At 45.2% G+C, this 116,131-nt stretch overlaps 4 protein-coding genes and 4 pseudogenes across 5 annotated transcripts in view; 7 read left to right on the top strand and 1 right to left on the bottom strand.

Annotated features, from left to right (window-relative positions):
• Nucleotides 1-6,655: 6,655 nt before the first annotated feature.
• Nucleotides 6,656-66,079, bottom strand: LOC106551987 (uncharacterized). The gene is made up of 11 exons (XM_087711221.1): nt 65,988-66,079; nt 62,751-62,952; nt 61,224-61,374; nt 59,681-60,096; nt 58,418-58,541; nt 54,537-54,617; nt 50,974-51,141; nt 15,315-17,510; nt 12,084-12,136; nt 11,658-11,720; nt 6,656-7,092 (listed from the first exon to the last, which is right to left on the bottom strand). Exons 1-10 carry the CDS (start codon nt 66,056-66,058, stop codon nt 11,676-11,678), a joined length of 3,507 nt encoding a protein of 1,168 aa, XP_087567347.1. The 5' UTR covers nt 66,059-66,079; the 3' UTR covers nt 6,656-7,092; nt 11,658-11,675.
• LOC148046978 (CD82 antigen pseudogene) lies at nt 19,510-20,992 on the top strand (annotated as a pseudogene).
• LOC148046977 (CD82 antigen pseudogene) lies at nt 31,083-32,069 on the top strand (annotated as a pseudogene).
• LOC148046976 (CD82 antigen pseudogene) lies at nt 37,243-38,488 on the top strand (annotated as a pseudogene).
• LOC148046975 (CD82 antigen pseudogene) lies at nt 43,674-45,270 on the top strand (annotated as a pseudogene).
• Nucleotides 46,965-48,008, top strand: LOC106546806 (CD82 antigen-like). The gene has a single exon (XM_014063775.2). It carries the CDS (start codon nt 47,118-47,120, stop codon nt 48,006-48,008), a length of 891 nt encoding a protein of 296 aa, XP_013919250.2. The 5' UTR covers nt 46,965-47,117.
• Nucleotides 66,080-71,481: 5,402 nt separating the features above from the next.
• Nucleotides 71,482-110,396, top strand: LOC106551989 (uncharacterized). Of its 2 annotated transcripts, XM_087711159.1 has the most exons (12): nt 71,482-71,706; nt 78,365-78,749; nt 80,572-80,788; nt 82,871-83,048; nt 88,143-88,576; nt 92,039-92,144; nt 92,949-93,080; nt 97,658-99,817; nt 102,983-103,051; nt 105,853-105,923; nt 108,054-108,132; nt 109,279-110,396. In XM_087711159.1, exons 2-11 carry the CDS (start codon nt 78,679-78,681, stop codon nt 108,096-108,098), a joined length of 3,483 nt encoding a protein of 1,160 aa, XP_087567285.1. In that variant the 5' UTR covers nt 71,482-71,706; nt 78,365-78,678; the 3' UTR covers nt 108,099-108,132; nt 109,279-110,396. The 2 variants fall into 2 exon arrangements, with proteins under 2 accessions (XP_087567285.1, XP_087567286.1); XM_087711160.1 differs by lacking the exon at nt 71,482-71,706 and having other exon boundaries at nt 78,065-78,749.
• A 4,429-nt stretch (nt 110,397-114,825) lies between these two features.
• LOC106543168 (uncharacterized) overlaps nt 114,826-116,131 on the top strand; it is a 3,017-nt gene continuing 1,711 nt past the window's right edge. The window contains exon 1 of the mRNA XM_014059088.2: nt 114,826-116,131. This exon is cut by the window's right edge and continues 1,711 nt beyond it. Coding sequence (XP_013914563.2) covers nt 114,998-116,131 — 1,134 coding nt within the window. The 5' untranslated portion in view covers nt 114,826-114,997.

Raw genomic sequence — 116,131 nt, 5'->3', positions numbered from 1 at the left:
GGGGTCACCACAACATGAGGAACTGTATTAAAGGGTCGCGACATTAGGAAGGTTGAGACCCACTGGGCTAGGTGAAAATCCCACTACGAATGTTTAAGAAACCTAAAATATATAAATAGCAATTACAGGTAATCCTCGATTTACAACCACAATTGAGCCCCAAAATACTGTTGTTAAGCAAAAACAATTGCTAAGTGACTTTTGCCCCATTTTACGACCTCTCTTGCCACAGTTGTTAAGTGAATCCCTACAGTTAAATTAGTAAGTTGATGGTTTTGAAATGAATCCAGTTTCCCTGCGGACTTTGCTTTTCAGAAGGTTGCAAAAGGGGATTATGTGATTCCCCGGGGACACTGACATCGTCATAAATGTGAGTCAGTTCCCAAGTGTTTGAATTTTCATCACTTGTCCACTGAGATGCGGCAATGGTCGTAAGTGTGAAAAATGATAATGAGTCACTTGGTAACTTGGAACAGTGACTAAACAATTGGTAGTAAGTTGAATTCAGCATGCCCTTACATTTTGCACCAAGTATCCTCCAAGTATAACCTGCAGAAGGAACTATTAAAAAAAAACCTACAATATCCCAGCAAGGGGATGGAAAACAACGGTGAAACCCCATCAAAGCCAGCCACACGTAAACACGCTCCTCAGCTGCAGAGCGTTGCGCACGCCCACTTGAACCGAGATTCCCATCCATAAGGACTAGCAACTTGGTTAGCCACCATTTCAAAGGGAATTCCCCGAGGCTGCTGCTGTCTTCATGCACGTGGTGCCGAACAACGAACCTGCCCCAATCCTCATGCATTGCAAAGCAACTCTGGAGAACTGGGAGGGAACATCAATCAATCACAATCGACCAGACAATCAAACAAACTTTCCGTGTTGTTAAATTTGCATTATAGTTCCATGCACGCTCCCGCTCTGCCCGCCCTGGACTTACAGGTCCGCCTTCTCTGTTCCAGCCAAAGCCAAGGCTCACTTTGCTTTAATACTTTGCTAGTGGGCTGGACAGGAAGAGACACTCCCCCCCCCCCCGCATCCCTTTGATTTATTATCCACCACCCCCTTAATCCCTCCTCTCTAGCCATTTCATCTCGGTGGCTCCATTCTTCTGGCACGGTGGTCTTTGAACTGAGAGAGTTCTCCTTGCCTAGAGAGGAAAGGGATTCGAGAGGGAGGGGGAGGAGGGAAATAAATAGGGGGGGTGGGGTGGGGAGACAGCAAAATTCAAGGGTCCAAGCCTTTTCCCCGCTCTTGAGCCAAAGGAGGCATTTGGGGATGGGGGAAGTTAGTGAGAATAGAATAGAATTAGAATTCTTTATTGGCCAAGTGTGATTGGGACACACAAGGAATTTGCCTTCGGTGCATTATACTCTCAGTGTACGTAAGAATTACAATACATTCATCAAGAACAGTGGTGGGTTTTAAAAAAAATGTGGAACTTACTCTGTGGGTGTGGCCTCCTTTGTGGGAGTGGCTTGCCCACGCAGTGATCTGGTGGGCGTGGCTTGCCAGCCATGTGTTCTCTCTCTCTCTCTCTCTCTCTCTCTCTCTCTCTCTCTCTCTCTCTCTCCTTCCTTCCTTCCTTTTGTCTCTCTGTCCCTTTTTTCTTTTTTTCATCTCTCACTTTTTCTTTCTTTTTTCTTTCTTTCTTTCTTTCTTTCTTTCTTCCTTTCTTTCTCTTTCTCTATGTGTGTGTGTGTGTAGCAGTGGTGGGTTTCAAAAAATTTTTGGAACCTCTTCTGTAGGTGTGGCCTGCTTTCCGGGTCCACTGGTGAAACCTCTTCTAACTGGTTCGGTAGATTTGACGAACCGGTTCTATCGAATAGGTGCAAACTGGTAGGAACCCACCTCTGAGATTCAAGAATAAAAAGACACAGCACTTGGTGATAGTCATAGGCAATCAAATCAGACTAGGAAACAATAAAACAATATAAATTGTAAAGATACAAGTAACATCGTTATAGTCATAAGTGGGAAGAGATAGGTACTAGGAAGGAAGAGAAGAAGAATAGTAATACAGTCTTAGTAGATAATTTGACAGTTGAGGGAATTATTTGTTTAGCAGAGTGAAGAGCTGAGGTGGCTCAGTGGTTAAATACAGCACTGCAGGCTACTTCAGCTGACTGCAGTTCAGCAGTTCGGCTGTTCAAATCTCACCGTCTCAAGGTTGACTCAGCCTTCCATCCTTCCGAGGTAGGTAAAATGAGGACCTGGATTGTTGTTGGGGGCAATATGCTGACTCTGTAAACCGCTTAGAGAGGGCTGAAAGCCCTATGAAGCGGTATATAAGTCTAACTGCTATTGCTATTGCTATTTGGGGAAAAAACTCTCGTTGTGTCGAGTTGTTCTGGTGTGCAGTGCCCTATTGTGTCGTTTTGAGGGTAGAAGTTGAAACAATTTCTGTCCAGGATGTGAGGGGTCTGTAGATATTTTCACAGCCCTCTTTTTGACTCGTGCAGTTTACGGGTCCTCCATGGAAGGCAGGTTGGCAGCCATTGTTTTTTCTGCACTTCTTATTCTCCTCTGAAGTCTGTGTCTCTCTTGTTGGGCTGCAGAGCCAAACCAGGCAGTTATGGAGATGCACATGAGAGACTCAATGATTCCTCTGAAGAACAGAATCAGCAGCTCTTTGGGCAGTTTCAGCTTCATGAATTGGCACAGAAAGAACATTCTTTCTTCTGCTTTTTGGATGACGTTTTCAATTTGCAAACTTGGGAGAAGGGTGGAATAAAGAAATCACACAGCCTTTATCCAGTATACAGGAAGTCCTCGATTTACAAACATTCATTTAGTGACTGTTTGAAGTTACAGTGAAAAAAGGGGCTCACAACCACTTTTCACGCCTAAAACCCTTGCGGCATCATCCCTGGGGCCACACAGGATCGAAATTTGGACACTTGGCAACCAGCATGTATTTTTGATGGCTGCAGTGTCCCAGGAACAGGCATCAGAATCAGAATAGAGCTGGAAGGGACCTTGGAGATCTTCTAGTCCAGTCCCCTGCTCAAGCAGGAATCCCTGTACCATTTCAGATTTGGGCAGCACCCCAAATTATACATCTAAGCATAGATTTAATTTTGGATACTGCCAGAAAGTGTTTACTTTTAATAGGAAACTGCAATTCCACCCCACCGCCCGTAAATTGGCAGCTTTAGTGTTGGAAGAAATATCCTTCTGGGTTCAGCTCCAAGTGGGGAAAAAGACACTGGAGACATGGAGACTGCTTGGAAAGATGGTTTTAATGGTGGACACGACCACATGGCTTGAGCTCCTGAACAGAAAAGGTGATCACAGGCTTCAATGTTGGTGGAGAAGAGAAAGGAAGGGAAAGGAGAGAAGCTGAGTCCCTGGTTTTATGCCCTCTCTGGCCTTTGATCTTGATCTTGTATTCTGATTGGTTGTCAGACTCCCATGGGGCGATGCAGGGGCAACTCTCTAGGCTGCGTTTTGAACCCAGGTTTGGTTGAGTTCCCAGATGCCATGTGGCGAGTTGGGTAAAGGGCCAATATTATCACGCCTTAATACCATCACTCTGGAGCTGAAGGGGAGAACTCTTTATTATGTAAAGTGGACTGGCTCAGGCTTTAATGGCTCATTAACAAAGGGGGATGGGCAGAAAGCTGCAGGCAGCTATTCTGTCTTTTAAAACATGTTTCTTCCTTTTCACATCCAGAGAAATATTCTGCCTTTTCAATATTCCCTAGGATATTTTATTTTTCTCTGGGAGAGGGCTGGGTGAGAACTTCCTACAGTAGTGTTAGGCTACTGAATGGAAAAGGCTGCTAATGAGATCGACCGGGAACATATCCAAGCAAGCAGTCTTGGCACTGGTCTCCAACTTCCCGGTTCTTTAAGGGTTAAAACGAGCGATCAGCGATGCTGCGATTCCTAGTGAAGACTTGGGGGGGGGAGGGGGGAGGAATTAGCACTTTCCGGTCCGGCCCCTTTTCGAGCCTTTGGAAAAAAACAAAGTGGAATCTCCGAGTTTGAAGAAATGCAGCAGCTGCAGCGGGAGAGGAGGCGGGACCGTTGCAGCGAGACCAATTGCAGGGAACTGGTCTCGGAAAGATATGATTCCAATCAATCAATCAATCAATCTCCAAGATCCCTTCCAGCTCCTATTCTATTCATCAGAATAGAGCTGGAAGAGACCTTGGAGGTCTTCTAGTCCAGCCCCCTGCTCAAGCAGGAGGTCCTATATACCATTTCAGACAAATGCTTGTCCAATCTCTTCTTAAAAACCTCTGGTGATGGAGCATCGATAACTTCTGGTGTCAAGTTGTTCCACTTGTTGTCCTTAGTGTTAGAAAGTTGCTTCTCTCCTTGATTAGTTTCCCTCCATTGTTTCTTTCCTTGACAGGTGGGGACACTCTCTGTGCCCCCTTTGTCAACCTGGCGTGACAGGGAGGCTCCGGCAGCGATTTCTGGTTGCAGAAAAAGTGACTTACAATCATTTTTCACACCCAACAGTTGCAGCATCTCCAGTGTCACGTGATCAAGAGGCTTGGCAACTGACTCACATTCATGACGGTTGAAAGTGTCCCGGGATCGTGCGATCCCCTTTTGCGACTTTCCGACAAGCAAAGCCAAGGGGGAAGCCAGATTGACTTTACAGTCGTGTTGCTGGCTTAACAACGGCAGTGATTCACTTAATAACCGTGGGAAGAAAAGTCACAAAATAGGGGCAACGTTCATTTCACAGACTTATCACATAGCAATGGAAATGTGGGACTCAATTGTGGTTGTAAGTCAAGGACTACCTGAACACCTCCCTCTATAATTGGCTTTCACTACAGCTCAGACCATTTAATTGGATTTTTTTAAAAAGAGGATGATGGTGTCAAGGAAGGGGAGCTTCTCATTGAATTTGCGATTGTAGAGATTTGGGCATTTTTGTTGTCTTCATAAAACAAACTAGTATTAGTGCTTTCAGTGCATGGGAATAACTCAGTGGTGAAATTCAAAATTTTTTACTACCAGTTCTTTGGGCTTGGCTTGGTGGGCATGGCAGGGGAAGTGTTGTGGCCCAGCAGGAGCCGTTGGAGCTGCCACCAGACTCTGACAGCGAGGGGCCCTATGAGTCGGCTTTGGAGGATGTGGAGGACCCTGGACAGTGTTCCGACTCTGAGCAGGATGCGGAGAGGCTGGTTGGCTACCAGGAGGCACCTGAGCCTTGGACCAGTGGGGAGGAGACAAGGGAGAGTGAGCCGGAGGCCACTAGTAAGTTGTTCCTGGATGCACGCCATCGAAGAGCTACTAGGCATCAGGAAAATTATGCAATTACAGGAGGTAATTGCACTCAGGTGGTGGTCATTAGGCTCCTCTCCAGACTATAAAAGGAATGCTTGTGCACACGCCCCTTTTGCAGAAGTCAACACAGGAACGAACGTTGGAGAACATTATTGTGATCTTGGCAGGCTGGATTGCTGCCACGGCTTATCTGTGCTGGATTGCTGCCCAAGCGTGTCTGTGCCGGTTTGCTGCCAAGGACCTGTCTGTTAATTAAATGCCGTAACTTATCTTTGGCTCGGAGTGTGTGTTGGTGTGGGACGAGGGGGGTCAGAACAGGGAAGTATACAGCAAAACCCCCATTCCCACCCCACTCTGGGGCCAGCCAGACGTGGTATTTGCTGGTTCTCCGAACTACTCAAAATTTCTGATACTGGTTCTCTAGTACCTGCCAGAACCTGCTGAATTTCACCCATAGGGAAAACTCACTTCAAAAATGTCTCACTTAACAACAGGAATTTGGGGCTCAATTATGTTCGTAAATCAAGGACTAGCTGTAACTTGCACTGGAACAAAGTCTGAATACTGTGTACTGTTCAGCTGTCAGAAATGTGGATTCCTCTAGTGGGGCAGCTTCCGTTTCCATTGAAACTTTCCATGACCCTCCGTGGTGTCCCTCTCTTGTAATTTTGTCTTTGATTGATGGAACAATTTTTAGATCCCCTGTCATCACCTAATCATCTGATCCTTACATGTTCATTGGCTCTGTTTAAATTTCTAGGCTTTAAATGATAAAAAAGGAAATCTCTAGACCAGGGACATCATGCCTCCAAATTCCACACAATGGCAGAAGATAGATATGCCCTCATCTCCCCTTTGAGAGCATCCCAGAAGAATATAGTTGGCTGCTGTGAGAAACAAAATGCTGGACTAAGGCATGCTAACTTCTCTTTAGTACTAGTTTAAAATAAAAAAGAACAATATATTTTTGGTCCCTGTGTTTGTTGGATTTCATTTTGTTAGATAAGGCCATTTTCAGGTCTTGTCGGGATCCTTCGGGATCCTGAGTTTGCCTTCTGGGGTGTTGGCTATTCCTGCCAGCTTAGTGTCATCTGCAAATTTGATGAGTTCCTCTTCTGTTCCCTCATCTAATCATTTATGAAGATACTGAAGAATACTGGGCCTCAGTAAAAATAAATAAGGCTGGCTTCATCCTTTTTGACTTTCTGACACTCCCTCAAGATCTGGTCGTACACAAACCATCAGGCCCAAGAGGATTGGGGAAATATTGAGTGAGCCCCACTGTTAAAATAAAAATGGATTAAATCTGTCACCATTGCGTGTCATGTAAATTCAGATATTTAATAGTACAATCTCCAAAAATTGGGGGGTGGGGGTGGGGAGGAAAAAATTGCAAGTGCACAGTATAATATAGTCCTTTTATTTTACAGAATTTCATTTAGATCTATGTTATTCAGAGGACGCAAGCAGAGAGAAGCAGTCAGCATGATAATGTTTGGGGAGATGGGACCCCCACATCCACTAAGGCAGCGTTTCTCAACCGTGTCAACTTGAAGATATCTGGACTTCAACTCCCAGAATTCCCCAGCCAGCAAATGCTGGCTGGGGAATTCTGGGAGTTGAAGTCCAGACATCTTCAAGTTGACAAGGTTGAGAAACACTGCACTAAGGACTTTGTGCTGAAAAAAAGATGAAGAGGGGAATTGGTTTTGAGGGAAGTGCAGCCATCTTGATGTCCTCAGAAGGAAAAGGATGAGTTTCTTGAAAGAAAACATTTGGAAGAGCTTATTTGAAGAGTTTTCTGTTCGGTTTGGTAAGTTGGCTGAGTCCAGGATCCTTTAAAAAAAATATCAAAATAAGACCGTTGATGGATTAGAAAAATCTATGTAGAGAATTCTGTGAAACTTCCAATTTACTAAAAGAATTATGTGCAAGCGTCATTTGTACAAACGAGATGATTGCTAGAATCTCTTTATCCCCAAATCAAATCAAATTTTTATGGTGGCTGTAGACCAGCAAAAAAGGGGGATGGGGTGCAGTTACTTAACAAGCATTAGAAGATGCACCAGAGTCTAAGATTACTATTGCCACAAAAAGCTAAAAGATATGAAACAAAACGCCATGTAAAAAAATAAGAGTCTAAAATGAGGGGTAGGAACATTAGATCCGACCTGGTAATTTTACGCATCTGGCATTTTGGCGGTCCAGTCCATGTGAGGTCAATTGAAAATTAGAAATGAAATCTAAAGAAATATCCACTATGACAACTGCACTGCTTTTATTTAAAAGTCAACTATTTTTCTTTCAATTTCTTGAAATTGACAGAAAGAGCATTACATACTGTATATTGTGTGTGTGTGTGTGTGTGTGTATGTATGTGTGTGTGTGTAACACAGAACATAGGTGAGGGGGATTATTCAAGAAGTTTTTTTCAAATTGCAGGCAGTCCTCGCTTAACGACGGTAATGGAGAATGGAATTTCCATCGCCAAGTACAGGTAGTCCTCAACTTATAACCCCAAATTTATGTTCCTAAGTGAGAAATTTGTGAAGCGAGTTTTGCCCTATTTTACGACTTTTCTTGCCGCCTCTGTTAAGTGAATCACTGCAGTTGTTCAATTAGTAACCTGGTTGTTAAGTGAATCTGGCTTCCTCATTGACTTTAGTTATCGGAAGGTCGCAAAAGGAGATGGCGTGACCTCGGGGCACTGCAACCGTCATCAATGTGAGTCAGCTGTCAAGCATCTGAATGTAAATCACATGACCACGGGGATGCGAAAAGGGTCACAAGTGTGAAAAATGGTCATAGGTCACCATTTTCAGTGCTGTTGTATGTTTGAACCGTCACTCAATGAGCTGTTGTTAAGTTGAGGACTACCTACAATGTGATATTAGAGAGCAAAGTGAGTAACCACTCTGTCACTTGTCAGTCTCTGGTTACTGTTGTTAAACAAATCACCGAGGGTCATTAAGTGTAGGCCCTCCTGTGACCACAGCTTCCGACTTTCCGCTGGCTTCCCCATTGACTTTGCTTGCGGGAAGCCAGCAGGGGAGATAGTAAATTGTGATCCCACGACTACGGGATATTGCGATGGTCGAAAATCTGGGTTGGTTGCCAAATACCCAGAATGTGATCATGTGACTATGGGATACTTCCATGGGATGCTGCCACTAGTTATAAATGCAGACTGATTGGCAAGCACCTGAATTGTGACCATGGGGTGGGAGATGGCACATTTTATGACAGCCAAAAGTGTTTTGGCTGTGGGCCAGTACTGGCTGCAGCTGTTTGGAACTGGGCCACGCAAGCGGCAGGCGTACGAGTGCCTTCCGCTCACATAGAATCATTTCCTCTTCCCTCGGCCGTCGGTCTGCAAAGCCAGAGAGGTTCTTAGGGAGCTCTGCTTTAGGGGCCATAAAGCACCCTTTGGGGAGGCTGATGTAATTCCGAATGGTCATTAAATGACCAGTGGTACCGTGTTTACCCCAAAATAAGCCCTAGCATGATTTTTCCCCCAGGATGGCTTGTAATATAAGCCCCATCTCCCAAAATAAGCCCCCATTAAGATCGTGAACCAGATGGATGCATTTAATATTTCCCTAAAAATAAGACCTATTTGGAAAATAAGCCCTAATACGTCTTTTGGAGCAAAAATTAATATAAGACTTATTTTATATGTTGAGGACTACAGTAAATGAATTTATTGGGAAAGGAGGAGCTGACATCGCAACAAGACAACGTGTGATCTTGGAGCTCCAAGATTGAAGTCAATACTTTTACCGCTGGACGGTCCTTTTGGACCTAAACCATCCCGAAGAGACAGTGATAGAGAAGAGTACATCCTGCTGATCTCAGTGACACCGCAAAGTCCCTGATTGATCCAGGAGAATGTCTTTTTGCCGGCGACAGAAGCGCAGCCATTGAAGTGCTGAAGTTGGGACAGCTCCGCAATGGGAGGAAAACGGAAAGAGAAAGTGTATCCATTTGGTGAGAAAATCTTATTATTATAAAAGAGATTCCCCCCCCCAAAAAAAAATTAAAGTTAAATTAAATTTGAAAACAGAAGAGAACAAGCCACGAAATTAAGCTACATTAGACAGTGTGTTATCCTTTTTAAAAAAAATTTTTTTACAGATGGAACTTTTGCAAATGTTTCCTATTTTTTAAATTGAACGGATTAGTTTTTCTTTTACTACTTTTTATATTCTTTTTTTATATCTATGGATTAAAATCATTTTCATTATTTTTATAATGCTGGTTTGGAGAGGGTTTTTTTTTTTTCCTCCATTTAAGAATTTTGTTTTCTTTAAGCCTGGAATATAAAGAAGATATAAAAGGAATACAAAGAGGGCTGTAATAACAGAGGGAAAGGAAGTAACTGCCCCTTGGAGGCTGGAGGCTTGGAAAGCTCGGAAATGTTGTTTATTCTTCTTTCTCTTTGATCATTTGATTTTGCATTTCAAGGTTCCTCAGCTTGTTTACAGAGAGTGATAGTGAGAAGAGCATGGGTTGTTTATACAGGTGCTTTTCGGGAGCTTCATTGGCAGCTGGAGTAGAGTGAAAACAAAGCCTTGTTTTGAAAGATTATAAATGAACTTGCTTTAAATTTAATAAAAAGTTTTGAATGCCAGAGTGGCAGTGTTTACAAGGCGGAAGAATGGCGCAACATGAAAAAGAAACCTTAACATTGCAAAAGATTATGTTTGAAATTCAAAAATTATTAGAAGTAACAGAGAGAATTGAGAAGAGATTGGAGAACATGGATCCTAGAACAGCAAAATTTGATGGAAAAATCGAGGATGTTCATCAAATGAAGAAAGTGGAGGTCAGAGTTCTAAAAATTGAAAGAAAAAATAAACAAAGAGAAGAAAAAATTGTTGATACTGACAGTGAACTGAGCGTGGTTGGAAATGGAAAGACTGAAATATGGAAAGGGGAGATAGATGGACTGGAGCTCTACCCCAGATCTCAAAGTATAGAAGAAGAAAAGAGAGAAGAATTGATGGAACTAAGGAGAGAAACTTTGTCAGAAGCACTAGTGATAACCAAAGATAAGCTGATCGAAGAAGCAGATGGAGGGTTTCAAGCTTATACAAGATATGCAACAAGCAATACGTTGCGAAGAAAAGTCCATACAAAACTTATTAAGGAAATAATCAGAATACTAATGCCACAAATGGCAAGAGACATAAGACTGCACTATTACTGGAAAGACACAGGTTGATGTAATGAAAGTTTATAATAAAAAATTAAGTCAAATTTAGTTAAATTTAGAGCATTACGTATAAAATGAAGTGATAATGAATACAGTTAAATAATTAATTGATTAATGATAATAATGCATGTATGTATGTATGTATGTATGTATGTATGTATGTATGTATTAAGTGTTACAACCCGTGGTATGCCCAAATATGGGAGGAAGCTCACTGCTTCCACTCTCTGTCCATCGGCTCATCACAAGAGACCATCCAGACAGAAACCCAATATTTTTACTGTTGCCTTTGTTACATTTGTGTTGTATTTGTGCTGATAAATAAATAAAGGGAGACTAGTATAGACCTATTTCAAGCTATTTAGCTCTCGTCAGCTAGCCATACCCTTACTGGTTCTAATCCCAGTAAGGGTATGGCTAGCTGATGAGAGCTAAATAGCTTGAAATAGATCTATACTAGTCTCCCTTTATTTATTTATCAGCACAAATACAACACACACACACACACACACAAACACATACATATATATATTGGTTTGATAAGAGGAAATTTGATATAAATTGCAAATGGTGAGTACGAAAGTTTTAGAAACTCTGTTATTAAATATAACCAATTTTTATATAGAACGTGTTATAAAGATGTAATGTTACTGGATGATATTGGGAAGAGCTAATGGAATGCCATTATGTGGTTTTGCTTTAAATTTGGAATATCTCATATAAAAGGATGTAAAAACAATTATAGTCAAATGAAGGTTGAAGTATGATGACTTTAAGTATATATATATATATATATATATATATATATATATATATATATATATATATATATATATATATATATATATATATATATATATATATATACTTGATTTAAAATATATGATTTGATATGAATTCTAGGTGATGACTGTGGAAGGGATGCACAGAAGTTTTTGTAACCAATCGACACACTTTCTACAATTTGTTATGGAAGATGGTTTTTTTGGGGGGGGGGATTGTGTTTGTGTGTCTTGTCTGTTTGTGTTTATTAAAAAAAATTCTTTATGAATCACTGAAGGTAAAGGAAAGGATTGGAGTATGAATAACACTGCCATCTTACCAGTGCACGAACCAATGATTCCCCTTCCTGACCCAGGACACTAACTGTACCATCCTGCCCTTCTTTTTTCTCAACTTCACTTACCTTTTTGACAATTTGTTGCTATACAGCTGTGGTCAAAATAATTGTATTGCAGTCCAGGCTCATCTGAAGGGGTGGGGGTGTGGGGTGGTCAGTGCAAAAAAAGAGAAATATATGGTTATAAAACTAAACCCACATTGGAAAACCCGTAACTGCAGAACCCTTCCAAAGCTACGCAAGTGGGGCTGGAGACACACAACCCAACCCAACACATTAAGTGTTCTCTCAGATTCAGCTTTGGGTTTCAATTTCAGATCAAGCTGCTTTGTAAGTCATATACACAACCCCAGAAACCCACCCAACCTCTCTGAGTAGCCGCAGAACATTACGATCAATTTTCACTGAGATTTTTCCCCCCAGGGTAGCTGGGAAGGTTTGGGTAGAGAGACACTAAAAGAGAGAGAGAGAGAGATTTTTTTCTCCCCTTACCACAGCAGTGGTGATTTCTTCCATGGAGAGTTCCGGCGGCCCGACGACAAGCTCTGTGAATTTCAGAAAGTTAATTCAGCGGGATGTTTTAACCACTTACAGGACTTCTGCGTCGGTGACAATTGTGGGTGTGATGGGAGGAGCTGGAAGATGTGGGCGTTACACAGGGGGTCAGCCCTGCAAGGCGGTTTAGGCAAGAAGCCAAGAAGTTCAACCAAGTCTGCTACCTCTCTCTACGTTCTGAAGTTAGCATCAGGCAAGGCTGAAAATATGAAGGGACCTTCTCACCCCACTGGCATTGGCCTGTCTCGCTACTGCCGGCAGAGAAGGCGTGCTGCGGGCTCCCTCAGCCCGATTATTCTGGCTGGCGGGATGATCCAGGATGATCCTTCTCTGCCCGCTAGAACACCTTGTCCTCCCCGATCTGAAGTTGGCCCTGACCCTCTTCTCTTTTCGTAAGGGCCTGAACACCTGGCTCTGCCAATTGGCCTCGGCCCTCAGTGGGGGAACAGCACAGCAGAGGAGGTTGGTAAAGCAACAACGGATCCCACCTCCCTCCACTCCGACCCCGTCCACCACACGGTGTCCTAAAAGCTACAATGTTTGGTTTTAATTTAATTACGTTTAATTACACTTGGATGACTGTTAGCTGCCCAGAGTTACCCTATGGTAAGATGGGCAGCCAATTGATTTTATAAATCAATCAATCAATTTTGTAAGCAATCAATTTTATAAACAAATCAATCATTCAATTTTATAAATAAATCAACCCTTTTTATAAATAAACTAGCTGATAACCTGGCGTTCCCCGGGTATTTATTTATAGGGGAGAAATGTCCGGACCAAACATAATTTCTAAAGGTGGATTTTCCCCTTTACCAGAGGGAGCCCCCTTGTGGAGTACTATGAAGCCGTTGCCATAGCAACTCCACTGCGCTGTACAGTAGAATCTATTTTACGGCAGTACAGTAGAATCCATTTTAAAGACACAACAGGCTGCATCTTAACAGAACACGCACTCCGAGGGGTGTTAGGGGTATCTTACCCCCACAGTATTTTTCTCCAGAGAGTAAGTCATCTGTGTACCAAGTTTGGTTGAAATTGTTCAAGGTGTTCCAGAGTTATGCTGGAACATACACACACACAGCCATTTTTATATATTTGTCCCCTCCTCGCTTTGTACTCTCTGGAAAACTATCTGATATGCTTCCCACACCCCTTTTCCGTCTGTGGGCTCAGCGACCTTTTGCACACCAGTTGTCCCATCTGCAGCTCTCCTGAAGTCATTGCCACAAACCATTGACACGCGGCTGTGGGAAATTCGGATGGAGAGAAGCGGTATGTTGCAGGGGGCCAGGTTGCTTGTGGGAGCCCTCTCTATTTCCCTAAGGGTATCTGCCCATCCCACCAGATCAGACAGGGTGGAGGGCTCCAGGTCCTCTCACTGGGTGGGCCCTGAAAAATGGGCCTTCTCCACAGCAGCATCTACCACAGAGATCTGGAAGGCTGTGAAGACCTGGGGCTATGTAGACCTAGCTGAAGAAGTTGGAAATGACACTTGGCTCATCTCCCATCCTCTTCTATAGCCCTCTCCCACTGTGCCCTTTGAGTCGGCACCTTTTGAGCCCCAAGCAGTATTTTATAGAAGGGGAGAGGAAGATGCTGTTGGTACAGCATCCCCTCCTTCCCGTGAACTCCACTTAAACTGTTTGGAAACCAGACTGAACTCACAAATCCGCCCCCTGCCAGATTCTCCCTTTCTATCTCATCTATCTAAGGGCTTTTTGAAGGGGGGGGGGGAAACAATTAATTGCTCTCTTTTTACACCTCACAAGCCAAGCGTTACTCGGCTCCTTTGGGTTGTTGAGGCGGGAATCTTTCCCAATTTTTCCTACCCTCCGTATTGCAAAGGGATTCTTAGTCAAGGGAAATGGTGACTTTTGCCAGATCAGAATAAGTCGGATGGTGGATGCTACTGATTTAATTTCTCACCGTGTCCCACAGCACAAGGCTGAGGATCTGGGGGGAATTTTCAGCAGCAGTCAGATTTGGCCACCTGAAGTCTGTCCAGGCTGAGGACCACAGCATTGGCAATTCTTTAAACAAGCACGAGATTCAGTTGCCGCTTATCCTGGTGCTCCTAGAAAACTGATTAACCAGAACACCAGGAGATTTTATGTCTATGGAGATTCTCAATCATTTGGGTCCTGGTTGTGCCAACCATGGAGCTTTCATAACATCTACAGGCAAGTTGTTCCAACGATTAATTGTTCTAACAGGAAATTTCTCCTCTGTTCTAAGTTGCTTCTCTCCTTGATTAGTTTCCACCCATTGCTTCTTGTCCTACCCTCAGGTGCCTTGGAGAATAGTTTAACTCCCTCTACTCCTTTTCATTAGACACTCAATCTGAATATTTCTTTCCCTTATAAGAGAGTTGGAAGGGGAACCTTGGAGGTCTTCTAGTCCAATTCCCTACTCAGGCAGGAAACCCTATACCGTTTCAGACAAATGGCTATCCAACATCTTCTTAAAGACTTCCAGTGTTGGGGCATTCACAACTTCTGGAGGCAACTTCTGTTCCACCGATTAATTGTTCTAACTGTCAGGAAATTTCTCCTCAGTTCTCAGTTGCTTCTCTCCTTGATTAGTTTCCACCCATTGCTTCTTGTTCTACCCTCAGGTGCCATGGAGAATAGTTTGACTCCCTCTTTTTTGTGGCAGCCCGAGATATTGGAACACTGCTATCATGTCTCCCCTAGTCCTTCTTTTCGTAAGACTAGACATACCCAATTCCTCTAACTGTTCTTTGTATGCATTAGCCTCCAACTCCCTAATCATTTTTGTTGCTCTGGACTTTCTTATTTTGTTCCTTGAAAACATTTCACTTCTCCTCCAAAACGTCAGAACTGAAGGAGCTTCTTGGATGAGAAGCGAAACATTTTCAAGGAAAAAAAAACCCACGAAAGTCCAGGCGCCTTTTGGAACAGCACCTTTGCGAGAACAGCAGGGACTCACCTCAAGATTTTCTGAAAGCACATGAGCCATTTCCTTTCCCCGCAAGAAAGAAAAAAGACGCTTTCTTTTCAACCAGATGTCCTACAGCAGGAATGGGGAACCTTTTGTGACTTGTGGATGTCAACTCCCAGCATGCTGGCTCAGGAATTCTGGGAGTTGAAGTCCGCAAGTCATAAAGGGCCATCAGTTTCCCATCACTGTCCTACAGGATCTCACCTGCGTGGGTCCTTTCGTGCTCTGCGAGAAGAGATCGCTGGCTGAAGCTCTCCGTACATTTGGAACACTGATAGGGCTTCTTCCCCAGGTGAGCCGCCCGATGGGTGAGGAGCGACCTCTTCCAGCTGAAGCTCTTCCCGCACTCGGAGCATTTGTAGGGTTTCTCTCCCGTATGAGTCCGCTTGTGCACAATCAGGGCAACCTTCTGGTTAAAGCTCTTCCCGCAGTCGAAGCAGGAGTAGGGCTTCTCTCCCGTGTGGATGATCTCGTGGCGAGCCAGGTGGTCCTTTTTGTGGAAGCACTTCCCACACTCGGCACAGGAATACGGTTTCTCGCCGGTGTGGATTCTGGTGTGGTTGATCAGGCCCACCTTCCAGTTGAACCCTTTCCCGCACTCGGAGCACTGGTAGGGCTTCTCTCCTGTGTGGGTCCTCTTGTGCGTCATGAGGCGGTCTTTCTTGTAGAAGCTTTTCCCGCAGTCCGAACACTCGTAGGGCTTCTCCCCTGTGTGGGTCCTCATATGCGCCACAAAGTTGGCCTTCACGCTGTAGCTTTTCCCGCACTCGGTGCACTCATGCGGCTTCTCTCCGGTGTGGGTCCGCTTGTGGGCAAAGAGTGAGGACTTTGCGTGGAAGCTCTTCCCGCACTCGGGACACTTGTAGGGTCTCTCGCCCGTATGGATCCTCTTGTGTTGGATGAGGATCCATTTCCCGCTGAAGGTTTTCCCACACTCTGAGCACATGTAAGGTTTCTCCCCCGTGTGGGTCCTCATGTGGATGTTCAAAGCGGATGTCCAACTGAAGCCTTTGCCACAGATTTTGCACTCGTGCAGAGTCTGCTCCCCTGTGTGCTTCCTCATGTGCATGATCAGGGAGCGTTTCCAGTAGAAGCTTTGGCCACAGTCCGAGCAGGTGTGGGAGCGTTCCCCCGTGTGGGTTTTCTCGTGCCTTAAAAGGTAAGAGGAGCAGGAGAACCCCTTCCCGCAATGGGAGCACTGATACGGCCGTTCTCCTGTATGAATTCTCTTGTGTACATCAAGGTACGCTTTCAGGATGAAGCGTTTCCCGCAGTCAGGGCATTCGTAGGGTTTCTCGCCCGTGTGCATCCTCCGGTGCGTAATTAGGCCAGAAATCTGTTTGAAGCTCTTCTCGCATTCAGAGCACTCGTAAGGCTTCTCCCCAGTGTGGGTCCTCTTATGTGTAACGAGAGTTGCTCCGTGATTGAAGCTCTTCCCACATATGGAACACATGTAAGGTTTCTCACCCGTGTGGATTCTCCGGTGCGTGATCAAGTAATCCTTACGGCCAAAGCTTTTCCCGCATTCAGGGCACTCATAGGATTTGAGAGCTGATCCGGCTGAGTGGGTTTTCTTGTGCCTCCGAAATGACGCGGTATAACTGAAGCATTTCCCACATTCGGCACACTGGTAAGGCTTCTCCGCCGTGTGGCTCTGTTTGTGGATGTTGAGCGTTCCTTTCTCACGGAAACTTTTCCCACAGTCGGGGCACTGGTAGGGCTTCTCTTCCGAATGAGTTCTCATGTGTACATTGAGAGCCGATTTCACGGTGAAGGTCTTTCCGCAATCAGAGCACTCATACGGCTTTTCCCCCGTGTGGATCCTCCGATGGACGGCAAGGTGCGGCTTACGGTTGAAGCTCTTCCCACAGTCTGGACACCTGTACAGTTTCTCCCCGGTGTGGATTCTCTCGTGCAAGATCAGGGACCCCTTGCGGAAGAAGCTTTTCCCGCATTCGGAGCAAGTGTATGGCCTCTCCCCAGTATGGATCCTCTTGTGTTGGAGAACGTAGGCTTTCTCACGGAAGGTTTTCCCGCAGTCGGAGCACTGGTACGGTTTCTCGCTCACATGGCTTGCCTCATGGCTGAGAAGGGCATGGCGGGAAGAAAAATTCTGGTCACACTGGGGACAGCTGTAGAGTTTCTCGCGGGTGTGACCCCTCTCGTGGATTATCAGCTGGGACCACTTGTAAAAGCTTTCTCCACACTGCACGCATTTGTATGGATTCGCTTTGGCTTTCTTGCCTGGGCCATGATCTGTTCTACTGTCATCCTCCAAGGTCTTTTGCAGAGTCCCATCTTGCAGAGTGTCTCCTCCAACTTTTCCCAAAGTTGCCGCTTCTTCCTGGGTAGACTTTTCCAACTGAAGGTGGGCTTCTTTTTCTTGTGATTGATCATGGTCTGTTGGAACAAAAGAAAAGCAACAAAGACGATTAGGGGACCGGAGGCTAAAACATATAAAGAATGATTGCAGAAACTGGGTATGTCTAGTTTAATGAAAAGAAGGACTAGGGGAGACATGAGAGCAGTGTTCCAGTATCTCAGGGGCTGCCACAAAGAAGAATCAAGCTATTCTCTAAAGCAGGAAGCAACGGGTGGAAACTAATCAAGGAGAGAAGCAACTTAGAACTGAGGAGAAATTTCCTGACAGTAAGGACAATTAATCAGTGGAACGGCTTGCCTTCAGAAGTTGTGGGTGCTCCATCACTGGAGGTTTTTAAGAAGAGACTGGTAGGGTCTCCTGCTTGAGCAGGGAGTTGGACTAGAAGACCCCCAAGGTCCCCTCCAGCTGACTGACTGACTGAGTGATTGAATGAAAGGGTCTTAGAGATAACAGACAAGGAAATAACATATCCTCAATAGCATTTGTTCGAGGAACACAGCCTTTGTCTAACCGAAATAAATCAACCACTGTCTTTGTGGTGCCTCCCTTATTTTAGTGCAGGGACGTCGTAGCCAGGCGATCATCAGGAGTCAACACTGATTTGGGCCCAAACGTAAAAAAGAGGGGGGGGAAATAGAATGGATTAAAGCTGTGATGGCTAACCTTTTTGTCCTCACATGCCAAAAGCACGTGCACAACAGCGCATGCACGCGTGCCCATACCCATAATACAATGTGTCCTGCCCCCCCGTGCATGCACATAAGCCCCGTGCTCCCGACACCCCCATGCATGCGCCCCCGTACTCTCCCCGCCCCCCTGCGCATGCCCATGTGTCTCCTGCATGTGTGGCAGAGACCTGAAAATCAGCTAACCGGCGGGAGGTGCACACACATGCACAGTGGAGCTGAGCTGGGCGACGGCTCGCGTGCCCGCAGAGAGATTCCATAGGTTCGCCATCACGGGATTAAAGCTTAGTAAGCCTAAGATAGAAGCTCCACAGATGGCGACATACAGTTGTTCTGTTGTGTTTGTGGACTCCCCCACCCACTGTTCCCTCTAAGGTGCGCGCCTGCGCGGCCGCTCACACGGCTGCAATACCGCGCGCAGTAGTTTCTAATTGCCGCGCAGAGGCACGTGGGGCAGGTATCTGGACACGAACTACAGAGCGATCGCAATCAAAACCTCCTCCAGCTAAACCTTTTCTACTGTAGTACTTTGCCGCCCGACTTCAGGATTCTCTAATCAGTGTAGGTTGAAAAGAAAAAAGGGAAAGGAAGGGAAGCTTAAAGATTTAAAACACTGGAGCAAATGCTTCAGAGGCAACAACAGTTTTCACAGGGAATTAGAACAGTCAGAGAGCCCTGCCTCGAGTTTTGCTTCCCCTCCACCCCAACTTCAGACCTGCTGCGAGATCGGCTAATTTGCTATTGCCTGGGCTGGCTCTCCCCGGTTACATTTAGCAACAATGTAGCTCTTTTGAGCTCTTTTTCTCCCTCCTCGCTTCTCGGGGCTCCACCAATGGGGGAGCAAAGCCCAGCCCCAGGCTTTGGGCAAACACAGGGGTCTGCAAAGTTGGCTGTTTTAAGACTGGTGGACTTCAACTCTCAAAATTCTGGAAGTTGAAGTCCACCACCAGTCTTAAAAGAGCCAACTTTGCAGATCCCTCGGCTAACATGATTGATGCCCTCGGAGTTGGAAAGAGGCGAGAGAGCCCGGTCACATGAGTCATGACACGACATCAGCTTTGTGACCACATTGCTGAGTAATAAAAATTCCAGTCCCACGTTGTAACGAAGGAGTACCTATATTTGATAACTCATTGGGATTTTCAAAGTCATTGAGAATATTTTTGCTTTTAATCTAATTAAACTTCCTATCTGTCAGTTTAAAATAGTGACTTCCATAGAGCAAACTAAAATCACTATTTTATAAACAAAAGGAAGGTGTTTTGGTTATTTGGTTATGGTAGAGCCATTTTAACAATCTATTTATATTTGCAAGTAGTATGCAGTTTAGAAATTAGTTTTGCAGTAGTAGTAGGTTACTGAAACCCTCTGTACAGAGAGGAGCAAATTCCCACAAATTTTTAAACAATCAGCAAGCATTGTTGAACATGCAGGCAATAAATCCTTGAGTTTACAAATTAACGATGGAAGAAAACTCTTAGATGTGAATGAGACTTTAATTATGGTGATTTTAATAATTTTACTCATTTAAAATAGCAAATTGCATATAATACATTCACAGAAGCATACAGTGTATAGACAACTTTTGCAATTGAATGTTAACTCATTAAAATGAAGTATATCAAGTGAAATTCATTAAAATGAAGTATATCAAACATTTACTATTTTAATATTAGTGGTATTAAGTGCCATTTATATATACATTTCAAAGCTCTTTTTTTATTTAATCCAAAATGAATTTGAAAAGATAATTGTAATAATTGACAAACCCTAACCCTATAGGTACATCATCAGTCAGTGCTGATGTCAAAACGTAAAGCTGGAGTAAATATTGTTACGAAGAAAAAGTGCAGCTGGAAGTTTAAACTAGAATGGTTGGGACTCAGGCATGAAAATGTGCCGCTCAAACACTATACTTTCCCGCCCACACTGAAAAAAAATTAGAGGGAACATTGCCCCCTCCCCCCAGTTGAATGTTCCGTTTCTGTTGGGATTTCTGGTTTAAACAGAAATCCCAAGATTCCATTCAAAGGGAGATGATGGAGGGATATTGCTGTAAGAGAGTCAACCTATACTTATTTTTCTTCTTCAATCAACTGTTCTTCATCTTGGGGGCGCTGATGGTTGGGATCGGGAGCTGGATTTTGGTTGACCAAAAGGCCTTCATTCCCATTCTGCAGAACTCGTCTCCCACGTTCAAAACTGGGGTCTACGTCTTCATTGGAGCCGGTGCCATCACCATGGTGCTTGGCTTCCTGGGATGTTTAGGGGCCTTCTTTGGCATCCGGTTCACGCTTGGCCTCTACTTCGCCTGCCTGTTGCTCATCCTCTCGGCCCAGATCACTGCTGGCCTGATGATCTACTTCCAACAGAGCTCGCTGAGAGCCAGGATACCCGAGGTGATGATTGATCTCCTCCAGACATATGACTCTTCCGACGATACGAACCAGGTCCTCGAAGCCGCTTGGGACTTTGTTCAAACCATGTTCGCGTGCTGTGGCTGGAACGGACCCGAAGACTGGCAACTCAACAAAATCCTTTGGGCAGGCAAAATGCGCTTCTATCCATGTTCTTGCAGCAACCACACAGAGAATGCCTCCATAGGGACAGGTTTCTGCGCTCTGGAGCCCTATTCGGATACAACCGTGACCGACTGGCCCGTGAAGAAGCAGGGGTGCCGGATGATGGTGCTGACCTGGTTGCAAGGAAATTTCAACGTCTTTCTTGGGGTCTGCACAGGATTGGCCATCACAGAGCTGCTGGGGATAGGGCTCTCTATCCACCTCTTCAAAACCAAAATATGCCTACAGTAAAGATGACAACGCCGCCTGGATGCGATCCAGGAGGAAAGAGGGAACTGGGTTCTTTGTTCCAGACGATTCTTGGTAGTCCCTGCTAGAGCTTTAGCCTAACAACTCTTCCTCTACTTATCTTGCTCCTTCCACAAATGAATGCAAATGTTCTGAATGGCCGGGCTTTTAGAGTTTTATTCACCACCACAATAAGATTCAGGATGCTCCATATACCCCTTCTGCTGGGTTCGTACCCTCTTCCTTCTGTGCAATTTGGATAAAGTTGGGAGATTTGTTTGGTGCTTGGGATGTCCATCAGGTCAAAGGTCAGGTGAGCTTCAAAGGAGGACTCGGGATCACAGATCTTCCTGTTTTTGTTCATTTGAAGGGAGTTTATTTTTGTTGTTCAGGCAATTCTTGACTTGCAACCTGTTCTGACCGAGGCTTCCCGAGAACATGGAACAAACTCCTTGTCCTGGTGAACTAATTGTCTCCTGCAAACTCCCCTCCCCTTTCGTTCCTCTTTTATTTCCTCTGGGAGGGGCCATTCATCATCCACCTGTGGCCTTAGTAACAAGTCGACCCTTGTTCTTTAGCTGTTCCCCTTCGTCTGGCAACTCTGCGCATGCGCACACTGGGAACAGGCTCCAGCTGTTTATCTGCCTCACTGATGTCTGACTCTGATATTTCAAATGTTTTATTTCATTTTCATTTTCATTTCATACAGTCACATATATACTGTGCATGATTGAGGCCATATAACATTGAGCAATAGACACAGCCCTCCTTGTATTCCCCAAAATACAAAACCAATATAGCACTTCAACCCTCCATACACCCTTTCTTTCTCCCCCCTCCAACTTTCCTTTCTCCCCTCCAACATTCCCCTCTCCTACTTCCCCTCCCCCTCTAACACTCCTTTCTCCCCCTCCCTTCCATCTCACCCTCCTTCCATTCCTCTCTCCCTCCCTCTCTGCCCCTCCCTCTTCTTTCCCTCTGCTCCTCACTTCGGTGTATTTCTACTATCCATCGATATATTCAGCTTCTTATTTTTATACTAAAATTTTAAAAAAAGCAACAGTATACAAGTGCAATCATGTTGTTTTAAAAACTGGCACAAATTATATTTCCCCCCTCCCCCCCTCCCCCCTATGACCCCACCTCCCTTCCCCCCTTCCGACTTCCCAGAGCCCGTACACGGTATAGCTTTTTATCAAACACAGTCTAAAATCTCTACATTGAACTCAGCTTCTTACCATTACACAAACTTAAGCAGTTTACATTGTTCCTAATCTTAATTAATTGATTACCTGCAGGATTTCCCCAGAAGTTATTTGTTGATTCAGCTTTTCCTGTACTCTTCTCTAGCTAGGGGCCTTATCTCTTTATCTAAATATCTATCTATTTCCAAACCCTTAATTTTGTCCCTTTTGTGCCTCCTTCCTCTATAACACAATTTAGATACATTTCAAATTTTTCTTTTGATTTCCTCTTCCAACTCTTTTCGTTTTTCCCTTTGTTTATGTCCATGTATATATATATATATATGTATATGTATGTATGTATATATATATATATATATATATATATATATATATATATATATATATCAGCACTAATAAAACAAAAAAATGTAACAAAAAGGCAACAGTAAAAATATTGGGTTTCTGCCTGGATGGTCTCTTGTGACGAGCCGAAGGACAGAGAATGGAAGTAGTGATCTTCCTCCCACATTTGGGCATACCGGGGGTTGTAAAAATCTTATATATATATATATACAGCACAGGTTCGAATCCCAGTAAGGATATGGCTAGCTGATGAGAGCTAAATAGCTTGAAATAGATCTATACTAGTCTTCCTTTATTTATTTATCAGCACAAATAAAAAAAACACAAATATAACAAAGGCAACAGTAAAAATATTGGGTTTCTGTCGTGATGGACTCTTGTGACGAGCCGAAGGACAGATGATGGAAGCAGTTAGCTTCCTCCCATAATTGGGGCTTACCAGGGGTTGTAAAAATCTAATATATACCTTCTTCCCTGGCTTATATATATATAATATATATATATATTAGATTTTTTACAACCCCTGGTAAGCCCCAATTATGGGAGGAAGCTGATTACTTCCATCATCTGTCCTTCGGCTCGTCACAAGAGTCCATCACGACAGAAACCCAATATTTTTACTGTTGCCTTTGTTATATTTGTGTTTTTTTTATTTGTGCTGATAAATAAATAAAAGGAGACTAGTATAGATCTATTTCAAGCTATTTAGCTCTCATCAGCTAGCCATACCCTTACTGGGATTTGTGACGAGCTGAAGGACAGATGATGGAAGCAGTTAGCTTCCTCCCATAATTGGGGCTTACCAGGGGTTGTAAAAAATCTAATAGATACCTTTCACCCTGGCTTCGCTGATAAACGGATAAGAGCCTGTGACCTAATGGCTAAGATCTCTGCCTAGTATGCCTAGTGTGCAATATAGCCCAGGTTCAAATCCCAGTAAGGGTATGGCTAGCTGATGAGAGCTAAATAGCTTGAAATAGATCTATACTAGTCTCCCTTTATTTATTTATCAGCACAAATAAAAACACACACACACACACACACACACACACACACACACATATATATATACACATACATACATACATACATACATACATACATACATTTTTATATTCATCAGTACTCTTCTCATATATACTTTACTTAGATCTCCTACAAATTCCCTGAATATGCCCTTATTCATGTTCCGAACAAAGTATACAAATAGCAATTTTTACAATCATTAATATACTTTTCATATCAAATAAACTCCAATTCGACCTCCAATAATAAAGAAAAAAGAAAAAAAGGAAAAGAAAAAAGAAAGAGAAGAAAAAAAGTCAGTAAAATCTCTGCATTGAACTCAGCTTCTTACCATTACACAAACATAAGCAGTTTACATTGTTCCTAATCTTAATTAATTAATTAATTACCTGCAGGATTTCAAAATGTATTAACACCAAGTAAGTTAGAGGAAAAAAATAATAAAGAAAGAATAAAAGGAAAAGAAAAAAGGAGGAGAAGAAAAAAAAAGAGGCAGTAAAATCTCTACATTGAACTCAGCTTCTTACCATTACACAAACTTAAGCAGTTTACATTGTTCCTAATCTTAATTGATTGATTATCTGCAGGATTTCCCCAGAAGTTATTTGTTGATTCAGCTTTTCCTGTACTTTTCTCTAGCTAGGGGCCTTATCTCTTTATCTAAATATCTATTTCCAAACCCTTAATTTTTTCCCCTTTGTGCCTCCTTCCTCTATAACACAATTTAGATACATTTCAAATTTTTCTTTTGATTTCCTCTTCCAACTCTTTTCGTTTTTGCCTTTTTTGTATCTATCTATCTATCTATCTATCTATCTATCTATCTATCTATCTATCTATCTATCTATCTATACACACATTTTTATATTCATCAGTACTCCTCTCATATATACTTTACTTAGATCTCCTACAAATTCCCTGAATATGCCCTTATTCATGTTCCAAACAAAGTATTCAGATAGCAATTTTTACAATCATTAATATACTTTTCATATCAAAATAAACTCCCATTCGACCTCCAAGACCTTCTTGCCTGCACTACCCTACCCAATTCCGTCCAAACTGGGTTATGATCCAAAAGAACCCTCACCGCAATCTTTGTCTTCTTCACCCTAGAAAATAAATCATTAGTGATTTGTATAAAAATTCAAAGTTATCCACCAAGACTTTTTAGGTCTAATGCGATATATCTTCCAAAGGGATCTGCTTCAGTTCACTCAGCCTTAATGTCTTTTCTTGAGTATACAACTATACCATTTTTCTTTTGCGTGGCAGAAGTCACAAAATGTTGACCAAGTTCGAGATTGAGCAGATATTTTGGGTCAGTTAATTTAATATAATTTCCTTACAGACAAGTTATATCGTTCTTGAGCTGTTTGAAATAGCAAAATATTTTCTTTCTCTTTTATAAAGAGTTGAGACATAACTCCTTAATCAATGGCCGATGATTATTGAGGTTGTTGCAGTCTGCCTTGTTTTCCCATTCGTCTGGTAGTCGTACGGCTAGGTCCTTGTTCTCTGGTCCCTTGCCCTTCCGGAAGGGGAAAATGATGCTTTCTGTCTTGTAGTTGTGTGATTTGCTGTTTATCTTGTCCTTCTCGTAGTCTTTCTCCAGATCCAGATAATTCAGAGTGTCCCACCTTCAGGGTCTTATGATAGAAATCTCGGGCTTCCCATACAGAGTTGAGACGATATTTTTGCTCACCGAGTGTAATTATAATACCAAATGGCACATCCCATCTATACTGTATCTGACGGTTTCTGAGTTCTTCCACTAAAAAAGCATAATCTCTCCTGGCTCTTAACATTTGGGGTGGTATTTCTTTGAAGACAATCAAGTCCTGTCCGCCAATTTGTAGCCTGGTATTATAAGACTTTTGTAGTATCATGTTTCTAGACTCTCTTGTAGCAAAATATATAATTACATCTCGAGGAAGCTGTCTCTGTTTTGCCGCCCAAGAGTTATGGCGATAAATTTTTTCGATCTGCCAGTCAAAGTTGATTCCCGGTCTTCCCACCAGATGACTGAAGGCCTCTGAAAAAGTCTGTTTCAAGTTCTCCAGTTCATTTTCACGCAGTCCCCTGACTCTTAATGCAAGCTCCATCTGTTTATAGTTTATCATAACAATTTGTTTTTCTGTATTTTCAACTTTTTGTTGCATCACTTCGATTTTGGATGTCAAGTTGGTGTTGGATTCCTCCAGAAGCTCTAGCTTATCTTCCATTCCAGCAACATACTCTGTCAATACAGTTACGAGTCCTACCATATCATCCTTTGTTTTAGCAATCCTAGTATCAAGCTTATCACATAAGTCTGTAATAAGTTGCTTTATCTCCTCTCTAAATTCTCTAAGAGTCTCAAAAAGAAATTCTTTCATTAGCAAATCTCCAGTAGGGGGCGTAGAGGGTAAAAGCTGCGATTTTGTGCCAAATGCATGAGGTGTATTGCTAAAAGGACGTCTCCCCGACTTTGATTTTGGTGCCATTATTTCTTTTCTTCAAACAATTATTCAGCTGGCCCGTTATGTAGCTTGCGAGGGAAGAAAGTAAAGTCCCCCCTTTATTTGTTCATAGAAGTTTTTCAAAAGATTTCGGAAAAGAGCATTGTAACAAAGCAAGTTTCAAAAGATTAGCATTGTAATGAAACAGTTCATATTCATCTGTGTTTAGAATGTCTTTAAATTGACAAGGAGGCTTTTACAGCTTTTAAAAATTGATAAGAAAGAAAAAGAAATTCTTGATAGGTCTTCAAGGAAACAAAACTAATTAGTCAGAGAATGCTATCTGGCAGTTTCTTTGATCTTTCTCTCTGTCGGCTGTGCCAGGAAGTTAGAGATATACCATTATTACAAATGCGAAAGCTACAAAATCGCCATCTTGGAAATGATTACACAAAGGAAGCTTTTATAACATTGAAGCAAGGATTTTTGCTAGAAAAAGCAAATAAAGTTCTCAGGTTCGGGCTCTGCTTGTATTAATTTCCAATAACATAGTTTCAAAAATTGTCCTAAGAGGGGAGTTTCCTTGCCTTGTGCTGTAAAAAACAGCTGAGGTTTTCTGGCTGGAGTTAAATGACTCAGCCTTGGTTGTCTTTCCCCCTCTGTTCGCAGCCAAAAAAAACCCTGCAAACTTCAAAGAAAGCTCTTACCAACTGGGTCTCTCTCTGCTATCTTCTTGCCTGAAGAAAGAGATATCTACTGGATATTAAGTAGATAACGAGCCAGAAATCTGGGGGCAGCTCAATTAAGCCGCCGCAGATGGCAAGGTCCCTCCCCGGAAGTCCACTGATGTCTGACTCTGAAGGCAGCTGATAACTGTCAGACAGCTCTGGCCCCCTCTCTGCCTCTGACACAAAGCCCCCATCAGAGCCTTCCCCAGACTCCAGGACTGGCCCATCTTCCTCCCTAACCTCCTCACTGTCCAAATCTGCTGCCAGCTCCATTGGCCACTGGCAGGCCACAACACAACTGTTCGTTTAGTGACTGAAGTTACTACGGTACTTTAAAAAAATTACTTACGACTATTGCAGCATTTCCTGTGTAAAATGAGGACCCAGATTGTTGGGGGCAATATGCTGACTCTCTGTAAACCGCTTAGAGAGGGCTGAAAGCCCTATGAAGCGGTATATAAGTCTACTGCTATTGCTATTGCTATGTGATCCCGGGACACTGCAACCGTCATAAATGAGTCAGTTGTCAAGCGTCTGAATTTTAATCACATGACCACGGGGATGCTGCATAGGTTGTAAAAAAGAGTTTGTTTTTTTTTAAAAAGTGGACCGACAGATGGACTTCAACTCCCAGAATCCCCCAGCCAGCCAAGAGTTGAACTTCACCTATCTTAAAGTGGCCAAGGTTGAGAAACATTGACACGTTACATTCAATTTCACCATGACACAGGCTCATCCTTATTGTCAGGGCCCCACGCTAGATGACAAAACTTTTTTTTAAATATCCTACAAAAGGCCAAGCAGGATCAGGACAAGTCTAATTCCAGGAGTTGGGTTTTTTTTGGGGGGGGGGGGAGAGAATAATTACACATTTACATTTTTAATGACCTCGAATTGCGATTATATACCATAAAAACCCAGATATCATTTTATAGTGTTTGTTTTTAAGTACTTTTCTCCAATGCTCAACAGCAATGTTTGAGGAGTTAGGAAACCATAAAACCTTACTAGAGAGGCTTAAAGCTGAATTAGAAGTCAAAGGGTGTTCAAATATCTGGGAAAATATTTTGACTGAAGTAAGAAATTGAAAAGCATAGGAGATGCTCTAGATCAGAGATGCTGTAGGCCACGGCTGAATCTCCCAAGTGGAAGGCTGCCGCCGCGGTTAAAGGGACCGCTCCCTTTAAGGGAAAAGAACAAAATCCCTTTTTTCCAGGTTTCCCTCAGGTTGTTAAAGAGACATCTTGGCCTGGCTGGTAGCGGATGCGTTGAACTCAAGCCAGTTTTGAGCCTCCAGAGGTTCAAATGAAATCCCCAGTTTCTCTCACCCTTGGGCATTCTGGTTTGCACTTCTGAGGGCTGAATTCTCCTCAGAAAAGAGGAGTACCAGGATCCCTATAGCGTATCTTAAAGATTTCAAACCCTGGCCAATCTCCTCAACATTTGCCCAGTCAGCATTATCCACCTTTAGTTATATGAGACTTTGAAACATTAACATCAGCTCTGAGCTACCTGATCTAATTTCTCAACCTCCGGCATGTTTAAGATGTGTGGACTTCAAGTCCACACATCTTAAACGTGCCGGAAGTGGAGAAAGACTGGTTAATTTTTAAGCTTTATCCATAGTCATGATTTAGGTTAGGATGATCCTTCTTTGCACTTCTTCCCATTATCCAAGAATTGGATAATGCATTTAATTTATCCAGAAGATCTATCTGCATTCAATTCTATCCACAAGAAACCGGGACCCTTGCTGCCTATTGGGCTGTCTCCTTTCAAACGTGCTACAAAACTCCCAAGGGGCCTTCTTTTCTCAACGATGTGCGTGACGCATCCAATGGTTGCTTTGTTCTCTGGAGAAACACGCATCCTCAATAAACTTCCTTCAAGCTTTGGAACCTGTTGCTGTGTTATTTCTCCATGTTATTAACATAGAACCGCTACATGAAAAGACAATTCCCAAGCCTTTCCGATCACTGTTCATTCGTTGATGACACTGAGCAGATGGAACAGCGAGCCCAACCTTCCAAGTGTGATTGAGTGTGATTTTTGCAGCTAATTCCCTTGGACAGGTTTACCCAGTGCCTTCTGGTGTGTGCTTGTGCGTGTGTATGTTTGTGTGTATGTGTGCGTGTGAGAGAGAGAGAGCAACACACACACACAGATATAGTTACACAAACATACCGACTGACACAGAGAGAAAGACACACACATATACAAAGAGACACACAGGCACACAGAGAGAGAAAGAGAGGAAGAGAGACAGAGAGACACGCTGAGATAGACAGAGAGACAGACATACACACACACACACACACACACACACACAGGTAGACAAATAGAGAGACAGGCACACACAGACACACAGACACACAGTGAAACATGTAGAGAGACACAGAGAGACAGAGAGAAAGAAAGAGAGAGAGAGAGAGACAGAGACAGAGACACAAAGAGAGAGGAAGATTTAACAAGGATATGATCCAGATCACAAAAAGTGATGGTGGCACACGGAGCCATTTCTAAGGGAAGCTGATTTTTCCGCCTTGATTTTCGGCCATTTTTCGCCCTCCAGGAGGCTTCCCTGAAGGCTTTCCAGAGGCTTTCTAGGAGCCTGGGGAGGGCGAAAAACGGCCCAACATGCAAACCGGAGGTTTTGGAACGGACTTCCAGTTTCCACGCTGTTTTTCGCCCTCCGGAGGCTTCAGGGAAGCCTCCCAAAGCCTCCAGAGGGAGAAAAACAGCCCAACCGGCAACCCGGAAGTCCATTCCCAAACTTCTGGTTTGAATGTAGGGCAGTTTTTCGCCCTCCCCAGACTTCTATAAAGCTGGGGAGGGCGCAACGGAAGTTGGAAAATAGGCCGTTTCTGGACTCCAGAGGGCTCCCGGAGGGGAAGGGGGGTTGCACGGGAGGCAATTTTTGCCCTCCCCAGGCTCCATGAAAGCCACGCACAGGGCAGCAGGGGTGGGGTGGGGGTGTCATGCACATGTGGAGGCACAGCATGGGGGAGGGATTAGATTATGGGGATGTGCATGCGAGCCAGCGCGATAGAACGTGCACACATTTTTTGGCACCTAAGACGAAAAAGCTTCGCCATCACTATATGATACAGCAGAGGTGGGGAACTATGGCCCTTTTATGACTTGTGGACTTCAACTCCCAGAATTCCTGAGCCAGCCACGAGCCATTAAAAGGGCCATCGTTCCCCACCTCTGCTTTAGAGCATAGCATACTACCCACTACAGGTGGTCCTCAACAATTCGTTTAGTGATAGTTCAAACTTACGACGACAGTTGACTTATGGTCACTTTTCCCATCCACTTTTGATCCTTTTGTTCACATCACCAGGAGGAGGCTGCCGTGGTCATTAAGTGTGAAAAAGGGCTGTTGTAACTCTGAATGATCACTGAGGCAACTCTTGTGTCGAGTTGGCGCAGTGGTTAGAGTGCAGCACTGCAGGCCACTTCAGCTGACTGCAGTTCTGCAATTCGGCTGTTCAAATCGGCTGTTCAAAGAGCAGTGGAACAGCTTGCCTTCAGAAGTTGTGGGTGCTCCATCACTGGAGGTTTTTAAGAAGAGACTGGTAGGGTCTCCTGCTTGAGCAGGGAGTTGGACCAGAAGACCCCCAAGGTCCCCTCCAGCTGACTGACTGACTGACTGACTGATTGAATGAAGGGGGCTTAGAGATAACACACAAGAAAATAACATATCCTCAATAGCATTTGTTCAAGGAACACAGCCTTTGTCTAACCGAAATAAATCAACCACTGTCTTTGTGGTGCCTCCCTTATTTTAGTGCAGGGACGTCGTCGTAGCCAGGCGATCATCAGGAGTCAACACTGATTTGGGCCCAAACATAAAAAAGAGGGAAAGAAATAGAATGGATTAAAGCTGTGATGGCTAAACTTTTTGTCCTCACATGCCAAAAGCATGCGCACAACAGCGCATGCACGCGTGCCCATACCCATAATACAATGTGTCCTCCCCCCCGTGCATGCACATAAGCCCCGTGTTCCCGACACCCCCATGCATGCGCCCCCGTACTCTCCCCGCCCCCCTGCGCATGCCCGCGTGTCTCCTGCATGTGCGGCAGAGACCTGAAAATCAGCTAACCGGCGGGAGATGCACACGCATGCACAGTGGAGCTGAGCTGGGCGACGGCTCGCGTGCCCGCAGAGAGGTTTCATAGGTTCGCCATCACGGGATTAAAGCTTAGTAAGCCTAAGGTAGAAGCTCCACAGATGGCGACATACAGTTGTTCTGTTGTGTTTGTGGACTCCCCCACCCCCCCAGTTGAATGTTCCGTTTCTGTTGGGATTTCTGTTTTAAACAGATTCTATTCAAAGGGAGATGATGGTGGGATATTGCTGTAAGAGAATCACCCTATACTTATTTTTCTTATTCAATCACCTGTTCTTCATCTTGGGGGCGCTGATGGTTGGGATCGGGACCTGGATTTTGGTTGACCAAAAGGCCTTCATTCCCATCCTGCAGAACTCGTCTCCCACGTTCAAAACTGGGGTCTACGTCTTCATAGGAGCCGGTGCCATCACCATGGTGCTTGGCTTCCTGGGATGCTTAGGGGCCTTCTTTGGCAGCCGGTGCACCCTTGGCCTCTACATCGCCTGCCTGTTGCTCATCCTCTCGGCCCAGATCACCGCTGGCCTGATGATCTGCTTCCAACAGAGCTCGCTGAGAGCCAGGATACCCGAGGTGGTAATTGATCTCTTCAAGACATATGACTCTTCCGACGATACGAACCAGGTCCTCGAAGCCGCTTGGGACTTTGTTCAAATCAAGTTTGCGTGCTGTGGCTGGACCGGACCCGAAGATTGGCAACTCAACAAAATCCTTTGGGCAGGCAAAATGCGCTACTATCCATGTTCTTGCAGCAACCACACAGAGGATGCCTACATGGGGACAGGTTTCTGCGCTCTGGAGCCCTATTCGGATACAACCAACGTGACCGACTGGCCCGTGAAGAAGCAGGGGTGCCGGATGGCTGTGCTGAGCTGGTTGCAGAGAAATTTCAACCTCTTTCTTGGGGTCTGCACAGGAGTGGCCATCACAGAGCTGCTGGGGATAGGGCTCTCTATCCACCTCTTCAAAACCAAAACATGCCTATACTAAAGATGACAACGCCGCCTGGAGCCTGGATGCGATCCAGGAGGAAAGAGGGAACTGGGTTCTTTGTTCCAGACGATGCTTGGCAGTCCCTGCTAGAGCTTTAGCCTAACAACTCTTCCTCTACTTATCTTGCTCCTTCCACAAATGAATGCAAATGTTCTGAATGGCCGGGCTTTTAGAGTTTTATTCACCACCACAATAAGATTCAGGATGCTCCATATCCCCCTTCCGCTGGGTTCGTACCCTCTTCCTTCTGTGCAATTTGGATAAAGTTGGGAGATTAGACTTGTGCTTTTTTTCCACAAATATTCCTACCTGAGGCTGGTTCATTCCTTCTTACATTTTTCAGACCCCGCTGTTGAGGCTGACTTCCTCAATTCCCAGGGGAAAATCTCTTCCATCTGGAATTGTATCACTTGCTTTGTTTCTCCAACTTTTGAAAAATAAAGTTGTATCGGCTGTACAATTTTCTTTCCCTTCCTGTTTGGTGCTTGGGCATCAGGTCAAAGGTCAGGTGAGCTTCAAAGGAGGACTCGGGATCACAGATCTTCCTGTTTTTGCTCATTTGAAGGGAGTTTATTTTTGTTGTACAAGCAATTCTTGACTTGCAACCTGTTCTGACCGAGAACATGAAACAAACTCCTTGTCCTGGTGAACTAATTGTCTCCTGCAAACTCCACTCCCCTTTCCTTCCTCTTTTATTTCCTCTGGGAGGGGCCATTCATCATCCACCTGTGGCCTTAGTAACAAGTCGACCCCTATTCTTTAGCTGTTCCCCTTCATCTGGCAACTCTGCGCATGCACACACTGGGAACAGGCTCCAGCTGTTCATCTGCCTCACTGATGTCTGACTCTGAAGGCAGCTGATAACTGGCATCCAGCGCTGGCCCCCTCTCTGCCTCCGACACAGAGCCCCCATCAGAGCCTTCCCCAGACTCCAGGACTGGCCCATCTTCCTCCCCAACCTCCTCACTGTCCAAATCTGCTGCCAGCTCCATTGGCCACTGGCAGGCCACAACACAACTGTTCGTTTAGTGACTGAAGTTACTACGGTACTTTAAAAAAAATTACTTACGACTATTGCAGCATTTCCTGTGGTCACATGATCAAAATTTGAGTGTTTGGTAATTGGTTCATATTTATGATGGTTGCAGTGTCTCGGGGTCATGTGATCCCCTTCTGACAAGCAAATCCAATGGGATTTTCCAGATTCACTTAGCAACCATATTACTAACTTAATAATTGTGGCAAGCTAGGGTCTAAAATGAGGCAAAACTCACTTAGTCTTGCCTAGCAACAGAAATGTTGGGCTCAGTTACACATAGTCCTCGACTTACAACCACAGTTGAGACCAACATCTATGCTGCTAAGTGAGAAATTTGTTAAGTCAGTTTTGCCCCATTTTACGTCTTTTCTTGCCACCATTGTTAAGTGATTCACTGTGGCTGTTAAACTAGAAGCCTGGTTGTTAAGCGAGTCTGGATTCCCCATTGACTTTGCTTGTCAGAAGGTCGCAAAAGGTGATAACGTGACCCCAGGACACTGCAACCGTCATAAATATGAGTCAGTTGTCAAGCGTCCGAATTTTGATCACATGACCACGGGGATGCTGCATAGGTTGTAAAAAAGAGTTTTTTTTTTTTTTAAAAAAAGTGGACCGACAGATGGACTTCAACTCCCAGAATCCCCCAGCCAGCCAAGAGTTGAACTCCACCTATCTTAAAGTGGCCAAGGTTGAGAAACATTGACATGTTACATTCAATTTCACCATGACACAGGCTCATCCTTATTGTCAGGGCCCCACGCTAGATGACAAAACTTTTTTTTTAATATCCTACAAAAGGCCAAGCAGGATCAGGACAAGTCGAATTCCAGGAGTTGGGTTTTTTTTTGGGGGGGGGGGAGAGAATAATGACACATTTACATTTTTAATGACCTCGAATTGCGATTATATACCATAAAAACCCAGATATCATTTTATAGCGTTTGTTTTTAAGTACTTTTCTCCAATGCTCAACAGCAATGTTTGAGGAGTTAGGAAACCATAAAACCTTACTAGAGAGGCTTAAAGCTGAATTAGAAGTCAAAGGGTGTTCAAATATCTGGGAAAATATTTTGACTGAAGTAAGAAATTGAAAAGCATAGGAGATGCTCTAGATCAGAGATGCTGTAGGCCACGGCTGAATCTCCCAAGTGGAAGGCTGCCGCCGCGGTTAAAGGGACCGCTCCCTTTAAGGGAAAAGAACAAAATCCCTTTTTTCCAGGTTGTTTCCCTCAGGTTGTTAAAGAGACATCTTGGCCTGGCTGGTAGCGGATGCGTTGAACTCAAGCCAGTTTTGAGCCTCCAGAGGTTCAAATGAAATCCCCAGTTTCTCTCACTCTTGAGCATTCTGGTTTGCACTTCTGAGGGCTGAATTCTCCTCAGAAAAGAGGAGTACCAGGATCCCTATAGCGTATCTTAAAGATTTCAAACCCTGGCCAATCTCCTCAACATTTGCCCAGTCAGCATTATCCACCTTTAGTTATATGAGACTTTGAAACATTAACATCAGCTCTGAGCTACCTGATCTAATTTCTCAACCTCCGGCATGTTTAAGATGTGTGGACTTCAAGTCCACACATCTTAAACGTGCCGGAAGTGGAGAAAGACTGGTTAATTTTTAAGCTTTATCCATAGTCATGATTTAGGTTAGGATGATCCTTCTTTGCACTTCTTCCCATTATCCAAGAATTGGATAATGCATTTAATTTATCCAGAAGATCTATCTGCATTCAATTCTATCCACAAGAAACCGGGACCCTTGCTGCCTATTGGGCTGTCTCCTTTCAAACGTGCTACAAAACTCCCAAGGGCCTTCTTTTCTCAATGATGCGCGTGACGCATCCAATGGTTGCTTTGTCCTCTGGAGAAACACGCATCCTCAATAAACTTCCTTCAAGCTTTGGAACCTGTTGCTGTGTTATTTCTCCACGTTATTAACATAGAACCGCTACATGAAAAGACAATTCCCAAGCCTTTCCGATCACTGTTCATTCGTTGATGACACTGAGCAGATGGAACAGCGAGCCCAACCTTCCAAGTGTGATTAAGTGCGATTTTTGCAGCTAATTCCCTTGGACAGGTTTACCCAGTGCCTTCTGGTGTGTGTTTGTGCGTGTGTATGTTTGTGTGTATGTGTGTGAGAGAGAGAGCAACACACACACACACAGATATAGTTACACACACATAACGACTGTCACAGAGAGAAAGACACACACATATACAAAGAGACACACAGGCACAGAGAGAGAGAAAGAGAGGAAGAGAGACAGAGAGACATACATACACACACACACACACACGGGTAGACAAATAGAGAGACAGGCACACACAGACAGACACACAGACACACAGTGAAACACGTAGAGAGACACAGAGAGACACAGAGAGAGACAGAGGGAAAGAAAGAGAGAGAGAGAGAGACAGAGACACAAAGAGAGAGGAAGATTTAACAAGGATATGATCCAGATCACAAAAAGTGATGGTGGCACACGGAGCCATTTCTAAGGGCAGCTGATTTTTCCGCCTTGATTTTCGGCCATTTTTCGCCCTCCAGGAGGCTTCCCTGAAGGCTTTCCAGAGGCTTTCTAGAAGCCTGGGGAGGGCAAAAAACGGCCCAACATGCAAACCGGAGGTTTGGGAACGGACTTCCGGTTTCCACGCTGTTTTTCGCCCTCCGGAGGCTTCAGGGAAGCCTCCCAAAGCCTCCCGAGGGAGAAAAACAGCCCAACCGGCAACCCGGAAGTCCATTCCCAAACTTCTGGTTTGCATGTAGGGCAGTTTTTCGCCCTCCCCAGACTTCTAGAAAACCTCTGGAGCCTGGGGAGGGCACAAAATGGACCTACTGGGCCCAACGGAAGTTGGAAAATACACCATTTCTGGACTCCCGAGGGCTCCCGGGGGGGGGAGGGGGGTTGCAGGGGAGGCAATTTTTGCCCTCCACAGGCTCCATGAAAGCCACGCACAGGGCAGCAGGGGTGGGGTGGGGGTGTCATGCACATGTGGAGGCACAGCACGTGGGGGGGGGATTAGATTATGGGGATGTGCATGTGAGCGAGCGCGATAGAACGTGCACACATTTTTTGGCACCTAAGGCGAAAAAGCTTCGCCATCACTATACGATACAGCAGAGGTGGGGAACTATGGCCCTTTTATGACTTGTGGACTTCAACTCCCAGAATTCCTGAGCCAGCCAGAGCCATTAAAAGGGCCATCGCTCCCCACCTCTGCTTTAGAGCATAGCATACTACCCACTACAGGCGGTCCTCAACAATTCGTTTAGTGACAGTTCAAACTTACGACGACAGTTGACTTATGGTCACTTTTCCCACCCACTTTTGATCCTTTTGTTCACATCACCAGGAGGAGGCTGCCGTGGTCATTAAGTGTGAAAAAGAGCTGTAGTAACTCTGAATGATCACTGAGGCAACTCTTGTGCCGAGTTGGCGCAGTGGTTAGAGTGCAGCACTGCAGGCCACTTCAGCTGACTGCAGTTCTGCAATTCGGCTGTTCAAATCGGCTGTTCAAAGAGCAGTGGAACGGCTTGCCTTCAGAAGTTGTGGGTGCTCCATCACTGGAGGTTTTTAAGAAGAGACTGGTAGGGTCTCCTGCTTGAGCAGGGAGTTGGACCAGAAGACCCCCAAGGTCCCCTCCAGCTGACTGACTGATTGAATGAAAGGGGCTTAGAGATAACACACAAGAAAATAACATATCCTCAATAGCCTTTGTCAAAGGAACACAGCCTTTGTCTAACCGAAATAAATCAACCACTGTCTTTGTGGTGCCTCCCTTATTTTAGTGCAGGGACGTCGTAGCCAGGCGATCATCAGGAGTCAACACTGATTTGGGCCCAAACGTAAAAAAGAGGGGGAAAAATAGAATGGATTAAAGCTGTGATGGCTAACCTTTTTGTCCTCACATGCCAAAAGCACGCGCACAACAGCGCATGCACGCGTGCCCATACCCATAATACAATGTGTCCTGCCCCCCCGTGCATGCACATAAGCCCCGTGCTCCCAACACCCCGATGCATGCGCCCCCATACTCTCCCCGCCCCCCCTGCGCATGCCCGCGTGTCTCCTGCATGTGCGGCAGAGACCTGAAAATCAGCTAACCGGCGGGAGGTGCACACGCATGCACAGTGGAGCTGAGCTGGGCGACGGCTCGCGTGCCCGCAGAGAGGTTTCATAGGTTCGCCATCACGGGATGAAAGCTTAGTAAGCCTAAGGTAGAAGCTCCACAGATGGCGACATACAGTTGTTCTGTTGTGTTTGTGGACTCCCCCACCCCCCAGTTGAATGTTCCGTTTCTGTTGGGATTTCTGTTTTAAACAGATTCTATTCAAAGGGAGACGATGGTGGGATATTGCTGTAAGAGAATCACCCTATACTTATTTTTCTTATTCAATCACCTGTTCTTCATCTTGGGGGCGCTGATGGTTGGGATCGGGACCTGGATTTTGGTTGACCAAAAGGCCTTGATTCCCATCCTGCAGAACTCGTCTCCCACATTCAAAACTGGGGTCTACGTCTTCATCGGAGCCGGTGCCATCACCATGGTGCTTGGCTTCCTGGGATGCTTAGGGGCCTTCTTTGGCATCCAGTGCACCCTTGGCCTCTACATCGCCTGCCTGTTGCTCATCCTCTCGGCCCAGATCACCGCTGGCCTGATGATCTGCTTCCAACAGAGCTCGCTGAGAGCCCGGATACCCGAGGTGGTAATTGATCTCTTCAAGACATATGACTCTTCCGACGATACGAACCAGGTCCTCGAAGCCGCTTGGGACTTTGTTCAAATCAAGTTTGCGTGCTGTGGCTGGACCGGACCCGAAGATTGGCAACTCAACAAAATCCTTTGGGCAGGCAAAATGCGCTACTATCCATGTTCTTGCAGCAACCACACAGAGGATGCCTACATGGGGACAGGTTTCTGCGCTCTGGAGCCCTATTCGGATACAACCAACGTGACCGACTGGCCCGTGAAGAAGCAGGGGTGCCGGATGGCTGTGCTGAGCTGGTTGCAGAGAAATTTCAACCTCTTTCTTGGGGTCTGCACAGGAGTGGCCATCACAGAGCTGCTGGGGATAGGGCTCTCTATCCACCTCTTCAAAACCAAAACATGCCTATACTAAAGATGACAACGCCGCCTGGAGCCTGGATGCGATCCAGGAGGAAAGAGGGAACTGGGTTCTTTGTTCCAGACGATGCTTGGCAGTCCCTGCTAGAGCTTTAGCCTAACAACTCTTCCTCTACTTATCTTGCTCCTTCCACAAATGAATGCAAATGTTCTGAATGGCCGGGCTTTTAGAGTTTTATTCACCACCACAATAAGATTCAGGATGCTCCATATACCCCTTCCGCTGGGTTCGTACCCTCTTCCTTCTGTGCAATTTGGATAAAGTTGGGAGATTAGACTTGTGGATTTCTTCCACAAATATTCCTACCTGAGGCTGGTTCATTCCTTCTTACATTTTTCAGACCCCGCTGTTGAGGCTGACTTCCTCAATTCCCAGGGGAAAATCTCTTCCATCTGGAATTGTATCACTTGCTTTGTTTCTCCAACTTTTGAAAAATAAAGTTGTATCAGCTGTACAATTTTCTTTCCCTTCCTGTTTGGTGCTTGGGCATCAGGTCAAAGGTCAGGTGAGCTTCAAAGGAGGACTCGGGATCACAGATCTTCCTGTTTTTGCTCATTTGAAGGGAGTTTATTTTTGTTGTACAAGCAATTCTTGACTTGCAACCTGTTCTGACCGAGGCTTCCCGAGAACATGGAACAAACTCCTTGTCCTGGTGAACTAATTGTCTCCTGCAAACTCCACTCCCCTTTCGTTCCTCTTTTATTTCCTCTGGGAGGGGCCATTCATCATCCACCTGTGGCCTTAGTAACAAGTCGACCCCTATTCTTTAGCTGTTCCCCTTCGTCTGGCAACTCTGCGCATGCACACACTGGGAACAGGCTCCAGCTGTTCATCTGCCTCACTGATGTCTGACTCTGAAGGCAGCTGATAACTGGCATCCAGCGCTGGCCCCCTCTCTGCCTCCGACACAGAGCCCCCATCAGAGCCTTCCCCAGACTCCAGGACTGGCCCATCTTCCTCCCTAACCTCCTCAATGTCCAAATCTGCTGCCAGCTCCATTGGCCACTGGCAGGCCACAACACAACTGTTCGTTTAGTGACTGAAGTTACTACGGTACTTTAAAAAAAATTACTTACGACTATTGCAGCATTTCCTGTGGTTACATGATCAAAATTTGAGTGTTTGGTAACTGGTTCATATTTATGATGGTTGCAGTGTCTCGGGGTCATGTGATCCCCTTCTGACAAGCAAATCCAATGGGATTTTCCAGATTCACTTAGCAACCATATTACTAACTTAATAATTGAGAGAGAGGTGGCGCAGTGGTTAAATGCAGCACTGCAGGCTACTTCAGCTGACTGCAGTTCTGCAGTTCGGCTGTTCAAATCTCACCGGCTCAAGGTTGACTCAGCCTTCCATCCTTCCGAGGTGGGTAAAATGAGGACCCGGATTGTTGTTGGGGGCAATATGCTGACTCTGTAAACCGCTTAGAGAGGGCTGAAAGCCCTATGAAGCGGTATATAAGTCTAACTGCTAATTGTGGCAAGCTAGGGTCTAAAATGAGACAAAACTCACTTAGTCTTGCCTAGCAACAGAAATTTTGGGCTCAGTTACACATAGTCCTCGACTTACAACCACAGTTGAGACCAACATCTATGCTGCTAAGTGAGAAATTTGTTAAGTCAGTTTTGCCCCATTTTACGTCTTTTCTTGCCACCATTGTTAAGTGATTCACTGTGGCTGTTAAACTAGAGGCTGGTTGTTAAGGGAGTCTGGATTCCCCATTGACTTTGCTTGTCAGAAGGTCGCAAAAGGTGATCATGTGACCCCGGGACACTGCAACCGTCATAAATATGAGTCAGTTGTCAAGTGTCTGAATTTTGATCACATGACCACGGGGATGCTGCATAGGTTGTAAAAAAGAGTGTTTTTTTTTTTTAAAAAGTGGACCGACAGATAGACTTCAACTCCCAGAATCCCCCAGCCAGCCAAGAGTTGAACTCCACCTATCTTAAAGTGGCCAAGGTTGAGAAACATTGACATGTTACATTCAACTCCACCATGACACAGGCTCATCTTTATTGTCAGGGCCCCACGCTAGATAACAAAACTTTTTTTAAAATACCCTACAAAAGGCCAAGCAGGACAGGACAAGACTAATTCCAGGAGTTGGGGTTTTTTTTTGGGGGGGGGGAGAGAATAATGACACATTTACATTTTTAATGACCTCGAATTGCGATTATATACCATAAAAGCCCAGATATCATTTTATAGCGTTTGTTTTTAAGTACTTTTCTCCAATGCTCAACAGCAATGTTTTAGGAGTTAGGAAACCATAAAACCTTACTAGGGAGGCTTAAAGCTGAATTAGAAGTCAAAGGGTGTTCAAATATCTGGGAAAATATTTTGACAGAAGTAAGAAATTGAAAAGCATAGGAGATGCTCTAGATCAGAGATGCTGTAGGCCTCGGCTGAATCTCCCAAGTGGAAGGCCGCCACCGCCGCGGTTAAAGGGACCGCTCCCTTTAAGGGAAAAGAACAAAATCCCTTTTTTCCAGGTTGTTTCCCTCAGGTTGTTAAAGAGACATCTTGGCCTGGCTGGTAGCGGATGCGTTGAACTCAACCCAGTTTTGAGCCTCTAGAGGTTCAAATGAAATCCCCAGTTTCTCTCACCCTTGGGCATTCTGGTTTGCACTTCTGAGGGCTGAATTCTCCTCAGAAAAGAGGAGTACCAGGATCCCTATAGCGTATCTTAAAGATTTCAAACCCTGGCTAATCTCCTCAACATTTGCCCAGTCAGCATTATCCACCTTTAGTTATATGAGACTTTGAAACATTAACATCAGCTCTGAGCTACCTGATCTAATTTCTCAACCTCCGGCATGTTTAAGATGTGTGGACTTCAAGTCCACACATCTTAAACGTGCCGGAAGTGGAGAAAGACTGGTTAATTTTTAAGCTTTATCCATAGTCATGATTTAGGTTAGGATGATCCTTCTTTGCACTTCTTCCCATTATCCAAGAATTGGATAATGCATTTAATTTATCCAGAAGATCTATCTGCATTCAATTCTATCCACAAGAAACCGGGACCCTTGCTGCCTATTGGGCTGTCTCCTTTCAAACGTGCTACAAAACTCCCAAGGGGCCTTCTTTTCTCAACGATGTGCGTGACGCATCCAATGGTTGCTTTGTTCTCTGGAGAAACACGCATCCTCAATAAACTTCCTTCAAGCTTTGGAACCTGTTGCTGTGTTATTTCTCCATGTTGTTAACATAGAACCGCTACATGAAAAGACAATTCCCAAGCCTTTCCGATCACTGTTCATTCGTTGATGACACTGAGCAGATGGAACAGCGAGCCCAACCTTCCAAGTGTGATTAAGTGCGATTTTTGCAGCTAATTCCCTTGGACAGGTTTACCCAGTGCCTTCTGGTGTGTGTTTGTGCGTGTGTATGTTTGTGTGTATGTGTGTGAGAGAGAGAGCAACACACACACACACAGATATAGTTACACACACATACCGACTGACACAGAGAGAAAGACACACACATATACAGAGACACACAGGCACAGAGAGAGAGAGAGAGAGGAAGAGAGACAGAGAGACACGCTGAGATAGACAGAGAGACAGACATACACACACACACACACACACACAGGTAGACAAATAGAGAGACAGGCACACACAGACAGACACACAGACACACAGTGAAACATGTAGAGAGACACAGAGAGACACAGAGAGAGACAGAGAGAAAGAAAGAGAGAGAGAGACAGAGACAGAGACAGAGACACAAAGAGAGAGGAAGATTTAACAAGGATATGATCCAGATCACAAAAAGTGATGGTGGCACACGGAGCCATTTCTAAGGGCAGCTGATTTTTCCGCCTTGATTTTCGGCCATTTTTCGCCCTCCAGGAGGCTTCCCTGAAGGTTTTCCAGAGGCTTTCTAGGAGCCTGGGGAGGGCGAAAAACGGCCCAACATGCAAACCGGAGGTTTTGGAACGGACTTCCAGTTTCCACGCTGTTTTTCGCCCTCCGGAGGCTTCAGGGAAGCCTCCCAAAGCCTCCAGAGGGAGAAAAACAGCCCAACCGGCAACCCGGAAGTCCATTCCCAAACTTCTGGTTTGAATGTAGGGCAGTTTTTCGCCCTCCCCAGACTTCTATAAAGCTGGGGAGGGCGCAGCGGAAGTTGGAAAATAGGCCGTTTCTGGACTCCAGAGGGCTCCCGGAGGGGAAGGGGGGTTGCACGGGAGGCAATTTTTGCCCTCCGCAGGCTCCATGAAAGCCACGCACAGGGCAGCAGGGGTGGGGTGGGGGTGTCATGCACATGTGGAGGCACAGCATGGGGGAGGGATTAGATTATGGGGATGTGCATGCGAGCCAGCGCGATAGAACGTGCACACATTTTTTGGCACCTAAGGCGAAAAAGCTTCGCCATCACTATACGATACAGCAGAGGTGGGGAACTATGGCCCTTTTATGACTTGTGGACTTCAACTCCCAGAATTCCTGAGCCAGCCACGAGCCATTAAAAGGGCCATCGTTCCCCACCTCTGCTTTAGAGCATAGCATACTACCCACTACAGGTGGTCCTCAACAATTCGTTTAGTGATAGTTCAAACTTACGACGACAGTTGACTTATGGTCACTTTTCCCATCCACTTTTGATCCTTTTGTTCACATCACCAGGAGGAGGCTGCCGTGGTCATTAAGTGTGAAAAAGAGCTGTAGTAACTCTGAATGATCACTGAGGCAACTCTTGTGCCGAGTTGGCGCAGTGGTTAGAGTGCAGCACTGCAGGCCACTTCAGCTGACTGCAGTTCTGCAATTCGGCTGTTCAAATCGGCTGTTCAAAGAGCAGTGGAACGGCTTGCCTTCAGAAGTTGTGGGTGCTCCATCACTGGAGGTTTTTAAGAAGAGACTGGTAGGGTCTCCTGCTTGAGCAGGGAGTTGGACCAGAAGACCCCCAAGGTCCCCTCCAGCTGACTGACTGATTGAATGAAAGGGGCTTAGAGATAACACACAAGAAAATAACATATCCTCAATAGCCTTTGTCAAAGGAACACAGCCTTTGTCTAACCGAAATAAATCAACCACTGTCTTTGTGGTGCCTCCCTTATTTTAGTGCAGGGACGTCGTAGCCAGGCGATCATCAGGAGTCAACACTGATTTGGGCCCAAACGTAAAAAAGAGGGGGAAAAATAGAATGGATTAAAGCTGTGATGGCTAAACTTTTTGTCCTCACATGCCAAAAGCACGCGCACAACAGCGCATGCACGCGTGCCCATACCCATAATACAATGTGTCCTGCCCCCCCGTGCATGCACATAAGCCCCGTGCTCCCAACACCCCGATGCATGCGCCCCCGGACTCTCCCCGCCCCCCCTGCGCATGCCCGCATGTCTCCTGCATGTGCGGCAGAGACCTGAAAATCAGCTAACCGGCGGGAGGTGCACACGCATGCACAGTGGAGCTGAGCTGGGCGACGGCTCGCGTGCCCGCAGAGAGGTTCCATAGGTTCGCCATCACGGGATTAAAGCTTAGTAAGCCTAAGGTAGAAGCTCCACAGATGGCGACATACAGTTGTTCTGTTGTGTTTGTGGACTCCCCCACCCCCCAGTTGAATGTTCCGTTTCTGTTGGGATTTCTGTTTTAAACAGAAATCCCAAGATTCTATTCAAAGGGAGACGATGGGGGGATATTGCAGTAAGAGTGTCACCCTACACTTATTTTTCTTCTTCAATCACCTGTTCTTCATCTTGGGGGCGCTGATGGTTGGGATCGGGACCTGGATTTTGGTTGACCAAAAGGCCTTGATTCCCATCATGCAGAACTCGTCTCCCACGTTCAAAACTGGGGTCTACGTCTTCATCGGAGCCGGTGCCATCACCACGGTGCTTGGCTACCTGGGATGCTTAGGGGCCTTCTTTGGCATCCAGTGCACCCTTGGCCTCTACATCGCCTGCCTGTTGCTCATCCTCTCGGCCCAGATGACCGCTGGCCTGATGATCTGCTTCCAACAGAGCTCGCTGAAAGCCAGGATACCCGAGGTGGTGATTGATCTCCTCCAGACATATGACTCTTCCGACGATACGAACCAGGCCCTCGCAGTCGCTTGGGACTCTTTTCAAATGAAGTTTGCGTGCTGTGGCTGGACCGGACCCGAAGACTGGCAACTCAACAAAATCCTTTGGGCAGGCAAAATGCGCTACTATCCATGTTCTTGCAGCAACCACACAGAGGATGCCTACATGGGGACAGGTTTCTGTGCCCTGGAGCCCTATTCGAATACAACCAACGTGAACGACTGGCCCGTGAAGAAGCAGGGGTGCCGGATGGCTGTGCTGAGCTGGTTGCAGAGAAATTTCAACCTCTTTCTTGGGGTCTGCACAGGAGTGGCCATCACAGAGCTGCTGGGGATAGGGCTCTCTATCCACCTCTTCAAAACCAAAACATGCCTACACTAAAGATGACAACGCCGCCTGGAGCCTGGATGCGATCCAGGAGGATAGAGGGAACTGGGTTCTTTGTTCCAGACGATGCTTGGCAGTCCCTGCTAGAGCTTTAGCCTAACAACTCTTCCTCTACTTATCTTGCTCCTTCCACAAATGAATGCAAATGTTCTGAATGGCCGGGCTTTTAGAGTTTTATTCACCACCACAATAAGATTCAGGATGCTCCATATACCCCTTCCGCTGGGTTCGTACCCTCTTCCTTCTGTGCAATTTGGATAAAGTCGGGAGATTAGACTTGTGGATTTCTTCCACAAATATTCCTACCTGAGGCTGGTTCATTCCTTCTTACATTTTTCAGACCCCGCTGTTGAGGCTGACTTCCTCAATTCCAAGGGAAAAATCTCTTCCATCTGGAATTGTATCACTTGCTTTGTTTCTCCAACTTTTGAAAAATAAAGTTGTATCGGCTGTACAATTTTCTTTCCCTTCCTGTTTGGTGCTTGGGATGTCCATCAGGTCAAAGGTCAGGTGAGCTTCTAAGGAGGACTCGGGATCACAGATCTTCCTGTTTTTTGCTCATTTGAAGGGAGTTTATTTTTGTTGTACAGGCAATTCTTGACTTGCAACCTGTTCTGACCGAGGCTTCCCGAGAACATGAAACAAACTCCTTGTCCTGGCGAACTAATTGTCTCCTGCAAACTCCACTCCCCTTTCGTTCCTCTTTTATTTCCTCTGGGAGGGGCCATTCATCATCCACCTGTGGCCTTAGTAACAAGTCGACCCCTGTTCTTTAGCTGTTCCCCTTCGTCTGGCAACTCTGCGCATGCGCACACTGGGAACAGGCTCCAGCTGTTCATCTGCCTCACTGATGTCTGACTCTGAAGGCAGCTGATAACTGTCAGACAGCTCTGGCCCCCTCTCTGCCTCCGACACAAAGCCCCCATCAGAGCCTTCCCCAGACTCCAGGACTGGCCCATCTTCCTCCCCAACCTCCTCACTGTCCAAATCTGCTGCCAGCTCCATTGGCCACTGGCAGGCCACAACACAACTGTTCGAGGCAAAACTCACTTAGTCTTGCCTAGCAACAGAAATTTTGGGCTCAGTTACATATAGTCCTCGACTTACAACCACAGTTGAGACCAACATCTATGCTGCTAAGTGAGAAATTTGTTAAGTCAGTTTTGCCCCATTTTACGTCTTTTCTTGCCACCATTGTTAAGTGATTCACTGTGGCTGTTAAACTAGGAGCCTGGTTGTTAAGCGAGTCTGGATTCCCCATTGACTTTGCTTGTCAGAAGGTCGCAAAAGGTGATCACGTGACCCCGGGACACTGCAACCGTCATAAATATGAGTCAGTTGTCAAGCATCTGAATTTTGATCACATGACCATGGGGATGCTGCATAGGTTGTAAAAAAGAGAGTTTTTTTTTTAAAAAAGTGGACCAACAGATGGACTTCAACTCCCAGAATCCCCCAGCCAGCAGAGAGTTGAACTCCACCTATCTTAAAGTGGCCAAGGTTGAGAAACATTGACATGTTACATTCAATTTCACCATGACACAGGCTCATCCTTATTGTCAGGGCCCCACGCTAGATGACAAAACTTTTTTTTTAATATCCTACAAAAGGCCAAGCAGGATCAGGACAAGTCGAATTCCAGGGTTTTTTTGGGGAGGCGGGCGGCGGAGAGAGAATAATGACACATTTACATTTTTAATGACCTCGAATTGCGATTATATACCATAAAAGCCCAGATATCATTTTATAGCGTTTGTTTTTAAGTACTTTTCTCCAATGCTCAACAGCAATGTTTTAGGAGTTAGGAAACCATAAAACCTTACTAGAGAGGCTTAAAGCTGAATTAGAAGCTCAAAGGGTGTTCAAATATCTGGGAAAATATTTTGACTGAAGTAAGAAATTGAAAAGCATAGGAGATGCTCTAGATCAGAGGTGGGCAATGATGGCCCCTTTATGACCTGTGGACTTCAACTCCCAGAGTTCCTTAGCCAACACGAGGAATAATAGCCCCTTTATGACCTGTGGACTTCAACTCCCAGAGTTCCTTAGCCAACACGAGGAATAATGGCCCCTTTATGACCTGTGGACTTCAACTCCCAGAGTTCCTTAGCCAACATGAGGAATGATGGCCCCTTTATGACCTGTGGACTTCAACTCCCAGAGTTCCTTTGCCAATATGAGGAATGATGGCCCCTTTATGACCTGTGGACTTCAACTCCCAGAGTTCCTTAGCCAACATGAGGAATAATAGCCCCTTTATGACCTGTGGACTTCCAACTCCCAGAGTTCCTTAGCCAACATGAGGAATAATGGCCCCTTTATGACCTGTGGACTTCAATCCCCAGAGTTCCTTAGTCAACATGAGGAATGATGGCCCCTTTATGACCTGTGGACCTCAACTCCCAGAGTTCCTTAGCCAACATGAGGAATGATGGCCCCTTTATGACTTGTGGACTTCAACTCCCAGAATTCCTTAGCCAGCATGGGACCTGATGTCCACAAGTCATAAAAGGCCCATTGTTCCCCAACCCTGCTAGAGCCATTCCTGAAGCCAACAGCCATACGGGCTTCTGCTCAAGTCTAAAGGATGGATCATAAAGACCAGACCTGGCTAGAGTGCCTTTGAGAGACAATGCTGTCATTGTCTAGGAGGGCTCTTCTATGGTTCAGACCCACCCGGAAACACAGCCAAGCTATTCTGTTTGGTTGCCGTGTTTCTTTCCTTTGACGCTGAAGGTTCTGAGTTCTGAAAAGAGGTTCTGTGAAAAAGCAACAATGTCGAAATGCTTCTTCAAATGCCTCAAGTGCTTGTTCTTCTTCTTCAATGTCCTTTTGTTTCTGGTGGGATGTGCAATGTTCAGCATAGGCCTCTGGATTTTGATCACCAAGAGCGCCTACGTTTCCCTCCTGCAGTCTGTTTTCGACTCCTTCCAAGGCCTGCTGTACATCTTCATCGCAGTGGGCGCTCTCGCCATGTTTCTCGGCTTATGGGGCAGCCTCGGACTCTACTTTGGAGTAAAATTCGCTCTGATCGCCTACATCCCGCTCCTGATCGTCATTGTCATCTTCCACTTTTTCCCTGGCTTGTTTATCAAACAGCAAAAGACGGAAGACAACCTCAACAAGAATGTCCTCAGCCTCATCCACAACTATAACCCAATGGACCAAGCCAACCAGCACAAAGAGATAGCTTTGGATTATGTCCAGGTCAAACTGGCTTGTTGTGGCTGGACCGGGCCGGAAAATTGGAAAAACAACACCTTTTTCCAGGAAAAAATGGGAACCTACCCATGTTCTTGCAGCGACCACCCAGCCAGCTTCCAACCGGCGCTGGGCGTCTGCCGGTTGAACACCGTTTCCCCTAAATCTGTGGCGAGCGACTGGCCCGTGAAAAAACAGGGATGCCGTACGCTTGTGCAAAAGTGGTTCAAGAAAGTGGCGGACGCCCTTTTCCTCGTGTCCTTCGTCGTGATCGCCTTCGAGATTCTGGGAATTGGTCTTGCGTTTTACATTTGCGCAGGCCGGAACGTGTATGCTGTAGGCCACGGCTGAATCTCCCAAGTGGAAGGCCGCCGCCGCGGTTAAAGGGACCGCTCCCTTTAAGGGAAAAGAACAAAATCCCTTTTTTTCCAGGTTGTTTCCCTCAGGTTGTTAAAGAGACATCTTGGCCTGGCTGGTAGCGGATGCGTTGAACTCAAGCCAGTTTTGAGCCTCCAGAGGTTCAAATGAAATCCCCAGTTTCTCTCACCCTTCAGCATTCTGGTTTGCACTTCTGAGGGCTGAATTCTCCTCAGAAAAGAGGAGTACCAGGATCCCTATAGCGTATCTTAAAGATTTCAAAACCTAGCTAATCTCCTCAACATTTGCCCAGTCAGCATTATCCACCTTTAGTTATATGAGACTTTGAAACATTAACATCAGCTCTGAGCTACATGATCTAATTTCTCAACCTCCGGCATGTTTAAGATGTGTGGACTTCAACTCCCAGAATTCCCCAGCCAGCCATGCTGGCTGGGGAATTCTGGGAGTTGAAGTGCCGGAAGTGGAGAAAGACTGGTTAATTTTTAAGCTTTATCCATAGTCATGATTTAGGTTAAGATGATCCTTCTTTGCGTGTCCATTGCTTCTTCCCATTATCCAAGAATTGGATAATGCATTTAATTTATCCAGAAGATCTATCTGCATTCAATTCTATCCACAAGAAACCGGGACCCTTGCTGCCTATTGGGCTGTCTCCTTTCAAACGTGCTACAAACCTCCCAAGGGGCCTTCTTTTCTCAACGATGCGCGTGACGCATCCAATGGTTGCTTTGTCCTCTGGAGAAACACGCATCCTCAATAAACTTCCTTCAAGCTTTGGAACCTGTTGCTGTGTTATTTCTCCACGTTATTAACATAGAACCGCTACATGAAAAGACAATTCCCAAGCCTTTCCGATCACTGTTCATTCGTTGGTGACACTGAGCAGATGGAACAGCGAGCCCAACCTTCCAAGTGTGATTAAGTGTGATTTTTGCAGATAATTCCCTTGGACAGGTTTATCCAGTGCCTTCTGGTGTGTGTGTGTGTGTGTGTGTGTGTGTGTGTGTGTGAGAGAGAGAGAGAGAGAGAGAGAGAGAGAGAGAGAGAGAGAGAGAGAGAGAGAGAGAGCAACACACACACACAGATATAGTTACACACACATACCATACCGACTGACACAGATAGAAAGACACACACATATACAAAGAGACACACAGGCACAGAGAGAGAGAGAGAGAGAAAGAGAGGAAGAGAGACAGACATACACACACACACACACAGGTAGACAAATAGAGAGACAGGCACACACAGACAGACACACAGACACACAGTGAAACACGTAGAGACACAGAGAGAGACAGAGAGAGAGAGAGAGAAAGAAAGAGAGACACAGAGAGAGAGAGAGACAGAGACACAAAGAGAGAGGAAGATTTAACAAGGATATGATCCAGATCACAAAAAGTGATGGCGAATCTATGGCTTGTGTGCCACAGGTGGCACACGGAGCCATTTCTAAGGGCAGCTGATTTTTCCGCCTTGATTTTTGGCCATTTTTCGCCCTCCAGGTGGCTTCCCTGAAGGCTTTCCAGAGGCTTTCTAGGAGCCTGAGGAGGGCGGAAAACGGCCCAACATGCAAACTGGAGGTTTGGGAACGGATTTCCAGTTTCCACGCTGTTTTTCGCCCTCCGGAGGCTTCAGGGAAGCCTCCCAAAGCCTCCAGAGGGAGAAAAACAGCCCAACCGGCAACCCGGAAGTCCATTCCCAAACTTCTGGTTTGCATGTAGGGCAGTTTTTTGCCCTCCCCAGACTTCTAGAAAACCTCTGGAGCCTGGGGAGGGCACAAAATGGACCTACTGGGCCCAATGGAAGTTGGAAAATAGGCCGTTTCCGGACTCCAGAGGGCTCCGGGAGGGGGGAGGGGGGTTGCAGGGGGGGCAATTTTTGCCCTCCACAGGCTCCATGAAAGCCACGCACAGGGCAGCAGGGGTGGGGTGGGGGTGTCATGCACATGTGGAGGCACAACATGGGGGGGGAATTAGATTATGGGGATGTGCATGTGAGCCAGCGCGATAGAACGTGCACACATTTTTTGGCACCTGAGGCGAAAAAGCTTCGCCATCACTATACGATACAGCAGAGGTGGGGAACTATGGCCCTTTTATGACTTGTGGACTTCAACTCCCAGAATTCCTGAGCCAGCCAGAGCCATTAAAAGGGCCATCGCTCCCCACCTCTGCTTTAGAGCATAGCATACTACCCACTACAGGCGGTCCTCAACAATTCGTTTAGTGACAGTTCAAACTTACGACGACAGTTGACTTATGGTCACTTTTCCCACCCACTTTTGATCCTTTTGTTCACATCACCAGGAGGAGGCTGCCGTGGTCATCAAGTGTGAAAAAGGACCGTTGTAACTCTGAATGATCACTGAGGCAACTCTTGTTAAGTCTACCCGTACTTTTCAATGGTCACAAAACAAATTGGTTGTATGTCGAGGACGTCTGGTCTGGGGCGTTCAATTCTTTTCGTGGTTTCGCCCTCGCTGCGTGCTTTGTGAGGAAAGGGAGAAAACGAAGGAAGCGCATGTGGATAATAAGAGAGTTGAAAGGAGAGAGAGAGAGAGGATCCCCAGGAAAAAAGGGGGGAACCTCAGGAACTACCGTATTTTTCAGAGCAAAGGTGCACCTTTTTCCCTCAAAAAAGAGGGTGAAAACTGGGTGCGTCTTATACACTGAATACAGCATTTTTTTGCGTCCCGAAACCCTGCTCCCTTTGCCAAAATGGCAAAGCCTTTAAGAGGCTTTCAGAGTACTCCTGGGGTCTGGGGAGGGCAGAAATGAGTGAAAAATGGGCCGGTTTGGGTAGGTCTGGAGCGTGCCGAAACTTTTTTAAAAAATTGCCTCTTCATAATCTTGGTGCGTCTTATAGACTGAAAAACACGGTAATTAAAACCAACTCCGATTAACAACAAGCCAGAGAACCGAAAGGAGATTACTTGTTGCTGCGTCTTTTCCTTCCTCGGCTGTTCCTTCCCGTTCTTGGACCTTGGCATCATCCGGATCTTCGGAACGCTCTTCTACGTCCGTCCTGCCGTTCTCTCCGCAGGGTGTCCCGCCTGGCTCCCCATCTTGATCGCTCTGCAACTCATCCCTGTCTAGAATCACTATTTAAAAAAAAAAACACACAGAAACTTCAGCCCCCAAATTGACCTTTGCCAGGAAAACCCCAAAAGTGCTTCCCTCCCCCCCACACAAAGAGGCAACTGGACTTTCTTGGTTTTCCTTTTGAAGATGTTTCGCTTCTCATCCGAGAAGCTTCTTCAGTTCTGACTGGAGGGTGGGTAAGCGAAGGATTGATACTCGAGGACAGCTGGTCATTTGCGTTCTCTTTAGAGAGCCGTTGAGGCCACTTGGTGGTTTATCCGTGTCCTCGGGGTCACCTGTGTGGTGCAAATGGGTGTGAAACTGCTCAAAAGACTGGAAATGTAGGCTGGAAAAACAACACGTCCCTGGTGATTGGAAAGGCCCAACAGAGACTTCATTTTCTTAGAGCAGTGTTTTTCAACCACTGTGCCGTGGCACACTAGTGTGCCGTGACATAGTGTAAGGTGTGCAGTGGGAAAAACACTTTATATATAGTCAATATAGGCACAGAGTTAAATTTTTTTAACATTTTCTAATGGTGGTGTGCCTCATGATTTTTTTCATGAAAAAAGTGTGCCTTTGCACAAAAAAGGTTGAAAAACACTGCCTTAGAGCGCTGCGAAACAAATCAGGTGGAACAACGGCGGATGACCTCTTTCTATCGGCCCACCATAGAAAGCGTCCTCACATATTGTATTACAGTACGGTACGCTGGTTTAACAGCTGCGGACAGGAAGGCATTACAGAGAATGATCAATTCGGCACAAGAAACCATTGGTTGCCCTCTGACCCCACTGGATGACATGACCAGGTCTCGCTGCTTTAGCAGAGTAAGGAAGATACTCAGAGATGATTCACACCCTGGTCAGTGTCTCTTTGCACTTCTACCATCGGGCAGAAGAGATCGAAGCATAGCCAGCTGAACAAACAGGTTTTAAGATAGTTTCTATCCTTGGGCTGCGAGACTCTCAAACACAACCACAATTACTCCATACCTATCTACCCCATAGATTAGGCCTCCTCCGAATTCCATCAGCCAGCCAATGTCGACTGGCAACTACCCGGAGGAGAGCCTTCTCGGTGATGGCTCCGACCCTCTGGAACGAACTCCCCGTGGAGATTCGTACCCTCACCACCCTCCAGACCTTCCGCATCGCCCTTAAAACCTAGCTGTTCCGACAGGCCTGGGGCTAAAGACTTCAACCCCACTCGAATGGTATGACTGTTGTGCTTTTTAACGATGTATTGTCTTCATGTTTGTAACTTGTCTATTCCTCCCTTCCCTTGAATTGTGAGCCGCCCTGAGTCCCCCCAGGGAAAAGGGTGGCATACAAATAAAGTAAAATAAAATAAAAAATCAATCATACATCCGTGGAAACGTATGACTAGTTTTTCTTTTCCTTTTTCCTAATTACTTGCATAGGGATTATTCTTTATGCTATTTATGTTGTTTGTATTTCTTGTCATGGATTGCCCCAGTGAGGCTAAAATCAATTTCGTTGCATACATGATGTACAACGACAATAAAGGCTATACTATACTATGATGTCATATTCCCTCCTCACCCCCCCCCCTTGAGGGAGGGTGTTCAATTTTGACATAGATGGTCTCTCTGACCCCTCTTTCAAACCAGCGGTCCTCTCTGCCCAAAATGGTGACTTGGCTGCCTTCAAGAGAGTGGCCTTTTGTCTTTTAAATGCAGATGGGCTGCTGAATCTTGTCCTGATGAGTTTTGTTCTTCTGTGTTTGCCAGGAGTATAAATCCTTCCATTCACCACCATCCAGTCAAAGCTGAAGAAGCTTCTCGGATGAGAAGTGAAACATCTTCAAAAGAAAGACTGGAAAGTCCAATTGAAAAAAAAAAAAAAGCACCTTTGGGACAGCCATGTCCTGGATGACTGAGAATCTTCATAAATACTCTGGTAGGAAAGTTGAAAACAAAAATACAGCTCCTCCAATTACTGTATTTTTTGGAGTATAAGACGCAGCAAAGTTTTGAAGAGGCAAGTTAAAAAAGGTTTTGCACTCTGCAAACCTCCCAAAAATGGCCCGTTTTTCACAAAAATGGGCCTGGGTTTTTTTTGCAAAAAAAAGGGGCATGGATAGCCTTTAGGAAGCTTATTGAGTGCTCCTGGGGGTGGGGAGGCAAAATTGAGCAAAAAACAGCCCATCTTTTGCTCATTTCTGCCCTCCCCAGCCCCCAAGAGCTCTCTGAAAGCCTTCTACAGGCTCTGCACGGCCATTTTGGTGAAGAGGGCGGTGTTTCAGGAGGCCAAAAATGCTGTATTCAGTGTATAAGACGCATCCACATTTTCAGCCTTCTTGAGGGGAAAAGGTGCGTCTTATACTCCGAAAAATATGGTAACCATTAAGCGCATCGTTAATATGAATACTGGGTCTCTCCACGTCTAGTCCAGATCTTCACAATTACTTCTCCCCACCCCGCCATCCCCACCTCAGCTCTGGGACTAAGAGGGAGGGGAGTCCCAACAGTAGAAAGGGGACTAGAAACTGGGTCTCTCCAATCCTAGTTGAACAGCTTCCCTATTGCCACATTCTGGACCGGAGAGGGATTTTAGGCTCAACTGTGTCATAGGTCGAGGACTATTTGTACTGGTCAACTAGATGGAAGCTACAACTAGCAATATTTGTGGAATGAGACTTCATTCCAGAAGCTACAGGAAAGCAAATCATGGCTCGATGCAATGGGGGGAACCTGGTTTCAGAGCAGAACATCTAAAGTGCTCCTTTTTCGTGTCTCCCTTCCTCCCGGACCATGTTGTGGCTCGCCAGCGGCCCTGCGGAGACTCAGACAGTGAGCAGGTTGGGGAGGAACATGGGCCAGTCCTGGAGCCTGGGGAAGGCTCTCATGAATGCTCTGCGTCGGAAGCAGAGATGGCTGATTGATAGTTATCAGCTGCCTTCGTAGTTGGACATCAGTGGGGCAGAAGAACAGCTGGAGCCTGTTCCCGATGTGCCCATGCCCAGAGCTGCCAGGAGAAGGGAACAGCTAAGGAACATTGGCCGACTTAGGAGTACAGCTACAGGTGAACGGTGAATGGCCCCTCCCATAGGGAATAAAGAGGAGCGAAAGGGGAGGGGAGTTTGCAGGAGACAATTAGTTCGTTTAATTAGTGTGAAGATTTCTTCGTGACTCTCGGGGACTCCTTGCCAAGTATTTTCTTGCACAGCGTTGCGTTTGGAAGGTGTCAGCCCTGGCAGCTCTCCAAGCCTGATAAGGTCTGTGGTTGTAAATTCACCCTTGAAAGACTGTTTGCCGGGATTTTGCTGGATGTGAATGAGAGGAATTCACGTGAGCTTAATAAAAAGGGGTTTTGTCGGGGCAAGGAGTCTGCTTCGAGACTTTGTGAAGCCTGGGTGAGAATAGACCCCAACATTTCCAATAGGTACCCACTTTCAATCACGGCAACCTCAGAGGACACGATCTTCTTGGAAGCGTCTTCCTTTTCAACGGTCTCTTTCACTGTCCTGTCTTCTGGAAGACAAAATGGAAACAATTGTGACAGGAGGGGGAAAAAACCAGTAGTAAGACAGGACCTTCTCCCTGCAGTGATATAGATAACTCCAGTTCTGAATTGTCTTAAAGGGAGGCAGAGATGGTTTAAAGAATGTACAGGCAGTTCTCCACTTACGACCGCAATTGGGCCTCAAATTTGTTGCTAAGTGAGACAGCTGTTAAGTGAACTTGGTCCCATTTTATGATCTTTTTGTCTCAGTTTTTAAGTGAACTACAGCTATTAAGTTAGCATCTCTGTTCTTCGGTGAATCTGGTTTCCCGATTGACTTCGCTCGTCAAAAGCTCACAAAAAGTGATTGCGTTACCCTGGGACTTTGCAACCGTCATAAATATGAGTCAGTTGGCAAGCGCCTGAATTTTGATCACATGACCGTGGGCATGCCGCAGTGGTCGTAAGTGTGAAAAATGTTCATGTCACTTTTTTTCAGTGACGACATAGCTTCGAACAGTCACTATATGAACTGTCGTAAGTTGAGGACTAGCTGCATTCTTTATTACACAAGATTGTTTATGAAGGCCATGAGAGTCCAACAGCAAAAGTGCCAAAGTATAGGTTATCTACGACTTATAAGTATAATCGAATGTGGAATTAAGAATTGTAAGGAAAAACGGAACGTTTGAACACCTGGCCAAATGAAGTATTTATATTATTCGAGTTGTGTCGATTGTTAAGCGGATCACAACGTAACTCCACCTGAGTTGATGATCTTTAGGTTATTAAGTGAATGCCACGGTTCTTAAGTGAACTCACTGTATCCAATGGGCATTCTTTGCCAGAAATTGAACGTAAACAGCAGCTTCTGTCAAGGGAGGGAGTCAAGCTGTTCTCCAAAGCACCTGAGGGCAGGACATGAAGCAATGGGTGGAAACTAATCAAGGAGAGAAGCAACTTAGAATTAAGGAGAAGTTTCCTAACAGAACTATTAAGCAGTGGAACAACTTGCCTCCAGAAATTGTAAATGCTCCAACACTGGAAATTTGTAAGAAGATGTTGGATAGCCATTTTTCTGAAGTGGTGTAAGGATTCCTGCCTAAGCAGGGGGTGAACTAGAAGACCTCCAAGGTCCCTTCCAACTCTATTCTATTCTATTAAAAACAAACCATTGCAAATTGTGATCATGTGACCACAGGACAACGCAAATGGCCGCAAATGGAGGCCAGTTGTCAAGCCTCCAAAATGTGATCATGTGATCATGGGGGTGGGGGTACCACAACTTTGAAATCAGCTTGTGAGCAGCTTTGAGGAGGTCCATTGTAACTTTACCCTGTCGCAAAGTGATCAGTCAAAAGTTGAGGACTACCTATATCATTAAAAGATTTAAGCGGGGGGGGGGAAACAGCCTCAGAGATAAAATACAGTAAGTACATGACATAAAACTTTAAAAAGCTTTCTTACTGATTTGTAAATAAATGCTTTGTTTTTATCATCCTAGTTAAATGTTTGCCTGTGGCTGGGGTAATTTTAGAATTTTGATCTCAGTTGTTTCACATCTTCAGATACAACTCTTTCGAGCCTCAGTTTTAAAATAGGACAGATTATAATCAGCTGAAAACTTCTGTAGAAATCACAAAGCAGTAAAAAATCCCCAGTCTCTAAGTTAATACTATCACCAGGAATATCTTTGACAAATGGGAATATTTTCAGCTTTACTCTTTAACAGGGGTCAGGAACTCTGGAGTGACATGTGGTCCCTTCATCCTTCGGCTGCGGCTCCCTGTTGCTCAAAATATGTGTCACGCCTGCCAATGTGCGACACCCACTGGCACACAATTTATTGAGCGTTTCGACCCCCGGTAGACCAACTGTTGTGGCCCAGCAGGAGCCGTTGGAGCAGCCACCAGATTCCGACAGCGATGGGCCCTATGAGTCAGCTCTGGAGGATGTGGAGGACCCTGGACAGGGTTCCAACTCCGAGCAAGGCGCAGAGAGACTGGTTGGCCACCAGGAGGCACCTGAGCCTTGGACCAGTGGGGAGGAGACAAGGGAAAGTGAGCCAGACGCCAGCAGTGAGTTGTTCCTGGATGCACGCCATCGAAGAGCTACTAGATGTCAGAAACAATTATGCAATTACAGGAGGTAATTGCGCTCAGCTGGTGGTCATTAGGCTCCTCTCCAGACTATAAAAAGACTGCTTGTACACACGCCCCTCTTGCAGAAGTCAACACAGGAACGAATGTCGGAGAACATTGTTATGAGCTTGGCAGGCTGGATTGCGGCCAAGCCTTATCTGTGTTTATTGCTGCCCAAGCTTGTCTGTGCCGGTTTGCTGCCAAGGACCTGTCTGTCTGTTAATTAAATGCCATAACTGATCTTTGGCTCGGAGTGTGTGTTGGTGTGGAACGAGGGGGGTCAGAACAGCCAACCATGGATAAATCCATGAAAAGAAAAGTTTCAGAAGAAATAGAATATTTAATTCAACTAGATAGGCTAATTTTGTGGCCGCTCAAGAAATAAGTCAGGCACGGGAAAGATTTTGTGGCTCACGGTGCTTTCTTTTCTGTGGGAAACAGGTCCAAATGGCTCTTTGGGTGTTTAAAGTTGCCGACCCCCTGCTCTATAACATATCAGATGGCAGCACATTTGACGTAACTAATGGTTAACCCCCCCCCCTTACATGCTGATCAGGAGATCCTCAACTTACGACTTCAATTGAGCCCAATATTGGTGTTGCTAAGCAAAACATTTGTTCGGTGAATTTTGCTCCATTGTACGACCTTTCTTGCTACCGTTGTTAAGTGAATCACTGCAGCTGTTAAATTAGTATCACAGATGTTACATGAATCTGGCTTCCCCACTGATTTTTGTTTATAAAAAAGGTCACAAATGGGGATCATGTGACCCCTCCCCCCGGGATGCTGTAAAACCGTCATAAATATGAAACAATGGCCAAGCATTCAAATTTTGACTCTGGGGATGCAGCAACAGGGAAAAAGGTGAAAAATGGTCACTTTTTCAGTGTCATAACTAAGCAGTCACTAAATGAGCTCTTGTAAGTCGTGACATTATTTTTGTTTTCTTAAGAAACAAAAAAGTACTTTTTAGTAATGACAGCGCAGCTGAGGTACTCGGCACCTCACACAGGACTAGGGGATTAAGAAAGCGGTTGTCGAACTAGGAGGTGTGGAAAAAGGAAGGGAAGGGGATGAGAAATTGGGTTCTCTGCCAGTGACACCTGCAGGGAAGGTCAAAAAAATTCAACAGCTGAAATGGAGAAGGTTAGGTTTATTGGTTTGTATGCCGCCCACTCCCGAAGGACTCTGGGCGGCTCACAATAAAAGGGGGGGAATAAATAAGAAGATGGATTGACTACATTCAAAATAAATATTGGACTAAGAAATTTCAATTATCTTATGAATGAACAAGGAATGTTATAATTTATCTAAATTTAGCTTAATAAAAGGGGAGTTAAAGTACAAGAGGGAGGCAGGATGTTATAGTTAGTTAGCTTGTGTTAGTGTATGATTGTTAAATGTTTATACCCTGTATTTTGCTCTGGGAAGTTGAGGGGGGGAGGGATGGCAGGGTTGGGGTAGAGGGAGGGGAGGGGAAATATTTGTAAAATTTATTAAAACTTTTCAATAAAAAAAGAAAAAAAGAAAAGAAAAAAAATTCAACATGGTGGTCATAACGGAGGAATCCACGAAGCAGGGGGGAAAAGGAAGAGATCTTTGACCGCACGGCCACCATTTTGAATTTCCTGAACTCCCCTCCGAAGAGGCCACTGTAGTCAGCAGCAGGAAATGTGAGAAGTCCTCACCCAAAACAGCAGCTTTTCTCTCTTTCCTCGTGATTTTCCTGAACTTTTCCGTCTGCTGGCTTTCCGACAGAGCTTCCTTTGACGCTGGGAAATTAGAGGTTTGCCCTTTGAGCGGCCGATTCATCTGGACCAGACATGAAAAGGAGAATTAAGAGAAACGGAGGGTGAATCGAACGGTAGAAAAAAGACGGCGACTTTCACAGAGAATTGCAAGAACGGTTATGTCGGGGGGGAAAAAAAGGCTTGTTGAAAGTCCATAACACTGGTAGTCCCTGACTTACGACCCCAACTGAGTCCAAAATTTACGTTTCTAAGTGAGGCAGTTGTTCGGTGAGTTTTGCCCTATTTTACAACCTTCCGTGTTACAATCGTTGCAATTGTTAGTAACACAGTTCGTTAAGGGAATCGGGCTTCCCCGTTGACTTTGCTTGTCAGAAGGTCGCAAAAGGCCATCACGGCAAACCGTCATATATATGAACCAGTTGCCAAGCATCCGAATTTCGATCAGGTGACCATGGGGATGCTGCAATGGTCGTAACAATTAAAAATTGGTCATACGTCCCTCTTTTCAACATCCTTGTGTGTTCGGTTACTAAACGAACTGTTGTTCACTATTGACGCAATGGGTGGAAACTAATCAAGAAGAGAAGCAACTTAAAACTGAGGAGAAACTTCCTGACAGTTAGAACAATTAATCAGGGGAACAACTTGCCTCCAGAAGTTGTGAATGCCCCAGCACTGGAAGTCTTTAAGAAGATGTTGGATAGCCATTTGTCTGAAATGGTATAGGGTTTCCTGCCTAGGCAGGGGGTTGGACTAGAAGATCTCCAAGGTCCCTTCCAACTCTGCTATTCTATTCTGTTCTATTCTATTCTGTTAAGTCAAGAAGAACAATGTAGATGGACTGAGGCCATCAACAGAGGGGATGGAGAAGACATCCTCTATCTCCAGTTTACAACACAGTCCTTTCAACAGTTCCAAAAAGGCTCCACACGCCTTTGCACCACTCAGGTGACCCTGAAGACACAGATAAACCTCCAAGCGGACTCAAGGACTCTCTAAAGAGAATGCAAATGGTCAGCTGTCTGCAAGGAACACAAATCCTTCCCTTCCCCACCATCCAGTCAGAGCTGAAGAAGCTTCTTGGACGAGAAGCGAAACGTCTTCAATGAAAAACCGGAAAGTCCAGTTGCCTCCTGGGGAAAAATAGGACCTTTGGGACACTCATCCCTTGCACATCTGTGCCCCATGGTGAACACTCACCTCCCCCCGAGGCTGGTTCTCTAGAAAATCCTCTGCCAGAGAGATAGCCTGGTTGCAGGTTGAGGGCCCCTGTTCCTTGACGCTCTCCTGCATCTCCTGAGGCAGGAGGGCCAGGAACTGCTCCAAGATCACCAGCTCCAGGATCTGCAGCTTCGTGTATCTCCCGGGTTTCAACCACTGGTGGCAGAGATGCCAGAGATGCTTACAAACTTTACGGGGCCCTTCATTCTCCTGGTAGCGGAAGTCACGGAAACGCCGGCGTTCCGACTCGGAGTTGATCAGCGGCTCCTCCTGGGCGTTTTGCCTGGTTCTGTCCCGGCACTCTCGCCAAGGCCTGGTCTGGAGCATGGGAGAGCTTCCTGCGGCTGATTTCGCTAGGTCTTGCTCCTGGATGGATGCCAGCAGAGGGTCCGGGGCTAAAAGGACCAAAAGGAGATCATCAAGGATTAACTTTAACCAAAAATAAATAAATAAATCACAAGACCCATCACCTGACGTGACCCATACCTGACCCATCAGAAGATGCTCACCTGATGTAGCCCACCCGACCCATCCCCAGTGGTGGGTTGCAGGAGGTATGTGCCAGTACAGGTGTACTGGCGCCTGCCCGGAGCCCCGGGTACCGTTCCGGTACGGTGCTCCAGAGGGCCCACCCGCCCGAGCTCCTTATCTGTATTTGAGCTCTTCAGCGCTTCCGTGCACGGAGCACACGGTGCCTGCGCAATGCTCTCCCAAGCAGCTGAAGCGTTGTGGAGGCTCACAGGGGCGTCGCAAGAGGTAAGGATGCACGCATGCACTGCACATGTTCATGTGGTGGACACTGGGCCCCGTTGCAACCATACCAGTTGCAATGGAATCCGGAATCCACCATTGCCCATCACAGACCCATCACAAAACCTGATGAGGGTTTGGGAGGCCTGCACTTTACAGGCCTCCCAAATCCTCTGCACGGCCATTTTGGAGAAGGGGGCGGGGTTTTGGGAGGCCAAAAATGCTGTATTCAGTTTATAAGACGCACCCAGATTTTCACCTCTTTTTTGGGGGGGGAAAGGTGTGTCTTATGCTCCAAAAAATAAGGGTATATAGAGATAGTCTTCAACTTACAACTGTTTGTTCAGTGATCGCTAGAAGTGACCTTACAACTCTTGAAGCATCCCCCGGGGTCAGGTGATTTACATTTGGAGGCTTCACCACCAACTCACATGTATGACGGTTGCAATGTCCTGGAGTCACACGATCCCCTTTCACGACCTTCTAACAATAAAGTCAGTGAAGAAACCAGATTCGCTTAACAACCGTCTTACTAATTTACCAACTGCAGTGATTCACTTAACAAATGTGGGCCCCCCAAAAAAGAGTTATAAAATGAGGCACATTCTGGGCTCAAGTGCGGTTGTAAGTCGAGGACTACTTGTACCGTGTGAGCTCCCCAAAACACGACGTTTGTGTGGAGGCCGCACTCTCCTCCTGAACTCAAGGACGCATTTCCCGCGCACCCACTTTTCTGCCACACAAACTGAACCAAAGGGCACCCCTGGCTCACCTGGGCTGGCGGGAAGAGAGTAGGAGTGCTCCAGACCCACCACGCTACTCCCGGGCAAGGGCGCGTTGGCACTACTTTCCACTTTTAACAGATTCCTTGGTGGAGGGTCGGGGGGCTTACGGCGGAGAAGCGGCCGCCTTCTTTTAGCGCCCTGAGGAAGAGACAAGATAAACTTGGGGAAAGTATCCGGCAAATCCAGCTGGCTGTGTGACACAGCTGCCAATGAGAGGCTTTTAGGGTTCGCTGACAGAAAGAAACAGAAACAGATCCCATGTTATGGATATCATAGAATAACAGAGTTGGAAGGGACCTTGGAGGTTTTCTAGTCCAACCCCTTGCTTAGGCAGAAAACCCTACATCACTTCAGACAAATGGCTATCCAACATCTTCTTAAAGACTTCCAGTGTTGGGGCATTCCCAACTTCTGGAGGCAAGTTGTTCCACTGATTAATTGTTCTAACTGTCAGGAAATTTCTCCTCAGTTCTAAGTTGCTTCTCTCCTTGATTAGTTTCCACCTATTGCTTCTTGCCTTGCCTTGTGGTGCTTTGAAAAATAGATTGGCCCAATGGTGGGATTCATTTTTTTTTACTACCGGTTCTGTGGGCATTGTTAGGAATATAATCTAATGGTTGGGTTGGCAATATATAAATCATATAGCAATGTTGTACCTGTTTCTTTAAATCATACTGTAAAATGTGATTGGTTGCTGTTTGCCTCAATCGGCCATAAGAGGGAGCCGGAATGACTGTTAGCTCTCTGTTCGTTAGATGCTGGGCTGATCTGATCTGAGTGCTGTGAGCTATTGTACATTTTGCAACTGCTAGCAAACTTTGAGTTCTGAACTGATTATATGACACTGGACTATGTTATTTGGATTATCCCTTAACTGAAAGACGTTGATGACTGACTGTCTTATCCGTGTATGACTTGGACTGTTTGATGGACTCTGATACCTCTATTTCCATGAAAGTAAAAGCCTATTTAAACTGCAGTGTCTCTGTATGCTGGTTTGTGTGTTCTCCAACAACACTCTCCCAACACTTCTCTGAACGTACTCGCTCTCCCAACGAGGAGCTTACCTAACAGGCATGGCTTGGTGGGCGTGGCAGGGGAAGGATACTGCAAAATCCCCATTCCCTCCCGATCAGTTGGGACTCAGGAGGCAGAATAGATGGGGGTGGGGCCAGTCAGAGGTGGTATTTACCGCTTCTCCGAACTACTCAAAGTTTCCGCTATCGGTTCTCCAGAACTGGTCAGGACCTGCTGAGTACCACGTCTGGATTGGACCCTTCTTTTTTGTGGCAGCCCCTCAAACAATGGAACACTGCTATCATGTCTTCCCTGCTCCTCCTTTTCATCAAACCCAGTTCCTGCAACCGTTCTCTATATGTTTCAGCCTCCAGTCCCCTCATCATCTTTGTTGGAAGACAATCATTTTTGGAAGAGAAGGAGTAAAACAACTGATGGTTACTTTCAATAATGGGAGGTGGAGGGGAGAGAACCAGTCCCACCGCCGGTACCTTTACCTTCCTCTGTCGCTCAGGTATATTAAAAACCGTCGGAATCGCTTCTGGCTTGAGGTATCGCCGACCGGAAGCCACATTTTCTAGGTAATCGGCCTCGCAAAAATGTTCTGAGCAGAGCACGTGGTGACGTGTGGGAGTGAAATTCTTCCGCCGAATGTTCCAGACCCATTTTTTTAAGACGTCTTTTTTTCCAAGGGGAAACCTACAGGCAAATAATAACACAACAGGCATAATAGAGACTTATTATACAGCTTTGTAGTGCTTTACAACCATGTCTGAATGGTTTACAAGAGTTGGTCCAACCATCTGAGGCCTTATTTTACCGACCTCGGAAGGATGGAAGGATGAGTCAACCTTGAGCCCAATCAGGATCGAACTGTTGGCAGTCGGCAGAATTAGCCTGCAGTACTGTATTCTAACCACTGCGGCACCATGGCTCTTAATGATGAAGAGGATAACATTAATGATGTCACAATAATTTCACTAGTAACAACAAGTAACAAGTTGTTGCTGGGTGCTGCTTACTGCTGTGAAAGGATGTAGGAAAGACCTTGGGGGATGAAGAGACTGTCTAGGGAACAAACAGATAATAGGTGGATAAAGAGCTCAGGAGGGGCCCGTGCTAAGGCTCTAAAGCAGATAGTGGGGGTTCCACCACAAAACCACGTTCGACTAAAGCGCGCTCGACAAAATCGCGTAGCTGATGTCATCAACAGAGCGACAACAGCGCAGAGAAGAAGCACGCTGTAAACGCTAAACCTAAAATTAACACCTAAACCTAACCCCCCTAAACCTAACCCTTAACCTAACCCCAAACCTAACCCTTAACCTAACCCTAAACCTAATCCTAACCCTTAACCTAACCCTAAACCTAACCCTTAACCTAACCCTAAACCTAACCCTAACCCTTAACCTAACCCTAAACCTAACCCTAAAGCTAACCCTAAACCTAACCCTTACCTTAAGTTGAATCGGCTTGCTTTCAAAGCGCTATTTAAAGCGCCCTTCTTTCTCCGCGCTCACTGTTGTCGCCCTGTTGATGACGTCAGCGATGCGGTTTAATCGGGCGCGGCTTAGTCGGGCGCGGTTTTGTCGTGCCACGGATAGTGGGAGAGGTGTATTACCATATTTATCACGTATAAGACGCATCTTTCCATCCTAAAAGAGCGTGGAAATGTTGGTGCGTCTTATACAACAAATACAGCCATTTTGGGCCTCCCGAAGTCCTGTCCGCCATCCCATTTTTGCGAAAAACAAGCTGTTTTTCACAAAAACTGAGGCGTTTTTGCCTTCCCTCAGCCCTCTGCAGTACTCTGCAGGCTTCAGCAGAGGTAAGGCTGGGGTAAGGCAAAAGCACCCCTCGTTTTTGTGAAAAATGACCCGTTTTTTGCAAAAACGGTGTTTTTGTCTCCCCCCAGCCCTGCTGAAGCCTGCAGAGTGCTGCTGGAGGCTGAGGGAAGGCAAAAACTTTTTTTTTCTTACCTCTTCAAAATCTTGGTGCGTCTTATACATCAGTGCATCTTATAGTCCAAAAAATAGGGTAAGTGGTACGGTTGGCCCTTATCTATATAAAACGGCTTTCCCCCTACAGCTTCTGCCTTATTTAGCCAAAGCAAAATCTTAAGATTTCTTAAAGATATTTTTTTCCTCCCCTCCAAATACTTTTCCAAATTTCCTATTTTTTACCCCCTTCAAGGGGTCTTCGATTCACAACTGCAATTGAGCCCAACATTTCCGTTGTTCAGGGAGTCAATTGTTATGTGAGTTTTGCCCCTTTTTACGACATTTTTTTTGCCACAGTTGTTAAGTGAATTGCCAGAACCTGTACATGATAGCACAACGCTACTACTATAACTAAAACTATGAGGACATATCCTACATGTCCCTTGCCGCCGCCACTTAATGACTGGACATTAAAGAAGGCCTATCTATCTGTCTGTGGCTGGTTTCGTTCTGTGGATAACAACTACATGGCTGAAGGTCTATGGAGATTCTCAGTCATCCAGGTCATGTTATGTTCCAAAGGTGCTTTTTTTTTCAAGAGGCAACTGTACTTTCTGTTGTTTTTTTTCTTTGAAGACGTTTTGCTTCTCATCCAAGAAGCTTCCTCAGCTCTGACTGGATGGGGGGGACTGGATCCATCCTTCCATTCCCCACCATCCAGTCAGAGCTGAGGAAGCTTCTTGGATGAGAAGCAAAATGTCTTCAGGAAAAAAAACCCCACCACAGAAAGTCCAGTTGCCTCTTGAAAAAAGCCCCTTCGGGACATCTACATGACTGACTTCATCTAACGCCACACCCTCACCAGTCTGGCAGGACAAGCAGCTTGTACATAAACAGGCAACAAATGTCACCCTCTCTCACCCTGATGTTACCTAAGTCATCAAATATCATATCTCAAAACTTAAAATAGACACCTAACATCAAAAACGTCATCAAAAAAAGCAGAACAAAGAACGTTCTTTCTGCGCCAACTCAGGAAGCTCAAACTGCCCAAAGAGCTGCAGATTCTGTTCTTCAGAGGAATCATTGAATCTGTCATCTGCACCTCCATAACTGTCTGGTTTGGCTCTGCAAAATTATGCATAGACCTACGTATATTATATGACACAGAGAAACAATACAGTCTAGTTTGGATGTATACATGTACACTGCAAGAGCCGAGGTGGCGCAGTGGTTAAATGTAGCACTGCAGGCTACTTCAGCCGACTGCAGTTCTGCAGTTCGGCTGTTCAAATCTCACCGGCTCAGGGTTGACTCAGCCTTCCATCCTTCCGAGGTGGGTAAAATGAGGACCCGGATTGTTGTTGGGGGCAATATGCTGACTCTGTAAACTGCTTAGAGAGGGTTGAAAGCCCTATGAAGCGGTATATAAGTCTAACTGCTATTGCTATTGCTATTGCTATTGCAAGATAAATGAATCTTGCGAGTTTACCAGACGGATGGCCTAGGGAACAAAGCTGTCATGGAATCTGGTAGTCCTGCTAGAAATACTTTAAAAACCTCCTCCCAGAGGGGAGCAACAGAAACAGACCGTGAAGTGGCTGTATGAGATCTTTAACAATGCTTCGAGCTCTAAACTCATAGCACTTATAAGCAGCATCCTGAATGACGGGAAGCGAGCTTCCTATAAAACCTTCTCCATTGTCCTTACCACTCTCTGTATGGACTTTCTATCTGAGGCACGGCTACCCCCAAACCAAACAGGGATGCTGTTTGGAAGGAGATTTGACTTACCTGTGAAAGGAGATATTATTGCCCAGTGAAAATTTGTTATTGCAGTTTATTGCGCAGCATGATTTCACCATGACTCTATCCCACGAACTGTGGAAGGGAAAAGAAGAGAAGCTAATCAAACCTGGCAGAGACCCAGGCCCCAAAGCAACTTCCCCCCCTCTGATAAATTCCCCCAATAAACCCAACCCCAAATCTGTTAGCATCTTCCTGTTCAAGCTTTGTGCCAAGATTTTCCTGCATTTCTTACCAATGTTGGGAGGGGCGGGGGGGGGGGAAGAAACAATAAACAATTGGAGATCATTAAATAGATTTCACATTTTGAGAAAGAGGTAGCCATTGTGTTACCTGGGGGGGGGGGTGTCAAAAGTCAGTCAGCAATGTATTCTTTTTCTTTCAGAGATCAAAGGAAACCTACAGAGAAAAGAAAGAGGGAAAAAAGACTTAAGATTTTGCAACGGGACCAGGTTCATATATTTTGCATGATTTAACCATGATTTAAGATGAACAAAGCGCTTGCCTCTGAAAAGGAGGCTGCTCCCCCCTCCCATTAAAACTAATTGCAACTAATTGTTGTAGTGTAACAATTAAAAGTAATATACAGCTAAATATTTTAAGTTTTTTCCTAGAAATATTTCCTTAAAATATTTAGCAGCATATGACTTTTAATTGTTACACTACACTGACTTTTAATTGTGTGTGGAGATCACCTAGAACAAAAATCAATAGTTCGCTATTAAATGAAGAAAGAAAGCCCCTTAGTGTGTCATACAGCAGATTAAAAATATCAAACGTCACACCACTTTACAGCTTACCATAAATTAAGAACTGAAGCCCAGAAGGCAACTTTTAAAAAGGGGTGGACTCCAACTCCCAGAATTCCCCACCCAGCATGGCATGCTGAAGAACCCTGGGAGTTGAAGTCTGCAAGTATTACAGCGACCAAATTTCAAGACCCCTGCTCTGTAGTATTTCTGAATCTTGGCAGCTTCTGAAAAGGCTGGACTCCAACTCCCAGAATTCCCCACCCAGCATGGCATGCTGAAGGACCCTGGGAGTTGAAGTCCACCCTTCTTAAAAGCGGCCACGGTTCAGAGACGCTGCTTTGGAGACCGGCTGCGGGCTCTGCTGAGCTCACCTCCTCCGTCTTTCGACGTTGGCCACCCGAACCATCCAATTAGTCCCTTAACGGCCGAGAGGCGGCATTTGAACCCAGGATCCTCAGCCTTTGCTGCTCCCTTCTCCGAGCCTCTCCTCCTCCGGGCACAGCCCCTTTTTTTGAAGCCTCCGTCCGTTTCTCCCTCCGCGCACCAGCAACCAAACGCCACTTCTCAAGCAGGCAAATCCGGACTGGAAAAGTGCGCCGGAGAATGTCTTCCCCCTTTTGCATCCACCCACTAAAGCCTTCCTCCACTTCCTCCGCCGCTTTCCTCGCCTCTAGCCGCTTCCCTCGCTCTCTTGAACCTTGCAGGATCCGATGCACGCTCAAGCAGGGATTTAAAAAGGGGGAGATGGATGGATGGATGGATGGATGGATAGATAGATAGATGGATGGATGGATGGATGGATGGATGGATGGATGGATGGATGGATAGAGGGAGGGAGGGAGGGAGGGAGGGATTAGATATAGATATATAGGTAGGTAGATAGATATACAAGATATACATACATACATACACATACACACAAAGAGAGAGATGTAGGTAGGTAAGTAGGTAGGCAGGTAGATATAGTTTAGAGAGAGGGAGGGAGGGAGAGATTAGATATAGATATATAGGTAGATAGGTAGATATATATACAATATATACATACAGTGTGTATGTATGTATAATTTATATATATATATATATATATATATATATATATATATATATATATATATATATATATATATATATATATATACACTTTATATATATATACACACACACACATAAATACATACATATATACACACACACACAAAGAGAGAGATGTTGGTAGGTAGGTAGATATAGATTAGAGATAGATAGATAGATAGATAGATAGATAGATAGATAGATAGATAGATAGATAGATAGATAGATGTAGATGAGTAGATAGATATAGATTAGATATAGGTAGGTAGGTAGGTAGCTAGATATGGATGATTGATAGATAGATAGATAGATAGATAGATAGATAGATAGATAGATAGATAGATAGATAGATTAGATAAGATGAGATAGATTAGATAGATAGACAGATAGATAATTCCAACAAGCGGTCAGTGGGGGAAGCTGGATTTGCTTAACTACTACATGATTCACTTAGTAGCCATGGTTAAAAAAGGGGGGGGTTGTACTATCACTTAACAACTGCCTTGCTTAGCAATAGACATTCTGTCCCGGTTCTCTTCTTGTCTAAATGCCAAATGGTAATAATTCACTGACTTTTGAGTACGTTGCCCTTTAAAAAGCTGGGCAAGATCACACCTAATTACGATTTGGATAAGGGACCACTAGGAAAGTCTTAAGGCTAGGGATCAGATTGGATAGGAGGGAAGAACATCCTAGAAGATAGTAGCCATCAACTGGATGTTTCCATAAATTGGCAGGAGCTTAGCTTGACTCAATTGAGACAGTCCCATTTGCCTTGCATTGACTCATATTTGGCTGATTCTCCAAACAGGGCCAGATCTGATTGTCTTCCAAGCTTTTGGACACATGTTGTAGCTGATCTTCAGAGAATTCTCTCGCTGGGGTCCTAGTGACACCAAACTTTCCTTGACTGGAAAGTTGAGTACGGTTGGAAGGACTGGGTGATGTCTAGTATAGTGAAAAGGACTAAGGGTGACACAATAGAAATATTGATATTTGAAGACTTACCACAAAGAAGATGGGAGTCAACCTATTCTCCAAAGCACCAGAAGGCAGGACAAGAACTAATTGAGGGAACTAATTGAGAAGCAACTTGGAACTAAGGAGAAATTTCCTGACAGTGAGAACAATTAAATCAGTGGAACGGCTTGCCCTTCAGAAGTTGTGCGTGCTCCATCACTGGAGGTTTTAAAGAAGAGATTGGACAGCCACTTGTCCGGAATGGTATAAGGTTTCCTGCTTGGACTAAAAGATTTCCAATGTCCCTTCCAGCTCTATTCTGATTCCTATCTACAACCACATGCTCCATGAATTTGGAAACCCATCTCAAACGAAGACCAATTTTGCCTTGCTTTTGGTTCTTTAATGCAGCGTTTCTCAGCCTTGGAAATTTTTAACATGCTGGCTGTGGAATTCTGGGAGCTGAAGCCCCATACATGTTAAAGCTGCTTAGATGTTGATGAAAGAAATGTCCTTCTGGGTTCGGCTCCAAGTGGGGAAAAAGACACTGGAGAAATGGAGGCTGCTTGGAAAGATGGTTTATTGGTGGACATGACCACATGGCTTGAATCCTGAACAGAAAGAGTGATCACATGCTTCAATGTTGGTGGAGAAGAAGAGAAGGGCTGAGGGAGAGGCTTACTAGGTTTTTTTATAACCTGTTCAGTTCCACCTTTCTGTTTCCTGTTCCTGTGTAAGAAATGTATTCTGATTGGTTGTCAGACTCCCATGGGGCCATGCAGGGGTAACTCTCTAGGCTGTGTTTTGAATCCAGGTTTGGTCGAGTTCTCAGATGCCATGTGGTCAGTTGAGTAAAGGGCCAATATTATCATGGTTTAATCCCATCCCCCCTGGAGCTGCAGTGGAGGTCTTTATTATGTAAAGGGACTAGCTTGGCCTTCTTAATGGCCCATTGACAAAGTGGGGATGAGCAGGAAGCTACAGGGAGCTATTCTGTCTTTTAAAACATGTTTCTTCCTTTTCACATCCAGAGAAATATTCTGCCTTTTCAATATTTCCTAGGATATTTCATTTTTCTGGGAAAGGGCTGGGTGATAACTTCCTACAGTGTGTAGAGAGGTGCTTTTATTCATTATTAAGACAAGTTCTATTTTTCTCTCTCTCTAAAGAAGATCTCCAAGATCCCCTCCAGCTGTTATGTCTCATGTAACAGGATGTGAAAAATCCAGGAGAAAGGCAATGGCAATACCATTTCAGTTGTTTTTTTTTAAAGAAAACATGCTTCTTGACTGATCTTGAGAAGCTTAAGCACAGTTGGGTTACTTGGACAGGAGACCATTAAGAAAAATATTCAAGCCGTCAACTGTAACAGTGTTTCTCCATCAACTTTAGCAAGTTCAAACGGTATGGACTTCAACTCCCAGAATTCCCAACTCTCAGAAACTAGCTGGAGAATTCTGGAGATTGAAGTCCGCACAACATAAAAAGTTGCCAAGGTTGGGGAACATTGGCCTAGAGATGTTGAAAACTGTGTACCAGGTGAGAAGCCTGCTCTTCCATAATGCCCCCTGGAAACAGTGCAGAGGTGGCCACGAGGGCACCAAAACTTCAGTCGGTCTCAACTATTTGGTGTGGTTTTTGCATGATCGACCTGATGCGTGGTTCTCCAGCTCCTGCCTATTTGCATTGAAGCCACTCATCAATGCTCACAAATGCTTTCCGTAGGTAGGTAGGCAATTATGGTTCCTTTGCGACCTATGGACCTCAACTCCCAGAATTCCTGAGCCAGCCGTAGTTGTCCCACTCCCGTCATAGAGATTAAAAAAAAATAGCGGTTCAATGTAGACCCTCACTTCCGGCTCTCCTATGACTAGATTTCTATCTACAGAAAAAGGTGCAAACCGGATGTCTCGGTGCCCAGGCGTTATTTCGAGCAGGATCTCGGAATATGACCCTCTCCCATCGATCCTGGCTGCTACCCACCTTGGTAGGGGCTGATAGGATCGGAGTCCAACCACTCTCTATTTTTGAGTTTCATTTGTCTCCATTGCTTTAGCATTCTCAACTCCCTGGGTTTATTTACCTAGATAGTGCAGGGTCACCGCTTTAGTGCTCGATTAAAACAAACAAAACAGCGCTGACCGCGGTACTATCTTTAGTTGAAAACGAATTGATTGCAAACGAGTTTCCTTTCCACCGTTTAATCCGAAGAGCGGTTTTCCAGACCCGCCCTCCAGGGTATTTGAGAAATGAAACGTCATGAATTTATGTAATCCCAGAGATTTAAATTGCAAAAAAAAAAGAGGGCGCCTTTCGGGTCCGAAGAAGCCCGGACTCAGCGCGCGCTCAATTCGTCGATCCTTGATTCGGAGGCGGATCGAAAGGCTTAGCGAAAGCGGTGGGTAGAGCGGGCGGAACCACTTCAGACCCGCCGGGGTGTGTGTCGCCGCTTTTATCCCAAGCTCTTGCAACTTACTCTTTCACCCCTTAGAAAGCCAGCACGGCTGTTTAAGCTCTTTAAAATCTCCCCGCAGCGTGTCTGGGCTACCGCAGGGCCAGCCAGATTTTTTTTTAAAAAAAGTACCCCCCCTCTTTCCTCGAAGTGGAACAAGCTATGTCACCATCTTCGCCCCTCCCCTCCTCCGAGCGGAGCAAACCATGTCACCATCTTCGCGGGGGGGAAGGCTTTTAGACGGAGAGAAGAGAGGAAATCGCGGGTTTGGATCGGCTTTTGGCCTTTCGGGATAAACCAAAAAATCCGGACCCGGGGGGGGGCGGGAGATCGTATCCTTTTTGAACGGAAGGATCTTCTTCCTGGGTTGCATTATTTTTTAACCCGCGATCGTGTGAACGCGCCCTCTTGCGTGTCGCCCGCTTGCAAAGAAAGGGAAGAAAGGAGGCGGCAGGGCGAAAAAGGAGAAGCGGTGAGTTTGCTTGGAAAGAAAAGCCGGAGGGCCGAGGGTCGGAAGGCGAAGGCGGCGGCGCGTTGCCCAGGCGCGCACGGAGCCCGGGGCTGGTTGACAACGCGCATCTCCGGGCGGGGAGGAAACACGCGTCTCTCTCTCCTCTCTCTCTCTCAACCGTAGACTTATGCAAAAGGCTAGAAGGGAGAGCACCCATTGTCTGAAGCGGGGAACGCTTTGCAATTGCGCGGGGAGCCATCTTGGTTCGTTTCCTCCCTCCCCCTCCTTGCTTTTTATTTATTTATATTTATTTATTTACTTTCTTCCCCCCTCGGGCGCGGAAATGCAAACTCTCAGCCACGGGGGGGGGAAATAGGGGGGGAACGACCCCAATATAATTTGGCCCTAACTGGGGATGGGATAATAAGCCCCCCAGCCCATCCAACTGGGGCGCGTGGGTGGAGTGATATATATTTATTTGCCCTGCGGATGGTCTTATTATTATTAAATATGTATATTTATGTAGATATAAAAAATCCGGACGACACGTGCGTCGCAGCAAACCGATGCGCGCGTTACTCTCCTCCTCTCCCCCCTCCCTTCCCACGTTTTGTAGCGCCGAATTGTCGCAGGTCCGAGGTTCGAATGGATGGACTCGCGGGGCTTCAATCCCGACGCCGCTTTGTATAAATGGGAGATTGGCTAAACTTCCTAGAAAGGAGAAATATTTGCAGAATTCTCGGGGTTGACATGAAAGGGGGGAGGGGGGGGTCCTTGGTGCTTCTCTGAGCTTGCTTGTTTTCTTGCAAACGTCTCACAACCCACACTAGGTAACGTCATCAGGGCTGCTAGGCAAGTGGGGTTTGCTTGTCAGTTTATATTCTGGGGATTTGCCCAATGAGGGAGTACTTGGTGCTTCCCTGAGCTTGTTTTCTTGCAAACGTCTCACAATCCACACTAGGTAATGTCATCAGGGCTGCTAGGCAAGTGGAGTTTGCTTGTCAGTTTATATTCTGGGGACTTGCCCAAAGAGGGAGTCCCTGAGCTTGTTTTGTTGCAAACATCTCACAATTCACACTAGGTAATGTCATCAGGGCTGCTAGGCAAGTGGAGTTTGCTTGTCAGTTTATATTCTGGGGACTTGCCCAATCTGGGTGAGTCTTAGAGATTCTTTGGTTGGGTTGTTTTTGCTGTTGGCTTCTTTCTTGGCAGTTTCTTGTCCAGGGGACGTTTATGCCACCCACCCACCCACAGATAGGCAAGTCCCCAGAATATAAACTGACAGCAAACCCCGCTCCTTACTAGCACTGAAGTTGCCACTGGAGATTCTCAGTCATCCCGAGTCCCAAAGCTGCTTTTTTCCCCCCAAGAGGCAACTGGTCTTTCTGGTTTTTCTTTGGAGACGTTTCATTTCTCATGCAAGAAGCTTGTTCGGCTCTGAAGAAGGAGCTGAAGAAGCTTCTTGGATGAGAACTGAAACATCTTCAGAGGAAAAAAACAAACAGAAAGTCCAGCTTCCTCTTGAAAAAGTCCAGCTTCCTCTTGAAAAAAAAAATTCACCTTTGGGATAGCACTGATGTAATTACCTAATGTGGTCACGAAACATCTGCAAGAAAACAAGCCAGCTCAGAGAGCACCAAGGACCCCCTCACTGGCTAAATTAGGCCGTCTTAAGGCTTTTTTATTGTTCTTGTTGCTGCTGCTACGATAAATTAGCTGGGCACAAGATTTCAACTCATTTTAAATGATTTTTTTTCCTCCCCCCATGTACATATATATCCATCCGAACTAAACTGTGTTGTTTCTCTGTGTCGTATCGTAGATATGTGGGTATATGCATAATTGTGTACGGATGGATGTATATTTATTTTGTCATGTTCATATGTAGTGTATACTGGAGGTGGTGACCCTTTGAGATGCTGTATGTAACACATTTCATTTTAATGTATGCTGATTCCTGTACACTTAAGCTGACAATAAAGTAAGGCTAAGGGTTATCTTACTGGACTTAATTTGGCTGGGGGATCTGCATGCATTTGGCATTCTTAAGGACTCTGGGGTATTTTCTACAATGACCCTATGCTTTGGCCCATGGCTTAATACAGAGAGAAGGCCAAGAAAACACGAGGGAGTTTCGCCTGCCCATTTGCTTTTTATTGTTGGGAAAGTTGATTGTTGAAAAAGATCATGTGAGAAGGCCGGAATGTGGCTTGCTTGTTGGAGCCTGGGGAATCCAGCCATGGCATCCTGAAACCGGGTTTCACATGAGTGCCAGGAGTAATTCTGTGCAGCGACCTCTTTGTTTTTCCCAGTTCTCTGAGCTTTTTGCCTGTTGGTGGATGGCTTTTGTTGTTTATTGCTTGGAAACTCAAGCTGTGTCAAATCGACTATTGTGATGGTCCGGAAAGGAACCCCAGATTGTGTGTTTGTGTGGAGGGAGGGTTGTGTGTTTGTGTGGAGGGAGGGAGGGAGGGAGGGAGGGAGGGGAGAGAGAGGGGGGGAGGGAATTGGGAGCGGAGAGGAAAATTAATTGCAACAATTAGGCGGAAGTTTTCTTGTCCCTTTTTCCAGTGATGGCTCGCTGACACCTTTCAATACTACAAAAAGAAAAGTTAGCGTCCCTTTCACAGATCAGATGATTGTGAATTTCTATTAAGTGAACAATTGGGTGGGGGGGAGAGCCCTCTATTGGGAAAAAAAAGCTGATGGTTTTTCAATAGTTTCCCGTTCCCCATCGGAGCAGGGGAAGGTTTAATATGACGCACATCTGTGACATGGTTACACAAGAGGTGTTTGTGTGTGCGTGGTGCAGCCACTTCCAAGTCTAATTTGAAATGTGAGCGTTTAAGGTATCCTTCTAGGATTTTTACATCTATGGCTTCAATGGCATGGCTTTTATTTCTTAGGACTCCTTTATAGTGTGTATTTTCGCTTGTGAACTTGATCAATTCCGACTCATTGGGTCAAGGTTACTTGGCTAAATAAAAATTCAGATTTCCCCAGAGGAAGGTTATATTTCTCTATACTGTGACCTCAGCTGATTGCAGTGGAAGAAGCAGCTTGATTCAACTTTTTGCCTAAGAAAACAGACCTCTCTCACAAATAACATATATATAAACCGGTTCACTTGTTTTTTTTCTTTACTCCAACTTTTGCTCCACCAGCCCAATTGTATCTAACTATAAAATTTCATGGACCAAAACAAAACATAAAATTTTACAAGGCTGCCAGGCGAGGCGAGGAAGGGATATACAGTAGATTGTCTTTTTCAAAAACAAAACTGTTCTTACCCAGCAAGCCATGCTTGGCTTCAAACAGTCGCATTTTGGTTTATTTGGAAAACAGAGCCATTGTTCTAATAGCTGATGTGACTTGGGTTACCCTGTTAAGTCATTGCCGACTGTTGGAAGAAATATCCACCTGGTTCAGTTCCCAATGGGGAGAAAGACACTGGAAACAAGGAGGTTGATTGGAAAGATGATGGACAGGGCCACATGGGTTTGAGGTCCTGGACAGCTGACCACCTGGTTTGATGAGTACATGGATTTTTATATAGTTTGTTCCACATCGTTTTGTCATTTGGAGGTTTTGTTTTGTGTATTTTGTGATTTGATTTTAATTAGTCTTAATTATCAATGAGTTGGGTTTTTTTAATCTTGTTTAAGAAACATAATTAATCCTAGATGCTGGCTTCCTTGGGGTTTTAATACTGTCTTGAATGGATAACCAAATCTGCATTTCTAAAAGTCGGGCCCTTAGTTTCTACTTGGGATAGAGACCGGAGTTTCTGTCTTGAAGAAACATGTTTCTCCTTTAGGGAGAATGTAGCATTCTGTCTTTTTAATATTTCCTTTAAAAATTTCATTCTTCTAAGAGGGGTGGGTGCTAACTTTCTACAGTACTTTATTTCTGAGGATATTATATGGTTTTAAGAATACAGAAGCTGTGTTTTCGCTCACCTCATTGAAAATAAGAGTGTTGTGTAAATCCAGGAAGTCCTTAAAATAATCAGTGAATATAAAGTACATTACTGTGCTCTCGGGCCAAGGGATTTGTTTATTATATTTAATTTTGTGTCTTATTTTTTCTTCTAGTTTTCTTTGGGCTTTTCCCCCCCAGATTTCTCTGTTTCTCTGTTGTTGTTAGTTGCGAAGTTGTGTCTGACCCATCGTGACCCCATGGACAATGTTCCTCCAGGCCTTCCTGTCCTCTACCATCCCCTGGAGTCCATTTAAGCTCACGCCTACTGCTTCAGTGACTCCATCCAGCCGCCTCATTCTCTGTCGTCCCTTTCTTCTTTTGCCCTCCATCTTTCCCAGCATTAGGCTCTTCTCCAGGGAGTTCTTCCTTCTCATTAAATGGCCAAAGTATTTGAGTCTCATCTTCAGGATCTGATTTCCTTCTAAAGAGCAGCCGGGGTGGATCTCCTCTAGGACTGACCGGTTTGATCACCTTGCAGTCCAATCTTGGAGCCCAGGAAAATAAAATATGTCACCACCTCCATTTCTTCCCCATCGGTTTGCCAGGAATTGAGAGAACCAGATGCCACGATCCACCACTTAAAGTTAATTGGTGACTGACTTCAAAAAAGCTATTTATGATCTATCCTCACAGTTACGACTGTTGCACCCTCTTCTTGGTCACACGATCGTAATTTGGGTGCCTGGCAGTTGACTCCCATTTATGACGGATTGCCACTATCCCACAGTTATGTGACTGGTTTGCAACAATTTTTTTGCTCTTTTCCAGCAGATTTTTTTTTTAAAAATGCCCAGTTGGATATGTTGGATTTACTGAACAATCATGTGGCTTGCTTAACAACCATGTGATTGGCTTAGCGCTGGAGCAACCTGTTTTATGACCATGATAAAAATAACCGTAGAATCAGGTCAGGTCATGTGGTACCTTTGAACGCAACAACTTATTGATTGAAATTCTGGGCTCTGTGTTCAGATGTCAAGGATTACCTGCACAGATAGTCCTCAATTTATGATGGCAACCAAGGCCAATATTTATGTTGCTCAGTGAGAAATTTGTGAGCTTTCCGCATTTTACAACTTTTACTGTCGCACTTGTGAAGTGAACCACTGCAGTTGTTACCTTAGTAATGTGGCTGTTAAGTGAATCTGGTTTCCCCATTGACTTTGCTTGTCAGAAGGTCGTAAAGCGGGATCGCATGTTCCCACTGCAACAGTCATAAACATGAGTCAGCTGTCAAGCATCTGAATGTAAATCACATGACCATGGGGATGCTGAAACGGTCGTAAGTTTGAAAAACAGTCGTAACTCACTTTTTTCAGTGCTGTTGTAACTTTACAATATAATACAATACAATAGCAGAGTTGGAAGGGACCTTGGAGGTCTTCTAGTCCAACCCCCTGCCTAGGCAGGAAACCCTATACCATTTCAGACAGATGGCTATCCAACATCTTCTTAAAGACTTGCAGTGTTGGGGCATTCACATCTTCTGGAGGCAAGCTGTTCCACTGATTAATTGTTCTAACTGTCAGGAAATTTCTCCTTCTAAGTTGCGTCTCTCCTTGATTAGTTTCCACCCATTGCTTCTTGTCAGGTGCCTTGGAGAAAAGTTTGACTCCCTCTTCTTTGTGGCAACCCCTGAGATACTGGAACACTGCTATCATGTCTCCCCTAGTCCTTCTTTCTATTAAACTAGACATACCCAGTTCCTGCAACTGTTCTTCATATGTTTTAGTCTCCAGTCCCCTAATCGTCTTTGTTGCTCTTCTCTGCACTCTTTCTAGAGTCTCCACATCTTTTCTACATCGTGGTGACCAAAACTGAATGCAGTATTCCAAGTGTGTCCTTCCCAAGGCATTACTTTTGAAGCATTACAAGAAGCAATGGGTGGTAACTAATCAAGGAGAGAAGCAACTTAGAACTGAGGAGAAATTTCCTGACAGTTAGAACAATTAAACAGTGGAACAGAAGTTCCCTCCAGAAGTTGTGAATTCTCCAACACTGGAAGTTTTTAAGAAGATGTTGGATAGCCATTTGTCTGAAACGGTGTAGGGTTTCCTGCCTAGGCAGGGGGTTGGACTAGAAGACCTCCAAGGTCCCTTCCACCTCTGCTATTGTATTCTATTGAATGGTCACTAAGTGAACTGTCGTATGTTCACTTATTATCTGTATTGCCTTTCTAGGAACCTGAATTGGAATCGAGCTCTGATCCACAACACTGTATTTCATCTTTTCTAGTGCAGGGGTCGGCAACCTTAAACACTCAAAGAGCCACCAAGGCCCTAACCGGAAGCCCACCGTTCAATTCTGGAGCTGACCAGAAATCCAGTTTTCCTACCATAGAGTCTCCTCCTGGCATGCCCTCATTCCCCCCCCCCCCCAAACCGGAAGCTCCTCTCAAAATTGTGCTGCCAACTAGTGACGGAGCCACAGCAGAGGGTTGAAAGAGCTGCATGCATCTCCAGAGCCGCAGGTTGCTGACCCCTGCTCTAGATAATCTTACATTTCTTCAACTTCCAACGTTGGGCTGAACAAGGGATTGCAATAAATGGACTCTTGAGGTCTCTTCTAATTTTGCAATCCTCAGCCTGCCTGAAAATAAGCGGAATAGAAATCAGGAATCCTTTACCTGCAATTATCCATCAGGGATGACAATGAAAGTGGGGATGGAATTGTGTTAACCTTTGTTTATCTCTTCTAGGTATTGCGGGGAAATCTTCTTCCTCTTGTTGGTTCAGTTGGCGATGTCTAAGACACAAAGAGATGAACTGTCAAAGTCCTAGAGTGGCAGCAGCTGGTCGCCTTAAATACACTTTTGTGCTGGGCTGATCCCCAAGTTTGATGTGGGTGAGCTTTGTTGAGAAACTAACATGCTACCCAGAAGAGCTGTTTTGGGGGGAGATTTCCAGTTTTTTCATTTGTAATTTCAAAGCATCCAGCTGCTGGATTTAACACAGGATAGCAACAGAAAACCGTCAGATTTGGCTCGATCCCACAAGGGATTCCAGGACAAACATGGCAGGTTGCTGCTCGGTAGCCAACTGCAAAAACCGCCGGTGGCATGGATCCCGTGTCACCTTTCACAGGTAAGTGAGCGAGCTTGAATCTCCCTTCACCCCATTAGTGTCACCATTTTATTCCACATCTGCATATGCTGGCAGTGGGAGGGGGATGGATGTAAACGGGGAGCAGTAAAGATGCAGCAGGAGCGGGCCCCGTTTTGTGGCCACTCTAGCCTCCTGTCTCTGTGTCTGGAGGCCAGCATGGAGAATAACCCTAATCTGGATTTAGATAAAATATACCATTGTGATTTTGGTAAGCGAAGCAAGGATAACCCATTATCAAATTGTCAGTGAGAATAGAAAAGGCTGTGTTTGAACTGGATAGCGGTAGTCCTTGACTTATGACCACAGTTGAGCCCAAAATTTATGTTGCTAAGTGAGACATTTGTAAAGTGAGCTTTACAACTTCTCTTGCCAAATTTGTTAAATGAATCACTGCAGTTGTTAAGTTAGTAAAACGGTGGTTAAGTGAATCCTGCTTCCCCCATTGACTTTGCTTGTCAGAAGGTCGCAAAAGGGGAACACATGACCTCCCCCTCCAGGACACTGCAACCGTCATACATGTGAGTCAGTTGTCAAGCATCCGAATGTAAATCACGTAACCGTGGGGATGGTGCCGCCATCCTAAATGTGAAACAAAACGGTCATGTCAATTTTTTCCAGTGCCATTGTAAATTCGAACGGACACTAAATGAACTGTTGTAAGTCGAGGACTCCCTGTAATGGGGAGGTGATGGTTGATTGACTGATTTGATTTGATTTCTATAGCCACCCATTTCAACAAGCAACTTTAATTTCATTGTTAATTTCATTGTTCCTTTCTACGTGCCCTACCATGAAAATTTCCTTTCTTCTCTTTCAATTTTAATGAAACCCTCTAAATTGTTTGGCTCGGCTTCATTTTTGCACAGAAGAGTGAAAAGCGATTAGAGGTTGGTCCTCTGAGATTATCTGGAAACTTCCATTTTGCCCCTCCAGATGTTCTGACCTAGGCTTCCCGAGAAAGCATAAACCACAAACGTAGTCCCAAAAAACCTCTTTTATTTAGACTGCTGTGAGTTATGATCATTCACAGCCCGTAATGATTCACAAACATTCTGTGAAGATTCCGACAGATGTCTGCTCAAGTTGACAGTCTTTCAGGGTAATGTTGATAAGCACCCATCTTTATCTCCTTTGAAATGCTGCCAGAGACCTAATTGCCAATTAGTTTTGCAAGGTCAAACAGGACTTTTCAGAGCTTGAACCGACTAGATGAACTAATTGCTTCCTGCAAAAGCTCACATCTGTTTGCTCCTCTTTTATCGGTTAGGGCTCTGGTTAACATTGGCTATGTGGTAACCTTTAGGGGAGAAATCTGTATCATTGAAAAGGAGGATACCAGGGTTACTGCTACTTTAGAAAACGTTTTGAATGTTATACCGGATGGCTAACACAGCTTATCATAATGTTAAACCCCATGACGAATGCATACATTCGAAGCCCCAGCATGGGTACACAAGTGAGACTGAAAGGGCAGAAAAGAGCTCAACCGTTATTTTTCGTAGGTTACGAGGCCAACCATAGATCGTTTAGATTTTGGGAGAAAGGCACAACTAAGGTTCACTGTAGCGCGAGTGCTAAGTTCATGGAACACGTAGGGTGGAATAAATTAGAACCAACTGATGATGTAATTATCGACACCCAAGTAGTCCCTAGTGATGAAATAGTAAAACCAGATTCGAGTTACCTAATCATCTCCAAGCCTTACTCCCAAGTCACCCTTACTTTCTTAATTGTTCTTGCCTTCTGGCAGCTGTGCGCATTTGTTTTGCTTCTAAACACAGTTTTTCAATTGTTGCTGCAGGTTTCCTTTTACAAAGGAGAGGCAGTTAAACAAGTGGATCAAAAACATTGGTCGTCCGAATTTCGCTCCCTCTTATGATGACGTCGTGTGTTCGGAACATTTCAGAAAGACGGATTTTTGGGGAAGGATAGCTTCTGGGAGAAGGAATTTAAAGCCAGGAGCCGTCCCAACTATCTTTAATACCTCTGGCCGTCCAAAAAGATTAAACACTACCAAGGTATTTTGCTTTTTTCCCCCCTGCTGAAGTTTATTGTTTCTTTTTAACCATCTTAGATAGAAAAACCAAGGCCTGGTCAGTTCCTTCTTTTGGCATTTACCCATCTTCATTTCTGGTCCTGATATTTCATTGGAATCAAATGTATAATTATTTAGAAAGTCAGAATAACTAAAGTCTATTGGAATTGAGAGACAATAGAGATGTCACCCCACAAGTCCTGTGAAAATAAGAATGTTGTAAGAAAAGACGCCGGTTGAATATTGTAAAATAACTTCAAATCCTGGAAATTAATATAGGCACCGTATTTTTCGGAGTAGAAGACGCACCAGAGTAGAAGATGAAACCAAGATTTTGAAGAGGCAAATTTTAAAAAAAGTTTTGGCACTCTGCAGACCTCCCCAAAACGCCCCGTTTTTTGCTAAAATGGCCCGTTTTTTGTCACAAACAGGGCATGCATAGCCTTTAGGAGGCTTTAGGAAAAACAGCCAGTTTTTCGCTCATTTTTGACCTCCCAAGCACCCAGGAGCACTCTATAAGCCTCCTAAAGGCTATGCACATCCATTTTTGCAAAGGGGGCAGGGTTTCAGGAGGCCAAAAATGCTGTATTCAGTGTATAAGACGCACCCAGATTTTCACCCTCTTTTTTGAGGGAAAAGGGTGCTCCGAAAAATACGGTAGTTCTCGATTTACGCCCATAATTGAGCCCCAACCTTCCAAGCAAGACAGTTGCTAAGTGATTTCTCCCCCCACCTCTCATTTTATGACCTTTCTTGCCACAATTGCCAAGTGAATCACTGCAGTTGTCAAGTTAGTAACCTGGTTGTTAAGTGAATCTGGCTTCCTCATTGACTTTGCTTGTCAGAAGGTCGTAAAAGCTGATCGCGTGACCCCCGAGACACTGCCACCGTCATAAAGATGGATCAGCTGTCAAACCATGTGACCGTGGGGATGCTGCGATGGTTGTAAATGTGAAAAACCGTCATAGGTCACTTTTTTCAGTGCCATTGTAAGTTCAAACAGTCACTAAACAAACAGCTGTAAGTCGACCTGTTCAAATAATTCTCAGGCGAAAAATACCCATTGTATAAAAAGAGCCGAGGTGGCGCAGTGGTTAGAGTGCAGTACTGCAGGCCACTTCAGCTGACTGCTATCTACAGTTCAGCGGTTCAAATCTCACCGGCTCAAGGTTGACTCAGCCTTCCATCCTTCCGAGGTGGGTGAAATGAGGACCCAGACTGGGGGGGGGCAATATGCTGACTCTGTAAACCGCTTAGAGAGGGCTGAAAGCCCTATGAAGAGGTATATAAGTCTAACTGCTATTATTGCTATTGCTAATGGGTTTGCTTAATGGCCATACTCTTCACTTAATGACCACTGCAAAAAAAGAGGCATAAAGTCAGGTTGCTCACATGACAACCTGCTTAACAACCAGCATAATCTTAATTCTGGGTTCAATTATAACTGTAATTGAACATGGAAATGGTGTCATTCTGCTTATTAAGCAGGTCCTTCAGGGGTGGGGCTGCTACAGGTTCGCCTGGGTTCAGGAGAAACCTGTAGCTAACGTTATGACCGGTTCGGAGAACCTCCAAATTCCATCCCTGGCTGGCCCCGTCCATCCCTCCCCTCCCAGGAGTCTCCATGCGGTCCATTTTGGATGCAGGGCCCATGCAGAGGCTCCGGGAAGGAGGAAAACAGACCTCCTGGAACTTCCGGAAGGCCAGAAATGGGCCCGTTTCCAGCCTCTGGAGCCCAGGGGAGGCAGTTTTCCCTTCCCAGGGGCTCGAAAAAAGCCTCTGGAGCCTGGGGAAGGGGAAAATCCTTCCCCCTCCTGCTGTGATGCAGGTGGCCAAATGGGCCACGTCCGCCATTGCCACGCCCACCCAGCAACCAGGCTGAGAACCCGTTGCTGAAACTTTTGAAGCCCACCCCTGAGGTCATTGTGTTGAGGACCAGAAGAATTTAGCAGGTCATATGTTGAGGACTAACAGCATTAACGAGGTGATAAGCCGAGGACTAGCAGCATTTCTCCGCTTTGCCTAACAAAATGCCTCCCCCCCCCCCTCCGGCTGTCCTTTGCAGAGGGCTCAAAAGGAAAGCACACAAGAGAGGAAGCCTCTCGCCCGACGGAATCGCCCCGATCCTGAGCCGAGTGCTCCTCCGGAGGTGGGTGAGGGCGATGCCGACGTCTCGTCCTCCAAGAACGACCTGGTCATCCTAGAACATTCTTACTCTACTCCGGCAAGTCCAAGTAAAGCAAGCAAGTGAATTTCATGACATTTGTTTATTAAATGGAGGGAACCACCTTAAAAGATCCTGAGCATGAACAGAGTGCCTATGGAGAGTCTCAATCCTCCAGGTCACGGGTGTCCCGAAGGTGCTTTTTCAAAAGGCAACCGGACCGCCTTGTTTGTCTTTGAAGACCTTCCACTTTCACTATTCAGGTGACCCCCCCGAGGGCACAGATAAACCCCCATGTGACCTCAGTGATTCTCAGGAAGAGTGCCAAGGACCAGACAAATCTATGTAATAGAAACCCCTCCATCCTCCACCGTTCAGGTTCCCAAAAGGCAGGAAAGACTCCAAGCGCAAACTATGTTTGTTAATTCTTCATCCCTAAACCCAGCAGCCCCAAACATCTGCAGAACTGAAGAAGCTTCCTGGTTGAGAAGCTAAACCTGGTGCACCAGTTGCGTCCCTACCTGAACCGGGAGGCTCTCACAACTCGTGCCCTTGTGACCTCTAGGCTGGAGTACTGCAATGTGCTCTACATGGGACTGCCCTTGAAGAGTATTCGGCGACTTCAGCTGGTCCAGAATGCAGCCGCACGAGCGATCGTGGGTGCACCTCGTTTCACCCACGTAACACCTATCCTCCACGAGCTGCACTGGCTGCCTGTTGATCTCCGGGTGCGCTTCAAGGTGCTTGTTGTCACCTTCAAAGCCCTTCATGGTATTGGATCTGGATACTTGAGAGACCGCCTACTGCCAATTACCTCCACTAGGCCAATAAGATCCCATAGATTAGGCCTCCTCCGAATTCCATCAGCCGGTCAATGTCGACTGGCAACTACCCGGAGGAGAGCCTTCTCGGTGGCTGCTCCGACCCTATGGAACGAACTCCCCTAGGAGATTCGTACCCTCACCACCCTCCAGACCTTCCGCATAGCCCTTAAAACCTGGCTGTCCCGACAAGCCTGGGGCTGAGATTTCAACCCCACCCGAATAGTATGACTGTTGCGTTTTTTAACGATGTATTGTTTTTATGTGTGTATTTTGTCTTGTACTTCCCTCCCCCCTGGATTGTGAGTCGCCCTGAGTCCCCTCAGGGAAAAGGGCATATAAATAAAGTAAAATCCTAAATCCTAATCCTAAACGTCTTCAAGGATAAACAAAGTCCGGTTGCCTTTTGAAAAAGCACCTTTGGGACATGAGCGGGGTGTATGTGGGGGGGGGGGCATGATAATAGTGATTAGTAGAGGGGGGAGTGGAGAGAATAGGGTGGGGAATTGGCCAGTTTATTCCACAGAAAACTCTTGTTGAATTAATTACTACTTTACTAATTAAATGGACTGGATTACTGGATTACTGTAACACGCTCTACATGGGGCTGCCCTTGAAGAGTGTTCGAAGACTCCAGCTAGTCCAGAATGCAGCCGTGCGAGCGATCGTGGGTGCACCCAGGTACACCCACGCTACACCTATCCTCCGCGAGCTGCACTGGCTTCCCATTGGTCTCCGGACACGCTTCAAGGTGCTAGTCGTTACTTATAAAGCCCTACATGGCATCGGACCTGGGTACCTGAGAGACCGCCTCCTGTCAATTACCTCCCATAGACCGATCAGATCGCACAGACTAAGCCTCCTCCGGATCCCATCTGCCAGCCAATGTCGGCTGGCGACTCCCCGGGGGAGAGCCTTCTCTGTTGCAGCTCCAGCCCTCTGGAACGAGCTCCCCATCGAGATCCGGACCCTTACTACTCTCCCGGCCTTCCGCAAAGCCACGAAGACCTGGCTGTTCCGGCAGGCTGGGGGGCTGTTGAAATAGTCAGCCCCACGGGAACTATGAATGTTGTGTATTTTAAATTGTTGTTTGTCCATTTGTCTATTTATCCCCTTCCTTTGTTTATTGTAAGCCGCCCGGAGTCCTTCGGGAGTGGGCGGCATACAAGACCAATAAATTCAATTCAATTCAATTACTTTAATTAACTTGGAGTTCCTCGGAGATTGGCAACTCGGAGAGGGTGCAACTGGGATGTGCAAATTATGTCTGTAATGACACTACACGAACGACCAGAAGAGCATCCTTTGCAATGCACTCTACGCAAGGCAATCTTCAGATCCCACCCAAAGGCTGCAACTGCTCCATAATACGGTGGCCGAGACAGTGATGGGCAGTATTTCTCAACCTCAGCCACCTTAACATGTATGGACTTCAACTCCCAGAATTCCCCCTTCCTCATGTTCTAAACCAGTGGCCCAAAACCTTCCATGGAGAAAGGTTTTTCCACGGACCGGAGAGGTGTAGTTTTGGTGCCTCCTTCATACCACCATACCACAGATGGGGCTTTGCTTGTTTGCATGGCCCGGTTACTGGTATGCTGCAGCCCGGTGCCGGCCCACAGATCGGGGGTTGGGAATCCCTGTTAGAAACGGTTGCACCACAAATCCGCGAAGCCCTTATCCGCGGAGACATAAGCGCAAAGACTAATTCGCGCCGTTCAAAGCGCTAAGGAAAAACGCGACCCTACCGCGATGACATAATCGCGGAGGGCAAATCCGCGCATTCCCAAGCACTCAGTACCCTAAACCTAACCCTAACCCTAACCTAAACCTAAACCTAACCCTAAAACAAACCCCTAAACCTAATCCTAACCCTTACCTTAATTTAAATCCGCTTTCTGCTGCCGCGCTGTTTTAAAGCGCCCTTCTGTCGCCCGCGCTGTTGTCGTGGCGGTAATGATGCGCAGTGATGACGTCGCGGCTTTAGCGACGCGATTTTATCACCGCTATTTTGACGAGCGCGGTTTTGTCATGCCACGGTTAGAAACCATGACTTGTTCTGACTCTGTAAGGAAAGAGTCAGTTTGCAGGCAGGCAGGCAGGGCTCAGATTGAATGAAATAAATATCCTGCTGGGGATATTTGCAACCTACAATTGGTTGTTACGGAAAACAAAAATGGCACACCATTTTGGATAGAACTTTCCCTCTGAATTCCGACATGCTAGTCCCAAAGGTACTTTTGTCAAGAGGCAACTTGACTTCCTGGTTTTTCTTTGAAGACGCTTAGCTACTCACCCAAGAAGCTTCTTCAGCTCTGACAGGGTAGCGGGGAATGGAAGGATTTATGACCAGCTGTCTACAGGGAATATAAATTCTTCCATTCCCCGCTACCCTGTCAGAGCTGAAGAAGTTTCTTGGGTGAGTAGCTAAGCGTCTTCAGAAGAAAAAAAAACCAGAAACTCCAGTTGTCTCTTGAAAAAGCATTTTTGGGACCACCGTGACCTGGATGACTGAGATTCTCCATAGACGTTCCGACGTGCTACTTTTCTTCATTCAGAGAAAACAATTATTCTATGTTTTAGTGCAGAGAAGCATTCCAGCTCTTTGATGTGCCTCAGATCATACGAGATAGCCATTTGTTCTGGTAAACTATTTCACAGATTAAGCAATATTGATGTGCAGTACAGCCTGTTTAGGCAGATTTCTAGGATCCTAACCCTAACCTCCCCCAAAGCACTAAAACTCACCCACTCTTCTGGGATGACGCATCTGAAGTAAACCCGCTCTGCCCAAAAAGCCTGGAGAAGCAGAAATGATCAGAGACAAGCAGTTCCCCAAGTAAAATAGAATAGGAACAGGAATGGGAAAAGGAAATAGATTAGAATTAGAATTAGAATATAGAAAAGAAAAGAATACAGAATAGAATAGAAATAGAATGGAATAGAATTAGAATAGAATATAGAATAGAAAAGAATATAGAATAGAATTAGAATAGAATAGAATATAGAAAAGAATATAGAATAGAAATAGAATGGAATAGAGTAGAATTAGAATAGAATATAGAATAGAAAAGAATAGAGAATTGGATAGAATTAGAATAGAATATAGAATAGAAAAGAATACAGAATAGAATAGAAATAGAATGGAATAGAGTAGAATTAGAATAGAATATAGAATAGAAAAAAATACAGAATAGGATAGAAATAGAATGGAATAGAATAGAATTAGAATAGAATGTAGAATAGAAAAAATACAGAATAGGATAGAAATAGAATAGAATATAGAATAGAAAAAAATACAGAATAGAATAAAATATAGAAAAGAAAAAAATACAGAATATAATAGACTATAGAATAGAATTATAATAGAAAAGAATACAGAATAGAATATAGAAAAGAAAAGAATACAGAATAGAATAGACTAGAAATAGAATGGAATAGAATAGAATAGAATAGAATATAGAATAGAAATAGAATGGAATAGAATAGAATTTGAATTAGAGTAGAATATAGAAAAGAAAAGAATACAGAATAGAATAGAATATAGAATGGAATAAGAATAGAATATAGAATGGAAAAGAATACAGAATAGAAAAGAATATAGAATAGAAATGGAATAGAATTAGAATTAGAATAGAATATAGAATAGAAAAGAATACAGAATAGAAATGGAATGGAATAGAATTAGAATAGAATAGAAATAGAATGGAATAGATTAGAATTAGAATAGAATACAGAATAGAAAAGAATATAGAATAGAATAGAATATAGAATAGAATTAGAAAATAATACAGAATAGAATTAGAATAGAAAATAATACAATATAGAAAATAGAATAGAATTAGATTAGAAATGTATACAGAATAGAATTAGAATAGAATTAGAATAGAAAAGAATACAGAATAGAAAATAGAATAAAATAAAATAGAATACAGAATTGGAAGGGACCCTGGAGGTCTTCTAGTCCAACCCCCTGCTCTGTCATGATGTGCTCTATAGGTGATCCTTGCACCTTGGATTGCACCCAGAGGCTGTTCAGTAAATGGCACAGCTGAGGAAGCAGTAACGATGCCTGGGCATAATGAGAAGCAGCGATTACTTCCCACATTGCTGCATTTTGAACCTGCTGTAGCTTCTCGATAGTCTTCAAGGGCAGCCCCACCTAGAGGGCATTGCCGTAGTCCCACCCTGAGGCAACCAGGGCATGAGTTACTTTCTGAAGGGCCTCCCAGTCAAGGAAAATGCGCAACTCACATATGCAAGGGACCTAAGCAAAGTGGTTTGCTGTTAGCCTGGAGGAGAAACGGAGTGTAGCTTGAACTAAAGACCTCAATGTCATTTGTCCACTTCAGTTGCTTCTGCCCTGGAGCTCCGGGTGGCCCCTCCTGGAGACCAAACCCCCACAGAACCCCAGGGGAGGAAGAGCCTCCGCCTCAGCCTCCGCCAGGCTCGGAACAAAAGGGAGCTCATGGAAGAGACGAGACAAAACGCTTCCGAGGAGCCGGTAGTCCACTCTGACGTCCATCGCCAGCATTTCCGAGACTTCTGCTACCAGGAGCTGGAAGGCCCCCGCCATGCTTGCTGCCGGCTGTGGGATCTCTGCCATCAGTGGCTGAAGCCTGGAAAACATACCAAGTTGCAGATGCTGGAATTGGTCATCCTGGAGCAGTTCCAGGCCATCCTGCCCCAGAAGGTGCAGGAGTATGTCCAGGAACGGGAGCCATCCAATTGCGAACAGGCCGTAAACCTGGCCGAGGAGTTCATAACGAGCCAGCAAAGAGAAGAGGTGGGCACATATTAGATTTTTTTTACAACCCCCGGTATGCCCAAATATGGGAGGAAGATCACTACTTCCATTCTCTGTCCTTCGGCTCGTCACAAGAGACCATCCAGACAGAAACCCAATATTTTTACTGTTGCCTTTTTGTTACATTTTGTTGTATTTGTGCTGATAAATAAATAAAGGGAGACTAGTATAGATCTATTTCAAGCTATTTAGCTCTCATCAGCTAGCCATACCCTTACTGGGATTTGAACCTGGGCTATATTACATACTAGGCGGACTTCTTAGCCATTAGGCCACAGGCTCTTATCCGTTATCAGCGAAGCCAGGGTGAAAGGTATCTATTATATATATAGGATGTAGCCTAACTTTCATTCTGGAAATATTTGGCAAATGCAAACGATTAAAAGCCATAAACTTGTCATTTGTTTTCGAATTCCGGCTTTCTGAATTTAGAGGGCGAACTTTGAATGTGGGGAGATGTATTTTCCGATTGATCCATCAGGCCAAGGTGTATTTATTCTCTAAAAAGCAGTATGTGGCTGCCAATATTAAAGGCACAACTCTGGGTAGTGCATAACCAGCTTACAGGAAGAACAACATAAAAACAGTTAGGAGCCCGTAGCCAAATATTTAAAAGAATGAAAACCGAGGCACCATCTCACAAAGTTCACAAAGCAGATGCACATTAAATGGGGCCCGTCACATCCTTGCTGTGATGCCTCATGAAAAGGCGTTGAAAGGCGGCAACTGTTCTATATGCAGGTAGTCCTTGACTTGTGACCACGATTGAGCCCAACATTTCTGTTGCTAAGCAAGACGGTGCCCTGTTGTATGACCTTCCTTGCCACATTTGTGAACCCCTGCAGTTATTAAGTTAGCAACATGGTTGTTAAGGGAATCTGTCTGTCTTGTTGATTCTTTTTTTTTTGCAATTTTATTTTTATTTTTAAACATAAAAAAAAAACATAAAGAAAATTCTCATCCATTACATACAGCATGTCGTTTGGTTACAAGTGTTTCTGCATCCATATTCTCAATTACATTTACAATCACAGATTTTCTAATATAACTAAATACCTCACTTTCATTGTACAACGTATATTCAGTTACGATTAATATTTCTTTCTTTTCAACGAACTTAATTCCCTTACATTCTTGATTGTCTGTTTAATAACAATATACCCTTATGTACAGGGCGGGGCATAACCTTTTCCTAGGGGGTCACAGCAACACTTGTAATAACAACACAAATAATTCATACACCATTCGAAAGCCCATCAAAAACTGAGTTTATTGACACGATTTAATAGTCAGTATGACCACCATTAGCCCTTCGAACAGCATTCAAACGAGGTGGATAAGAACACAACAAATCTTCAAACAGTTCCGTTCGATTTTCCAGATTTTTCAACACAGTTTCCAAATTCATTCTCAAAGTTTCAACCGAAACAAATTTAACATTTAATAGCTCATTCAATTCAGTTTTTTATGGGCTTTAAAATGAGGTGTCGCGGAAGTTGTAAACTGCTGTCGATCTTGCTGTGACCCCCTAGGAAAAGGTTATGCCCCGCCCTGGAAAATCTGGAAAATCGAACGGAACTGTTTGAAGATTTGTTGTGTTCTTATCCACCTCGTTTGAATGCTGTTCGAAGGGCTAATGGTGGTCATACTGACTATTAAATCGTGTCAATAAACTCAGTTTTTGATGGGCTTTCGAATGGTGTATGAATTATTTGTGTTGTTATTACAAGTGTTGCTGTGACCCCCTAGGAAAAGGTTATGCCCCGCCCTGTAATCGCTTATCTCATTCTGAATATTTTTACAGTATAAAAGAATTTACCAACTGTTTATATTTATATATCACTATTTTCAATTATGTATAATCCCACCAATCATCCATTGAGTATGCTTATGTTCATTATTGTCCTTGTACATAATACATTCAAACAAAAATGTTCTTTCTTGTTGATTCTGAGTTAACGCAGGAAGAACATTCTTTTGTTGTACCTTTTCAATGATGGTTCTAATTAGTTAGGTGTCCATTTCAAGTTCTTGGAAATAATAGAACCTAGAAAATTGGAGGTCTCTACTATTGATAATGTGTTGACTAATATTGTAAGAGATAGTAGAACAGGAGGGCTTCTCCTAAAATTGATTACCATTGTTAGGTAAGCTCCACATTTGGAGGGCAAGTACGTTCAGAGAAGCGTTGTGAGAGTTGTGTTGGAGAACACACAAACCAGCATACAGAGACACTGCAGTTTAAATAGGCTTTTACTTTCGTGGAAATAGAGGTATCAGAGTCCAAGTCATACATGGATAAGACAGTCAGTCATCAACGTCTTTCAGTTAAGGGATAATCCAAATAACATAGTCCACAATCATACAAACAGTCTGGTACTCAAAGTTTGCTAGCAGTTGCAAAACTTACAATAGCTCATGGCACTTTCTAACAGCCAGCTTCCAAAAAACACTCAGATCAGATCAGCCCAGCATCTAATGAACAGAGAACTAACAGTTATTCTGGCTCCCTCTTATGGTCGATTGAGGAAAACCATCAACCAATCACATTTTACAGTACGATTTAAAGAAACAGGTACAGCATTGCTATATGATTTATATATTGCCAACGCAACCGTTAGATTATATTCCTAACAACCATCTCTGCAATTTTAAGAGTGTTCAGCTCCACATTGTTCCAGCTGCACCACAGGGCCAGTGTTTGTAATGTGTGGGATGATGCTTATTTACATACAGGCAGTCCTTGACTTACAACAGTTTGTTTAGTGACCAAAGTTACAGCGGCACTGAAAAATGTGACTCATGGCCATTTTTCAGAGTTATGACCCTTTGCAGTGTCCCCATAATCATGTGATCAAAACTGAGATGTTTGGCAACCGTTTCATATTTATGACCGTTGCTGTGTCCCAAGGTCACGTGATCCCCCTTTAGCGACCTTCTGACAAGCAAAGTCAATGGGGAAGCCAGATTTAATTCACAACTGCGTTACTAACTTAACACAGTGATTCACTTAACAACTTGGGCAAGAAAGGTCGTAAAATGGGGCAAAAACAAACATCTCACTTAACCACATAGATTTTGGGCTCAATTGTGGTCGTAAGCCGAGAACTATCTGTATGCAATTTGTATGCCGCCAATCTCAGGCAAAGGCAGCTCCTGGGACCTTCAGAGGACAATGGAAGAATTTTGGATACTAGCATCAAAAATTATTCACTAAAAGTTGGGGCCTTTAAGTAGGATCTGGATTGACATTTCTGGGGAAGGTGGCTTGAGTAAGGAGCCAGACTGGATGTCCTCTAGCACCCTTCTTGGTTCTGTAATTATAACAACAGTTGGAAGATTGTTTAAAGAGATAACAGAGCAGATAAACAAGGGTGACCCCCTCTTTGAGTGCTGTTAATCCCGCTAACAAGTTTTTCCCTGCTCCCTTTTGTCTTTCAGAAGAGGGCAGCCAATGTCTCCAAAACGAAGAGGAGGACCCCTTCACACGCAAGACGTAGATGGGGATGCAGGAAGATCACCAAGAAGGAGGATGGCATCGTGCAGGGTGAGAATGTCTTATGCCCCCATTTTGGCTCAGGTAGTCCCTGATTTACAACTGTATAACGACACAGAATTTCTATTCTGAGTCATGGCAGTTGTAAGTTGAAGCTGAAAAATGGTCTTTGTTAGGTAAGCTCCCCATTGGGAGAGCGAGTATGTTCAGCGAAGCGTTATGAGAGTTGTGTTGGAGAACACACAAGCCAGCATACAGAGACACTGCAGTTTAAATAGGCTTTTACTTTCGTGAAAATAGAGGCATCAGAGTCCATCAAAAAGTCCAAGTCATACACGGATAAGACAGTCAGTCATCAATGTCTTTCAGTTAAGACAGTGGTTCCCAAACTTGGCAACTTTAAGACTTGTGGACTTCAACTCCCAGAGTTCTCCAGCCAGAAGAGCTAGCTGGAGAATTCTGGGAGTTGAAGTCCACAAGTCTTAAAAGTTGCCAAGTTTGGGAACCACTGAGTTAAGATAATCCAAATAACATAGTCCAATATCATATAATCAGTTCAGTACTCAAAGTTTGCTAGCAGTTGCAAAACTTACAATAGCTCACGGCACTCAGATCAGATCAACCCAGCATTTAACGAACAGAGAGAGAACTAACAGTCATCCTGGCTCCCTCTTATGGTTGATTGAGGAAACAGCACCCAATCACATTTACAGCACGATTTAAAGAAACAGGTACAACATTGTTATGGTACAGGTACAACATGATTTATATATTGCCAACCCAACCGTTAGAATTATATTCCTAACAGCCTTGACTGAAGGCCCTGCTTCCTTTCTTGTCTTTGGGTGAGACTAGATGGAGGCGTGTCAGAGAGCCAGGATCAGGCCAGCCCTCAGAGGATCGGAGCCAATGGAGGTGACGGTGGGGAGGAGCAAGAAAACCCTGAGAATCCAGAAGGAAATGAAGCCATCCTGGAGGAACTGACAGGTAGCGGATAAAAGAGAGTTGTGGCCGTGGGAGGGGTGGAGTTCCTAGTTTGGTCGTTTGTTTGTTTGGGTTAAAGGAAAATATTTTAGAACGGCGTTTCTCAATATACTTAAAGAGTAAGAAAAGAAGGGAACATGCAATACAGATTTAGCAAGTATAAAAAAATGACGTTAGAAATTTACAGGATATTAAATGAAAGAAGGAAAAGCCTGCAAGTATTCTTACAAATCGTAGTAGAGCTAAGATAACAGTTGAAGCACATTAAAAATTCAATTCAATTCAATTTATTAAATTTATATGCCGCCCTTTTCCCCCGAAGGGGACTCAGGGCGGCGCACAACTCGAACCGGGGAGGGGAATACAGACAAAAAGATTTAAAAGCAACAAGATAACAATATATAATTTAAAAACTCACAACAGTCATACCATTCGAGACGGGGGCAACAGCTCTTTAGCCCCAGGCCTGTCGGAACAACCAGGTTTTGAGGGCTTTGCGGAAGGCCTGGAGGGTGGTGAGGGTTCGAATCTCCATGGGGAGTTCGTTCCAGAGGGTCGGAGCAGCCACAGAGAAGGCTCTCCTCCGGGTAGTTGCCAGTCGACACTGGCCGGCGGATGGGATTCGGAGGATGCCTAATCTGTGGGATCTAATCGGTCTAGTGGAGGTAATTGGCAGCAGGCGGTCTCTCAAGTAATAGTCAAAAAAATGACTATTACAATTGAATCAGAGCCGGGCAAAAACTGCAACATAATACTATTTCTAGCAACCGTGAATCAGTCTGTTCTCAATTTTAGGGACAATCAGACAAACTGTTGTTTTAAACCAGTGTTGTCAAACTTGTGACCCAACGGCTGGATGCGTCACGCACTGGCCACGCCCAAGCCCGGTTTAGCGAAGGGGAAATAAGTCGATATGTCATGTGATGATGCCGTGACAACGTGAGTTTGATCCCTCCATTTTGAAGCCTTCTGTTGGAAGATATTCAAAGTTCCCATGTGGCAGGAGGCTCTGTGCAGAATTACAGTCCCTAGATAATTTTCAAATTGAATTAAAATGAGTATCGCTTCTTTTATTTATATTTATTTACACATAACCCACACATGCAGAGAGAGACAAAGAGGGGGTATTTCTGAGATAGATGCGTTGTCACAAAACTTTACTTTCATCTTGCCTTTTTAAAAAGACTTGATGGTAAGTTACAGTAAGTTCATATGCGAGTAAAGGCAGGTGAGCGAATACTTTTGGCAATATAGTGTATATCATCTGTGATACATCAGTAGATAAATGAACAAACCATAACGTTATATTGATTGCACGTAACAATTAGAACAGTAGAAAACATTGATTCTAGATAACGTCACCAGTGACCAAATTTATGGGTTAAATTACTTTTTCCCTGCTAGGCTAGTACCGTATTTTCACGACTATAAGCCGCACTGAAAATCCTAAAATTTGATCCAAAACCGGCAGTGCGGCTTATAACCCGGTGCACTTTATATGTGGGAAAAGATCTCCCAGCTGCTTTCGGGGCTTCCTGGAGCGCCAAGAACCTTCGCGCTGTTCTCCGCTCCTCACGACTGCAATAGATGTCCAGAAGCGGCTTTTGGGGCTAATGGGGATTGGATTTCCAGCTCGATAGCCCCTGCCGCTTCTGGACGTCTATTGCAGTTGTGAGGAGCCGAGGAGAGTGCGGAGAACAGCGCGAAGGTTCTTGGCGCTCCAGGAAGCCCCGAAAGCAGCTGGGGGAGGCGCACGGCTTGGTTTCTCCTCCCTGGACGTCGCAGCAGCAGCCCCAAGCGCACCGATCTCTGTGTTTTTCGCATCGGGGCATGGAAAACCCGGTGCGCTTTATATGTGGAAAAAGTTTGAAAAATTAACGTTAATTGATACTGCGGCTTTTAATCCGGTGCGGCTTTTGGTCGTGAAAATACGGTATCTTCTTTGAAAGCTGCAAGTGTATTGAAGAACTTTCAGAATGTTCTCGCCTAACACAACAAATGAGTAGCTAAAAAATCTTGGCCAAGATCATTTTTTCTGATATGCGAGCAACCACGTGCTTTCCTATAGATCAGTGGGTCTCAACTTTCCCAATGCCCACGGCCCTTTAATACAATTCCTTGTGTTGTGGTGACCCCCAGCCGTAAAATTATTTTACGTTTTCCATATTTTTTCAAAAATATGTGTTTTCCGATGGTCTTAGGCGACCCCTGTGAAAGGGTCATTCGACACACACACCCCAAAGGGGTCGCGGCCCACAGGTTGAGAACCGATAGAGACCCATAGTGCTGTGTTAAAAGTATGAATAGCGCCGTTTAAGACGCTAATAACAAACTCAAAAATTTGAGGCGATGGTTTCAAAGTTCTGAGCCTGCCATTGTTTGCCTTTATGCAGGGGGCCACATTGGGACACCCCCCAGCCATCCTGCCAGGCCCTGCATGTCTCAGCACGATCGCGAGTTGGCGTCTTAGCCATGCAAGAGAGCCTGATCAGCTGAAGCCGCTGGCACATGGAGGCCGTTCTAGGCTCTAGGCCTGAGGCCTACTTTCCATTTGGACCCTCAAGGGACTTGCAGGACTTGGCCTACTCCCCACTGAGCTTTGGGGGCCCAGCGGCATCCAAATTATCTGTTTGCATCCGCAGGGCTCCCCTTCCAAAAACCAATGGGAGGCTGAGGTTTCTTATGGAGGCTGCCTACCTCAAGGCAACCTCACTTCCCATCAGGCTGTAGGGGGCTCTGTTTTATAAGGAGGCTGTTTGTGGAGGCCTTGGCTGGCCAGAGGGGAAGTAGGCCTCGGCGTACAGGCCGTAACTACCCATCACCACCACTGCCAGTTGCTTCTGCTGGCTGACTTTAGGCTCGTTTGCATGGCTGACTGGCTGGCTCGGGAGCAGGCCAAGGCCTGGGGAGTCCCAGGGAACAGGGGTAGGCCTCAGGAGGCCTTTGGGCGTCTGGTTGGAAAGTAGGCCTCGGCCTACAGGCCGTAACTGCTTCCTCACCACTGCCAGTTGCTTCTGCTGACTGGCTGGCTCGGGAACAGGCTGAGGCCTGGGGAGTCCCAAGCGACAGGGGTAGGCCTCAGGAGGCCTTTGGGTGTCTGGCTGGGAAGTAGGCCTCGGCCTACAGGCCGTAACTGCTTCCTCACCACTGCCAGTTGCTTCTGCTGACTGGCTGGCTCGGGAACAGGCTGAGGCCTGGGGAGTCCCAAGTGACAGGGGTAGGCCTCAGGAGGCCTTTGGGTGTCTGGCTGGGAAGTAGGCCTTGGCCTACAGGCTGTAACTGCTTCCTCACCACTGCCAGTTGCTTCTGCTGACTGCCTTTAGGCTCACTTGCATGGCTGACTGGCTGGCTCGGGAGCAGGCCGAGGCCTGGGGAGTCCCAAGTGACAGGGGTAGGCCTCAGGAGGTCTTTGGGTGTCTGGCTGGGAAGTAGGCCTTGGCCTACAGGCCATAACTGCTTCCTCACCACTGCCAGTTACTTCTGCTGACTGGCTCTAGGCTCGCTTGCATGGCTGACTGGCTCTAGGCTCGGGAGCAGGCCGAGGCCTGGAGAGTCCCAAGGGATAGGGGTAGGCCTCAGGAGGCCTTTGAGTGTCTGGCTGGGAAGTAGGCCTCGACCTACAGACCATAACTGCCTCCCTGTACCGGTTACTTCCACTGACCAACTTTGGGCTCCCTTGCATGGCTGAGTAGGCAGTTGGGGGGCAGGCCAAATTTTGGGAAGACCTAGCACAGGCCTGAACCTGCCTATCTACCCCAGGCCAATTGAGGGCCAAATATGGCGGTTTCAAGGTCGTGCCTTGGCATGCCTATTTTCCAATGAGACAGACCGAGATAGGAAGATCATTTATTTTTACAATTTATCAGACAAAAGAGATGCGTCTCATTCCAAGAGGAAACCCGATCCTTAGCTTACATCTCCTTTTATTGTTACAATAACAAAGAAAAATGAAAGAGGAAAGTTGGTTGGGCAGGGTAAAAGTAACCTCCCCTTTGCATAAGAAATCCATTGCATGTAGTCAAACGTGTTACATATTTGCATCCCATAATATCACACATGTTCATAAAAATGAGGTCTGACTCAGAAGAGGCGTAAATTATAAGTAAAAGGGTGGTTTGGACTTCACAAAAGAGATAAACCAGACCCCTAACAAACATTTTCTTATCTGGACCTAGTCTCCAACTTGTTTATCAGTTTAGGAATGTTAAAAGCTAACAAACCTGAGCATCGTTTTAAAAGAGAGAAAATAAAATTAAAATACAAAGTAACTATGTTAGTTAGCAAATTACAAAGTCAATGTGCCTCTCACTGTCCCACTCTTGAGGTACCCAGGAGATGGGAGAGGATTGGGGAAGGCAGGGCTTGGGCCTGAGCCCAAGGACCTTCCTCTATTAGTTCCTTTGCTGGGTGCAAATTTTATTGGCATCCATCTTTTTTCCCTCTTCCTTCCAGCAAATCCCTGACTTGCATATAGGTTTTGGAATGCTTTGTCAAAATATTGCATTTATTTTAAATGTGTTTCTTTTATCAGCAGTTGAGTCCATTCAGCTGTAGTAATAATCACTTGTTTAATTCCGCAGATGACAAGCAAGAGCAGGAGAAGGAAGAGCAAGAGTGCCAACTGGAAGAAACGGTGGAAGTGGATCCCGGGAAGATTTCCTTCGAAGTGGTGGAAGAGAGCTGTACAATAGAAGAGGAATCTCTGGCAAACGAGAAGCCCTATAGTTGCTCCAAGTGTGAGGAAAGTTTCGCCAATAAATCATTGCTCCTTGAACACCGAAGATCACATCCGGGAGACAGGCGATACGGATGCTCCATGTGTGAGAAGAGGTTCAACAAGAAAGCTTGTCTTCTTGCACACGAGAGATCTCACACAGGAGACAAGCCTTACCAGTGTTCGGATTGTGGCAAGGCCTTCGGGCAGGAATCGTCTCTCGTTACGCACCAGAGAACCCACACTGGAGAGAAACCCTACGAATGTTCGGAGTGTGGGAAGAGCTACCCCTGGAAGACATCTCTGGCGGTTCATCAGAAGATTCACGCTGGTGAGACATACTCGTGCCCCGTTTGCGACAAAACCTTCAATCAGAAGTCTTTACTTCGGATACACAAGAGGATCCACACGGCGGAAAAACTGTACAAATGCTCGGACTGTGACCAGAGCTTCACCCTTGAAAAATACCTTAATGCGCACAGGGTAAGGGCTCACACCCGGGAGCGACCGCACGCCTGCTCGCACTGTGACAAAACCTTCATTTTTAAATATTCTCTCATCGAACACGAGCGCATGCACACCGATGAGAGGCCTTATGAATGCTCCGAGTGTGGCAAACGCTACAATGGCAAAGCTGCCCTGGTGGTCCACCAAAACACACATGGCGGACAGAAATCCTATCTGTGCCCCGAGTGCGGCAAGAGTTTCAAGACCAAATGCGCTCTGACGGGTCACGAGAAAAGCCACAAAGGAGAGAAGCCCCATAAATGTGCCCAATGCGACAAAAGCTTCTTCTGGAAACACCGCCTTGTTCTGCACGAGAGGGTTCACTCCGGGGAGATGCCCTACCAGTGCGCGGAGTGCGGCGAACGCTTCCGTTACAGAAACAACCTGACCAAGCACAAGAGGAACACGCACGAGAGAAACCGGATGGTTGGGGAGAGGATCTATCAGTGCTCCATTTGTGGCAAAAGTTTCCGCTGGAGACGGAGCTTCATCTTGCACGAGAGGGCCCACATGGGAGACAAGCCCTTTAAATGTACCGATTGTGGGAAAAGCTTCATGAGCCGCGTGTCCCTCATTGTTCACAAGAGGATCCACACGGGAGAGAGACCTTACAAGTGCCCTGAATGTGGGAAAAGCTTCATTAAGAAGCAGGCCCTCAGTAAACACAAGACGGTCCATACAGGCGAGAGGCGCTATTTGTGCAACGTCTGTGGAAGAAGGTTCTCCAACAAGGGTAATCTGATGAGGCACACCAAGATCCACACGGGAGAGAAGCCCTACAGCTGCCCCATATGTGGGAAAGGCTTCATACAGAAAGTGTGCCTTATTGAACACGAACCCACCCACAGCAAGGAAAAACCCTTCATCTGTTCTGAGTGCGGGAAGAAGTTCAAGCGGAAAAGGGGTTTCCTTCTGCACTTGAGAATGCATCGAGGGGAAATGCTGCAAGAGACCACCACCAAGAAAAGCGTCAACGGGGGAGATCCCTCCGCCGCAGACAGCAAGGCCCCAGCGAAAGAGAGATGCCACCCGTGCCTGGAATGTGGGAAAAGTTTCCACTCAAGGTGCCATCTCATCATGCATCAGAGGACCCACACGGGAGAGAAGCCCTATCAGTGCCCAGAGTGCGGGAAAAGCTTCAGTCAGCAGTCGTCCCTCAACACACACCAGCGAGTCCACACGGGCGAGAAGCCCTCCCTGTGTACAGAGTGCGGGAAAAGTTTCCACAATAAAAGCAACCTGGCCCGGCACCAGCGAATCCACACGGGGGAAAAGCCTTTTGCCTGCCCAGAGTGCGGGAAGAGTTTCATTCAGAAAGCCTCTTTGGAGGCTCACAAAGCCACCCACAGCAAAGAGAACCCCTTCTCCTGCTCCGACTGCGGGAAGACCTTCAAGCTGAAAATGTCGCTCCTCACCCACCAGAGGACTCACACGGGGGAGAAACCCTACGCCTGTTCCCAGTGCGAGAAAAGATTCATCCGACGTTCTCAGCTGCGCAGGCACGAAAAGGCACATGCAGGTGAGAGCTGTACGGGAGCAAAGGTGAACGCAGGTTCCCTCTGTTGTCTTTTGTTGGGGAAGGTACATAGGGAGAGGTATTTATTTATTACATTTTTATCCCACCTTTATTACTTTGTAGGTAAATGTAAAAGGGACACCATGGCTCATTCAGCTTGTCAATCAGAAAGGTTGCTTCTGCCAACCTAGCAGTTCGAAAGCATGTAATATGCAAGTTAAAAAATAGGAAACACCTATGGTGGGAAGCAGGGACATGCAGTCAGGGGAGGCAGAGCCTCACCACTCTCATCATGAAAAGAAAAAAAAATGTAAAAGGAAAAAGGCAAGACCTGAGGTCAGGCTGAGCTAGTTGCTACCAGAGTCACCGTGGATGACTCTGCTTAACTGTTTAAAAAAGCCTCTAAAAAGCGCCCTCTACAGGAGGAGGTGGGAGAACAACGTGCCTCATCTAGTCTGACTTTTTATGATCACTCGAGCAGAGTTAAGCAAGGGTTAAAAGCCAAAAAATTCCTGACCTAGGTGAGGCATTTCGTTCTCCTGCCTCTTCCTGTAGAGGGCACTTTTTAGAGGCTTTTTTAAACAGTTAAGCAGAGTCATCCACGGTGACTCTGGCAGCAGCTAGCTCAGCCTGACCTCAGCTCTTGCCTTTTTCCTTTTACATTTTTTTTTCTTTTCATGATGGCAGGCAAGAACAGAGTTGAAATCCTCTCTGAAACAGCTGGAAAAGGTACGTGTGGGTCGGAGGGAGGGGGAGGAATTCAAACTTCATCCTCAAGTGTAGATCCCTCCCCAAGTGTAGTTTGATTGCAGGCAAAGCCATGTTGCCTTTTCAAAACACACACACACACACACACACACAGCTGGATAAAACTATATAAGCCCAGCTTCACTGATTACAAGTTTGAAAAGGCAAGATGGCTCTGCCTGCAATCAAAGGCTCGGATCGGCTCCAATCCAACTTCTGTGTTTGTGTTTGTTTGAGAGAGAGTGAGTGAGAGAGGGAAGGGGGTAGAAGAGATAGTCCAATCCAACTTCTCTGTGTGCGTGTGTCTGTTTGAGAGATGAGCGAAGGAGGGAGAGGGAGAAGAAAAAGAATGAAGGAAACTTTTTCGCAAAGGAGAAAAACAAATGCTGTCGCTTTAAATCGGAACTGAGCATGCCTGGCTGTGGAATTTTGGGAGTTGAAGTCCACAAGTCTAAAATAATTTGAAACCCACCACTGTGTCAGTGCCTCACCAGCCATAAACCTCACCGCACGTCACTGGTGGGAAGGTAACAGTGTTCCGTGCACCTTTGGTGTTTAGTCACGCCAGCCACATGACCACAGGAATGTCTTCGGACAGCTGGCTCTTCGACCTTGAAATGGAGATGAGCACTGCCCCCTAGAGTCAGAAACAGCTGGCACATATGTGTGAGGGGAACCTTTATCTTTAGGTTACTCAAGGCAGTGAATATAACTTAATATTCTTTTCCCCCTCTTATTTTCCCCATAACAACAACCCTGTGAGGTTGGTTGTGCTGAGAGAAAGGGACTAGCCCAGTCACCCAGCTGGTTTTCATGGCTAAGGCAGGATTAGAACTCGCCCTCTCCTGGTTTCTCGGCCGACACCTTCATCATTATACCAAACCGGTGTAATTACTATTTTTAAAAAACTTATTTAATAAATGTGAGTGGTTGCCCAACTCAAGAAGTGTTGACATTCCAGGCAACTTAGGAGAAACCAAAGAAAATCAAGAATTTCAAATTAAAAAGCAGACAATTATTTCAGGGCAACCAGGACTCATGTTCATACCCCCTCTAATTGAGAATTGTACTTATCATGGCCCAGTGAGAGAGAGAGAGGATGTAGAGCTCATTGAGGCCATCCAGACCTACCTCCTTCTTAGTGTAGGAATCCAGATAGTTGGTTGTCCAACCTGCATTGGAACACATTCAGGAAAGGGAAATGAGCTTATAGCAATATCACTTAGCACATATACTGCTTCGTAGTGCTTTTACAGCCCTCTCTAACGGATTTACAGAGTCAGCCTACTGCACTCAATAATATTGGGTCCTCATTTTACCATCTCAGAAAGATGGAAGGCTGGGTCAACCTTGAGCCGATAAGATTTGAACTGCTGAACTGCAGCTAGCAGTCAGCTGAAGTAGTCTGCAGTACTGCTCTCTAACCACTGTGCAAACCTCAGCTCATTGGCTTGTAAATCCACAGAAATGACAAGATATATATATCAGACATCACAATACAAATCCTGCCCCATTGTAAAAATGGAGTAATAAAGCAAACACTCTTAAATTTTCACTACTGTACCTCTGCATTAAATGCAACCAAATGTCCTTTTTTGAGACGGACTGCTGTTGCCTTCTCTATCCTAGTTTGTCCCATCCCAAAGACACAATTCAGAAACAAAGTACAACACTCGGCCCCTCTCCCCACAAGGTTACACACTTCGGCTTTAGAGAGGACTGTTCTCCCCCATCTAGGTAGCTTCACAGTGTTGCATCCCAACTCAGGAAAAAGGCTACGGCCTTCAGCACTGTCTTTTGAATTTCCCGGAGATAAAGTGTTCTTGGAAAATGGATTACGCAGAGAGGTAAAAACTTTTGGGATAATCTGAATTGGGGGAGGCAAATTGTGAGGAATATAATTCTAACAGTTGGGTTGGCAATATATAAATCATGTAACAATGCTATACCTGTTTCTTTAAATCATACTATAAAATGTGATTGGTTGCTGTTTTCCTCAATCGGCCATAAGAGGGAGCCAGAACGACTGTTAGCTCTCTGTTTGTTAGATGCTGGGCTGATCTGATCTGAGTGTTTTGGAAGCTGGCTGTTAGAAAGTGCCGTGAGCTATTGTAAGCTTTGCAACTGCTAGCAAACTTTGAGTACTGAACTGATTATATGATACTGGACTATGTTATTTGGATTATCCCTTACCTGAAAGACGTTGATGACTGACTGTCTTATCCGTGTATGACTTGGACTGTTTGATGGACTCTGATACCTCTATTTCCACGAAAGTAAAAGCCTATTTAAACTGCAGTATCTCTGTATGCTGGTTTGTGTATTCTCCAACAACACTCTCACAACGCTTCGCTGAACGTACTTGCTCTCCCAACGGGGAACTTACCTAACAATCCTGTCTGATCTTTTCTCCCTTAATAGAAAATCCAGAGATGGACCTTTCTCAAGAGGTGAAGATCTTCACGGAAGAAGAACCCACCACTGCTTTAGGTAATTGGTTTTATGGTTAAAATGTTTCATCCCTGTTTAAAAAAAATCCTTTTATTCACCCACCCCCACCCCCACATCTCGCCTTCTGACATGGAAGGCTGGGCAGCCTAGGCTTGAAAGCATTGCCATCTGCAAAGTAATAGCCTTTAAGGTATGGAAGTTATTTGTGTGTCCTATAGTGTGTAGTCCTCGACTTACGACCACAACGTAACCCAAGATTTATGTTGCTAAGTGAAACATTTCTCCAGTGAGCTTTGCTCCATTTTATGACTGTTCTTTCCTCAGTTGTTAAGGGAATCACTGCAGTTGTCAAGTTAGTAACACGGTTGTTAAGCGAATCTGGCTTCCCCATTGACTTCTGCTTGTCAGGAAGTCGCAAAAGCTGATCGCGTGACCCCGGGACACTGCCACCGTCATAAATGTGAGTCAGTTGCCAAGCATCCGAATTTTCATCACATGGCCAAGGGATGCTGCAATGGTTGTGTAAAAAACCATGACAAAGTCACATTTTTCAGTGCCGCTTTAACTTTCAACGCTCACTCAATGAACCGTTGTAAGTTGAGGACTACCAGTATAAACCTTCACATGAATGAAGGCAAATTCAAGTTGTCCTTCACTTAACAACGCTTCGTTTAGTGACCGTTTGAAGTGACAACGGCACTGAAAAAAGTGACTTATGACCATTTTCCACACTTACGACTGTTGTCAAATCCCCATGGTCATGTGATGTACATTCAGTTGCTTGACAACTGACTCACATTTATGACGATGGCAGTGAACCGGTATCACATGATCCCCTTTTGCGACCTTCTGACAAGCAGAAGTCAATGGGGCAAGCCAGATTCACTTAATCATATTACAGGGAGTCCTTGGCTTGCGACCACAATTGAGCCCAAAATTTCTGTTGTTAAGTGAAAGATTTGTTAATTTAGTTTTGCTCAATTTTATGACCTTTCTTGCCACAGTTGCTAAGTGAATCGCTAAAATTGGTAAATTAATAGTCCGGTTGTTAAGTAACTCTGGCTTCCCCATTGACTTTATGTGTGAGAAGGTTGTCAAATATGATCACGTGACCTTGGGACACAGCAACAGCCATAAATATGAACCAGCTGCCAAGCACCTGAATTTTGATCCCATGATCATGGGGATGCTGTAAAGGCCATCATTGTGAAAAATTGTCATAAGTGACATTTTTCAGTGCCATTGTCACTTTGGTCACTAAATGAACTATTGCAAGTCGAGAACTACCTGCACTAATTTAAGCAACCACAATGGTTCCCTTAACAGATGTGGCAGGAAAGGTTGTAAAATTGCAAAACTCAGTTAAATTTCTCACTTGATTACATAAATTTTAGACTCCATTGTGGTCATAAGTCAAGGACCACCTGTACATTTGTCCCAGGAATAATGTGGCAGAATCCAATCTGGGTCAGCCACCAGGACCAGAGATTTAGCCTTCCGAGCTTTCCGACTCATGTTGGAGCCCATTCTCGGGGAACGTCCCTCTACCGGAATGTGTGCTTTTGGGCATCCTATTTATGTGGTGCTTAGATGTGTTATAGCTTTCAGTTGTTGATGGGATGTTGATGGCCGACTATTAAGTCATTGATTGTTGTTTCCTTGTCCAGCAGCTTCTTTTCCTTCCCCAAATCTGGCACTTTTCAGATGTGTTGGGACTGGAACCCTTTGAATTCCCATTCCATCCAGCAGGAGAGACATTATGTGTGGAAGGCTGCTCTACCTACCATCTCTTCCACGCCCGGAAAAAGAGCACGTTCAAATCTTTGTCCCAAAGGTGCTTTTTCCAAGAGGCAACTGGACTGTCTGTTTTTTTTGTCTCATCCAAGAAGCTTCTTCATCTCTGACTGGATGGTGGAGACTGGAAGGATTTATGACCAGTTGTCTGCAAAGAAAAATGGGTGTGAGTAGCGTAAGTAACCTACTCAGGTGACCCTGAGGACACAGACAAACTTCCAAGTGGCCTCAACAACTCTCTAAAAAAGGATGCAAATGACCAGCTGTCTGCAAGGAATATAAATCCTTCCAGTCCCCACCATCCAGTCAGAGCTGAAGAAGCTTCTTGGATGAGAAGCGAAATGTCTTCAAAGAAAAAAAAAACAAGAAAGTCCAGTTGCCTCTTGAAAAAAAGCACCTTTGGGACAACCACGACCTGGATGAGAATCTCCATAAACGTTCAAACCTGTGCCGTACATATAGCCTTCCGTAGAAAGTGGGTCTGAAGACATTCCTTGAGTCCTCATGAAACACAGGGCATTATAGCTTGCAAACCTCAGTTACGAACGGCTGAAGGCTCCTCAGTCAATGTTTGTTTGTTTGTTTGTTTGTTTGTTTGTTTATTAGACTTATATACCGCTTCATAGGGCTTTCAGCCCTCTCTAAGCGGTTTACAATTTTTTTTAGCAAATTGAGTCAACAACTTGCCCGCACAGTCCGGGTCCTCATTTCACCCACCTCGGAAGGATGGAAGGCTGAGTTGACCTTGAGCCGGTGAGATCTGAACCGCTGAGCTGCAGATCAGTCAGCTAAAGTGGCCTGCAGTATTGCACCCTAACCACTGTGCCACCTCGGCTCTTTTATGTTTCCCTGACTTGGCCACTTTAACGCATGGGAGCATAAACTCACAAAGTTGAATTCTGGGAGTTGAAGTCCACACGTCTTAAAGTAGCCATGTCTGAGAAGCACTGCTCCAAGTATCTTAATATTCTTTTGGGCTTTTCATCTTTTAACCAATCCGTTTCTTCTCTTCCCATCCACCCTATCCTGCTGCCCTGGATGTTCAGAATTGCTGGTTGAAACTGCTGAACCTACAGAACTTACTGAACTTTCTATGGAGGCTATAAGCACTGCTGTGGTAAGAAGGAAACGGGGTTATTTGTTTATTTTTTTTGGCTGGGGGGAGTAAATCCTCTAGTAAAACTGTAGTAACAGTTCAGAGTTCACAGCCAAGCTTGGAAATCATCAACAGTCCAATAGTTCAACTCTGAAGTATTCCTTATTAGAGATGGTCCTTGTTTAGTGATTGCCTCTTTTAATAATAACAAACAGCCTGTTTCAGCTTCAGCATAGCCTGATTAGCACAAGCAGCTGATTGTTGGTTGGATCAGCCTCTAACATCAACTGTTTCAGGCTGCAGGGATTGACCTTGCCTATTGTCGCCTCCGCACCCCATTTTTGGCCTTCGTGCGCCCAACAATCAGCTGCTTGTGCTAATCAGGCTGTGCTGAAACTGAAACAGGCTGTTTGCTGCAAGGAGGCAAATTGCTGCGAGGCAGAAGTAGGGCAGATTTTTTTTCTTGTTTTCCTCCCCAAAAGCTAGGTGCATCTTATACTTTGAAGAGTCTTATACTCCGAAACGTACGGTCCTTTGAATCAGGGTGAAGGTCTTTTATCCCCTTTAGCCAACCTGAGTGATACAGTCTCAAGGGTTGGCTATCTATTTGCATGGATGGTAGAACATTTGCTCAAGTGCAAGGGAAGGTGGGCCACTGGTGGAGGATTTCAGTGGAGAGGGTTCCTGTCTATGGAAATACCAGGTAAAGATGGTCCTTATATTTATGGCTTTCCCCAAAGTTCTAAAAAAAACTGATTTTTCTGAGGTCTTTTCTGGATGGATTAGGGAGTCAACAACTTAAGATGTAGTTTTATTTTATTGAATATAAAATTGTGATCAAGATTGTTATTATTTTACTATACACCCTATAAAGCTGCCTAGAATTCAGATAAACCAAAGCAGTGTATACATTCCCTAAATAAATAAACATCTGAAATCTGATAGGTCTTAAAAAGATTTTGCAGGATCTCGTGTGCAAAAGAAAGCCAGTTTAGTATGTTTATTATATTTTTTTAATCCTGCCTTTGTTATTTTATAAAATAATAATTCAGAAAGTGAGATGGACAGCATATACAATATTTTTCGGAGTATAAGACACTCTTCCTCCCCAAAAAAGAGGGTGAAAATCTGGGTGCATCTTATACACTAAATACAGCATTTCTGGCCTCCTGAAATCCTTTGCAAAAATGGATGTGCAGAGGGTTTGGGGAGCCTGCAAAGTGCTCCTGGGGAGGGCAAAAATGAGCAAACAATGAGGCTTTTTTGCTCATTTCCCTTCCCACCCAGCCCCCAGGAGCACTCTACAGGCCTCCCAAAGCCTATGTATGCCCTGTTTTTTGCAAAAAAAAAACCAGACCCATTTTTGTAAAAACGAGCCGTTTTTTGCTTGTTTTTGCCCTCTAGCGCCCAGGAGCACTTTGCAGGCCTCTCAAACTCTCAGTATGCCCTGTTTTTCACAAAAAAAAACCTAGGCATGCAGAGGGTTTGGGAGGCCTGCAGAGTGCAAAACCTTTTTTTTTTTTAAATTTACCTCTTCAAAATCTTGGTGCATCTTATACTCTGGTGCGTCTTATAGTCTGAAAAACACGGTAAACAATAAATAAAAAAGGCGGTAAACATAAACAATCCACATTCCTCCTCCTGTTTTCCCCACAGGAACAACCTTGTGAGGTGGGTTGGGCTGAGAGAGGGTAATCGGCCCAAAGTCACCCAGCTGGCTTTCATGCCTAAGGTTGGAGGCCTGGTTTTTAAGGCAGGGGACCATGAGTCCCAGTCTTACCTTTGGCACCAAGCCAGTTAGGTCATCCTGAGCCAGTCCCTTTCTCTCAGCCCTAGGAAGCAGGCAGTGGCAAATCAATCCGAAATCTTGCCAAAAAAAACCTGCAGGGTTGACTAGGCCAGGCGACCACCAACTTAGTGACTTCAAAACCAGGGTTGGATCAGTTTCTGGAAGACTTGGGGATCAATGGCTATTAGTCTTGATGGCTGGGTGGCTGCTTCTGAAGGCCCTCCACTGAGAGATTGGTGGGCTTCCTTGGGAGAACAGAATGCTAGAGATCAGGCAGATTTTAATTTTTTTTTCCTGCTGAAACTAAAGCCTCTTTGTTACATGACCAGCAGAAATCTTACTCTGGATTTCCACTCTTTCAGATAAGTGTGGATGGCAACTTATTTCTTGTGCAAACTACTGTATAGAGATGGATCACCCACACTGGGACACTAAGTTTGGGTAAGTTCCTTTTTTGATTCTCCCAAGACCCCGGTCTTTTTTCTCTCAGACAGAAATCATTTTTTTTTAAAGGGAATCACCAAGAACACTCATGCCAAAACTGTCAGGGCAAGCCACTAGTATAAAACCAGAGAGCAAACCTCACTCTCTTCTAGCACTGATGATGTTACCAAGTTGGGTAATAAAATGTCTGCAAGAAAACAGCCAAGCTCAGAGGACACCAAGGGGTTCCACCACAAATCCGCGGTAGACTAAAGCGCGCTCGACGAAAGCGCATACGTGATGTCATCACAGCGCGACGAAAACGGCACGCTGTGAGCGGTAAATTTAAAATTAACGCGAAAACCTTACCCTAACCCCCCCAAACCTAAGCCTAACCCTTAACCTAACCCTAAACCTAACCCTTAACCTAACCCTAAACCTAACCCTAACCCTTAACCTAACCCTAAACCTAAACCTAACCCTAACCCTAACCCTAACCCTTACCTTTATGTGAATCAGCTTGCTTTAATTTAATTTTAATTTTAATTTTAATTTAATTTAATTTATTTTTAATTTTATTTGTCGCGCTGCTGATGACGTCACGTACGCGCTTTGATCGGGCGCGCTTTAGTGGACCGCGGTTTTGACGGGTCACGCACCAAGGACCCCATACAAATGACAATTACAAGGATTCCAATTTTCAACCCACTATATTTCAGTCCATGGCTATAGATCAGGAGTATCAAATTGACAGCCCGTGGGCAGGATGCATCATGCGCTGGCCATGCCCACCCCGGTTTAGCAAAGGGGGGGGGAGTTTTGATACCTCACATGACGACGCAGGTTTGACACCCCTGCTATTCAAATAGCCAGCATCTTTTAAGAGACATTCTAACTACATACTTTCAAATCGGAGTTTTCTGTTCATCAGATATTTTGCTTCCGTGGCTCTGTTAAGCATGTTGGACTATTACCGTAGCCAATCCTGGTTTTAAATCCTTTCCTAACTTTTGCAAGCTCTTTGTAAGTTTCAGCCCTTTTTCCCCCCTCTTTCCAGCTGTTAGCCAGATTGTTGTGAAGGCAACAAAGAAGGAAAAGGCTGGATATGTTGCTATGAGAACTGATAAACCAGAAAATAAAATATGATTTTAAATTTCTTTCTAGGAATTACAAGCAAGATAAATCCAGCACGAAACAAAGGCTTTTTAGAATGTTCATCTTCCTGCCTTCGTATGTCACTTCCTGCTATCCGCCAAACTCTCTGAGTGATTTTGAATCATACAGTTAAAAAAGAAAATAAATCAACCCTTAAAAGGGACCATAGGTAACACTCTCAATATGCCTTTCTCAATTTCGTGCCCTCAAAAGCTTCAGAAACATTCTTTGAAAGCAGCTGACTGAGAAACATGTGGACAAGATTTGGAGAGGAAAGATACATTCTTCTTCATCCTAAAGATATATTTATAATTTAGAGTATAGCTTAGTTGATCTTGGCCATTACAATTCTTAAGCCTTAATTGCGCTTTTTGTGACTGTGAGGATAAATTATGGGGTGGGGGTGGGCTGCAATCTTTTGTGCACCTTAGAAAGGCCAAGGTACTTAAATGTAATATATGTATGTAACAGATACATACGTGCCATCTGCATCCTGAAAAAAACAGCAGCGCAGTGGCAGTTCACAACTGTTTTTGTGGAAGGTTCCAGAAGTGGGAGGTCGCCACCAAGAAGACCCTACATAATGGAAACAGCTATGAAGGCAGACCTGCTTTCCTGGATGAGCAGCAGTTCCCAAACAATTTATCCCAGCTAACATATCTGTTTCTATCAGAGGTTTTCCACCTTGGCAACTTTAAGATAGGTGGACTTCAACTCCCAGCATGCTGGCCCAGGAATTCTGGGAGTTGAAGTCCATGCATCTTAAAAAGTTGCCAAGGTTAAAACAACAACATTGGTTTCTACAAAGTGGCCTCCTGCTCCACCTCCTCCACCTAATTTGTTCCAACTGAATGTGGCCAGTTATGCCCCAGAATGGCCTTTCCCACTCGGGTGTTCTGCAGATGTGGGAATTGAAGACCCAAACATCTGGCGGACAGCAGCTGGGGTAAAGTGGCCAGAGAGGGGCCTCCTGGCTCTCATTTGACTGACCTGTTTAAATCCTGCTTTGCCTTCCGGTTCTTTGAACCTGGGTACTGCTCTAAATGCTTCTAATTATTTTTGTATCTCAGAAAGAGAATTATTTTGGATTGCCGAGTAAAAAATAAAATTAGATTCTATATAGCGGCCAGCGTTGTGTTTCTTGTGTGTGTCTTTGTGTGTGTGTGTGTCCCCACAAAGCGACTTGCTTTCATTCACTAAATGGAATTGCTCTGATATGAGTTAGGCTGGGTTTCTACTCCCATAATGTCTTGCCGGCTAGATTTGATGGGAGTTGTGATCCAGCGACTCTGAAGCCTCCAGACAGGAAAGCTGTTCTGAAGGCATCTAAAGGCACATTTGATGATGGCTGCAGACCTGAAGGGTTCAAATACGCTCACTCATTAAGCGTGACCCGTCAAAACCGCGCTCGACTAAACCGCGCCTGATTAAACCGCGTCGCTGACGTCATCAACAGGACGACAACAGCCAGCGCGGAGAAAGAAGGGCGCTTTAAATAGCGCTTTGAAAGCAAGCCGATTCAACTTAAGGTAAGGGTTAGGTTTAGGGTTGGGTTTAGGGTTAGGTTAAGGGTTAGGTTTAGGATTAGGTTTAGGGGGGTTGGGTTTAGGTTTAGGGATTAATTTTAGGTTTAGGGTTTACAGCGCGCGTCTGTCTCCGCGCTGTTGTCGCCCTGTTGATGATGTCAGCGATGCGGTTTAGTCGAGCGCAGTTTTGTGGGTGAACCCTCATTAAGGGGGAATGAAACAAAATTAAAGTGTCACCAGGATAAAGGACCCACTGAGGGCCCTACAAATTGTTTATAAGCTACACAGTGAAAAGTGGCCCTGAGTTAAAAGAAACAGAGCAGTGGGCTCAAATATTTTTCTTTCTTTGTGCGGCAAAATCCAATCCTCTCATTACATTACTTCTGACATTTTAATGTTTCTTAAAACTGCCAATGACGGTGAGAGTCTCTGTACATCCAAAAGATTGAGAAAAAGCATGGTGGACAATGATAGAGAAGTTTTCTTGCCATTCTGAGGTGGACAATAATAACTGAAAGTTATAACCTAGGTTCTAAAACTCCCGCTGTTGCAGAAAATCATGAGACTCAGACCTCGGAATCAAAAGAAGTTGCTTTTTATTTGCGCAAAGATTCAGAGCAATATAGCCAAAGCAACATTCTGAACCCCCTCTTATGGAAAAGCAAGTGGTTATATATTCTTCAAAAGCAGTAAAACACGGAAATGTAACATGTTAGCATTGATTGGCTACATGATTTATAGCCTTCTGTTGCTATGTTAAAGAAGCTAAATATCTTGCCGCCCTATCGTTGATCGAAGTCACAGGTGTCTTGCAAAAAAGCACCTAAGTTTCCAGCAGTGGTTAATCATATGTGTGAACTTGAGATTTGGCATTTTCCATTTCTTTGTTCTTCTACACATCTAAAAGCAATCTTTTATATCCTTTATGTCCTGCCTCACCAGAGAGACTCAACTTCTACAGTATGACTCTGGAGGTTCAACAACTTTGAGACATAAGATCTCCGGCAATATTTTGTTGAGAGAAATGAAACTTGGCCATCTTTTTGAGCTCTACAAAACAATATATGATCTCATGATCAGATCAGATCTCATGAAATTATCTCCATTTAGATAATTTTGAGCAAAATTGGCCAAAAGTATGGGATCAAACAAATGACTATATCTCCACAAGTATTGCATCAACACAAGTAACTCTTGACTGTGTGCATGTTCACACCAAATTTCATGGAAATCCTTATTGGTCGAGCAGGGATCACCACCACCACCACTTGACATGCAATGTCATTCATATATATAACATCATATTATACAACAAAATCGTATTATCGTATTATTGTGGTTTATTGATCTCCCGTCAGATTTTTCCAAACGATCCAGCCAGAACTTTCAAGCAGAAATGTAAAACCGGAGGTATGTTTCTTCTTGCGGGGAAAAGCTCCCCTTATAGGAAGAATCCACCTTTCAGCCCCCGCGGGGGAGGCAGCCTCTGCGGCAGACCGCTGACTACCTCAACTCCCCCCCTCTCGAACGCTCAAAGTGGAACGTTCCTTCCGCCTCGCCTCATTTGCATGAAGAAGGCGCCCCCGAAGGAAAATCCCGCTGGGATGTTCGGGGGCGGAGCCAATCTTCTCCCTTCTGGCCAATCGTCACGCCTCGGAAAGACAGCCCAAGAGCTAATTGCCGAGGGGCGTGGCTGCCTGGAGGAGGAGGAGGATCCCGAGGGGAGGCCCGAAGCCCCGCCCCCGCAGCTGCTCTCTTCTTCCCTGCTCTTCCGCCTGGTCCCCCGAATCCTTCCCAGATCTTAAAAGATCCCTTGAAGATCCGCGCTGGATCCCTCGGAGGAGGCATCTTGGTCCTCGCTTCGGCCAGGTAAGGCTTCATCCCCGCCTTTGCTTGAGGAGGCTCAGCATCCGCGTTGCCTGCAGGGAGCGGCACCCTCCCTTCCCTCGAGGGGTGCAAAGGGGGAGGATCCCCCTCTCCCGGCCGAGGCTCCCCGTGGAGATCCGGGAAGGAGCTTTGGGGAAGTTGCTCCCAGAAGGTCTCTTTATGGTCCGTCCCATCCACAGGTGCTTCTTTTCCAAAATGCAACTGGACTCTCCAGGTTTTTCCCTTTGAAAACGTTTCCCTTCTCATTTGTCAAAAGACTTGTTTGGAGTTCCAATTCGAGCCAAGGTTGCCCAAGAATAAATGAAAATGAGATCCAGACAGCTGGGAGGAAAGAAGAAACAATTATTCCTAGAAACAAAATGAGTTTGCCTTTAGGGACAGGCTGCAGAGAAATGGGGTACAGTAGCAGATTTTTAGAAGGGGAGCTTGTCCGGGGTGTGTCTACTGCTGATTCTAGGGTGGGATGTGTGTTTGTGTGTGTTACGTTTCTTCTTGCAAACACCCAAAGGTTCTTTTTCAAGAGGCAACTGCACTTCCTGTTTTTTCTTTGAATATGTTCTGCTTCTCATCCAAGAAGCTTCTTCAGCTCACAGCTAAATCTTCTTGGATGAGAAGCGACAGGACTTCAAAGGAGGGGAAAAAACACACACACAAGGAAGCCCAGTTGCCTCTTGAAAAAAGCCCCTTTGGGGACAACCATGACCTGGATGATGGAGAATCTCCAGACACATTTGTCAACATAAAGCAGGATAAAATGTGAATTAAAATATAAAAGTGAGACGTGGCAGAAAGAAGATATAAAGACCTGCTTTTAAGACGTGTACAATTTAATTAACTCTGTGTTTGCAGGCCTTATCTTTTGATATGTAGATTAGGTTTGGGTACCTTATTTGGGGTATTGAAGCCGGGAGAAAGATGTTGGAAATAAAATGGAGGCTGGCTGCAGGAAAGAAGGCCTCTGCTTATCTGGTTTTCCAGAAACTTCAGTGAAAACAGTGTGTTTCTGGGGTGGCTGACACAATGGGGTTGAGATAGAGGGGCGTTTATACATTCCTTGGGGTCTCCATTGGAGGTTGATTGAGATGCCTCTTCCTATTCAAGAACATGTCCTTTAATATTCTAAAGGCTGTTGCCAGATGCCTGTGGGGGTCATGTAGGGGTCATGGCTGCCTTTACAGGCAAAAGGGGAAATGCAAATCCTAGGTGTTTATCTGAGCTATTAAGGCAGGACGTAAAGTGAGATTTGGATGTAAAGTGAGATGGTTCGGGGTCAGACTAGATGACCTTTAGTCATTTTTATCTCTGCGCTTTGTAAGGCACAAAAAAACATCTTTGAGACAGGAAGGTTGAACACGGGAAACTTGAACTCGGGAAATGTAAATGTCAAACCACAGAGTCCAGTAAAAGTTCCAGTAAAAGTTCTTATGTCAAATGCCCAAAACCACAGAGTTCAGCTAAAGTTCTTACAGAGCCACGTAGCCATTACCTGTGGCCCAAGACAAAAGGAGAAGTAAGACAGTATCTACTTATAAGGCTTCTTTCCTCAAGGTAACCAATAAGAAGTGAGTTAAGCGTTTCCGTGTTACGCTGCTTTTGAGAATGTATAAGAATGTGTTTCTTCGATGATAAGGGTTGTTCAGAAGTTGCATGCTAGCCTTTGACTAGTTTTCTCAACCTGGCTACCAATAAACCTCTCCTTGATCCCGAGACGTCTAAGTCTTGTTATTGTCTGCAACACTAATCTTGTCAGTTCTGGCTCACCTAATTGAGTTGCTTATCCGTTAGCTGATAAATAGATTGCCCCAGTCTTTCTGAATGGCTACCAAATCTCCATTCCTAAAAACCAGCATTCAGTCCCATTCAGTCCAGGTATACGGAGCCATCTTGACAAATGCAAGTTTAGGGGGTATTTGTGTGTCCTTACAGTGGGTCCCTCATCTGCATTAACCCCCTGCCCCCAATCGAGAGAAAGGAAAAGGCAGAGATCATCCCAGTTCAGTTAGGCAAATTGGGGAAGTGGGCTAACAGGGATTTTGTTGGCCATCCCTCCCCTCTTGCTAAGAAGGAGAAAGGAGGGATCTCGGGTCAGCTCCACAGGGAGGATCCCAGCATTGCTTTGATTCGGCTGAGAGGAAATTGAAACTCTGGGATCCCCCCAGAGCTCATGTAAGGGGCCTCCTACCTGTTTTGGGAGCTGAAGGAGAGCAACTATATGTCCTCACTTCTTTTTCTTTTGTCCTCAGGTGCAGCCAGGAAAAACCTGCAGTTTTGCTCTCAAATAGTCTCTGGTTACAAGGAACCGCAAGGGAGCCACTATGGAAACTATGCAAGAGGGGAAATGCGTCAACCGAAGGAATCAGGAGAGACGCTTTGAATGCTCCCATTGTGGGAAATCCTTTGCTTACCAGTCCCTCCTTTTGATCCACCGGAAGCTGCACACGGGGAATGGATCCCACCTGTGTGTCCTTTGTGGGAAATCCTTTCCTGGGGTGTGGAGCTTTGCCAAACATCTACGGAGCCACCCTGGACTGAAGCCTTACAAATGCGGAGAGTGCGGGGAGCGTTTTGCTAAAGGCTGGGACCTTGGAGCCCATCAGCAAATCCACCAGGGAAAGAGACCCCAGGAATGCCTGAAGTGGTGGAAAAGAATGGGCTTTTCTCAGAGGTCAGAGCTGCTTCAACATCAGCAAATCCACACAGGAGAGAAACGTTACAAGTGCGGCCAATGCGAGAAGGCCTTCGCTCAGAAGTCACAACTTTGGCTCCACGAGGAAGTTCACAAAGAAACCAAGTCTTATAATCCGTGCGGGCAGGGAAATGCCGAGCGATCAACTCTTCGGAGTCGCAAGAAAAGAAACCGAAGGGAGAAAAATGAAGAGTGCCCAGAATGCGGGAAATGTTTTTCCACCCAGGCCTTCCTGATACGACATTGGAGAATTCACACTGGCAACAGACCTTATCAATGCTCCGACTGTGAGAAACAATTCACGTATTTTTCATCACTTTGCAGACACCAGAAACGGCACCCAGGAAAGAAACACCATAAATGTGAGAAGTGTGGGAAAAGCTTTGCCTCCAGCTCCTATCTTCGTGCGCACCAGGATGCCCATACAGGGGGGAAACTGTACAAGTGCGCAGAGTGTGGGAAATCCTTCGTTGCAAAGGGAAGCCTGTTGCAACACCAGATGACTCATTCCCAGGAAAAGTCCTTTCAGTGCATCGAGTGTGGGAGGTTTTTTCTTACAAAAGGAGGCCTCAAACGTCACGTGAAAATTCACAAAGGAGAAAAAGATTACAAATGTTTAGACTGTGGGGCAGCCTTCGCTTATTCGTCGTCCTTAAGAAACCACTGCATCATGCACACCGGAGTGACCCCCCATAAGTGCCCCGACTGCGGCAAATACTTTGGTAGAAAAGCAAATCTTTTGAAGCATCAGCAAATTCATACC

This window comes from Thamnophis sirtalis, unplaced genomic scaffold (genome assembly GCF_051295495.1).
Source record: "Thamnophis sirtalis isolate CommonGarterSnake01/CBP01778 unplaced genomic scaffold, rThaSir2_p1.2 scaffold_3, whole genome shotgun sequence".
In the NCBI taxonomy this organism is placed as follows: Eukaryota; Metazoa; Chordata; class Lepidosauria; order Squamata; family Natricidae; genus Thamnophis; species Thamnophis sirtalis.
Note: the sequence above shows the minus strand (reverse complement) of the source record. Positions and strands in the feature narration are given on the sequence as shown.

Excerpts from the sequence above, each read along its gene's own strand:
- LOC106546806 (XM_014063775.2), top strand. The coding sequence starts at position 47,118 with ATGGTTCAGACCCACCCGGAAACACAGCCAAGCTATTCTGTTTGGTTG.
- LOC106551987 (XM_087711221.1), bottom strand. The coding sequence starts at position 66,058 with ATGGTGAAATCATGCTGCGCAATAAACTGCAATAACAAATTTTCACTG. Across the intron at positions 62,953-65,987 it reads AATAATATCTCCTTTCACAG|GTTTCCCCTTGGAAAAAAAG; the intron begins GTAAGTCAAATC and ends ATTTGCCTGTAG. Across the intron at positions 51,142-54,536 it reads TGAGGTTGCCGTGATTGAAA|TGATTCTAGACAGGGATGAG; the intron begins GTGGGTACCTAT and ends TTTTTTAAATAG.
- LOC106551989 (XM_087711159.1), top strand. The coding sequence starts at position 78,679 with ATGGCAGGTTGCTGCTCGGTAGCCAACTGCAAAAACCGCCGGTGGCAT. Across the intron at positions 83,049-88,142 it reads GGCAAGTCCAAGTAAAGCAA|TTGCTTCTGCCCTGGAGCTC; the intron begins GCAAGTGAATTT and ends TGTCCACTTCAG. Across the intron at positions 103,052-105,852 it reads AGAACCCACCACTGCTTTAG|AATTGCTGGTTGAAACTGCT; the intron begins GTAATTGGTTTT and ends CTGGATGTTCAG.